At 34.8% G+C, this 144,179-nt stretch overlaps 2 protein-coding genes and 4 pseudogenes across 11 annotated transcripts; 2 read left to right on the top strand and 4 right to left on the bottom strand.

The window, feature by feature from the left end:
* Window positions 1-83: 83 nt before the first annotated feature.
* LOC120594484 (septin-2-like) lies at window positions 84-1,246 on the bottom strand (annotated as a pseudogene).
* An 8,940-nt stretch (window positions 1,247-10,186) lies between these two features.
* LOC120594874 (uncharacterized) lies at window positions 10,187-10,305 on the bottom strand (annotated as a pseudogene).
* Window positions 10,306-28,311: 18,006 nt separating this feature from the next.
* On the bottom strand, window positions 28,312-28,544 carry LOC120594854 (mediator of RNA polymerase II transcription subunit 21-like; annotated as a pseudogene).
* An 11,412-nt stretch (window positions 28,545-39,956) lies between these two features.
* LOC120594520 (zinc finger protein 25-like) lies at window positions 39,957-76,344 on the bottom strand. Of its 10 annotated transcripts, none has more exons than XM_039852611.1 (6): window positions 76,148-76,344; window positions 66,616-66,734; window positions 46,298-46,445; window positions 45,926-46,021; window positions 43,646-43,709; window positions 39,957-43,172 (listed from the first exon to the last, which is right to left on the bottom strand). In XM_039852611.1, the coding sequence occupies exons 2-6, from the start codon at window positions 66,628-66,630 to the stop codon at window positions 42,122-42,124; spliced, it is 1,374 nt and encodes a 457-aa protein (XP_039708545.1). In that variant the 5' UTR covers window positions 66,631-66,734; window positions 76,148-76,344; the 3' UTR covers window positions 39,957-42,121. The 10 variants fall into 10 exon arrangements, with proteins under 10 accessions (XP_039708545.1, XP_039708564.1, XP_039708535.1 ...); XM_039852630.1 differs by lacking the exon at window positions 76,148-76,344 and adding an exon at window positions 68,889-68,966; XM_039852601.1 differs by lacking the exon at window positions 76,148-76,344 and adding an exon at window positions 68,751-68,886.
* On the top strand, window positions 63,457-63,575 carry LOC120594885 (uncharacterized; annotated as a pseudogene).
* A 19,584-nt stretch (window positions 76,345-95,928) lies between the features above and the next one.
* On the top strand, window positions 95,929-140,391 carry ZNF33B (zinc finger protein 33B). The gene is given in 6 exon segments (XM_039852555.1): window positions 95,929-96,009; window positions 97,160-97,217; window positions 109,242-109,383; window positions 109,650-109,745; window positions 135,060-137,110; window positions 137,112-140,391. Coding segments are annotated over 6 exon segments (2,493 nt in total). The 5' UTR covers window positions 95,929-95,977; the 3' UTR covers window positions 137,226-140,391.
* The last annotated feature ends 3,788 nt before the right edge of the window (window positions 140,392-144,179 follow it).

The raw sequence follows: 144,179 nt of genomic DNA, 5'->3' as shown, positions 1-144,179 counted from the left end.
CTCGAGGAGGCGGCGGCGCCTGCCCTTATACTCCAGCTGAGACATCAGTGACAAAGGCCTGTCATCCAGACCTCCTTACTACCTCACACATGGTGCCGGTGAATCCCGCCGTCGCTGTCCCCGCCTTGCATCTGCAGCTGCATCTGCACCTGCATCCTCTCCTGCATGCGATCATCTCCTGCACGCGGCGGAGCTCAGCTTCCTTTCCTGCCAAAATTTGGTCTTTATTCATGTCCTCATTTTCTACTTTTCTGCCGCCTCTTTTGAGCCTCTCAGAACGGAAGTTCTCATCGGGAAGGTCCTGGGTTACCTCCCGGAGGTCCTGAATGTGAGCGATGAGCGTTGTCCTCAGCTTCAGAAAGTCGTTGTGCTCCGGGTTCTCCACCTCGGCGACACCCCACGGGTAGAGGCGGCCTCTGACCTTCTTGCCTTTGGCTTCAATCAGCTGATTGGATCCAACCACGGAGAATGAGATACTGGCCTTGCGGAGCCTAGTCTGCTCTTTAAAATCTTTGTCTTCATCCGATTCTGCATCAGGTAAGTGATAGATGCTGATGTTATGTTCTTCGATTTCATCCAGAGTCCTCTTCTTCAGGCGCTCGCGTTCCTTCAGAGTGAGTGTGTAGGCTTTTGCGATGACAGGCACAATATCGACCTTGTTGTGTATCGCCTTCATAAACGCGACATCTAAGGGCTTAAGTCCGTGTCCAAAGGGCGAGATGAAGTAAAAGCAGCAGTGCACCCTGTCGTCGACGATGTGCCGCCTAGTCAGACCACTCTCGTCGTGCAGATACCGTTCAAACTGCTCGTCGATGTAGGAGATGATTGTCTTAAAACAATTCCTGCAGTTGATGGCATCATTGTAGTCGGGGGTGTCCACCACCGTCAGGCGCAGCTTGACCACTCGCTCTTCAATCTCAACATAGAGGCCTAAATTTGGGCAGTTCTTTCCATTTTCTCTGCAGCTCCGGGTATGATTCCTTCTGGGTAGAGATCAGTCAGGAACAGGCTGCTTATGAGAGTTGATTTTCCTAGACCCGTGGGATTCACTGACCACCATCAGTGTGAACTCAAAACCTTTTTTCACTGATTTTCGGTGAACTCGGTTGGGAAGATTTGCAAATCCAACATAGCCAGCAGTTTCTGGATTTATAAACTGAGTTGGTTGTTGCTTAGACATCTTTAGTAAAGTCCTGTCAATCGCGGAGGAGCCGAAGAACCGGACCCTAACGATGTATTTTTAATTGAGTTGTTTGCTTTCTCGTTGTTCAGTTTTAGGAGTACTTCGGATGCAAGTTCTGTGGTTTGTCTTTTGATCCCCTTAGCAGTGTCTTCCACCATGGAGATGTTTTTAACGTTAACAAAGTCCAACTTACCAATTTTTGTTTCATGGATGATGCTTTGGTGTTGTACCCAAAAATTCGTCATCAAACCTCAGGTCTCCTAGATTTTCCTCCATGTTATCTTCTAGACTTTTTTTTTTTTTTTTTTAGTTTAGGATTTGACATTTAGGTCTATGATCCATTTTGAGTTATTCTTGTGAAAAGTTTAAATTTTGTGTCTAGATTTATTTTTTTTGCACATGTCTGCACTATATTGTTCCAGCATTATTTGTTGGGGTGGGGGGAGAAAAAACTATCCTTTCTTCATTAAATTGGCTTTGCTCTTTTGTCAAAAATCAGTTGACTGTATTTGTGTGGGCCTCTGTTCCCCTGATGTGTGTGTCTTTATTTGCCAATACATACTGCCAAAAATCAATTGACCGTAGATGTATGCAACTATTTCTGGACTCTCAATTATGTTCCATTGTTCTATATGTCTATCCATATAACAGCAACACATTTTCTCATTAACGTAGCTGTGTAGTAAGTTTGGAAATCACAAAGTGTGAGTCATCCAATTTTGTTCTTTTTCAGAATTGCTTTGGCTATTCAGGACACCTTGTGTTTTCTTACGAATTTGGGGATAGGCTTTTTCACTTCTGAAAACTGGCTTTTAGAATTTTGATAGGGATTTCATTGAATCTGAAGATGGCTTTGGGTAGTATTGCTGTCTTAATAATATTATGTTTCCATAGCATGAATATGGGTGTCTTTCCACTTACTATAGTTTGTTTTAATTTCTTTCAGCAATATTCTGTAGATTTCAGTGTATAAATTCCTCACGTCCTTTTTAAAATTATTCCTAGGTATTTTATTCTTTTGTATGCTATTGAAAATGAAATTTCTTAATTTCCTTTCCAGATTATTCATTCCTGCTGTATAGAAGCACAACTGATTTTTCAGTATTGACTTTGTATCTTGAAATTTACCCTAATTCATTTAACTCTAGTAGTGTGTGTGTGTGTGTGTGTGTGTGTGTGTGTGTGTGTGTGTGTTCTATATATAGGGGTTTCTTGCGATTTTTCTATATATAAGATCATGTCATTTGCACACATGAATTGTTTTGTTTCTTCTTTTTCAATTTCCATGCTTTTTATTTATTTTTTCTTGCCTAATCACACTACTAAAACGTCTAGTACTTTGTTGAGAAGAACTGGTGAAAGGTGGCATTCTTTTCTTGTTCCTGATCTTAGTGGGAGTTTTCAGTCTGTCTTCATTGAATCTGATGTTAGCTGTAAATTTTTTCCTGAATGCCCTACATCATGTTGAATAAGTTGCCTCCTATTCTTAGTTTGCTGTGTGGTGTATGGTGTTTATCATGAAACGGTGTTAAATTGCTTTTTCTTCGTCAATTGAGATTATCATTTTTCCCCTTTGTTCTGTTAAGCTGCTATATTATGTTGATAGTAGCATTATTTGTATGCTAAACTAGCCCTGCATTCTTGAGATAAATTCCATTTGGTCATGATGTATAATCTTTTTAACATGCTGCTGAATTTTCATATCTTTAATGATAATAGTCATCTGTTATTAATTCTTTTTTATTAAATTTGTTGGAGTGACATGAATTAATAAAATTATATAGGTTTCAAGTGTACAATTCAATGTTAAGTCATGCATACATTGCATTGCATGTTCACCACCCAAAGTTAAATTTTCTTCAGTCCCCTTATATTTGACCCCTTTTACCCTTATCTACGCACCCGCCTCTTCCCCTCTTCCCTCTGGTAACCACTAAACTGTTGTCTGGGTTCATGAGTCTCTGTTTGTCTTGTTCATTTGTTGCTTTCAGTTTTATACACCGCATATGAGTGAAATCATATGGGTCTCAACTTTTTCTGTCTGACTTATTTCACTTGGCATGATAATCTTGAGGTCCATCCATGTTGTCACAAATGGCAGTATATTCATCCCTTCTTATGGCTGAGTAATATTCCATTGTATATATGTACCACGTCTTCTTTATCAGTCATCCATCGAAGGACACTTTGGTTGTTTCCATGTCTTGGCCACCGTGAATAATGCTGCAGTGAACATCGGGATGCATATATCTTTACGGATAAATGTTTTCAGATTTGGGGGACGGATACCCAGAAGAGGGATTGCTGGGTCATATGGTAATTCTATTCTTTCTTTTCTGAGGAACCTCCATACTGTTTTCCATAGTGGCTGTACCAATTTACATTGCCACCAGCAGTGCATGAGGGTTCCTTTTTCCCCACCATTTCGTCGACACCTGTTACTTGTTACTTGTTCCTTGTTACTAGCCATTCTAACAGATGTGAAGTAGTATCTCATTGTGGTTTTGATTTGCATTTCCCTAATATGAAGTTGAACATCTTTTCATATGTCTGTTTGGCTGTTTGTGTGTCTTCTTGGGAGAAGTGTCTGTTCAGGTCCTCTGCCCATTTTTTAACTGGATTTTTTTTTTTATTGTTGAGTTGTATGAGTTCTTGTGTATTTTGGATATTAGCCCCTTATCAGAGGCATTGTTTGCAAATAGCTTCTCCCATTCAGTTGGTTGCCTCTTTGTCTTGTTGGTGGTTTCTTTTGCTGTGCCGAAGCTTTTTAGTTTGATACAGGCTTTTACTTCCCTTGCCTTTGAGGTCAAATTCATGAAATCCTTTCTAAATCCAAGGTCCATGAGTTTAGTACCTATGCTTCCTTCTATGCAGTTTATTGCTTCAGGTCTTATATTCAGGTCTTTGATCCATTTTGAGTTAATTTTGGAGTATGGTGACAGAGAGCAGTCTAGTGTCATTCTTTTGCATGTGACTTTCCAATTTTCCCAGCACCACTTATTGACAGTCTGGTGACTGCAGCCTCCTGATGCGCACGACTTAAAAGATGTTGTGAGTTCATATTGTATCATTCAGTTTGTATAAATACAGGACTTCTTGTGAAAGAAATTCTCTCTGCGTACATACCGCATATTCTGCTATTGCGTGAACGGTATACAGAGTGTAAGTGACCTTAACAAGTTCATTCTGAAGTAACACAGGTTACAGATAACATCAAACAAATAATAAAAGTGCTCACTTTACTATGCATAAAGATTCGTGTGCATGAACGTATGAACCTCCTTCTAATAATAAATGACAGTATCAGGCCAGAGAGGTAAGACCATCATCGAATGTTCCTTTTCATCCTAAGTCCCACAACCAATTATTCGTGATTACGTTTTAATTATTTCATTATTTTAAAATTAAAATGTAATATAAGCTCATTTCAAGAATTCCATCATACCAATATGTATAAAGAAATTATCTCCTTCCCAAATGTCCAAACCAACACACTTGAAATAAATAAGCAATGTTATAGTTGAGTTTCACAGCTTTTATCATGCCCTGTCAAATATATACAATATATGTACATTTTTATAAGATTATTTTGTTTTTCTGTTAAAAATAAAATTGGACTAAGTATATTATTCTGCCACTAGCACCAGGCTGACACGTACAGTTTTAACTCATTATTTTTGATGACTGCATAATTCACAATATGCACGTGTACATACGTGTAATGCAGCATTATTTGTAGTTGCTAAAGAACTGGAAAGAAATCAAGTCTCTGATTCATTTCTATATTCATGAACCAGAATCAGAATCCTGATTTCTTTCCAGTTTTTTTTAGCAGTTACAAATAATGTTACTGTACACACACATATACCTTTACATATGTCCTCCAATTGTTGCTTTTGTTTAGCTTATCAATGGATACCAGGAAGAGAGATATTTGAGGCAGATTTATTATGGCTTTTTACTTTTAATCAATCCTGTCAGGTTCCTTTTATAATATTACACTACCATGGGTAATGTAAGAGCACCTGTCAGCTATAGCCTCGGCAGACCTGGATATTTTTAACATTTCAAATCATACCAATGTAATGAGAAAAGAACTATATTTCTGTAGTTTGAATTGTACTTATCCCGACCATTATTGAGGTTTCAAATCTTCCAGTATGTTTTCTTCGATGTTGGCATGTCATAGTTCACGAACTGTATATTGACATACATTGTGCATTTTTCAATTTGTGTGTGTGTTAATAGTAAAGCTTTATGTATATTGTGAATACTTTCCTTTTGTAGAGTGTATTGCATATGGTTATATTTGTCTACCATTTGTCGTCTTGCTTTCTTTAAGATACCTGTTGACATACTGTTTCTATATTGTACGTACATATATACAGTTTTTATTAATTTTATACAGTACAATGATTTTTAAGAACACATAAATCATTTTACATTAAAAGTGACTGTACCAGCAATGAAAAGAGGAATATCATACAAATCCTATAGATACTTGAAAGATCATTTAAAACACTTCTACTACTGATAAAAATAACTTTCACCAAAATGAAGACATCTTCAGACAAATAAAAGCTGAGAAAATTGATTACCGACAGATCTGCCATATGAAAAATACCAAAGGATGTTCTTGAGGATGGGAGAAAATGATCCCAGATGGAAACTTGTATCTGCAGGAGTAAAGAACAGCACTTAATACAGTGAAACGTAAGTGTGTATATATATATATATATATATATATATATATATATATATATATATATATATATATATATATATATTCTTTTTTTCAATTTCTCTAAGTGACTACTGTCAAGCAGAACACCATATACCAGTTACCAATGCCAGGGGTGGACTCCAACTTTGTGGATGATAGCAAATCTCACCCCTATGCCACCAGCGGGGACAGAAGTCCAAAAATTTCTGAAAGCTGGGGGCAAGCCTGAGGGTCACTGACACAGAGGCTAAGCAGAACAAAAGGGTATGTACATTAGGCCTGCAACAGTTTCCCACTCAAGGTGATAAGCCCATCACAGGCTGTGTGGACTTTTTTTTCAAAAAAAAACTAAATTTATTGGTTAATAAAATCACATAGGCTTCAATAACACATCACATGTATATTGCATTGTGTGTTCACCACCCAAAGTCAAATCTCCTTCCATCACCATATATTGGATCCCCTTGACCCTTATCTACCTGTTCCCTCCCCCTTTCCCTCTGGTAACCACTAAACTGTTATCTGTGTCTCTGAGTTTTTGTTTGTTTGTCTTGTTTGTTTGTTGCTTTCAATTTTACATCCCACGAGATCCATCCATGTTCTCTTGGTAAGGAAGAGTTCCAGGTCCAAGGTGCATACTTATGTAGCCAAGTGGTGGTTTGAAAGACTGCATGCAAGTAATTGCCTTTCCCAACCCTTTCAAACCCTTAAACTGTTTTTTAAAATTTTTCTTACATTATTGCACTGACTAGGATGCCCAGCAATATTTTGTTTATAAGTGGAGAAATGGAAGCGCACCTGACTTGTTTCCATTCTCAAACTTCTAGTGTTTCACCTTTAAATATATTTGCTGTCATTTTTTTTTTTTTGGTAGATACTTTTAAGGATCCTTTTATTCTATTTCTGAGTGTCAAATGCTATTTCATGGATGAATATTAAATTTTATGAAGAGATTGAAATGATGGTATGATCTGTTATCCTGGTGAACCACACCGATTATTTTCTAATACTAAAACAATCATGTATTACTTGTATTAATCCAACTTTGTTGTGGTGTATTGTTCTTTTATGTGTTTTCGAATAATATTTGTATAGAACATTTATATCTGTGTTCAGAGTGAAATCAGCCTATAATTTTACTATTCTAAAATTAATTGGGGGAATAGTCCCTATTTCTTCCATTCCCTGGAAACTTTTGCGTATGACTGTATTAATTCCTTCCTTAAATGTTCCAAGACTTTGCCTTGGAAACCATATTGGCTTGGAGTTTTCTTTGTGAGAATGCTGTAGACAACTGATTCGGTATTGTCAATGGTCATAGGATTATTCAGGTTATCCATATATTCTGGGTCAGTTTTGATATTTTGCATTTTTCTAGGCATATTTCATCTAGGTTTTCAAATTTATTTGGACAAAGGTATTCACAATATCTTATCGTGATATTTTTATAACTTTTATTTTTTGCTATTTTTATCTATAATTTACTTATATTAAAACACATGAATCTTCTTTTATTTTGCAAGTACAAGAAATCTTTTCTTTTTTTAAAATTAAGTTTATTGGGGTAACATTGGTTAATACAATTATATATTTTTCAGGTATACATTATCATTTGACATCTGTATATTCTATTGTGTGTTTACCACCCAAAGTCTAGTTTCCTTCAGCTACCATATATTTGATCCCCTTTACCCACTTCACCCTCCCGCTAGCCCTCTGTATTTGACCCCCTTTACACCATCTACCTCCCCCTTCTTTCCCCATACCACTAGTAACCACTAGTCTATAATTCTCTGGTAACCACTAGTCTATAGTCCATGTGCATGAGTCTCTGTTTGTTTGTCCTGCTCATTTGTTGCTTTTAGGTTTATACCCCACATATAAGTGATATCATGTGATTTTCAACTTTTTTCTGTCTGGCTTATTTTGCTTGGCATGATTATCTCGAGGTCCATCCATGTTGTTGCAAATGGCAGTATTTCATCTCTTCTTATGGCTGAGTAATATTCCATTGCATATATGTACCACAGCTTCTTTAGCCAATCATCTATCGTAGGACACTTCGGTTGCTTCCATGTCCTGGCCACTGTGAATAATGCTGCTATGAACATTGGTGTGCAAATATCTTTTCGGATATGGATTTTCAAGTCTTTGGGGGTAAATACTCAGTAGAGGGATTGCTGGATCATATGGTAGATCAATTCTCAGTTTTCTGAGGAACCTCCATACTGTTTTCCATAGTGGCTGTACCAATTTGCAGTCCCACCTAAAACACAAGAATATTAAATATACCACTCAAAGAGTATTGCCAAATGTTAAAACCTTGATGCACACTAAAGAACAAAATATTACCATTACACCCAGAAAATTCACTGTTATGAATTACATCACGATAACTTAGTCTTGCCTTTTCTTTTTTTCCGATTGTTTCTTTTTTTTTTTTTCCAGTTTTCAATTATAGTTGACATTCAATATTATTTTATATTGGTTTCAGGTGTACAGCATAGTGGTTAGACATTTATGTAATTTATGAAATGATTTCCCCGATTAGTCTAGTACCCCCCTGGCACTATACATAGTTATTACAATATTATTGACTATAATCCCTATGCTGTACCTCACATCCCCATGACTATTTCATAACTACCAATTTGTACTTCTTAATCCCTTCAACATTTTCACCCCAACCCCGAACCCCTCTCCCATCTGGCAATCACCAGTTTGTTCTTTATCTGTGAGTCTGTTTTCGTTTTCTTTGTTCATTTATTTTGTTCTTTAGATTCCACATTTTAGTGAGATCACATGGTATTTTTCTTTCTCTGTCTCACTTATTTCACTTAGCATAGTACCCTCTAGGTCCATCCATGCCATTGCAAATGGGAAGATTTTATTATTTTTATGGCTGAGTAATATTCCATTGTATATATGTATCATGATGTCTTTATCCAATCATCTGCTGATAGGCACTTAGGTTGCTTCCATATCTCAGCTATTGTAAATAGCACTGCAGTGGACATAGAGGTGCATATATATTTTCCAAAACCTCCAAACTGGTTTCCATAGTGGCTGTACCAATTTGCAATCCCACCAACAATGCATGAGGGGTCCCTTTTCTCCACATCCTCGCCAACACTTGTTGTTTGTTATTTTACTGATGATAGCCATTCTGACAGGTGCGAGGTGATATCTCACTGTGTTTTTAATTGGAATTTCTCTGATGATCAGTGACATTGAGCACCTTTTCATATGTCTATTGGCCGTCTGTACATCCTCTTTGAAGAAATGCATATTCAGGTCCTTTGCCCATTTTTTAACTGGATTGCTCTTTTTTCTTTCTTTCTTTTTTTTTTTTTTTTTAGTGTTGAGTTGTATGACTTTTTAATAAATTTTGGATATTAACCCCTTATCAGATGTATCATAGGCAAATATCTTCTCCTATTCAGTAGGTTGTCTTTTCATTTGCTGATAGTTTCCATTGCTGTGCAAAACCTTTTTAGTTTGATATAGTCCCATTTATTTATTTATTTTCTTTTATTTCCCTTCCCTGAGAAGATATATCAGGTCTTACATTTAAGTCTTCCATCTATTTTGAGTTTATTCTTGTGTATTGTGTAAGAAGGTGGTCCAGTTTCATTTTTTTTTTTACATGTATCTGTCCAGTTTTCTGAACACCATTTACTGAATAGACTGTCTTTACCCCATTGTATACTCTTGCCTCCTTTGCCATAGATTAAATGACTGTATAGCTGTGGGTTTATTTCTGGGCTCTCTGTTCTGTTCCATTGATCTATGTGTCAGTTTTTGAGCCAGTACCATGCTGTTTTGGTTACTATAGCCTTGTAGTATAGTTTGATATCGGGTAGTGTGATACCTCTGACTTTTTTCTTCTTTCTCAAGATTGCCTTGGCTATTCAGGATCCTTCATGGTTCTATATAAATATTTGGATTATTTGTTCTAGTTCTGTAAAAAATGCCATTGGTATTTTGATAGGGATTGCATTAAATATATAGACTGCTTTGGGTAGTATAGGCATTTTAACGATGTTAATTCTTCCTATCCATGAGCACAGTATAGGCTTCCATTTATTTGTGTCTTCTTCAGTGACTTATAATTTTCTGAATATAGCTCTTTTACCAGCTTGGTTGATTTTTTTTTTTCCTAGATATTTTATTGTTTTGGATGCAATTGTAAGTGGGATTGTCTTCTTAGTTTCTCTTTCTGCTAGTTCATCATTGGTGTATAAAAATGCAACCAATTTCTTTTTTCCTTTTTTTTTTTACGCCTACAGCACCCAGTCTTCTTAGGTGGTCTCCCATCCAAGTACTAACCAGGCCCGACCCTGCTTAGCTTCTGAGATCAGACGGGATCGGGCTTGTTCAGGGTGGCACGGCCATAGACCAACCAATTTCTGAATATTAATTTTTCTATCCTGCTACTTTACTGAGTTCATTTATCAGTTCTCACTTTTTTGGGGGGGGGGTGCAATCATTAGGATTCTCTCTCTATAGAGTATGATGTCATCTGCAAATAATGAGTTTTATTTAATCCTTTCCAATTTGGATGCCTTTTATTTCTTTTTCTTGCCTGCTTGCTGAGGCTAAAAACTTCTAAAACTATATTGAATACAAGTGGTGAAAGTGGATATCCTTGTCTTGTCCCTGATCTTAAGAAAAATGCTTTTAGCTTTTCCCTGTTGAGTATGGTGTAAGCTGTGGGTTTGTCATATGTGGTCTGTATGATGTTGAGGTATGTTCCTTCTATTCCCAATTTGCTGAGAGTTTTTATTTATTTTGCCATAAATAAATGGATTTTGTCAAATGCTTTTTCTGCATCTATTGATATGATCATATGATTTTTATATTTCAATTTACTTATATGGTGTTTCACATTAATTGATTTGTGGAGACTGAATCAACTTTGTACCCCAGGAATCAATCCCATTTGATCATGATGTATAATCTTATTTATTTATTTATACTTTATTGAACTTATTGGGGGTGACATCGGTTAATAAAATTATATAGGTTTCAAGTGTACAACTTTAAAAACTAGAAAAAGAAGAACAAATGAAGGCCAAAGTCAACAGAAGGAAGGAAATGATAAAAATTAGAGCAGAATTAAATGAAATTGAGAACAAAAAGACAATAGAAAAAAATAATGCAACAAATATTTGGTTCTTTAAAAAGATCAATAAAATTGACAAACCCCTGGCTAGACTCGCTGAGGGAAAAAAGAGAAAGGACACAAATAAAAAAATCAGAAATAAAAAAGGAGACGTTATGACAGATACCACCAAAATACGAAGTATCATACAAGAATACTATAAAAGATAACAGGCCACCAAATTCCATAACCTAGAAGAAATAAGCGAGTTCTTAGAAATATACAACCTTCCTAGAAGGAATCACAAAGTGCTGGAAAATCTAAATAGATTGATCATCAGTAAGAAAAAGTAATGTCCAGGTCCACATGGCTTCACTAGTGAATTCTACCAAACATCCAAAGATGATTTAATACCTGTTCCTCTCAAACTTTTCCAAAAAATCGAAGAAGAGGCAATACTTCCTAACTCATTTTATGTGGACAACATTACCCTGATACCAAAACCTGGTAAAGATAACACACACACAAAAGAAAACTATAGACCAATATCTCTGATGAATACAGATGCAAAAGTCCCAAACAAAATACTAGCAAATAGACTACAACAACAGATTAAAAAGAATATACACCACGATCAAGTGGGCTTCATCCCAGGGGCACAGGAATGGTTCAACGCACGCAAATCAATTAATGTGATACACCACATAAACAAATTAAAAAATAAGAATCATATGATCATATCAATAGATGCAGAAAAAGCCTTTGATGAGAAACAGCATTCATTTAGGATCAAAACATTTAACAAAATCGGTATAGAAGGAAAGTACCTTAATATAATAAACACCACCTATGACAAACCCTCAGCCAACATTATACATAATGGTGAAAAACTAAAAACCTTCCCTCTAAGATCAGGAACAAGTCAAGGCTGTCCACTATCGCCACTCTCATTCAATATAACATTGGTGCTCCCAGAGAGTGCAATCAGACAAGAGAAAGATATAAAAGGCATCCACATAGGAAATGAAGAAGTCAAACTGTCACTATTTGCGGATGACATGATTCTCTATATAGAAAACCCTAAAGACTCCACAAGAACACTACTAGAAACAATAAGCAAATACAGTAAAGTCTCTAGATACAAAATCAACGCTCGAAAATCCATAGCATTCCTATATTCTAATAATGAAGTGCCAGAAAAAGAAGTGGAAAAAATAACAAAATACCTAGGAATAAATTTAATGAAACAAGTGAAGGACCTATATAATGAAAACTGTAAGACCCTATTAAAAGAAATCGAAGAAGATACAAAGAAATGGAAAGATATTCCGTGTTCTTGGATTGGAAGAATCAACATAGTTAAAATGACCATATTACCTAAAGCATTATACAGATTTAATGCAATCCCCATCAAAATCCCATCGGCATTTTTTAAAGAAATAGAACAAAAAATCATCAGATTTGTATGGAAGCACAAAAGATCCCGAATCGCCAAAGCCATCCTGAGAAAAAAGGACGAGGCTGGAGACATCACTCTGCCCAACTTCAAATTATACTACAAAGCGACAGTAATCAAAACAGCATGGTACTGGCAGCAAAACAGTCACACAGACCAGTGGAACAGAATCGACAGTCCAGAAGTAAACCCATATTCATATGGGCAAATAATTTCTGACAAAGAAGCCAAAAACATACAGTGGTGCTGGGAAAACTGGAAAGCCACCTGCAAAAGAATGAAACTAGACTCTTGTCTATCACCGCACACCAAAATTAACTCAAAATGGATTAAGGATCGGATATAAGAGCTGAAACAATAAATGCATAGAAGAAAACATAGGAATTAAACTCAAGGACCTTGGACTTAAAGAGGATTTTATCAGTTTGACCTCAAAGGCAAAGGAAGTAAAAGCCAAAATAAATGAATGAGACTACATCAAACTAGAAAGCTTCTGCTCAGCAAAAGTAATCATCAAGATAAAGAGAGAACCATCCGAATGGGAAGATATATGTGCAAGCAACACTCTGATAAGGGCCTGATATCCAAAATATACAAAGAACTCATACAACTCAACAACCACAACAACAACAACAACAACAACAACAACAACAACAACAACAAAGTAAATGATCCAATCAAAAAATGGGCAGAGGACCTGAACAGACAGTTCTCCCCAGAGGACATATAAATGGCCAACAAGTATATGAAAAGATGCTCAACATCACTAGCTATTAAGGAAATGCAAATCAAAAACACAATGAGGTACCATCTCACACCTGTTAGAATAGCTATAATCAACAGGGCAGGTAATAACAAATGTTGGAGAGGATGCGGAGAAAAACAAACCCTCATACACTGCTGGTGGGACTGCAAATTGGTACAGCCACTATGGAAAACAGTATGGAGGTTCTTCAGAAAACTGAGAATTGATCTACCATATGATCCAATAATCCCTCTACTGACTTGAAAACCCATATCCAAAAAGTTATTTGCACACCAATGTTCACAGCAGTGTTATTGACAGTGGCCAGGACATGGAAGCAAACGAAGTGTCCTATGATAGATGATTGGCTAAAGAAGCTATGGTACATATATACAATGGAATATTACTCAGCCATAAGAAGAGATGAAATACTGCCATTTGCAACATCATGGATGGACCTCAAGATAATCATGCTAAGCGAAATAAGCCAGACAGAAAAAGTTGAATATCACATGATATCACTTATATGTGGGATAGAAACCTAAAAGTAACAAATGAACAGGACAAACAAAAAGAGACTCATGGACATGGACTATAGGCTAGTGGTTATCAGAGGACTATAGACTAGTGGTTACTAGTGGGGTGGGGGAGGAGTGGGGAGGTAGACAGGGTAAAGGGGATCAAATATATGGTAGCTGAAGGAAACTGGACTCTGGGTGGTAATCACACAATAGAATATATAGATGTCAAATGATAATGTACACCAGAAAATTATATAACTGTGTTAACCAATGTTACCCCAATAAACTTAATTAAAATTTAAAAAATAAAAAAAAAATAATACAGAATATCTCAGGTAAACCAAGTCACACTCACATTACTTTAAAGACTTTTCCTGTCTTTGGGGACTTGATAACTTGCATGTATTTGACCAGCATAATATATTCTTATATTTTTGAGCCACTGTGTAAATTATATTTGATTAAAAAAAATACTTATGAATAAATTTACCTGAAGAGGTAAAAGACTTGTACTTGGAAAGTTATATATAAGATAGTGAAGAAAGAAATTAAAGAAAATAAAAATAAAGGGTAGCGTACACCATGTTCATGGATTGGAAAAATTAACATCATTAAAATGTCCCCACTACCCAAAGCAATCTAGAGCTTCAGTGCAATCCCTACCAAAATACCAATGGTATTTTTCACTAAAGTAGAACAAATAATCCTAAAATGTATATGGAACCACATAGACCCTGAATATCCAAGGCAATCTTGAGAAAGACGAACAAAGTTGGATGTATCACGCTATTTGATATCCAACTATACTACGAGGCCATAGTAATCAAAATAGCACAGTACTGCACGAAACAGACAGATAGATCAATGAAATAGAATAGAGAGCTCAAAAATAAACTCACACTTATATGGTTAATGAAGCTATGACAAAAAGGACAAGAATATACAACGGGCTAAAGACATTCTATTCAATAAATGGTGTTGGGATACCGGGACAGATACATACAAAAAAATAAAAATAAAAAATATATAAAAAGAGAGAAACACAGTGGAGTGCGAGATGTCCCCAGATCTCTCCCCTTGAAACAACAATAAGCTGAACATCTAAAACTCAACAAAAAACACCCAAACTGCACACCACCACGTCTGAGCAAGAGATCTGTGCATAAGAGCTATCAAAGGTCAGAATCCTGGGAGTCGGAAAGTAGACTGCGAAAAACAAAGATGCTGCCTCTCACAGCCCGCCAGAGCTCCCTGAAGAAGGAGGGGGAGGGGAGAAGGTGCAGTGGGTTCCCTGAACAGCCCTGCCTGAGAGAGCTGTGAGCTCCACGTGGTGGCAATGCCCAGAGATCAGGACAGAATGCAGAGAAGTGGGGACAGCAGAGAAGCAACAGTTGATTATTGCCAGCCATGGCTGCAAAACACAAGGCTGAGCCACAGCCCCCATCCCCTAACCCACAGGGCCCCTCCCGCCATATCTCCCAAGGCCGAACACCGTGGAGCCCCAGGGATATCTGAGCTACTGAAACTATTACTTACACTGACAGAGACTGAGACTGAGGGTAGCGAGTGTGATTGAATATCCATAATTTTTTTTAAGGCATTATTAAGACTTTATATAAAGCAGAGATCCAAGAGGCTTACACATCACCTACTGGAAACCAAAAGAAAAGCACCATCTAAAGAGAGATCTTTATCTAATCTTCTCTCTGGAAAAAAAAATCAGAATACACTTCCATTAATGCCCAGGTGGAGAAACAGTCCATTAAAAGCCATGAACAACCAAGGCAGCTCAGAAAGAAAGAGAAAAATCTCCAGAAAATAAGCTCGACGGCAACAAATATGCGACTTAAATGACAGAGAATTCAGGATGGTACTCCTGAAAAAACTCAATGAGATCCAAAATAATTCATATCAACAATTCCAGGAATTGTAAAAAACAACTAGATCAGCAGAATGAGTTTTTCAGGAAGGAGACTGAACCCCTTAAAAAGAACCAAATAGAACTTCTGGAGATGAGAGATGAAAAATGAAATAGCAAGCTGGGGAAATAGAGTCGACCAAATGGAGGAAAGGATCAATGATAACGAAGACAGATAAATCAGAAGGAAGAAGAGAGAAACCGAAGAATGAAAAATCATGAAAGAAATACGAGGACTACCTGATACCATCAAGAAAGGAAACATAAGAATAGTGGGCATTACCGAAGGCAAGGAAAAGGAGCAGGGATTAGAAAGCACTTTCAGACAAATACTTGATGAGAATTCCCCAAATCTAAGGAATGAGCTGGAGCTTGGAATTCAAGAAGTCAACAACACACACAATTATCTCAACCCAAAAAGGACTTCCCCAAGACACATTGTATTAAAATTATCAAAAATCAATGACAAAGACAAAATTCTCAGGGCAGCCATGGAAAAGAGGACGGTAACTTATAAAGGAAACCCCATTAGATTATCGTCGGACTTCTCAGCACAAACCTTACAAGCCAGAAAGGAGTGGAATCAAATGTACAAACTATTAAATGAAAAGAACTACCAGCCAAGAATAATGTATCCAGCAAAGCTCTCCTTTAGATATGAAGGAGAAATAAATTCCTTTCCAGACATACAAAAATTGAGGGAATTCTCCACTACAAGGCCTGCATTACAGGAAATACTGAAAGGGGTCAGCTCACTTAAAACAAAATGACAAAAAACTACATAACTGTGAGTAAGGCGATGAGCAGGCAGATATAAGCAGAGGAGTGCAACCCTTATTAAAAACAGGACATTATAAGCTTAAACAATAAGAAGAGATTTGCTATTGCAAGACAGTAATGAACGTTCAGCATACATAGGGACAAATTGAGACCACAATCATAGAAAAAGGAAGAATTTGAAGATCCAGATTTGCAAAGTGGAATGGAGATAAGGCACATGCAGAGGAAAATGGACTAATATATATATATATTACTATCCTCTGCATATTCGTGATGGTAACCACGTGTCAAAGATTCAGAACTGAATTATATAACATAAAACAAGGAGGACCAAGGAGAAAATCCACAAAAACCAACCAAAATAAAAAAAAAAAAAAAAAAAAAAAGACACACAAGGACAAGGAAGTACTGGAAATGCCGAGCTACCAGAAAGCAAAAGATAAAATGGCTATAGGAAAACCTCCTATTTCCATAATCACCCTGAATATAAATGGATATAAATGGACTGAACGCACCAATAAAAAGGCCAAAGTTGCAGATTGGATCAAAAAACAAAACTCAACCATTTACTGACTCCAGAAGACACATCTCAGCTCCAAAGACAAATATAGACTTAAAATGAAACGGTAGAAAATGATATTTCAAGCAAATGGCATTCAGAAAAAGTGGGAGTAGCTGTACTAATATCTGTCAAAATAGACATCAAAATCAAAGAGGTAAAGAAAGATACTGTGGGATACTTCATTATGATAAAGGGAATCATGCACCAAGAAGTCATAACATTTATTAATATTTATGTTCTCAGTCAGGAGCCCTGAAATATGTAAAGCAATTACTAACAGAACTAAAGGGAGAAACAGACCAAAACACTATGTTAGTAGGGGACCTACATACCCCACAGTCTGATATGGATGGATTATCTAAACATAAAATCAATAAGCAAATAACATCTTTAAATTACACATTAGATCAACTGGACATAATTGACATTTACAGAGCCTTCCCTCCCAAAACAACTGTTTATACATTCTTCTCTAGTGCACAGAACATTCTCAAGAATCGATCACATATTGGGACACAGAGATAGCCTCAACAAATATAAAAGGGTTGAAATCATCCTAAATATATTCTCTGATCATAATGCTTTGAAGCTGGAGATCAACTGTAAAAAGAAAGAGGGGAGATGCAGAAATATGTGGAGATTAAACAACATGCTACTGAAGAATGGCTGAATCAGAGAAGAAATAAAAAGTGAGATGAAAAGATACATATAAAGAAGTGATAATGATAGTACAACATATCAAAACTTTTGTGACATGGCAAAAGCAGTCATAAGATTAAAGTTCATATCATTACAGGCCTATCTCTAAAAACAAGAATGAGCCTAAATAAATAACTTATTCTTCATCTTATAAAACTAGAAAAGGATAAACAAATGAAGCCTTAAATCAGTAGAAGGAAAGAAATATACAAAGTTAGTGCAGAATTAAATAAAATTGAAAACAAAACAAAACAATAAAAAACATGAATGCAACAGAGAGGTCGTTCTTTGAGAAAGTTAATAAAATTGAGAAACCTCTGGTTAGACTCACTGAAAAAAATAGAAAGGGCACAAATAAAATCAGGGATAAAAGAGGAGAAAATACAAGAGGCACTGCAGAAATACAAAAGATTATATAAGAATATTATGAAAAACTATAGAACATCAAATTTAATAACCTCTTAGAAGAAATGGAACAGTGCTTAGAAAGATACAACCTTTCTAGACTGAATCAAGAAGAACTGGAAAATCTAAATAGACTGATCAGTAGTATAGAAATTGAAACAATCAACAAAAACCTATCAAAAAGTAAGATCCAGGGCCAGATGGCTTCACCAGTGAATTCTACTAAACATTCAAAGAAGATTTAACACCTATTGTCCTCAAACTCTTTCAAAAAAATTGAAGAAATGGCAATACTTCTTAACTCATTTTATAAGGTCAATATTAGCATGATACAAAAACCTGGTAAAGATAACACACAAAAAAGAAAACTACAGACCAACATCTCTCATGAACACAGATGCAAAAACCCTAAATAAGATACTAGCAGACAGATACTGCAACCTATTAAAAAGATTGTATACCACAATCAAGTGGGCTTCATCTCAGGGGCACTGAGATGGTTCGTCATATGCAAATTGATTAATATAATACACCATATAAACAAATTTAAAAATAAAAATCATATCATATCAATAGATGTAGAAAAAACCTTTGTCAAGATACAGCAACCATTTATGATCAAAACACTTAAAAAATTGGTATAGAGGAAAGTACCTTAACATAATAAAGGCCATATATGACCGACTCTCAGCCAACATCATACTTAATGGTGAAAACTAAAAATCTTTTCTCTACAATCAGGAACAAGACAAGGCTGTCGATTATTGTCATTGTTATTTAATATAATATTGGAGGTCCTAGTGAGTGCAATCAGGCAAGAGAAGTATATAAAAAGCGTCCAAATAGTAAATGAAGTTAAACTGTCAATTATTTGAAGATTACATGATTCTCTATATAGAAAATTCTAAAATCTCCACAAGAACACTACTCGAAAACAATAAGCAAATACAGTAAAGTTTGTGGATACAAAATCAATGTTCAAAAATCCATAGTATTTATACACTCTAAAAATAAATACTCAGAAAAAAAGAAGTGGAAAAAGTAATTCCATTTGCAAAAGCAACAGAAAGAATAAAGTACCTAGAAATAAATTTAATGAAACGTGTGAAGGACTTATATAATGAAAACTGTAAGACCTTATTAAAAGAAATTGAAGAAGATACAAAGAAATGGAAAGATATTCCATGTTCTTGGATTGGAAGAATCAACATAGTTAAAATGACCTTATTACCAAAAGCATTATACAGATTTAATGCAATCTCCATCAAAATCCCATCAGCATTTTTTAAAAAAATAGAACAACAAATCATCAGATTTGTAGGGAAATACAAAAGACCCTGAATTGCCAAAGCCATCCTGAGAAAAACGAATGAGGCTGTAGGTATCACTCTGCCTGACTTCAAACTATACTATAAAGTGACAATAATGAAAATGGTATGGTATTGGCAGAAAAACAGACACACAAATCAGTGGACAAGAATCGAGACTCTATAAGTAAACTCATGTTTATATGGGCAAATAATTTTCAACAAAAGAGCCAAAAATATACAGTGGGGAAAGGAAAGCTTCTTAAATAAATTGTACTGGGAAAGCTGGAAAGCCACCTGCAAAAGGATGAAACTACACTGTTGTCTGTCACTATGCACCACAATTAATTAAAAATGAATTAAGGACTTGAATATAAGACCTGAAACAATAAATTGCATAGAGGAAAACTTAGGAACTAAACTCATGGACCCTGGACTTAAAGAGGATTTTATGAATTTGACCTCAAAGGCAAGGGAAGTAAAAGCCAAAATAAATGACTGGGACTACATCAAAATAAAAGCCCTGGACAACAAAAGAAATCATCAACAAGGTAAAGGGACAACCATCCAAATGGGAAAATATATTTGCAAGCAACACCTCTGATAAGGACCTAATATCCAAAATATATGAAGAACTCATACAACTCAATAACAAAAAAAGAAACAATCTCATTAAAAAATGGGCAGAGGACCTGAACAGACACTTCTCCCTAAAGGACATACAAATGGCCAACAAATATATGAAAAGATGCTCAACATCACTAGCTATTAAGGAAATGCAAATCAAAACCACAATGAGGTACCATCTCACACCTGTTAGAATAGCTGTTATATACAGGACAAGTAATAACAAGTGTTGGACAGGATGCAGAGTAAAAGGAATCCTCATACATTTCTGGTAGGACTGCAAATTGGTACAGGCACTATGGAAAAAAATATGGAGGTTCCTCAAAAAACTGAGAATTGATCTACCATATGATTCAGCAATCCTTCTACTGGGCAATTATCCCAAAGACTTGAAAACCCATATCCGAAAAGATATTTGCACACCAATGTTTGTATCAGCATTATTCACAGTGGCCAAGACATGAAAGCAATTAAAGTATCAGACTATAGATGATTGGATAAAGATGCTGTGGCACATAAATACAATGGATAATTACTCAGCCATAAGAAGAGATGACAGTCATTTGCAAAAACATGGATGAACCTTGAGGCTATCATGCTAAGTGAAATAAGCCAGACAGAAAAAGTTGAAAATTACATGATACACCTTATATGTAGGATATATACCTAAAAGCAAGACAAGCGGACAAGGACATGAACTACAGAACAGACAAGCAGAAACTCGTGGACATGGACTATAGACTAGTGGTTACCAATAGATAGTTGGAGAGGTGAGAGGTTGAGAGAGGTAGTAAAAGGTGTCAAATATGTGGTGACAGAAAGAAATTTATCTATAGGTGGTGAACACACAATGCAATATATATATATATATATATATATATATATATATATATATATATATATATATGCCTTGTTGTTGAATTATATGTCTGAAACTTACTAGATTTCATTATCCCATGTCACCATAATAAAAAATTAATTAATTAATTAATAATTTTTAAAAATGAGCAAAGGATGTGAATATACATCACTCCAAAAAGACCGTATAGGTGGCCAGTAGACATGTAAAAAGGTCCTCATGTTGCTGAACATCAGAGAAATGCAAATTAAAACTACAATGAGGTATCACCTCACACCTCTCAGAATGGTTATCATTCACAAATCAACAAACAATAATGTTGGCAGAGATGTAGAGAAAAAGGAACTCTTGTGAAGTGTTGGTGGGATTTCACACTACAGAAAACAGTTTGGAGGTTTTCAAAAACTTTTAAAAAATTGTTTGATTTCCAGTTCAAATGGTGAAGGGAGGTAAATATAATGCTTGCCTCCTGTCACGATTACATCAAAATTACAACTAAACTACAAAACAACAATCATTGAAAATCACCTGAAATCTAGCTTGACAAAAGTTATAAAACTAAGGACAAACCACCTCAAATCTGGTTAAAAATTAGCTGGGATATCTCAACCGTGGAGGTCTCTTAGAGGAGTGAGATGTCTTAGCCCCACAGCAGGCTCACTAGCCCAGGGTTCTAGTGCCAGGAAACGAAGATTTCATAACTTCTGGCTGTGAAAATCAGTGGAGAATGGCTGAGTGAGGTGGAGGGCTGCTGGACTCCCCAGTGTTCCATTTAAAGGGTCCATGCATGGATGTGCTTACTGATGGACTCACACTCTCTGAGCTTCAGCACTGGATCTGCAGCTTGAAAGGTGCCAAGGCCATATGGGGAGAAACTGATTTATTTGGCTTCAGTGCAAGGGATGGAAGGGCAGCATTTTTTAGACAAAAGTGATGGTAGAATTCATTGTTTCCTTGTTGAGCTCTCCCCACTCCTGGAATGCACATTCAGGCAGTGGCCATATCTGAGTCACCATCAATCTGTTAACACTTGTTGCCCTGCCCTGGTGATTTCCTAAGACCTTACCCCAATTTTGGGCCCGTCCAAGCCACTTCCAGTGGATTTTCCATACAAATAGTCTTTATTGGCTCTTTCTGTGGACTTTCCTAAAATCTAAAAGTTTTGCAAACCCAAACAAGCAGCATCTGGCCTTGGTGTCCTTTGTATCTCTTTCTGAACAGACCCAATTCGGCAGTAGCAACAGCCAGACTAGGTTTGCAGCTTGGCTTCTTGAGGTACCTTCAAGCCCAGCATGGATGTCAGCCATCTGCAGATGGCTTGATGGCTCAAGCCGAGTGGCTCCCGTCAGGGCACAGGCTGCAATTTGACTTGGTCTACTATAGGGCCCCTCCCCAAAGGCTTGGTTGGCATGTCTGGTAGCCAGCTTCAGATGGAGCAGGAGTAGCACCCAGGGACACATCCAAGAACAACACACCAAAAAGGCAGAGTGGACAAGCACCTGAGCCCCGCTAAAGCAAATCCTGGTCCATAGAATCAGCCCATGAACAGTATTCCTGCACTCTAGTCACTGGCCAGTCCTTACAACTGATCAGCCTGAAGGTCAGTCCCTTACATTAACATGCACACAGCAACCAAGGCTCAAATCCAACAGGAGGGCACACACAGCCCATACAAGAGACACACCTGGAGAACTCAGGTGACCAGAGAGAGGCTGTGCTATTCAGCTCCATAGAACACCTACTACGTAAGGCCACTCTACTAAGACTGGAAACATAGCAGCCCTACCTCATACATAGAAACAAACACAGGGAGGTAGCCCAACGGGGAGAAAGGAACATGTCCTAAATGAAAGAACAGAACAAAGCTCCAGAAAATGAACTAAACAAAATGGAGACAAGCAATGTACCAGATGCAGAGTTCAATACATTGGTTATAAGGATGCTCAATGAATTTAGGGAAAGAATAGATGAACTCAGAGAGAACTTTAACACAAAAATGGATATAGGAAGCATAAAAAAAGAACAAATCAGGGTTTCTTCTCCCCCCCACCATACAACTTCTCCAATACTTGTTTTTACCTGTCCTGTTGATGATAGCCATTCAAACAGGTGTGAATAATATTGTGGTGTCGATTTGCGTTTCCCTAATAGCTGAACATCTTTTCCTATGTCTGTTGGCCATTTGTATATCTCTTAGGAGAAAAGAACCTTCATACACTACTGGTGGGAATGTAAATTGGTAAAGCCACTATGGAAAACAGTATGGAGGTTTCTCAAAAAATTAAGAATAGAATTATCATACGACTAAGCAATCCCTCTTCTGGGTATCTATCCCCAAAATTTGAAAACATTTATCCCAATACTCTTCAATGTTCATAGCAGCATTATTTATGGTGGCCAAGACATGGAAACAACTGAAGTATCCTTCAATAGATGACTGGATAAAGAAGATGTGGTACATATACACAATAGAATATTATTCAGCCATAAGAAGAGATGAAATATTTCTGTTTGTGACTAAATGGCTGGATCTTGAGATTACCATTCTATGTGAAGTAAGTCAGACATAAAAAGTTGAGAACCATATGATTTTACTTATATGTGGGACATAAAACTGAAAGCAAGAAGCAGACAAGATAAATAGAGACTCATGGACATAGACAATAGTTTAGCAGGAAACACCCAATCAGAATGACAAAATGAAAAAAGAATTAAAAAATAAGAGGATAGTTTAAGGGGTCTCTGGGACATCACGCTTACCAACATTGCATTGTAAGAATAACGGAAGAGAGAGAACAAAGAATCAAAAACCTGTTTTTAACTTGGTGAAGGAAATAGACATGCAAACTCAGGAAGTGCAGAGAGTCCCATACAAGATAAACCCAAAGAGGACTATACCAAGACATATCATAATTAAAATACCAAAGATTAAAAACAAAGAGAGAAAAAATCAGCAAGAGAAAAGCAGTTTCTTACCTACATGGGAGCTCCCATAAGAGTGCCAACTGACTTCTCAAAAGAAACTTTGCAGGCCAGAAAGGAGTGACACAAAATATTCAAAGTGATAAAAAGCAAGAACCTACGACCAAGATTACTCTACACAGCAACTTTGTTATTTGTAATTGAAGGCTAGATAAAGAGCTTTACAAATAGAAAAGGCTAAAGGAGTTCGTCACCACAAAACAAATGTTACAGGTGTTAGAGGGACTTCTTGAAGAAGGAGGAGGAGAAAACACAATAAAAAATATAAATAGTAAAATGGTAATAACTACATATCTATCAATAATTACTATAAACATAAATGAATTAAATGCTCCTATCAAAAGTCATAGGGTAGCTGAATGGATAAGAAAACAAGACCCTTACAATGCTTCCTACAAGACTCACTTCAGATTGAAAGACATATACAGACTGAAAGTAAAGGTATGGAAAAAAGGTATTTTATGAAAATGGAAACAAACAGAGAAGCTGGGGTAATGATACTTAAACCAGACAAAATAGCCTTGAAAACAAAGACTATAATAAGAGACAAAGAAGAACCCAGTAATCCCACATCTAGTGTTTATGTCTGAAGAAACCCAAAACACTACTTTGAAGGGACATGTACATCCATATGTCCATTGAAGCATTACTTACAATAACTAAGATATTGAGGCAACCTGGTGAGACATCCTGGGTGTCCAATTTATTAATGGATAAAAAGTAGGTGGTACATACATATGATAGAATATTACTCATCCATAATAAAAAATGAAATCCTGTCATCTGCAACATGGATAGATCTAGGGGATGTTGTGCTGTGTGGAGTTAAGTCAGACAAAGAAAGACAAAAGCTATATGATTTCACATACATGTAGAATCTAAAGAACAAAATAAACAAATAAAACAGAAACAAACTAATAGATACAGAAAACTTTTTGATGATTGCCAGTTGAGAGGGATATTGGGTGGATGAGTGAAAAAGGGGAAAGAATTAAGAAGTACAAATTGGTAGTTACAAAATAGTCATGGGGATATAAAGTTTAGCTTAAGGAATATAATCAATAATATTGTAGTAACTGTGTATAGTGCCAGGTGAGTACTAGACATATTGGGGTGATCACTTCATAAGTTATATAAATGTCTAATCATTATGTTGTACACCTGAAACTAATATAATATTGTATGTCAGCTGTAATTGAAAAATAAAGTTATTTAAAAATTAAAAATAAAACTACCTTATGACCCAGCAATTTTACTTCTGGGTATTTATACTTAGAAATCATTAACACTAATTTGAAAAGATGTACCCCTGAGTTTACTGCAGCACTATTTACAATAGCCAAGCTATGGAAGCAACCTAAGTGTCTATCAAGGATTGGATAAAGAAGATACAGTACATATATACAATGGAATGTTACTTGGCCACAAAAAGGAATAAAATCTAACCATTTGCAACAACATGGATCGACCTAGAGGGTATTATTCTAAGTTAAATATGTCTGACTGAGAAAGACAAATATCATATGATCTCAATTGTCTGAAATCTAAGGAACACAATAAACTGGCAAACAAAACAGAAACAGACTTATAGATATAAACAACAAACTGATGGTGCCCAGATGGGAGGGGGGTTGGAGCAGGGTTAAAAAAGTAACAAGATTTAAACATACAAATTGGTAGATATAAAGTAGTCATAGGGAAATAAAGTACAGTATAGAGAATATAGTTAATAATATTGCAACCACTACGTATAATGCCATGCGGATACTAGACTAATTGGGGGACTGCTGTGTAAATTATATATACATCATACTGTATACCTGAAACTAAAAGAAAATAATATTGAATATCAACTGTAACTGAAGAAAATAATTTTTAAAAATTCTCTTTGTCTTTAACCTTTGGTGTCTTAATACAGTGTGTCTTGGTGCGGGCCTCTTTCAGTTATTTTGTTAGGAACTCTGCACTTCTTGGACTTATATGTCTTTTTTCTTTGTCAAGTTGGAGATATTTGCAGTCATTATTTCCTCAAAAAGTTTTCAATCCCTTGGTCTCTCTTTTCCTTCTTGTACCCCTAGGATGTAGACATTAGTATGCTTGATGTTTTCCTAGAAGTCCCTTAAACTATTCTAATTAAAAAAAAAATTTTTTTTTCTGCTGTTCTGATTGGCTGTTTTCCACTTCCCCGTCTTTCAATCACTTATTTGATTCTCTGCTTCATCGAATCTGCTGATGATTCCATCTAATATAGTCTTCATTTAAATTTTTGTATTCTTCATTTCTAACTGGTTATTTTTTATGGTTTCTATCACCCTTTTTAATGTTTTTTACCTTGTAGTTGAAGTTTCACTGAGTTCATCAGTTCTTTCCCTAATCTCATTGAGCATCCTTGTAACGTGTTTTCAACTCTGTATCTGGTAGATTGCTTGTCTCCATTTCATTTAGTTCTTTTTCTGGAGTTTTGTCCTGTTTTTACATTTGGGACATGTTTATTTGTCTTCTCATTTTTCCTTACTCTGTATGTTTTGTTTCTATTTATTAGGTAGATATGTTATGTTTTCCAGTCTTGGCATTTTGGTGTTATATAGTAGATGTTATGTTGGCTGAGTGGCACAGTATCCCTGGACACCTGAGCTGGGTGCTCCAGGGATGTCCCTTGTGTCATTTGTGTGTGCCCTCCAATTGTATTTGAGCCTTTGTTGCTTTTGGTATGTCAGAAGTTGAGATTGACCCTCAGACTGCCTGGCTGTGAGGCCTGGCCTTGACTAAAGAGGTAAGCTATTGTGTGGGGCCTAATCTCATAGAGCTAGCATCACTTTAGCTGGTGCTCTGGTGCCCATTGAGTTCTTTCTTCAGGTGTGTCACTTGTTGAGCTGGTTGAGTGGTGCTCTGGTGTGATCTGAACCCAACCAGCAGATGTGTTGTTTCTGGAGCCTTGTGGGATGGACTTGGGTGCAGTCCAAGGTTATTTGCTACTTGTGCCCAGCTTGCGACCATCTGGTAGGAGTTACAAAGTCATCTGAAGATGTTTTCCATCTGTGCTGTCTTTGGAGATACTTGGGAGAGGCTATGCTGCAATCCAAAGTTGGCTGCCACTAGAGTCAGGCTTTGACCTTTTGGTAGATACCCCAATGTGAGCTGAGGCCAGTTGCCACTTGTGCCTGGCTGTGGCTACTTAGTTGAAGATACACTTCAAGCCAAGACTGGCCACTGCTTATGCCAGGCTTGGGGCCACCTGATGAGAGTTACAATGCAAATCGAAACTGCTGTTTGCTTTTGTTAGGCTTGAGGCCACTTAGAAAGTGGTACTGGGCATTCTGAAGCCAGCCAATACTTGTCTGGGGTTTGTGGACCTTTTGGAGATTTTAGGAAAGTCTGCAGCATGAGCCAAGGCAGGCTGCTGGAATAGGTTAGGGACTGCATTAAGAGTTGGATAAGGCAGGGTCTCAGGGAATAACTAGGGCAGGGTGTTAGCCAGGTTAGTGGAGAGCACATATTTGTTGCCTTCCTGCACTGGGCCCACTGGGTGGAAGGAAGTTCAACAAAGGAACAATGGTGCTTACCAACAATTTCACCCAGGGTAGAGCTGCCCTAATCCCTGCCCCTCCAGCCTTCACCCTGAAGCTAGTAAATGTATTTTCTCCCCATATGCCCCTAGCACTTTTTGAGCTACTGCCCCTTTGTTGGGGCTTACTTAGATCAAGTAAATTTGTGAGCAAGCAAATATGTATGTGGGTTCCTCAAAAAGAAGGCCTGGGACTGAAGCAGCCCTCCGTTTCTCTCAGACACAATCTCCACTGTTTTTCACACCCTAATGAAGGACTCCTCTTCCCAGCACTAGTACTCTGGGCCGGGGATCCAACTGTAAGTCTGGGACCCTTTGCTCCTTTGGGTGTGAGGAGGTGGGGAATCTGCAGCTGAGATATTTCTTCTGATTCTTTTTTTGTATTACATTTGTTTAATTATATTATAATTATTAATGCAACAGCTCCTTCAATCATTTCATTAAGATAATAAAAAATAATGATATAATGATGGTTAAAGCTGGTTCAATCACAGTTTTACAAGCTTATTTATCAAGAGTGAAAATAGAAGACTATTAAAAATAGCTAAAAAGATAACATGTTATAGTGCTTAATGTTTCTGTAACTGTTGGTAAGGCTTACATCTAAATCTGATACGGAATTCTTAATTTTATTGAAATAGTTTTTTCTCAGCCACATGGTATACCTTGGTACTATGAGTCTGGAAGAGACTATGAGTACCACTTCTTGTCTTCAGCTGTGACCACACAATATCAGCAAGTGCATCTTTTATACAGAAGCATGTGCCCTTCATAAAAATCAGTCAAACAAACAAACATTCAGACATGTAGCAGCTTCATGGTTTTCTTCTTTTAGCTTCTACAAGCCAGCAGCCTGTAAAGCAGCTATAGATTCTTCACTGGGCAAGATACCTATCAAAACGTTGATGTCTCTTACTGTTCATACAATCAGTGCTGCAAAAAGCCTGTAGAATTCTTCTGTAGAATTAGCCTGCTGATCTTTGTTAATTGCTGTCTACATATTACTAAAAGAGGCAGGAGGATCATCACTCTGCTGCAACACTCCAATGGCATTACAAAACTTATCTACAAGTAAGTTCACGTGCAGCTGTGTGAGCCAATCTACCATTTTCCTCTCATCTTTCTAATTCTTAATCACCACACCATGGGTGTGACATCTGCCTGGTACATTCTCTGCCCCTTCTTCCAGTGTCGACATGGCTTCTTCTTGATATCCTTAATTATAGGAATTCTTTTCAGCTAGTCTCCAGGTGGTTCTCAATGATGGTTCTTCTATCATTTAGTTGTAATTTTAATGTGGTCGTGGGAGGAGGTGAACACAGAATTTACCTATTTTGCTGTATTGACTGGAAGTTCCTTCTGTCTCCAATTTTCCAATCTCACTTTTCCTAAGTTCCCAGTCACCAAGGTATTTGTCCATGCCAAATAATTCGTGTGTATTCATACTTCAGACCATGTTTCCTATACCTAAAGTTGATGACTAGATTTAGTGCTCAAAGATATGCACACTGAAGATATGTTTCCTCACCATAGGCAGACATATCCTTCAGTGGGATTATGGTATTGTAACAGCTCATTTTTAAACTTTCACTATCATATCATAGGCTAGGCCTGGTTTTTATCCTTCTCTGTCAGCTGGTCACTGGAAACCCCCAAAAGGCCATGTGTGTAAGCTTGGCGAGAGGGTACAGTGGTAGGTAACACATGCATATGGGCCACCTATGTGTGTAATTCACTTCTGCCCTGTGGAAATGTACCTTTTCCATCATACAAGAAATTGCCCTTCCAACTATAAGACATTATAGAGCCATGTTTATCTAATGGCGGCTTCTTTTGCATAGTCACTTGTTTTGATCAGATGTAAGAGGATCAGTAGTATTCCAAGAGCCACTCTTCAAATAAAGCAGAGTTCTTTACTGCAGAATATATTGCCTGGCCACAGAAACCTAGGGGTTTGCACTGTGCCTCTCCTATTATGGGTTTACAGAATTTTCACACAGCATTTTTCATGTAGAAAAATGCATGGAGTTTGTCACATATGGCCTGAGTGGTAGGGCAGCTTATATCATAGTTTGATCTATTCTGAAAGAATCAACCAACAGGCAACAAGTGGATTGCAAAGTGTTATAGACTGAATGTGTCCCTACCAAATTTATGTGTGTTGGTATTAGGAGGTGGAGACTTTGGGAGATGATCAGTTCATGAGGGTAGAGCCCTTGTGAATGGGATTATTGCCCTTACTGAAAAGATCCCAGAAAGTTCTCTTGTCCCTATTGTAATGTGAGGACACAATGGAAAGGTGGCCATCTATGAAGAAGTGAGGCCTCACCACACATGTAATCTGCTGGTGCTTTCATCTTGGATTTTCCAGCCTTCAGAACTGTGAGCAATAAATTTCTGTTGTTTATTAGCTACTCAGTCTATGGCATTCTGTTTTAGCAGCTGGAATGAACTTAAGTAGTATTGTCAAGAGTGAACTATGTAATCTCCAAGATTCAAAGAGGCTTATCTCTTTGCTTTGCCTCTTTTTTAGTAGTAGGGGCTACAGATGCAGTGAATTGTCCTTTGCCTTGGAGGGATATCTTAGCACATCCCAGAAACATTCTCTCTCTACAAGCTTCACCGACGTGGTTAACCACTGGCTATATTTTGCACCTATTTCCCACCCTCTGTTGCTCATGTTTCTCATATCATTTGGTATACCTGTCATTTGCTGTATTGTAGGTCAGATTAATATAATATTATTCATAGAATAGATGATAATATCTTCTGGAATTGCATGATAATCTAGGTTCCTTAGGAATATATTGTGATGGAGAAAAGGAGAATTAAGATGGTCATGGGGTAAGGCAATAAATTTATATTACTGTCCACACCAAGTGAGGAAGGTATTTTTCTTTTTCAATTATATAAGTCAAGCAGTATCCTCATTGACTGTCAGTTGTCTCACTCTTAGGAACACTGTGGTCTATAAGTCACCACCACAAATCCCTAGAGATCGAGGGATTTCAGCCCTGATCTCCTTTAATGTATTTATACTCATTCTGCTTCTGACTGTTGGTACTGCCACCTGGCTTCTGCTATTTCAGAATTCTATTATCTCCATTGGCATTTGTGAAACTAGTTGCACAGCAGCATCTCCTACTATTAATCTTGGCCTACAGAGGATAGTCACAACTAAACTCATTGGTACCAGTGCTCCCCTCGCTAGTGCATTTATTGCCATTGTAGTGTCTCCTGGGCCCTAAAAATTTGGGTGCAATCTCTTTTGAGAGTATCAACTCTGTGACCCAGCAATCACATTCCTCTTTGTAGCTACTGGAGCTTTGGTTTTAAAACTGTGGAAAACTACCTATTAATAGGTTGTGAAATTCTTTCAGTGAACTTGGGCAAAACATTTTTATATACAATGCTGGAATAGAATATAAAATAGAAGTATTATAAATAGTCATGATATTCATTCCAGAAAAAAATTATAGGATATATATTTTTTCAATTGTCTTTGCATATATTATATATATTTTTTATTCTGTCTTTAATGCTTTTACTCTAGATATCAACATGGTTGATCTCCTTATATCCTTCAAAATTTTTCTCAAGCATAGCATCAATGAGGACTTCCTTGATTACACACTATATAAACATTTGCTCTCATCAATTCTCTAGCTTTACTTTCTAGGTTTTCTCCCTAAAATTTATCACAATCTACCATAACAAGTATCTTACTTTTTTATTCCTACTCTGATTTCCTCAACTAGAATAAAACCTCCACAAGGGCATGGAGTATTCTTTTGTTTAATCTCAAAATCTATGCCAAGAAGAGTACCTGGTACATAATAAGTGCTAAAAAGTTGTTAAAATGTATGACATCCACAATTATGTTTACATTGTCATTAAAGAAAAGTGCATTGTTTAGAATGGATTTTTCTAGAGAAACTCTTATAATTTGTCCAAGACTTACATGTGTCCCTATCAGTAAGAAAAAGGGTAACCTGCCCTACTCCATCCAGAATTGGTTAGAAAATGTAAAATGTATCATGGCTAGAAATGGTATTATTTCATGAAACACAATGTTTCAGGTTCATACATATATGTCATTCATTTATGAATGCATGTGTAAATATTACATAAATAGAATTATATATATTGCATATATCATATGATCCCAATATATCCAGAAAGTTTACATCCTCAATTTTTTAAATTAAAATTACTGGGGTGACATTGGTTAATAAAATCATATAGGTTTCCAGTGTACAATTCAATAGTACATCATATGTATACTGCATTGTGTGTTCAGCACCCAAAGAAAAATTTCCATCTTTACCATGTATTTGACACCCTTTATCCTTATCTACCTCCTCCCTCCCCACTCCCTTTCCTTAAGGTAACCACTAATCCACTGCCCGTGTCCATGATTCTGTTCATTTGTCATATTTGTTTGTTGCTTTCAGTTTTATATTCCATATATAAGTGATACGATATGGTTCTCAACTTTTTCTGTCTGACTTATTTCACTTAGTATGATAATCTCAAAATCTACCCATGTTGTTGTAAATGTCAGTATTGCATCTTTTCTTATGGCTGAGTAATATTCCATTGTATACAACTTTTAGCATTTCACCTTTAAATATATTTGCAATGAACATCGGGGTGCATATATCTTTACGGATACATGTTTTCAAATTTGGGGGGTGGATATCCAGAAAAGGGATTTGTGAGTCATATGGTAATTCTATGCCTAGGTTTTTGAGGAAGCTTCATACTGTTTTCCATAGTGGCTTTACCAATTTACATTCCCACCAGCAGTGTATGAGAGTTCCTTTCCCCTCGCAACCTCTCCAACACTTATTACTTGTTCTATTGATGATAGCCATTCTAACAGGTGTGAGGTAGTATCTTATTGTGGTTTTGATTTCCATTTCCCTAATAGCTAGTGAAGCTGAGCATATTTTTATATGTCTGTTAGCCATTTGTATGTCTTCTTGGGAGAGGTGTCTGTTCAGGTACTCTGTCCATTTTTTAAATTGGATTGTTTATTTAGAGTTATATGTGTTCTCTGTATATTTTGAATATTAGGCCCTTATCAGAAGTGTTTGACCTTATTACCCAAAGTAATAATCAGATTTAATGCAATCCCTATCAAAATCACAGTGGCATTTTTTAAAGAAACAGAATAAAAAAATCATCAGATTTGTATGGAAGTACAAAAGACCCCAAACAGCAATCCTGAGAAAAAAGAACAAGGCCAGAGATATCACTCTGACTTCAAATTATACTACAAAGTGACAATAATCAAAACAGCATGGTAATTTCATGAGAATTTATATGGATTTAAAGGTATAGATCACATTATTGTCATTAAGAATAGTTGTAGAACTTTAGGCTGGAGAATATTAATCTTTTTTCAAAGCTTAAGGTAATATATATATTATATATACAATATATAATATATATAATATATATATTATATATATATAATATATACAAAATATATATATATAATATAATTATAAATATATAATTATATTATATATATAATATAATATATATATTATATATACAAACAAACAAACAAACAAATATATATATATATTTATGCAATGCATGATTTTACAAACAAACAAACAAATATATATATTTGTTTTTTATGCAATTATGCAATGCATGATTTTACAAACAAACAAACAAATATATATATATATATATTTGTTTGTTTGTTTGTAAAATCATGCATTGCATAATGATGTTTTAGTCAATACTGGACCACATATAACACTGTGGTCCCAAAAGATTAAAATAGAGTCAAAAAATTCTTGTCGTTTGGTGAGATAGTAGCTATCATAAAATTGTATCACAAAGGTTGCAAAAATCAACAAGGCTGTGGTTGAGATGGCAAATGACTTTAACCTGGGTATGGATGAGGATAACTTTAGTGAGTGTTTAGAGGTGGTTTCTGAAGAATTGATTAATGAAGAGTTGTTGGACCTGGAACAGGAATGCATAGCTGAAAATAGGCAAGAGAAAAAAATTACTAGTAAGAAAAACAACCCCCAAGAAAACTCGCAATGAAGGGCTTAGCAGATACTTTTGCAGTCCTCAACATGTTCCTTAAAAAGTTTGAAACCATGAACCCCCAACACAAAAGGTTTCATTAATAGAGAGGAATGTTTATGATGCTTTATCTGCTTACAACCAAAATCTATGATAAAAAAATGAAACACACCAAGTAAACCACCATGACCATATTTCTGAAGTGACATCTCCTCAGGAAGAGCATAATCAGGTCCTCTAGGAGGTATCCAGAAAGAAGGCATCTTTATCATATCAGATAACAGCACCATAAATGTTATTGCCCTGGAAGGTCTTCCAGTGGGACAAAATGTGATGAATGACAGTGATATTGATGATTCTGACCTTTTGTAGGCCTCGGCTGATGTGTTTGTCTGTGTCTTAATTTTTAACAAAAAAGTTTTAAAAGTAAAAAAAATAAAAAATTTAAAACAGAAAAAGGATGGAACCCTTGCACGTTGCTGGTGGGGATGTAAATTGGTATAGCCGCTACAAAAAACAGTATGACCGTTCCTAAAAAAATTAAGAATAGAATTACCATATGACCCAGCAATCCCTCTTCTGGGTACTTACCCCAAAATTTTGAAAACATTTATCCATAAAGATATACAACCCTGATGTTGATGGCAACATTATTTACAGTGGCCAAAACATGGGAACTACCGAAGTGTCCTTCGATAGATGATTGCGTAAAGAAGATGTGGTACATATACACAATGAAATATTATTCAGCCATGAGAAAAAATGACATACTGCCATTTGTGATAACATGGATGTATCTTGAGATTATCATGCTAAGCAAATTAAGTCAGACAGGAAAGCTGAGAACCATATGATTTCACTCTTACGTGTAATATAAAACTAAAACCAACAAATGAACAAGAGACTCATAGACACGGATGACAGTTTAGTACTTATTAGAGAGAAGGAGGGAGGAGAGGAGGTAGATAAGGTAAAGGGGATCAAATATGTGATGGAAGGAAATTTATCTTTGGGTGGTAAACATACAACGCAATATACAGTAGATGGATTATAGAAGTGCACACTCAAAACCTATATAATTTTCTTAACCAATGTCACCCCAATAAATTTAATAAAAAGTAAAGTAGAGAAAGGTATTTAGAATAGGGTATAAAGAAAACATTTTTGTATGGCTGTACAACGTGTTTGTTTTAAGCTAAGAATTATTACAAAATAAAAAATTAAAAAATTAAGAGTTTATAAAGTAAAAATGTTACAGTAAGCTGTTTATTTTTTATTTATTTTTAATTTTTTAGCAGACTATTTTCTTACATTGCACACGTCAATGAGTTTCTTTTCAATTATAGCTGACATATAACAATATATTAGTTTCAATTGTACAGCATAGTGATTAGAGAGCTATATAACTCACAAAGTGATCACCTCACTAAACCTAGTACTCCTTTCTCCTTACATATTTATTACAATGTTATTAACTATTTTCCTTATGCTATACTTTATATCTTCATGTCTATTTTGTAATTACCCATTTGTATTTCTTAATCCCTTGCCTTTTTTCGCCATCTCCCCAACATCCCTCCCACCTAGTAGCCGTCAAAATATTTTCTGTATCTATAAGTTTATTTCCATTGTTGTTGTTTATTTTGTTCTTTAGATTCCACATGTAAGTGAAATCATGCAATATTTATCTTTCTCTCTCTGACTTATTTCATTCAGTGCAATACCCTCTAGGTTTATCAAGGCAATATCTTTTTCCATTCTCTTCCTTTTGGTATCTGTGTGTCTTTTAATCTGGAGTCTTATAGGTAGCATATGTAGGGGTCTTGTTTTCTTATCCATTCATTCACTTGATTTTTTGGTTGGAGCACGTAATTATTTTCCACTTCAGGTACTTGTTGATAGGAATGTTATTACCATTCTTTATTCCTTTTTTTCCATACATGTTTTCTCTTCTTAAAGAAGTCCCTCCAACATTTCCTGTAATACTGGCTTGGTGATGATAAATTCCTTTAGCTTATTTTTGTCTGGGAAGCTCTTTATCTGTCTTTTGACTCTAAATGTTAGCTTTGCTGAATAAAGTATTCTTGGTTGTAGATCCTGAATTATCATCACGTCAAATATTTCATGCCAGGCTGTTCTGTCCTACATGGTTTCTTTTGAGAATTCAGCTGCCAGTCTTATGGGTGCTCCCTTGTAGGTAACTAACTGCTTTTCCCATGCTGCTTTTGAGATTCTCTCTTTGTATTTAAAATTTGGCATTTTAATTATGATGTGTCTTGGTGTGGACCTCTTTGGGTTCCTCTTTCTTGGGACTCTCTGAGCTTCCTGGGGTTGTGTGTCTATTTCCTTAACCAGAGGAGGGAAGTTTTCCATCATTATTTCTTCAAATAGCTCTTCAACTTCTTGTTTTCCTTTAAGTATCCCTATGACATGGATATTTTTACATTTAATAATGTTCCATAGGTTCCTTAAATTATTATTTAATCTTCGTTTCTTTTTTTCTTGCCATTCTGATTGTTTTGGCTTCCCCATCCTCTGTATTGGTGGTTTGATGCTCCTCTTTATCCACAATGTTTATTCCCTCTAATATACTCTTCATCTCAGATAATGTGTTCTTCATTTCTGACTGGCTTCCTTTTATAATTTCCATTTTCATTTCTATGTTTTTAAATCTCTTTGTAAAAGTTCTCACTGAATTTATTTACACTTCCCCTAAGTTCATTGAGCATCTTTATGATCAGTGTTTTCAACTCTGCTTCTATTAGATTGCTTGACTCCATTATTCCTGGATCTCTGTTCTGTTCTCTCATATGGTTTCTGCTTCTATGTCTTCCCATTTTGGCTGCCTTTCCATGTCTGTTTCTATGTACTAAGCAAAGCTTCTAAGTCTCCCGGGTCTTATTAGTGTGACTTTGTTTAGTAGTGTCCAGTGGCACAGTCCTGAGAGAGGTTCACTAGCCTGTACCCCTCCGGGGCCACCTGTTAAGATTCAGCTAGCAATCCACCAATGCTGTGCTTATAATTGCCTCATATTTTTTTATTTTTTTCAATTATAGTTTACATACAATATTTTATTATCTTCAGGTGTTCAACATGATTAGACATTTATACAACTTACGAAGTGATCTCCCCGATAAATCTAATATCCATCTGTCACCGTACATAGTTATTATAATATTAACTAAATTCAAGGTTAGTTTATTAGTGAAGAAAACTTTAAAAAACAAATTTAATTTGGCCAATGTGTACAGTGTTTATGAAGTCTACAAAAGTCTACAGTAATGTCCTTGGCCTTCATCACTCACCACTCAATCACTGACTCACCCAGAACAACTTCCTGTCTTGAAAGCTCCAATCATGGTAACTTCCATATACAGGTGTACTATTTTTTTTATACTGTATTTCACTATATCTTTTCTATATTTAGATATGTTTAGATACCCAAGTACTGCTATTGTGCTACCTACAGTATTCAGTACGGTAACATACTATACAGTTATAGCCTAGAAGCATGCTATAAGCTATATCATATAACCTAGATGTGTAGTAGGCTATACAATCCAGGTTTGTGTAAGTGCACTCTGTATGTTCACACAATGAAATGTAATTTCCTCATGATGCACTTCTCAGAAGGTATCCCCATCATTAAGCAGCACACGACTGTATTTTATGATGTTTTGGCATCTTATAAAGATTGTTGGCCAGGAAGAGACTGCCTCTCACAGGGCTAGGCAATTCTTAGAGATAGAAAAGGGCTGGAGACATGCCTGGAGCATTCTTTCATATGCATACCAACCAATCCCAGCCCCAACAATCTCCTTATGTGATTCTCTCACACCAAGGCAATATTTCCCCTGCCCTAAATCAACCTGAGGCCAGGTACCAGGTACTAGACATACAGTTATAGCCCAGAGCTGTAATGCTATATGAGGGAGGGTCCCCAGCCACATCTCAACTTTACAGATAAGGCAAGATCTGATCACTTGTTGAATCTCTTGGATAAATCTTTATTGTAAAAAAAGCATGGACAAATTTCCCATCAGTTGCATTCATTCTTTGCTATCTACATTTCAAAGTCTCAATACAGTTGAGGTGACACCAGATAGTACAAGACAGTCAAATTTAGCCATTGTCTCATGGGGGCAGATTGTTGTATTTGGATGTCTTTTTTAGAAATCAGATTAAACTTGTCATTACAGTGTTAACAGTGGCAGAACTTCTAAGGGCTACTGAAGCTGCATGACTTATTGTGAAAGAGACTAACCATTCAATATCTGAAACAAAAACTTTATTGCTCACTTTTTGTTTATCTATTACTATGTAGCAAAAACACCCAAAACTTGGTTTAGAACAATTTATTATTTTTCTGTATGTAGAATGGGTGATTTTTCTGCTTCACTTGGCATTCACTGAAGTCTCTTACTGGGCTGGCTACATTTAGGCAACAATGGGTCTGGGCTGGAAGGTCTAAAAAAAAAACCTTCACTCACATCTGGCACTATGGGGTTTCACCACCAGTAGCTTGAGTTTCTTCACAGCTGGGTGGTCTCAGTCAGACTAGTTAAACTTTTTGCATGATGGTTAGCTTCAAGAAGGAAAGTGGAAGCTGCCACACTTCCCAAAGGGTAGGTCCATAATTTCTGTCAGATTTCTATAAACCAAAGCAAGTCACAAGGCCAATCCAGACTCAAAGGGCGGGGAATTCGTCAACCTAAGAATGTCCAAACCTATAGACAATTTTTATGAATTCATTAGTTTATTTCAGCCAAACAGAAGACATGCCTGGAAGCAAGATCTCAATAGACAGAGAAAAATACTTCCCAGAATGACAGCTTAAAGTTTTATACATTTGGAATTAAGGAGGGTATGTAAAGGTTTACATGAATGTGGGAGAAAACAAAGCAGAAAAATCTCTATGATTGAATTACAGGATAGTTAACAAGATCATGTGCTCTCTAGAGGGTGGTTACGATTCCCAAGGGTAGGAAAAAAGAGGCATTTCAAAGGCGTGTTAACCTAGATGCACAAAAACAATGGACAGGGCTTGCTTAAGGCAAAAATAACTTCTTACTAGGGAAGATACAGGCCTGAGGGACAACTCCCCACTCTGACTTGCCCAGTTAGAATGTTATGATCAGACCACCCTGTGAGATTACTTTTGGTCAGTGCGCTTGTATATAGCTCCTTTGACCATCATACTAGCCAAAGGAGTACTATACTTGTAAATCAAACTCAAATTAAAAAATGATACATAGTTTTAGGAAATAAAGGATTCGGGCATTGGCAGGCTTTTGAAAGCAGGAGCGTTGAGAAACTTACTGGATGGCTTCAGTCATAAAAGTGTAGTCACTGGAGTGAAGCTGTAGCTGACTTGCTGACTTTCTAGAGCATGGTTAGAATGAAAGCTGTTGTTGATTAGCTTTCAGCAATGTGGAACTGTCATAGATTGGTTGGCCTTCATAAGTATGTGTACTGATGAAACATTCTCCAATAAACGGCTATCAATGTCTGATCAGTTGTCTCTGCCATTCTGGTGATTACTACTAGTTCATGGCTTGAGGTTATGGCCAAGAAACAGTCAGTCCTAGGCTTTCTTGAATTTGGAGACTAGAAACATTTTATTATTATCAGATACTTACTTTTTAAGTATTTTCATTATTACAGGCTTTATTCTTTTTTATTAAATTTATTGGGGTGACATTGATTAATAAAATTATATAGGTTTCAAGTGTACAGTTCAATAATAATCACATGTATATTGTATTGTGTGTTCACCACTCAAAGTTAAGTTTCTTTATTCTTAACAACAGGTTTGCCAGTTATTGGATTGTCCTCAGAAAGTACTAATTAATTTTTATTTAGGTTTTGTTTGAGAGGCTGAGGAAGTTAGAAAACGTATTTGCTTTTACAGCAGGTTGAAATAAATAACTCTAAAGGCATTAAGGTTCCTCTTAAACCTCTATCAAGATGGAATGCTCATGTCAGAGCTGAGTAGAATATTGATAACATACTGAGTAGAGTATTCACAAATTATTATATATAAACACAAAGTATACTTTATTCTTAAAATACAGTCGCTAAGTATAATCATATTAAGTGTTCATTAGAGTTAAACATCAGACAAATCAGAGTGAAGCATGCTTAAAAAGTTGAACACCATGAAAGTCATCTTCATTAATAAGGGGAAGTAAGGTGGCAAGATTTGGACTGGAGCAGCATTTGACAATCACATGAAGTATGGGCAATAAAATAATTTTATTAGCAATGTAGTAATACCAGTAATATGTATTACTAGTAATGTAGCGGGTGGAGTTGGGTATTGTAAGGTTTTTTTTTTTATGTTATTAGGTTACATTAATTAAGTATGACATAAAGATGGTATTTTATCATGGGATAGTAAAAAAATTATAAAATGTTATAGAGAAAACTGGCATTGGCTTGGAAGAAATAATACTGTGGGCAGGGATTCATTAACAATTCAATTTAATTTAGACATTGTTTATTTCATATATGTACTACTACATTCCATCAGGAAATTTCTTGATGTTATGATAAATCAAGTAAAACACATTTCTTTGAAAAAATCCTAATGCTTAAGCTTTTAACATATAAATATACAGCATAAAATAAATATACTGCACAGAACTACCAACCACAAATCGCTGTATGCACCATTTCCGAAACACATACTATATATAAAAGTATATTTCTAACAGTGGTTGTGATGTTTTCAGCTCTAAGGAACAGAAAAACTTAACTTTGTAAAGTACCAGATAGTAAGTATCTTAGGTTCTGTGAGACATACGGTCTTTGTCAGAACTAATAAACTCTGCTCTCTTCTAGTGTGAAGGTAGTCACAGGTAAAACAGAAATGAATGGTTTTTCTCTGTACTCGTGTTCTAATAAAAATTTATTTATAAACACTGAAATTTGAGTATCTTATAATTTTCATGGCACAAAATACTCTTTAATTTTTTCAACCATTAGAAATGTAGGACCATCTTTAGCTTGCCAGCTGAGAAAGAGGCAGGCAGTAGGCCAGATCTGAACCACTCGTGGGAAAATACACAACCAAACCAAACCAAGGCACTACAGCAATAAAGTAGGGGATGAATGTTGATAGCCAAGCTTTGTTTTTTTGGCAGCATAATTCAAGAAATACAAATTATGATGATAATATCTAACATATAGCTGTTCTTGTGTCTGACACTATTCTAAGTGCTTTAAAAATATTAACTCCTTTACACCTCAAAGCAATCCTAACATATTGTGATTATCACTTCTTTTTTATAGAAAAAGAAACTGAGGCATAGACAGGTTAAGTGGCATGCCAATGCTGCAATTTGAGCCTATGCCATGTTGTCTCTACCAGAAAGAAAAAGGTAATGAAGAACATTTAGTACTCCCCTACAAAACACAAATGCAGGTAGCTCTGCAGCCTGCTAAAATATCAATAGTAAGATAGATAACATTTCTAAACATGGCATTATTTGTTTTTATAGTGTAGAGTATTTTCAACTGTTTTTAAAAACAAACTCAGGCTTTTCATATTAATAAATGTGTCCTTAATGTAAAATTCAGTTGACAGTTGAAAATTTTACAAAGACATTTTAAATTTTTTTCAGAATGATTAGTTCAGTAACAACACATATATATTCACTTAGAAATGCCAGGAATCAGGAAAAAAGATGTATGATAATCTTTTAAAATAATACAAATATACATTATATTAACAATAGGAATCACTGCTGAGACTCAAGGTGAAACATTTTCATATACATTAAAGTTACTGAACTAGGGTCATATTTTTCCCTATGTACAATTATAGACAGATTCCACATGCACATCGAACATCCACAATCTGTGTTATGTAGCACACTCACAAATACAAGTCCTCCACATTGCAGGACTCCATGTGTTTAATGATGTTGCCTGATTATTCAATTTATTTGTATCTTTTAAAAAGCTTCATATATCTAGACACTTGCGGTTAAAAAAAAAAAAATCCTTGAAATCAACATGACTTCTCGAAACTATTTCCCTCGGTACAGATTCTCCTTGAATTTTTGTTAAAAAGCTTTCACATATTTGAAATATCTGTAAAGATTCTATCCCAGTATCAATGATCTGAAATTCACTTCTGATAAGGGCGTCTATATCTGATGCAATCTTTGCAGACATCCCTTTGAGGGTTCTAATGAGTCCAACTGGTGTGAAAAGGTTTCTGAACGCTCAGAATACTGATAGGAGTTTCTCATTCACGTGAACTTTTAGATGTCTAGTAATGGCTGCCTTGACAGAAAATTTCAATATTCATTTTATTTACAGGATTTACCTCCTGTGTGATTTCTATGTTATACAATAAAGTATGACTTCTGAAAGGCTTCCTTCCATTTTACAATTTGTAGTGTTTCTGCCATCTATGCTGCCTGACATTTAGTAAAGTCTAACATATGATAAGAATTTCTTCCTTATAGATTTACAGAATTTCCATGTAGTTCCTCTCCGTGAAGAAAGATTGTGGCTAAAATTTTCCCATACTGATGATATTCATAAGGATTTTGTCTTATGTGAATTATGATTATCCTGAAGGCTCAATTCAGTCAGAACAATTTCTCAATTCATACTACTTTATAAGCTTTTCCCCTCTGTGTGTGTCTTCTGATGTGCAGTGAGTTTTGATTTCTGGATAAAAGTTTTCCTACACTCTTGACATTCATACGGTTTCTCACCTGTGTGTTTTCTCTGATGTATGATAAAATGTGACTTCTGAGAGAAGGATTTCCCACATTCCTTACATTCATAGGGTTTCTCTCCTGTGTGAGTCCTTTGATGTAATCTGAGGACTGAATTCACAGAGAAAGATTTACCACATTCATGACATTCATAGGGCTTCTCCCCTGTGTGTTTTCTTTGATGTTTAGTAAGATCTGATTTATAGTAAAAGTTTTTTCCACATTTATTACATTCAAAGGGTTTCTCTCCTGTGTGACTTCGCTGATGTACTGTGAGGGCTGACTTCTGGTAGAAGCATTTCCCACACTGACTACATTCATAGGGTTTCTCTCCAGTGTGAGTTCTCTGGTGAGTTTTGAGGTGTGAATTTCTAGAGAAGAATTTCCCACATTCCTTACATTTATAGGGTTTCTCCCCTGTATGTGTTCTCTGGTGTACTGTAAGGTGTGATTTCTGGGAAAATGATTTCCTACATTCCTTACATTCATATGGTTTCTCCCCTGTGTGTGTTTTCTGATGTACCATTAGGTATGCTTTAACATAGAAGAACTTCCCACATTCAGTACATTCATAGGGTTTCTCTCCTGTGTGTGTTTTCTGATGTTCTATGAGGTGTGGCTTCTGGTAGAAGGATTTCTCACACCGATCACATTCATAGGGTTTCTCCCCTGCATGAGTTCTCAAATGTCTACTAAGAGATGACAAGTGGTAGAAAGATTTCTTACATTCTTTGCATTCATAGGTTTTCTCTCTGGTGTGAGTCTTCTGATGTTTTGTGAGGTCTCTATTCCTAGAGATAGATTTCCCACATTCACTGGGTTTGTCCTTTGAATGAGCATGCTGATGTGCTATGAGGACAGACTTCTGGCAGAAGGACTTTCCACATTCATTGCATTTATAGGTTTTCTCTCTGGTATGAGTTTTCTGATTGGTGAGTTCTCCAGTCCTAGAGAGAAATTTCCAAATTCATTAATGTATAAGGCTTTTTTCCCCTGTATTTTCCAAAACTCTGAGAACCGATTTCTAGAGATTTTCCCATATTCATTAGATTTATAAGGCTTTCCACTGTGAATGTTCTCTGACATACACTGTGGCTTAACATTTGATAGAAGGAAACTTCACTTACATTACATTCTCAGGGTCTCTAAACTGCCTGAACTTGACTTTGTATAATAAAGCCTTCCTTATTGTGTAACTCTGAGGAATCAAAAAGCCTGTTTCAAAATTTGAATCTCTTGATTCCGAATAAGGTCTCCATTATGAAAAAGGGCTTTCTCATTTAGAATATATTCTTTGGAGTGTTAGTTTTTGCACATTTAGCATGAAATAGTGCTCTTCCACCTCTAGTACTCCCGGCAAGACCCTTTTTTTTTTTTTTTACAAAGCTTCTAATCTTAAAAAATAAATTCTTTAACTTGCCTTGAATTTTCAGCTTGGCTTTCCCTGTATCTTGCTCCTGGGTCATGAATATTCCATAGGTCTTCTACAAAGCAATCCAAAATTTAATACCACATAAATCTTAACACTTTATTATGGTTGTAGGGTTGATTCTTAGGCTTCAGGCCAATCTCTCCAAATGAAGGAACTCTCAAATGCAAATCTCCTCTATTTCATTTGGTTTAAAAAAAAAACCAAACACTAAAAACTGTTATAGCAGACAGGTGAAGGAAAATGATTATAAACGCAAGTACCTCTGACACTTTATAAATATGACCTTAAAAACTTGGAGGAGTAAGTAAATACAAAAAAACAAAGAACAGAGCAGAGAACAAAAGATTTAAAGCGTTGCTGAACAGGAATACAGGAGTCACAATGCTGTGAGCCCATTAAGGACAATAAACAGTAAGTAGGGGGATAAGAAAAATTGGTAGACAACTGTGTTCACTGGAAATATCAGGGGAAAGATACCTGCTCAAACCTAGTTCACTGTGTTAAGATTCCTAGTCATTAGCACACTATAAACTTCTTTATTTCCTCTTTACTCTTATACAGCAATCTAGATATGAACACTAAAGTGACTTTCTCATATTTAGAGGAACAGTCCTATAGCTTGGGCTTTCACTCTCCATCTAGTTGGCTTAATTTTCACTGGGACAGAAGACCCAGAAACATGTATGTCCAAAAGTAAAGATTTTTAAAAAGAAAAGTGCAAGCCATCTATATAACAAAATGAATTCCCAGTTGTAGCACCAAGGATTATCACTCCTGACCAACAAATATTGCATCTCCAAAGCAATGTTACCTATGACTCAACAATAGACTTATTCTGCTTTCATATCTGAGCTCCCACATCTCTGCTTCGATTTACTAATCATTAAAGATTAATTATTCGACATCATTTTAGAACCTTTACTGACCTTCATATCGATTCATCTTTAAATGCTTGAAAGAAAGGCAAAGATTATGAGCAGAGGGAGTGGAAGTTCATGACACTTGTGAGGGAAACATAAGAAAACTTATCTGACAGGAATTCGTCCAAGGTTAACTTGGATACACATGAAATAAGATCCTACTTATGAAGACACTTGAAAGAGCAGATGAAGCGATGATTAGCATGCATTCTGGCGCCACAAGTTGTGAGAAATTAAGATGTAAGAAAGGGCCAGACTGTTTCTTGACAGAAAATTAACTTAAATTTAAGTGTATTTTGCAACAGTGAGTTAGTATAAGTTTATTGTGATAGGCTGGGGGCAATATAAATTGGCAGCATTACACAACTACTATTTAAATTAGCTTCTGACCTGAGAAAGAAGGAAGTTAGATCAGTGGAACCATCCTATAAGATGACAAAATATGGGACCAGGATACAAATAAAATAAAGATGTCGGAAATGTCAATTTTAGGAGATCTCAGCCTAAAAAACAAAGCTTTCATTTTAAGAAAGAATAAGCCCTTGCAGAAGTTACTATGAAGAGCCTAGGGCAGAAGATAGAGTGTCTGTCTCTTATTAATTGAAATTAAATCTTTCGACAAATGCCTAGTGAATGACTAATATATACCTGACATTATTCATGCATGTTGTTCCTGAACATGAGTGCACAAGTCAGAAAACACATGAAAGGCATTTAAGGAAGCAAAGTAAGAGTATCTTTTTTTGTATGTCTGTTTTATTTTTATTCTTACTGTTATATAGTAATATAACACTCCAAACAAAGTGCACCAGATTTTAGGAAAGATAAAATGTACTTTGTGTACAAACACCATGTAGAAGGAAGTATCAGCTCTGAGATAATGTAACTGATGAAAGACATAATGATTTGTAATATGATTTCAGAATTTAAAGAGAGAATACAAAGTTAAAACTAGTGCTGAAAAAATAAACTAAGGCATTTTGTTGTTAATAAAAGGAAACAGAATTTGAAAAAAACGTATAAGTCGGATTTATAAATACTTAAGGTTATAGTTGCATACTTTGATGGCAAAGAGTAAGTGGGAATTCTAGAAAAAAGACAAAAGTTTAAGTCAAGGTTCATATATAGGAAAGAGAAGTAAAGCTATAAAAAACGTTGAGCAAAGCGGGGAATTTCAGTAGAGAGAATGAAAATTGGAGGTGTGATTTATGTTGCTTACATATGCAGATTGAGCGTTCTCAATCATTTTCAAAAGTACCAGGCATTTAATAAAAGACTGTTGAAAAATATCGCAAAAGGCAAAAGGCACCAAACACTTCACTACTAATAACAAGGGCTACATTCTCACCAGGGTAGTTTCGACGTGGAAATTCTACTTCTAGTATCCATGGCTCCTTTCCTTGCTTCAACTTGAAGACTGCATTTGGCTTATTCAAGCAATAACCTATTAATGGAAAAGATAAAATAATACAAATTGCTTAGAATTCAGGGACTCTTAAGGATAAGAAAAGACAGTTTTAGCAGAACCATGAAGGCCCCCCCTTAGGCTTGTCAAATTTAGATTCTTTCAATAGGGAGAGTGGGGACACAAATATTTTTTCTGTTACCCAAAATGGATAAATCAACTTGGGCCCCTGACACAAAGCTAATATTATTTAAACCTACAGATGCCTTACATGTTCCACAACTGGGAAAGGGAATGCAAACTACTAGGACTTACATACGAGGAAGTTTTTCTCACCCACTGAGATTAGGTGACCATAGTTCTCCTGCATCACTTCCCTGTACAGGGTCCTCTGAGAAGGGTCCAGTAACTGCCACTCTTCCCGGGTAAATTCCACAATAACATCCTTGAATGTTACTGGTTCCTGTAACAACATATTTCAATTCAAGCTGAAGTGTCCTTAATAGAGTACCATTGAAAAGACATGTGTAAACTAGCTCTCAATGTGCTAAGTATAGAATTTACTTTGGAATGTTAAGATACACTGCTACTCTGTACCCTGCTTTATATATAAAATACTTGTTCAATATATATTTACTGAGCTATCACCCCATGCCTGGAACTCTGCTGGAGCTACAAAGATGAATGAAAGAAACTTCTTGTTATCAAGGAGCTTACATTCTGACAGGGAGGCAAAGATGTAAATTCTTAAATGCAATAAACATAGCAAGTGTTAAGGCAGAAGTATGTGTAAAATATAAGATGGTCCCAAGTGGGGATAGCTGTTTGTATTTTGTATTATCAAGTTAGATTTTATTAGGTGGTCAAACTGACTAACGTAAACTTTACGAATTACAAATACAGAATTGGCAAAGGCATGGATGCATCACATATTACAAGTTGAGGAAACTACAAATAAAACAGTATGATATGAGAACAGAGTGTAGGACCAAGATTAGTTAGGTGATAGTCAAGTCAGGTTACAAAACTTGGAGTAATTCTGAATTTGTCTTTTGGGCCATTAAAATATATTTTGCATTCCTACTTAATAGATGTCTTCTTATTAATATTATTGACATCTCAGTCTGTTTATTAAAAATTAACAAGTTTTATTTTAGTATTTATATAACAGAAAAATGTGTATCAATAATTCTGCTATTTCAAATTATGTGGACTATCTTATACATTTTGGGGATGTTCACCCTTTCATTTTGTAGATGCAAATACAGATAATAGGGAGCCACTGAAGAGATAGATGTAAGCACTAGAGTTATATGAGTAGACTGGTAGCTTAGAAGAAAATTAAAGTATAAGAGGCAAATGGAACATCAGAAAGATGGAGTGTTAGAAAATTAAGACATTTATGTAAGAAATAAACATTTATATTAAAGTTGCAGCAGTGAGGGAAAAGCATAATACAACTTTGTAAATAATTGGAAATTAATAACTACTGGGAGAAAGGGGAATGTAACTCCCACAGTGTCTATGTGGTTTGGTAATGGCTAGAGCCATAATGCTAATTCTTTTCATTCTTCTATTTTTCTTGGCAGAATTATTTAAGGCTATGAATTTTTCTCTAATAATTGATGTTTTATATTCTATAGAATCTGAAGTTCACTTGAAGAACACCTTGGCTAGATAAAATTCTTGGTTCACACTTTTATCCTTGAAAACACTGTTCTAAGTGTTTTATATATTTATATGATGCTAACAAAAATCATGTCAATTTTATTTTCTTTCCTTCCCAAATGACTTAGACTTTTTCCCTTGAGACTCAGAGAACTTTAAAAAAAAATTTTTTTTTTTTTAAATCATTCTGGGTCAGTTCCCTCTGGCACAAAAAGCCTTTTCAATATGCAGATTCAGATTTTCTTTTCTTGATGGGAAGTTTCCTTGAATTACAGTTTTATTTTATTATTTTTAAAATTAAATTTATTGAAGTGACATTGGTTACTAAAATTATATAGTTTTCAATTTTACAGTTCATTAATACATCATCAACATGTTGCATTGTGTTAACTACCCAAAGTCAAGTCTCTTTCTGTCACCATATATTTGATCCTTTTTACCCTTATCTACCTCCCCACCTCCCACTTTCCTTCTGGTAACCACTAAATTGTTGTCTGTGTTTGAGTTTTTGTTGTTTGTCTTGTTTGTTGCTTTCAGTTTTATATCCCACTTATGAGTAAAATCATATGGTTCTCAACTTTTTCTGCCTTATTTTGCTTAATATGATTATCTCAAGATCCATCCATGTTGTCAGAAATGGCAGTATTTAATCTTTTCTTATGACTAAGTAATATTCCATTGTATATAGGTACCACATCTTCTTTAACCAATCATCTGTTAAAGGACACATTGGTTGTTTCCATGTCTTGGTCATCATGAACAGTGCTGCAATGAACATCAGGGTGCACATATGTTTACAGATATATGTTTTCAAATTGCTGGGTTAGATGGTAATAATTCTATTTTTTAGTTTTTCGAGGAACCACCATACCATTTTCCATAGTGGCTTTATCAATTTATATTCCTCTTTCCCCATCACCTAATACTTGTTATTACTTGTCCTGTTGATGACAGCCATTCTAACAGGTGTGAGGTGGTTTTGATTTCCATTTCTTTAATAGCTAGTGAAGTTGAGCATTTTTTCATATGTCCGTTGGCCGTTGTATGTCTTCTTGGGAGAAGTGTCTGTTAAGGTCTTCTGCTCATTTTTAAATTGGATTGTTTGTATTTTTATTGTTGACTTGTATGAGTTCTTTGTATATTTTAGATATTAGCCACTTATTGGAGGTATTGTTTGAAAATATCTTCTCCTATTCAAAAGGTTGCCTGTTTGGTGATGATTTCTTTTGCTGTGCAGAAGTTTTATTTTGATATAGTTCCATTCATTATTTTTGCTTTTACTTCCCTTGCCTTTGAAGTCAAATTCAGAAAATCCACTCTAAAACCAAGGTCCATGAGTTTAGTACCAATGTTTCCTCCTATGCAACTTATTGTTTCATATATTACATTTAGGTCTTTGATCCATTTTGAGTTAATTCTGGTGTATGGTGACAGAGAGCAGTTTTAAATATTAGTTCTCTTCACTGCTTACTTTTTGTTATTTAGGGATTCTATTTTGTCTTTGTTCTATTTCTATTACTCTCTTCCTTATTCTTGTCAATTCTTGTTTCTCTCCACTCCTCTTATCTGATATCTCTTCTCCCTTAGGTGTACTCTAATTTAATCTTTTTATCTGAGATGACTTTCTGCTTTGCTATTTTTTCCTGAATTAACATCTATATATTTTATATTTACTTGTTTTTCCATTTCTATTGTGAGTTGTAGTTCGAAATCAAAATGTAAAAGTCTAAATTAGAATAACTCGATAAGAGCACCACAAAGGAGTGAAAGCTGCAATCAGTAAACAAAACAATTTGAGAAATTTTTGGAAGATCTAGACTTCATAAGAATCAAATAAGAGCAACTAGCTTTAGAACACACATCCTAATAGACAGCTCAGGAAAACTTTAATGCCCAGAGTTGAAGGGCTGGAATTTAACAAGGACAGTAGAGTGACTAATTTGCCGGATAAATTAGTCACAGTCAAGCTTAAATGACTCGTTCCTTTTTTTTTTTAAACAAAATAAAAAATAAACAAACAAAAAAGAGCATCTAGCAGAAAGCAAAAGCTGATGAGAAGAGCTCACCATATAAAGCAGAGGAACTAATACAGGGCTCTGAATATGGGCATAATACAGCCAAAAAGAGAAACACGAAATTGTGTTATGCACACACACAGACATTTTATTCTTTTGTAATAGACACAGATTTTTTTTAAAGCAGTATGTTTATGAAAATGTTACAAGTACTGATTTCTTATGGTACAGAATATCACTTCAGAACAAAAATGGCAGTGACCACATGTGACAAAGAATACAATCTTTAAGAAAAATAGTTTGGAAAAGTAAACAAATAAACAACTGCAGCCTTTAGCAAGCAAAAACAGTAAATCCTGGGGAGGTGGATAATCTACATTCCAGAGCAACTGCATTAAAATATTCAAAATGTCCAGGTTATAATTTTAAAAAAATACAAAGAAACAAGTAAGCATGGCCCATTCACAGGAAAAGAAATGTTGACAGGAATCATCCCTGAGACAGTCCAGACATTGGATTTGCTAGACAAACCATTTAAATTGACTCTTTTAAGTGTGCTCAAAGAAGTATAGAAAATCATGGACAAAGAACTAAAGGAGACTAGGAGAACAATGTATGAATAAATAAGGATAAGGATAAAGAGGTAAAGTTATAAAAAGAAACCAAAAGAAATTATGGAGCTCAAAAGTACAGTAACTGAAATTTAAAATTCACTAAAAAGGACGAAAAGCATATTTGAGCAGGCAGAGGAAAGAATCTGGACAACTGAAATGGTTTAGTTTGAGAAGCAGAAAGAAAAAGGAATGAAGAAAGATAAACAGAACCTAACAAATCTATGGGACATCATTAACCATACCAACTGACAAAAGCAAAACAGGAGTCCCAGGAGAAGAGACAGGGAAAGAAACAGAAATAATATTTGAAAAAATAATGGCCCAAAATGTCTCAAATTAGAGGCTAGACATAAACTGAACACAGAGAAGGATAAACTCGAGTTCCACACCCAACATATTATAATCAAATTATCATAAGCTAGAGACAAAGAATCTTAAAAGCAGCAAGATCCTCAATAACACTAAAGCAGATCTCTCAAGAAAAATCATGACATTAAAGTGCTGAAAGAAAAAACTGTCAACCAAGAATTCTATATCCAGCAAGACTATCCTTCAATAATGTAGGAGACATGCCTTACTGTTAAAGTGTACAGTTGAAATTTATTGGATTTCATTAACCAATGTCACCATAAATTGAAAAAATAAAATAAAAAAATAATGCAGGAGAAATTTCTAAGATAAACAAAAGCTGAAGAAGTTTGTTGCTAATAGCCTTGCCCTACAAGAAATGCTTTCAGCCTGAAATAAAAGGGCACTAAAGAGTTATTTAAGGCCACGTGAAGAACACAGAAAAGGTAACTACACAGGTAAATATAAAAGCTTATATTATTCTATTTTGGAGTTATAATTCCTCTTTTAACTTATATAACTATATAACTTAAAGAATAAATGCATAAAACAGTAACTATAACTCTCTGTTAACTGACAAACAACATAAAAAATAATTTGAGCCAATAACAATATAAAGAGGATGTGAAATAGAGCTATATATCAGCAGGTTTTTTATGCTATTGAAGCTAAGTTGGTATCAATTAAAACTAAATTGTTATAAATTAGGGATGTTAATTGTAATCACCATGGTAACCACTAGAAAATAATTTCAAAAAAAATACAGAAAAAGATATGAGTAAATCAAAATGGTATACTAAAATAATTGATCAAACACAAAAAAGAAAGCAATCTCGAGAGAAGATATAAAATATATAGAAAATAAACACCATGTTGAAGAAGTCTTTCATCAGAAATCACTTTAAATATAAGTGGATAAAGGCAAAGATTGGCAGGATGGATAATAAAACATGACCTGAATATGTTAAACCCTACTTTAGATCCAGAGTCACACATAGCTTGAAAATGAAGGATGGTAAAAGATATTTTATGAAAATAGTATTCAAAAGAGAGCTAGGCTGAAAAATTAATATCAAACAAAATAGGCCATATGTAAAAAATTGATACAAGAGACAAAGAAGGGCATTACACATTGATAAAAGGGTCAATGCCTTGACACATGATATTTATAAACATGTACTCATCAGCACATATAAAGTGAAATATGATATATAAATATATAAAGTAAAAAATGATATACTTGAAAGGAGAAATAGTTCCAAAATAATACTTGGACATTACAAGAGCTCAGTTTCAATAATGGATAGAACATCAAGACAAAAGATCAATAATGAAATTGAGATCTTAACACTATAAATCAATTAAGACTAACAGACATATATGTGGAACACTCCACCCAGAAATAGAATACACATTCTTCTCAAGTACACATGATACATTATCCCCAGCAGAACTTTGTCAGGCCATAAATCAAAATTCAATAAATTTAAAAAGACTAAAATCATCCAGTGTATATTCCCCAACCACAAAGGAATGAAGGTGGAAATCAATAATCAATAAAGAAAACTGGAAAATTCACAAAAAACACAGAAATTAAAAAAAAAACATAGTCTTGAACAACCAAGAGGCAAGGAAAAAACCACAAGGAAAATTAGAAAACGCTTAACAATGGAATAAAAAATAAAGTATACCAAAACTTAATGGGATGCAATGAAGGCAATGATTAGAAAGGAATTTATAGTAGTAAATGCCTACATTAAAAAAAATTTCAAATCAATAATCTAACTTTGTATCTTAAGGAACCAGAAAAAAGAATAAACTACTTTTCTCAAAGCTAATAAACTAATAAACTCAAAGCTAGCCAAGGGAGAAAATAAAAATTTACAGTAGAAGTAAAAATAGAGATTAGAAAAACAACAGATGAACAAAACTAAAGGTTAGTTCTTTGAAAAGATTTTAAAAATTGACAAAACTTTAGCTATAATGACTAAGAAAAAAATACACAAATAGTTAAAATCAGAAATGAAAAAGGCAACATTGCTATCAACCTTTCAGAAATAAAAAGTATTATATGAAAGTTGTATGAATAATTGTATACCAACAAATTGGATAACCTAGATGAAAGGAACAAATTCTTAGAAACACAAACTACTAAAACAGACTGAAAAAAAAATAGAATATCTGAACATATTTATAACCAGTAAAGAGACTGAGTCATTAATCAAGCACCTCCTAACAAGAAAAGCAGAGGTGGGAACATTTTCTAAGTCATTTTATGAGGCCAGCATTACCCTGATATAAAAGCCTGACAAAGCATCAAAGAATAAAACAATTGCAGGCTAATTATCTTTTATTAATATAGAGGTGAACATCCTTAACAAATTACTAGTAAATCAAATCCAGCAAAATAAAAAAATAGATTATACAACATGATCTTGTGTGATTTATCCCAGGAATGTGAGGGTGGTTCAACATACAACAGTCAATGAATTATATTAATAGACCAAAGGAAAAAAAGTAGATGGCCATTTTAATTGATACAGAAAAAGCCTTTAACAAAATTCAATACTCTTTCATGATTAAAACACTCAATGAATTGTAGAAGAAATCTTCCTCAACATGATAAACAGTATTTTTAATCTGCTCCTCCTTCAGCCACTAGCATGCCCAATAGTGAAAGACTGAAAACTTTCTCCTTGTGACCAGTAACAAGACAAGGATGCCTGCTTTTGCCACTTCTATTCAACAATTAGTGAAAGTTCTATCCAGAGCAATTAGAGAAGAAAAAGATATCAAGGCATCTAAATTGTAAAGGAAAAAATAAAACTCGCTATTTGCAGATGATATGAATCTATATATAGAATATTCCAAAGAATCCACAAAAACAAAAAGCTAATAGAGCTAATAAAGTCAGCAAGTTGCAGGATATAAGATAAATCCACAAAAAAAAATCAGTTGTGTTTCTATATACAAGCAATAAAAATCTAAAAAAGAATTTAAGACAATTCCATTTAAGGTAGCATCAAAAAGAATAAAATATGAAGGAATAAATTTACTCAAGGAGGTGTAAGACTTGTAACTGAAAACTATAAAAAAAATTGCTGAAAGAATTACAGAAGACCTAAATATTCTGTGTTCATAGACTCTAAGACTTAATATAGTTCAGGTGACAATACTACTGAAAGGAATCTACAAATTCAGTACAAGTCCTATCAAAATACCAAAGGCTTTCAAATGCATATGGAAAAGCCAATCCTCATTAACATGGAATTGCAAGGAGTGCCTAATAGCCAAAACAAAATTGGAAAAGAACAAAGTTGGAGGACTCCCATCTCCCAATTTCAAATCTTACTGCAAAGCTACAGTAATCAAAACAGTGTGGTATTAGCATAAGGATAGACATTCTGTCCAATGGGATAGAAATGAGAGTTAGAAATAAACTCATACATTTATTGTCACTTGATAGATAGAAGCCAAGAATATTCAATGGGGTAATGAATCGTTTCCTCAACAAATGATACTGGTACAACTGAATATCCGTGTGCATAAGAATAAAATTGGACCTCTATCTCACCCCATATTCAAATATTAACTCAAAATAAATCGATGACCTAAATATAAGAGCTAAAACTATAAAGCTCATAAGAAAACAAAAGGATAAGTCTCCCTACCTTGAATCTGGCAATGGATTCTAAATATGACACCAAAACCAACAAAGACAAATAAATTGAACTTTATCAAAATTTAAAATTTCTGTGCATCACAGGACACTACCAAAATAGGGAAAAGACAACCCACAGAATGGAATATAATATTTGAAGATCATCTATCTGATAAATTATCTATCTATATATACTATCCATAATATATAAAATATACTTACATTTCAATGACAAAAAGACAAACCAGTTAGAAAGTGGGCAAAGAACTTGAATAGACATTTCTCCGAAGAATATATACCATGTCTAAATAGCACATGAAATGATACTCAACATCATTAGTCTTTAGGTAAATACAAATCAAAACCACAATGATACCACTTTACATTTACCAGGACAAATGTTTTTAAAAAACAAAAATGGAAAATAACAGCTGATGTGGAGAAATTGGAATCCTCAAACATTGCTGATGGAGATATAAAATGGTACAGCTGCTGTGGAAAAGACTGGCAGCTCCTCAAAAAGTTAATCATAGAATTACCATACAACCTAGCAATTCTACTTCTATAAATATATGCAAAAGAAATGAAAACAGGTATAGACTATTAACAAATAGACTATTAACTAAACAGACTTTATTTGAATTTCACTAGTCTTCCTTTCGATGTACTTTTTTCTATTCCATGATCTAATTTTGGATATTATATTGCATTTAGTTGCCATGTGTCTTTGGTCTCTTCTAGTCTGTGAGTTTTTCCTTGTTTTTCATGACCTTGACAATTTTGAGGAGTACTAGTCAGGTATTTTCAAAATGCCCTTTCATTTGGATTTATCTAATATTTTCCCTCTTGGTTTGATGGAGATTATAGGTTTTGAGGGTATTTTGAGGGAGAATACACCTGCCAAGGAGGATTTCTTGTGGTTTATCAGGCCCAAATTCATAACCAGAATCTAGCAGCCACTGTTTGCAGAAATCCCTCATGCATGTTGCATTTCAGGAAAAAGGCACAGAGTGGGCTTCCAAATCTCCTACACTGTGCTTCTGCTGTCTGAGGCAACTCTTATAAGAGAGCTCCTAGGATTGAAATTCAACCAACAGGACTGAGACTTTCCCAATCCAATCAGAGCTGTACAGCTATACCCTTATTTGCATCTTCATCAACCAATCAGAACAGCTCCATTCTGATCAGTCAGGACAGTGCTTTTTGGACCAATCAAACTATGAGGATTTAGAGTCTTCATTTGCATAAGAACAGACCAATCAGGGACCAGGAGCAGGAACTCTTCTCTATATAAGCCAGCTTCACCAGTGTCTTGGTGTAGCAACACTTTCAGTTTCCATTGAAGACTGTTTTCCCAGCCAGATTCGTAACATTAAAGCTGGAGTTGTAACAGCAGAGCAGAGCTGTCTTGCCAGAATGGAGCACTCACACGAGGGGGCTGTCTCACTACAGCTGAACTGTGACACTGTCAGTGTAACACTGCAATGTCCTCACTTGGACTGCCTCCCTCAAGCTGTTCCACAGCTGAGCTATTTCATAATTGAGCTGTTTGCACTGAATAAAGTCTCCCCCTCCTCCACCTCACTGTGCCCCAAATCAGGACTCCTGTTGACATTGAATTGGCATTGTTGACAATGACCTTTGGTTGACTGGGAAGAATAAAAAGGAACCCTTCTCATCACAATATAAAAGGGGTACTTGATATTACTGGTGATGTTAACTTGGACCATTTTGTTAAGGTAGAGTTCGCTACTTTTCTCTACTGTATGTTTCTTTTCCCTACTCTAACAAAATTTTATTCTTTGAAAGCAAATCAATAAGTCATGCCCATACTCAAGGAGGAAGGGAATAAACTCCACCTCCAAGAGGGAGTAGTATCTATATATATTATTTTGAACTATTCATAAAAAGAACTCTCTTCTCCCCATTTATTCATTCAACCATTTATTTACTTAAATATGGCCTTAAATATTTAATGCTTTGGGTTAGAAATGAATACTGTTTTATCTTCTTGCTCAAATTGTTCCAGCTTTGTCCATGAGAAGCTCTTTCAGGTTGGCTCCTGTGCCCATTTGACATGTCCCCATCACTTTGTTTTTGAGCACTTATTTTCTGATCTACAAAATTCTTTGGGCTTATTTTGTATTTCCCTTGACTCAGCCCTAGAATCAATCATTTTGCATGGAATTCTGGTTTCTTTATTGGAGAATGGTAGTTAGAAACTATGATCTGTGCACTAGGTATGCTCATTGCTACTGGGGTGTCATTGCTTATAGACTCTCTCAGCCAACAGAGTTAGAAAATATATGTATTGTATTAACTCACGTATATACACAAATCTATAATTGTTTCTGTATCTATCTGTACATGTGTTAAGCTAATATATATTAAAGTAACATATTTATATTTGCTTTTTAATGGCACTAGAAGAAATGAGCATCCATATAAAAAAATGGATCTCAGCCAATTATATTTTATACAAAAATAACTCAAAATGAATAGATCTGAATATAAAATGTAAAAATTAAAAAATATTTTAAAAGGTAGAAAAAAGTCTTTGTGATCTTGAGTTAAGCAACACTTTTCAAGAGACGACACCAAAAGAAACTAAAAAGAAAAAAAGTGGAGTTCATTAAAATTTGTTCTGTGAAAGACACTGTTAAGTGAGTGAAAAGAGTAGCCACAGATAGTGAGGAAAATATTTAAAAATCACAAAGCTAACCAAGTACTTATATCCAGAACAGATTCTCAAAATTCAGTAAGAAAACAACCCAATTTAAAAATGGACAAAAGATTTGAACATTCACAAAAAAAGATATATAAGTGGCAAATAAGCACATAAAAAGATTTTCAATATCATTAGTCATTAGGAAAATGCAAATTAAAATTATAATGACATACCATTACATACCTTAAAAAAACTGACAATACCAACTGCTGCAAGAACGTGAAGTGGAACTCTGATATATTGCCATAGGGAATACAAAATAGTACAACTACTCTAAAACAGTTTGGGAGTTTCTTATAAAGTCATTCATAATATTTATACTATGACCCAGCAAGCACATGCCTAGGATTTACCCAAGAGAAATGAAAATCTGTATACACACAAAAATCTGAATGCAAATGTTTGTAACAGCTCTTTTCATAATTGTCAAAATTCCAGAAACGACCCAAATGTTTTTCAGCTACTGAGTGGATAAATAGGGTACATACATACAACTACATGCTATTTAGCAATAATAAAAAACTAATTTGATAACATGATTAAGCAAAATTATATGCAACATGATCAAGCAAAATTATAGAAATGAAGAATAAACTGATGTTTGCTAGGAATTAGTGGTGGGGGACTACAAAGAGGGAACCAAGGGAGTTTTGAGGTGATGAAACTGTTCTATATCTTGACTGTGGTGATGATTACACGCCTTTATGCATGTGTCAAAACTCACTGAAATGTGTACTCAGAGTACATTTTGCTGTAATTTAAAAAATAAATAAAAATTAAACATAGCACAAATCAAAAACCACTTCTGACTCACTGGAATGGCTATTCTCAAAACAAAACAAAACAAAACAAAAAATATCAAGTACTGGCAAGGATGTGGAGAAACTGGAACCCTTGTCCATTGTTGGTGGGAATGTAAAATGGTGCAGCCAGTATGGAAAATAGTATGGCAATTACTCAAAAAATTAAACAGAATTATCATATGATTCATCAATTTCACTCCTAGTATTATATCCCAAAAAATTCAAAGCAGAGAATCAAACAGATTTTTCAACACCAGTGTTCATAGCAGCATTATTCACAGCAGCCACAAGGTGCAACACAAGTGTCCACCAACAGATGAAAGGATAAATGAAATCCTGTCACATGCTACAACATGGATGAAGCTTGAAGACATTATATTCAGTGAAATATCCAGTTAAAAAAAATAAATACTGTTTGATTCCACTTACATGAGGTACCTAGAGTAGTCAAATTCATAAAGACAGAAAGTAGAATGGTGGTTCCCAGGAGATGGAGGAAGGGGGAAATGGGGAGTGCAGAGTTTCAATTTGGGATGATGAAAAGAGTTCTGGAGATGGATGGTGGTGATGGTTGCATAACAACATGAATGTATTTAATGCCAGAGCTATACTCTTAAAAATGATTAATATGATAAATTTTTGTTATTTTTCCACAATTAAAAAATTGAAAAAGCAAAAATCCAAAACTCCCCAAACACACTAAAAATAGATTTACAAAAGTATCAAATATTAACATAGGTAGCAGAATTTGAGAGATCAAAGTCCTAGAAAAAAGAGAGACTCATTGGAATAAGTCCTATACCGCTGCTTAGAATTTCTAGGATATTTAAAAATTTCAGAGCCTGGGAAAAAATACAGAGCAAAAAGCACCTTAGAGCTAGCATCTCTAGAATAAGATAAAAATAAAAAACTAATTCTGAATAGAATGTAGAGAGGTAAAAGAGAAGTTGATCTCACCCTAACAATGACAACAAGCCACTAACCTAGAAAATTATAAGTTCTATAAGATCTATCAGTGATCTGAGAATCCAAAGATTAATAAAGGGAAAAAATTTCAGAATAGATAAATACTTCAGATGAGAAGAGAAAATCACAACTACTTTCATTCCTGGAGGTAAGTAGGGGAGAGAGGGAACCAGTTCAACTTTTTACAAACTTTTAATATTTGTTTGTGGGCTTGTGTGATGTATCAGAATCCCTAAGAACCCCAACCATAAAGCAAGTCAACACCAACTTGCCTTTGATTCTATCTAGTGACTGAGTGGGGGTTTCATATTCAAGACATCCTCCCAAAAGAAGCCTAGTATCTGCAAGACTTTTTTTATTTCCCATCAAGTGTCTCAAAGTAGTCAGTTTATTATAAGCTGGAGGCGCAGTTTCTGGAACTAAATAGGAAGCTCTATTACAGATACAGATGCTCTGAAATACAAACACCCATTTTTTTTCCCCCTCATAGGTCTTTACTAGTGCATAGGAACAACTCTCCCTAGGCCTGGAGCAGAGAACCAGGGCAGGAAGAGATATCTCAGATGGTGAAAACTCTGTAGGGCAGAAATCTCAAAGAAAAGTTGGTGGGTAGGCTACAAGTCACATCAGTGGAGCCTTGATGGTGCTCAGATCACAAACACTGCTGAAGAGAAAGTCAGCATCCTGCCCTCAAATCATTTGGAGCTAGTGGTGAACTGAATCTCACTAAAGCCTAGGGCCAGCTGAACTACACATTAGCAACCAGAAAAAGGAAGAAATGTGCCTTTTTCTGGAGATATTATTTACTTCAATCTCTACTATACTTTTACATATATTGTCTAGCACATAGTGAAAAATTCAGAGACATGCAAAAAAGCGGAAAATTTTGACTCACTGAAAAAAGAAGCCTATTGAAGCAGACCCACAGATAATCTCAGTATTCGATTAGCAGATAAGGACTTTAAAGTAACTACAATAAAAATGTTAAATGACCTAGTGAAAAAAATAGATAAAATAAATGACAAGAATTTTTAGAATTAAAAGATAAAATAGCAGAAGTGGATTTTATGGGCTCATGAAGAGAATTGACAGAGAAGGAAGCCATGAAGTTGAAAAAAGTTCAATAGAAATTTCCAAACTGAAGAACAACAACAACAAACTCTCCAAAAACTAAATAGAGCATACATATGTACAATATGTATATCATCCAAATCTGTTTAATTGGAACTTTAGAAAGAAAAAAGAGAATGGGGCAAAGAAAATATTTGAAGAGTCTCCAAAATGTTTCCAAAATTATAAAAGGTGACAACACAGAAATCTTTATCATTCTTCAAGAGGCATAAATGCAAAACAAAGCATTTACATGCACATCACAGTCTAACTGTGGAAAACTAAAGGAAAAATGAAAATCTTAAGCACAACCAGAGGAAAAAGGCATATTATATCAGATGATGGCGATTAACAATAAAATGAATATCGGCTTCTCATCAGAAACTTACAGAAGCCAGAGATACCCTAAAAACGCCGAAACGAAGAAAACTCTTGGTAGAGTTTTCTAACCAGCCAAATATCCTTCAAAAATCAAGATGAAATAAAGACAATTTAAGAAATACAAGCCAAGTGAATCTGTCACCCTCAGTCCTGAGCTACATAAGATGAAGAAATGTGTTGCTGAGACTAAACGGAAAAGAAATCAGAGAAAATCCCAGACCTGTAGGAAGGAATAAAGAACGTACAAAGCATAGGTACGTACGTAAACATAAAAGCCTACTTTATTTACACACGCATATACACATATACTTAAATTTCCTTAAAAGGTTAATAACTGTTTAAAACAAAAATAATGAGCTCAATCTTTGGAAACATGGCAGAGTGAGAAACGTCCTCAATCTCTCCCCTTGAAACAATCATCAAAAACTTACCAAAAAGTAAAAGTAAAAGTCCAGGACCAGATGGTTTCACCAGTGAATTGTACCAAACACTCAAAGAAGATTTAATACCTATTCTCCTCAAATTCTTCCAAAAACTCGAAGAGGAGGCAATACTTCCCAATACATTTTATGAGGCCACTATTACTCTGATATCAAAACCTAGTAAAGATAATACAAAAAAAGAAAACTACAGACCAATTCGCTCATGAACACAGATGCAAAAACCCTAAATAAGATACTAGCGTATTGATACAGCAATATATTAAAAAAATTATACACCGTGATCAATTAGGCCTCATCCCAAGGGCACAGGTATGGTTCAACATATGCAAATCGATTAATGTGATATATTGCATAAACAAATTAAAAAATAATAATCATATGATCATATCAATAGATGCAGAAAAGCCTTCGACAAGATATAGCATCCATTTATGATAGAAACACTTAAGAAAATCGGTATAGAAGGAAAGTACCCTAACATAATAAAGGCCATCTATGACAAACCCTCAGCCAATCTTATACTTAATAGTGAAAAACTGAAAACTAAAAACCTTCCCTCTAAGATCAGGAACTATTGCCACTGTTATTCAATATAATGCTGGAGCTCCTAGAGAGTGCAATCAGACAAGAGAAAGATATAAAAGGCATCCACATAGGAAACGAAGAAGTCAATATTTGTGGATGCCATGATTCTCTATATAGAAAACCCTAAACACTTCATAAGAACACTACTAGAAACAATAAGAAAATACAGTAAAGTCTCTGGATACAAAATCAATGTTCAAAAATCCACAGCATTCCTATACTCTAATAATGAAGTGCCAGAAAAAGAAGTAGAAAAAATAAATCTTTTTGCAATTGCAACAAAAAGAATAAAATACCTAGGAATAAATTTAATGAAACAAGTGAAGGACCTATATAACGAAAACTATAAGACCCTATTAAAAGAAATCAAAGAAGATACAAAGAAATGGAAAGATATTCCGTGTTCTTGGATTGGAAGAATCAATATAGTTAAAATGACCATATTACCTGAAGCATTATACAGATTTAATACAATCTCCATCAAAATCTCATTGGCATTTCTTAAAGAAACAGAACAAAAAAATCATCAGATTTGTATACAAGCACAAAAGACCCCAAATTGCCAAAGCCATCCTGAGAAAAAAGAACGAGGCTGGAGACATCACGCTGCCTGACTTCAAATTATACTACAAAGCGACAGTAATCAAAACACCATAATATTGGCAGGAAAACAGACACACGAACCAGTGGAACAGAATTGAGAGTCCAGAATATTTATATGGGCAAATAATTTTTGATAAAGAAGCCAAAAACATATAGTTGAGAAAGGAAAGCCTCTTCAATATATGGTGCTGAGAAAACTAGAAGGCCACCTGCAAAAGAATGAAACTAGACTGTTGTCTATCACCACACACCGAAATTAACTAAAAATGGATTAAAGACCTAAATATAAGACCTGAAACAATAAGATGCATAGTAGCAAACATAGACACGAAACTCAAGGACCTTGGACTTAAAGAGGATTTTATGAATTTGACCTCAAAAGCAAGGGACGTAAGAGCTAAAATAAATGAATGAGACTACATCAAACTTAAAAGCTCTGCTCACATCAAACTTAAAAGCTCTGCTCAGCAAAAGAAATCGTCAACAAGATAAAGAGAGAACCATCCAAATGGGAAAATATATTTGCAAGCAACGCCTCCGATAAGAGCCTGATATTCAAAATATACAAAGAACTCATACAATTCAATAACTACAACAACAACAAATGATCCAATCAAAAAATGGGCAGAGGACCTGAAAAGACACTTCTCCCTAGAGGAGAAACCAAAAGATGCTCAACATCGCTAGCTATTAGGGAAATGCAAATCAAAACCACAATGAGGTACCATCTCACACCTGTTAGAATAGCTATAATCAACAGGACAAGTAATAACAAATGTTGGAGAGGATGCACAGAAAAAGAAACCCTCATACACTGCTGGTGGGACTGCAAATTGGTACAGCCACTATGGAAAACAGTATGGAGGTTCCTCAAAAAACTGACAATTGATATACCATATGATCTAGCAATCCCTTACTGGGTATTTACCCCAAAGACTTGAAAACCCATATCCAAAAAGTTATTTGCACACTAATGTTTATAGCAGCATTATTCACAGTGGCCAGGACATGGAAGCAACCGAAGTGTCCTACGATAGATGATTGGCTAAAGAAGCTATGGTACATATATACAATGGAATATTACTCAGCCATAAGAAGAGATGAAATACTGCCTTCTGCGACAACATGGATGGACCTCAACATAATCATGCTAAGCGAAACAAGCTAGACAGAAAAAGTTGAATATCACATGATATCACTTATATGTGCGATACAAACCTAAAAGCAACAAATGAGCAGCACAAACAGAGACTGATGGATGTGGACTATAGGCTAGTGGTTACCAGAGGACTATAGATTAGTGGTTACTAGTGGTGTAGGGGAAGAGTGGGGAGGTAGATGGGGTAAAGGGGGTCAAATATAGGGTTTAAGGGGAGGGTGAAGTGGGTAAAGGGGATCAAATATACGGTAGCTGAAGGAAACTGGACTTTGGGTGGTAAACACAGAATAGAATATACAGATGTCAAATGATAATGTACACCTGAAAATTATATAATTGTATTAACCAATTTTACCCCAATAAACTTAATAAAACAAAATAAATAAAACAGTCTATGGCTATGGTACCCTGAACAAGCCCGATCCTGTCTGAACTCAGAAACTAAGCAGAGTCGGGCCTGGTTATTACTAGGATGGGAGACCACCTAAGAAGACCAGGTGCTGTAGGCATAAAAAAATAAAAATAAAAATAAAAATAACAAGTATATGGGGTTAAAAATATATACAGAAGTGAGACGTAAGACAAGGACCATGAGGGTAGGAACAGTGTAAACAGAATAATACTGATGAAAGTTTAGTACACCATTCATGACAAATAATAATATTTGTAGATACTGTGATAAGTTAATGGTGCATACCATAATCTTCAAACTAAGCAATAAACAAAATAACAAAAAAAATAGAGTTTAAAAGTCAATAAAGAAGATACAATGTAATACTCAAAACACTCAAATACTCAACCCAAAGGAAATACAAGAAATCTCATTAGTATATAGAGAAATTCATACATAAATGTACTAGAGTAAAAGCTATTTTAAAAGCAGCTAGCACAAAACAGAAAATTTACCTTGACGTCTGAAATCAACAGGTGAGTTTTTAATAGCATCAGTAGAAGGCAATGAATACTTTTCAATGTTTTAAAAGAACTGTCAACCAAGATTTCTATACACTGTGAAAAAGTTCTTCATGAATATTTCAGATAAACTGAATTTTCTACCAGCAGACCCACACTAAAACAAACAAGCACACAGAATAAAAATAGTAACTATAAAGGATATTTTTAAACAGGAAATTTATGCCAATAGGATTTTAAAGATCAAGAAGAAATAATAAAGAGATAACATAATCTGGCAAAAATGTCTATGAACAAACAAAAGATTCCAGTACCTGCATAAAGTAAACTTTTCCAAGAGTCGGGACCTTGGAAAATTATTTCAAAAACAAACAGGCTCACTACTCATTTCTGCTGTTCCAGACTGACTATCCAGCAATTAGTTATAGAGCATAAGGTAGAGGGAAAATGTCATCTGCCACCCCTGAATGAATTCTGGATAAGAAGAATTTCACATAAAAGATATATGTTCAAGATTGACTGAAGTAGAATAGGTTAAATTTTGCACTTCATCCTACTTCATTTCTCCTTCCCTCTAGTGTCTCTTTTCACCAACATGCCCCAAAACTATGATTTTTAATTAATAGCAGAATGTCCACTCTGAAAATTTATGATATGGTGATAATAATACTTCAAAAACTGGCTGTGACAATTATGTAAAACACTATATCAAGTGCTTATTAAAGGGCTGGGCATTTAATTAATTGCCAAATAAGATGTTTAGCTTTAAAATTAAATTTCAAAAGTGGGATGTGGTTATGACAGAATTCAGGATTAGTTTTCTCTGGGCAATAGTGTAATAAGATTAAGGAGGGGCATACGAGGGCTTCAAAGGTACTAGTAAATTATATTTCTTAAGCCAGATAGGGGATACACTGCTATTTACTTAATCAATATTCCCTAAATTATACATATGCATTATGTACATTCCTTTGATTATATAAAGTATGATTGTTAAATTTTTTAATGAATCAATACATAAAATCAAAATTCAATGTTCTCTACAACCTACAAGGTCCTATATATCTCTGTTCCTTTTACCTCTTTGATTATACCTTTTAGATCTTACTTCTTACCTTTCTCCCCCTAGGTCACTTCTCTCTAGCTTTGATGTCCTGAGTACAGTTTCTGGAACATGCCTTAGAGTGTTTATATTTTTTGTTCCTCCTATCTACATTTTCTGCCATTTTTCTACTTGGCTCTCTGTTTAATTTAATCCAGGACTTTCCTCGAATATTATCTTTCAGAGTTGGCATTCCCTAATCAACTTATTCTGTTCCTCACTTCACTGTATCACTGTCCTCTTAAACTGCTTGAGTTTAACTCTGAGCTCATATACTGGAAATATTACTCAAATGTTTACACATTTTATTACATAATACATTTAAAAAATCACATTTGTTTGTATCCTCACCAATCTTATCAGAAAAAAGTCTTTAAGTATTAGAAGTTGTCAAGTTCATAATAGAGGATTCAAGTTTCCTAAAATTCTAATTTTCACTTAAAACTTAAATTTTAACACTGGCAACAGTGACAGTTATTTTCCTTGAAATGACAGGCTCATTTCACTCATTTTTGAGAAAATGTTTATTAAATACCCAAGTCTGAATAACCAGTTTGTCTGCTAGCTGCTCTTTCAAGTAAAAATTGTATTCTATGAATAAAGTGGCTAGATGAGCTCACAGATAATCACAAGTGCTTTTCCTCAAGAAGACCAACCATTATACTTCAGTGTACAGCAAAAGTACTTTGTGTGAACTTCCCATTTTGTCACATGAAATATTAAAAAGATGTGTAGTCAAGGGTCAGGATTTAATAAAATTAATAATTTTTACTGTTTCATCAAGGATGAAAGGGTGGCAATTTTTTACGATAAGTCCATTACAGAGGAATGCAGTGTCACTGGTGTCAGTCTTGATTCATGCCAAACAGGTAGCAAGCAATCTGTTCACCATTGCTTTCATACCACTAGTGTATTTCACTCATTTTTGAGAAAATGTTTATTAAATACCCAAGTCTGAATAACCAGTTTGTCTGCTAGCTGCTCTTTCAAGTAAAAATTGTATTCTATGAATAAAGTGGCTAGATGAGCTCACAGATAATCACAAGTGCTTTTCCTCAAGAAGACCAACCATTATACTTCAGTGTACAGCAAAAGTACTTTGTGTGAACTTCCCATTTTGTCACATGAAATATTAAAAAGATGTGTAGTCAAGGGTCAGGATTTAATAAAATTAATAATTTTTACTGTTTCATCAAGGATGAAAGGGTGGCAATTTTTTACGATAAGTCCATTACAGAGGAATGCAGTGTCACTGGTGTCAGTCTTGATTCATGCCAAACAGGTAGCAAGCAATCTGTTCACCATTGCTTTCATACCACTAGTGCAAATGTCAACGGTGTAAAATGCAATTTGCATCTTAATATTAAATTTTGACCTCACAGACCCCTTGAAAGGTCTTGGGGCTCCCAGGGGTCAAACAGTATTTTGTGCCAGTCAACTATTTCCTTTTTAAATTTAATATATGGGCTCTCTTTCATAAAACTCATTGAACATATACAGAGTGAAACAAAATAAGGGCTAAATGAACGACTCACCTGGAATTTGTTCATTTTCTGCTGCTCTTGGGAAAGGACAGAAACTATGGAGTCAGAAGAGGGAAAGTTGAAAGACAGAAATCATTAGACCTTCCTTATCTTGCAGTTCCAGGAATCACCTATGAGAAATTTTCATACAACATTTTAGTGAAAGGTATATCCCTGGGAAAACATCCCTTTGAGCCATGAGAAGGAATAGAACGGACCATGATAAAGGAGTACCACCTGTCCATTGGTGACTCTGATATAATCGTGACCTTGGGACTTTTTCTATTGCTTGTTTTGAAAATTATGTGTCTATTTACTAAATAACACAAAAGAACTGAAAGCTTTAATATCCAATAATAGATTAGTTAAGTAAGGTATATAATATATATGTCCAAAGTATGCAATCCTATGCTGGCATTACAAATGATGAGAGTATTTATTGACATGGAAAGTGCTTTGTTGTAGGTCATAACAATTTTTCCTATTACTATTATAAATCCCAGAAGGTCAGAAATTCTCCAAAGCTCTCAAAAATGTTTTTTCCTTCAATTGCAGTTACTCAAAAATCACTTCTCCAAGAACCTTGTTTTGACTTAAATATGATATAGTGGGCCTGGAGTATTCTGTTCTATGCTAGGCTCTACTATTACCAAATCTAGTGACTGTCATAGTTTCAATGCTATTATCTTTAACACGAGGAAGAATCACATAATTTTGAACAACTCTTCAAATACCATTCTGATTCTATAAGTCTTCAACCAGTGCCACAAATCCAGACAGTACCATGGAATTCACTGTTCCCTCCAAACTTGGGTTGGGCCTAGAGTAAAATTTAATTAAGCTTTGATGAATTCTGACATAGCCATCTAATCTTCTCTAACAGTGACACAAATCTAATTTCTGAAATAACAACGTAGTACCATAATCCCCAAAGAGGTACTTGATATAGGTAACAAAAAGATGCCATAATGCTGAGATACCTTCTACATTACAGGCGGCAGAAATCACTTCCAGTTAGCCTGCTGCTTACAAAATGCCTAAAAGGCCCAGATACACCACCAATCAGAGGCATCATATTACTTTCACATGAAGCATGGATAAAAAAGTTTTCATTTTTTAAAAATGTCTGATCTCCCCTCTTGCTTGGATAGCATTCCTACCTCCTCCAGTAAAACTTAAAATTGAGGGCTTAATTTACAGTTACAAATTACTTGTTTAACAGTCCTCTTAAAAGAGACTAGTTAGAGAATGCAGGAAGGGCCTTAATTATAACCTTTTGACACAAGAGGAAGCCTCACGAATTTTTGGAAATAGAACACTGCATGGTAGTATGAGGTGGACCTAATCAGTACACTCTACAATTATGTTCTGATGATGCTTAGGGACAATTACGTTCAAGCGAAGATTGTAAATTTTAGTGTAAGAAGCAGCAGGAACTACAGAATAAAACAAGTGAGAATTTAAAGCCCATTTACTAATGCTAGGTTAAAAAAACAAAACAGTTTCTCTCTCTGAACCTTTAGTATTTGTATTTATTTAAATGGAAGTGGTTAATATTGATTCAAAGGATGGTTACGATGAATAAAATGATTAAATGAGCCAATAATGAAAGAACAGTATACCTTGGAATAACAAAAGCAGCTCACCTTTATTATCACACATGAAATATGCTATCCTATTTAATACAGAAAACAACTCGAAAGGTTAGTTGTCAATTTACAGAAGAGTATCTGAATCGTACCGAATTAACCTGCCCATTTACCGGCAGGCGTTGGACTTGAGCCCAAGTCCCTAGAACTTCAACAACGCCCTTTCTCCAGCAGCTAGGACCGCTAACGCGCTAGCCAGAACGTGACGGGTGTCAGATCCACGTCACAAACCTCCATTCCCTCAGCACGCTGCCCCAGGCCTCTCCCGGCCGCCTCTCACGCAGGTCAAGAAACAAGGGTCTGGAGAGGAACGGGAGCGCGGACAACCGGCCTGCCAGCCAGCCAGCCCCTTCCCAGGTCTCTCCCTAGTGCCCCTCGGAGGCCAGTCCCGCGTTCAGAGGTGGGCGTCAGTTTCCAGGATCTCCGACACAGCGCAGCCGCAGAGACCCGGCTTCCCGCCACCACCACCCCGCCCCGGCCTCGCGCCCCAAGAGCGACCTTCCACACACTATCAGGAGCTCCGCCTTGGCGCCCGGCCCGCGCGAATTCCAGGCCCCGCCCTGTGCGGCACCGCGCCCGGCAGGAGGGTCCGGAGTCCTCTGAGCGCTGGGGTGCAAAATAGAAAATGGCGACTACCGAAAGGAATCGGAATTGTTTATGCGCAGATGGCTCCCTACGCCCCACTCTGGAACTACGCTTCCCCGAAGCCTCGGCTGCGACTCAGTTTCGGATGACGTCACGAGATTCTTGAGTGTTTGCCGCTGGGATTTCTAGAAGGCTTGGTCTTTTCTTTCGTTACTCATTCTTATAGCTGATTGGAACTGGTCACCCACAATCGGGGCTTGAAAACAGATAACTACTGTGGGGTGGTGCGATGAATATTGATGAGTAAGTTAAAGAAAGTACTTGAAACTAAGTACATTCAAAGAATAATACTGTTACAGCTATCTTAGGAATGCTAGCTTTCAAAATTATGCAAATGTATGTGAAACATAATAAAGAGAAAATATATATAAGCTAAAACAACTTGAGCGTCACACGTACCACTTACCAAGAGAAAAAAAAAACGCTTAATATTAGGTGCACTCTTCTGAGATTTTTACTCGTCTTATCCTAATACTATAAAATAGTTTGACTATAATTTCACTACAGAATATATACTGAATATATGCTGATTTCCTGGTCAGTAATAACTTTATGACATCAGTATATTCTTTTGCCAACAATAGAAAGTTTTCATTCAAACTAATTACAAAAATATTAACATTTTCATAGTCAATTTTAAAACATAGAAGCCATAATATATACAGATAAAATTTGAGTATGTGTGTATATATGTATTTGTGCGCGCGCGCACACACACACACACACACACACACACACACCAGTTTCCTGGATGAGGGGTGTTGGGGATATAATTAAAAATGTCTCTTGCCAATCCAGAAAATCCTCTCCACAGAGAAAAGAAGAAACAGTCTATTAAACTAGACTGCCGTAGGCATCCCAGGTGATCTGCTAATGCGTTTGCAATGACAGAAATATCACACCTTTATAGAACCAGGTATATATAACCCGTTCAAGAGGACTTGACAACCCATTTGCCAAGGCGGAGTTCATCCTAAATTCACCTGGTAATTATAGTGGTTATGTGTTAGTTACATTTTAAAGACATGGCTCCAAGGCCTTTAAGAAAGAGGTTTCCTGGATTGTAAAAATAAAAACAGGCTTATTTACTTTTTAAAAAGATTTACATACATATCAAAAGGACAGAAAAGATTTATAATTTTCTCTAGGAAATATTCAATGAAAAGAGGGGAGCAAAGGTCTTTTTCCCTTTTTTCACCAAGGAAAATATTGTTTTATATTTGTATTTATCCTTACAACTAATCTTTAGAACTTAACCCAATTTCATTCCAAAACACAATAAAAAATTTTGATGGACAGTTTGGTTTTGTTTACTTGATAAATAATTTTGAAATATATATAACATTGGAGAATAAGTAGGAATTTTCTTTTGGAAATGTGTATTATTATAAACATAATTTAAAAGTGTGGTGCTGGCTTCAAAAAAGAGCAGGCACAGATCCAAATATACATGAGAATGTTAAAATTGTCATTTCAAACGATGGAGATAGTATATAGTATTAAGATGTTGAGAAAATAAGGTGGATTATGTAGTCATTTCACATGTTATAATAAATAAATGGTACCTGAATTCAGTATCTAAATTTAAAAAGTAAAATAGCAATTGCTTAAAGATTTAACAAACAGTTTGAGACAGTATGAAACGAAAAGCAGAAACCATAAAGGATATCAACAAATTTTACTATGAACTATGGAGTATTCCAGTTTTTAAAGAATGCAATGTTAAAACATAAACAGAAAAATGTATTTAACAATTATGAGACTATCAAAAACCTTCAAGGCTGAAAGTTTTTTTGAAAGAAAGGGTTTATTGAACCATATGCTAGCCATAAAAAGGACCAGGTACTGGAGTATGCATTCTAAACCACAAGCAGCAGGGCTAGTGGAGAAGGCAAACATGTTTGCTGTCCTGGGATTGATCAGGCGTTTTTACACCATGAATTTGGAGAAGGAAGATGTAAATTTTTTTTGAAAGAACACCAGAAATGGTAAAAACATTAGTAAATGAGAGTATTTTTCTTATAATTTAAATCAAAAGATAATTGACTACTTAACAACAATGTATTGTTTATAACGTATAAAGTGTATGACATTAACATAAAGGATGTATTACAAATGCTAAAGCAACCAAAGTTAGAGATACATATCATAAATGCTAAACAAACCAAAATAAAAAATGTTATAACCAACAAGCCAACAAAGGAAATAAACACAAATCATAAAAAACTCAATCCAAGTGAAAACAAAAAAATATAATAAAAAAGAGAGGGAGACACAATGAGACAAAGAGAACAGAAATAGCAAGATGAAGATGATAGACAATCAAACATCATTATATTAAATGTAAATGGACCAAATATCTTGATTTAAAAGTATAGATTATATGATTGAATAATAACAAAAACCAGAAACAGCTATATGTTGCTGACAAGAAGTGAATTTTAAATATAAAAAATAAGTTAAAAGTGAAACAAAAAAATACCATGCTTAAATGAGTCAAAAGAAAGCTTGAAAAGGTATGTTAATTTCAGATAAAGTGGCTTTCGGAAGAATATTATGAGGTAAAAAAGATTTCATCAAGAGGATATACAATCCTATATATTTATGTATCTAATAAGTGAGCTGTGAAACAAACATATAAACCCACAATTGTAGTTTGAGATCTTATACCCCCTGTTGACTGAGTGTAAATGAATCAGTTGGCTTTGTCTAGAAATACATGATAATGATTTATTCAAGTGTTTTAGGGTTTGCAAACCATAATCACAACTAGGCAATATCCAGAATGTTCCAAAGAAGAAAGAAAAGCTAAGAGTTGGTTTTAGCTTTTCTTGAGATTGGTCTGAGATGCTAATATTTTAGATGACTGGTGGTCTAGGTACTGGATATCAGGTGATCTGAATATGTAAATATTCTTTTCTTAGTTTTTGAGATAGTAATCAGAGGGTTATGTCGGGGGTTGATGTGTATGCAGACATTGATGCAGGACCAGAAAGTTAAAAGAGTTAAGGTTTCCAGGCTAGTTAAAACAACAATAGATCTGTTTCCTCATGCCTCAAACTACTTGATAGTAATTTAGCAGCTTGATAATAGTGACTTCATTATATATCTTCACTCTATTCCTCACCCTTGTCAATATTTGATACAACAAGTGGACAATCAGCAAGGATGTAAGATTTAAGCAACACATCAATCAACTTAACCTAACATTTATAAAACATTCTACTCTCCAACAGCAAAATATATATTCTTTTCAAGTGTGCATGGAATATTTACCAAAATAGACCATATTTGGGGCCATAAAAGAAGTCTTATGAATTTAAAAGAAGTCAAGTTATTCAAAATATGCTCTCTGACCATATTGAAGTTAAATTATAAATTAATAACTGAATATATCTGAAAAATATAAAAATATCTGAAAACAAACACACTTATAAGTTATCTATGGGTCAATTAGAAATCAAAGGAGAAATTAGAAGTTAATTTGAACTGGATGAAAATAAAACTACAACATATCAAAATTTATGGAATGCCACTGCAAGTAAACTGAGATGGAAATTTATAGCACTATACATTTCTTTTCAAGAAGAAAGTTCCCTAATGATGACCTCAGCTTCCATCTTAAACTAAAAACATAAGAGCAAATATAACCAAAAGTAAGCAAAAAACAAACAACAAATAATAGTGATCAGAGTGGAAATCAATGAAATAAAAAACAACAGAAAACAAAGACAATCGGTGGACTCAAAAGCTGGCTCTTTGAGAAGAGAAATCAAATTGATAAACCTATAGGCAGAGTGATTAGGAAAAAAGAGAGTACAAACAACTGACCAAAATCAGATATAAGAGAGTTACATCTTTACAGGTTCTATAGATATTCAAAGGAAAATAAAAGAATATTATGAATAAAAATTCGCCAATAAATTCAATTTAGAAGAAATGGACAGAGTCCTTACTACATATTACTAAAACTCATTTTAAAAGAAATAATCCAAATAACACTATTTATTAATTGAATTGAATTTACATAAAATCTTCCCACAAAGAAAACATCAGTTCCAGATGGCTTTATTGATAAAATAATAGTATTGATTCTGTATGAAACCATTCAAAAAATTGAAGAGGAGAGAATATTTTCCAATTTATTCTGAGGCCAGCATTAGTCTGACATGAAAGCCAAACAAAGACATTACAAGAAAATAAAACTATAAGCTAACCAGTATTGTACATGACATACATGCAAAATGTATAAACTAGATTTTAGCAAATTGAATCCAATAATATTTTTAAAAGGATAGTATATCTTGAGAGCTTCAATCTTAGCCAAGTGGGTTATACTCAAGGAATGAAAGATTGCCTTAACATTTAGAGATGAATCTGTTGTAATTCATTACATTAACAAACCAAAAAAGAAAAATCATATAATCATCTCCATAGATGCAAGAAAAAAATTTAACAAATTTAGCAACTATATGATAAAAATCTGAGCAAACAAAGAATAAAAGATGATTTTTTCAATTTTGTAAAGGACGTTTTTGAAAATCTCACAGATAGCATCATTCTTAATAGTGAACCACTGAATGCTTTCTCTCTAAAATTGGGAATAAGGCAAGGATGTCCACTCACATCACTTCTCTTCAACATTATTCTAGAGGGGCTACCAGTGCATTCAGGAAAGAAATAGAAATAAAGTAGACTTCTGAAATAGTAACCTGAAGACTGCCATGGAACCCCTCTCCAGTGAAACAGCTTTCATTGGTGAAAATTATTTTTAAAAACAACCAGATAATTGATCTCAGAAGCTAAGCAAGGTCATGCCTGGTCAGTACTTGGATGGGAGACCACCTAGGAAGACCAGGTGCTGTAGGTGTAAACAAAATAAATTAAAAAGGGATTGTAAACTGACAAGGTCCTTGCAATCTGTGAGATCAATCAAGGGTTGCCTCACCTAAAAAACAAAACAAAACAAAACAACCAGTTAAATTTGGAATTTGTCTTAGGGTCAACTGCACCCTCCCTCCCACCAAGTTCATTCAACATGGTGAAAGCTCCAATTTAAGGCATGTGTAGCCAAGAACATAGGGCTTCTTCTTCCCTCATCTTCTTCCATCTCCCTGGACAGGGAAAGCACCAAAATGTCTCATCATGTTACAGAGAATATATTCTTGTATATAAATATCCTGCTTGTAAGGTGAACATCTCATGCCAGGTATAGCAAGCCAAGAAGACCAAAGAATACTATCCCAAATTAGTGGCCTGCTTGGAAAGTAGTGGTGTCACTCTAAGAGAATTGGGCCACTGTTTCTGCCTCAAACTCCAGAACAATGGCACAGAGCTCTTTTCCCAGATGGAGGAGACCATAAGAATAGAGAGCTTTGAAGCTTTCTCCATGAGAATGAACTTTATTTGGAACAGAGTGTAGGGAAGTATAAACCTAAGGAAACTCTTGAAAACAATGGAAATTCTGGATGTTGGCAATTAAGAGGAAGGTAGTAGTAACTGCATGAGAGAAACAAGCTAAACCATAACCAAGTAGAAGTTTATCAGAGAAAACCAGGCAGAGATAGCTATGAAAGATGCTCCTGAAATCAGAATGAACCTGAAAGCCTGGCCTCAAAGATTACTGCAGTGGGGCCTGAATTTAATTCGATCACTGGAGAGCAACTTATGCTCAGGGCATTGTGGAAAACAATAGCTCTGTCAGCTAGAAATTAGTAATAACTAACCAACAGAGACAGACAATTTAATAAAGAGGTCATGGGCAAAGACAAAGAGATCCTTGTTAGAAATATTTTATTCCAGGGTAACTGTGCATGTGCCCAAGGCTACACTGTTTGAGGAACATCAGAGGCTACACACTGCAGAGAAAATAGACTTTACTGTAATGACCCAGACAAGTCACTAAGCAAACACACAAACACAATAATATATCCTGGTTGTGGGATTGTGTCCATAATTGCTACAATGCATTATCTAAAATATTCAATTTTCAATAAAAAAAAAAAACTTATGAGGTGCAAAAACCCAGGAAATTGTGACCATAAGCAAGAAAAAAATTCAGGCAACAGAAACTGTCTTTGAGGGCCACATGTCAGATAAGCTAAGACTTTAAAGCAGCTCTAATAAATGTGTACAAAGATAAAGGAAGACATGTCTAAGGAACGTATAAAGACAATATTTTATCAAATAGAGAAAATCGATAAAGAGATATAAAAAATGAACCAAATACAAATTATAGTCCAAAAGTTCGCTAGAGTAAAAAATTCAATAAAGAGGCTCCACAGTAGATTTGATCTGGCAAAAGAACCAGAAAACTTGAAGACAGCTTGATATAGATTAGGCAATCTATGCAACAGAGAAAAAAATGAGGAAAAGTAGGAAAGTGGGAAAGGAGCAGAAAAAAAGATTCAAAGAAATATGGCCGAAAACTTCCCAAGTATAATGAAAACATATACCTACACATCTGAGATACTCAGTGAACTTCAAGTAGGATAAACATAAAAAATCCACACCCTGATGTATCACAGTAAAAATGTTGAAAAAGTTAAGGATAAAAATTTAAAGATACCAAGAGAAAAATGACTTTGTCACATACAAGGACACCCAAATAAGTTTAACATTGATGTGGCATCAGAAACAATAGAGGCCAGAAGGCAGAGGTATAACATATCCAAACTGTTGAAAGAAAAAGAAGAAGAAAACAACAGGAAAAATGTGTTTTGAAAATGACATTCCAAAATAAATAAAAACAGAGAATTTATTGCTAGCTAAGTAGTTTTACAAGACTGAAGAGCTAAAGAAAGCTCTTCAGGCTGAAAGCAAGAGACACTACGCAGTAATTTTACACTAGTATAGATAATTACATAATTATAAAAGACAGCATAGATATATATTCTCTTAACTGATTTAAAAAGCAATCGTATAAAACAGTATGTATATAATTGTATCTTTTGGTATATAAAATATATAAATGTCATGTATTTAAATGTATATTTTCAATAACAGCACAAAAGAAGAGGATGGAAGTAAAGTTGTATTGGAGTAAGGAAATCACACCAGATAGTAACTCAATTCCTCAGGAGCAAAGAATGAGAAATGGTAAATAAGAAGGTTAAAAAACACACTCGATAAATATATACTTGCTCTTTGTAACGCAGAAACCCCAGGCCTGGAACTTGCACCTGGGTTTGGGTATTCTGGAAGAACCACCAGGAGGACTAGAGGGGTGAAAAACGCCATTTATTACTCACAAGGCAGGAAAGCTATGGCAGCGGCTGGTCGAAGATGCAGGAATAAAGCTACTGAACAAGAGCAAGCAGTTTTTTATGCACACAAGCAGAGGGAGGGGTTATCTCATTGGAGGAGTAGCTGCCTTCTCTGATGGATGGGAGCAAGATGTGCTGCTTGGTTACAGCAGCAGATAATGTCCATGGGAGCAGCAGAAAATGTCCTTGGGAGTAATTTGCTGAAAGCTCTTTGTGTACTGCCTGGGCTATTGGCCGGGCAGCTATCAGTCATCTGAGCACGTGGAGGGGCTATGTTCTGAGTTAACCCTACACTCTCCCTCCTTGCACTCAGCTTCTTCAAAAGACATACAATTACATAAAGCAATAATTATAGTACATATTGACATAATACGTATAAGAATAGTAGCACAAAAAAGGGAAAGAGAAAGTAGAGTTACACAGGAGTAATGCTGCTATATCTCACTGAAATTTAATGCAAGTCTAAAGTAAGTTCTGATAAGATGTACATGGAAAACCCTAGAGCAACTACTAAGAAAGTAACCAAAAAATACTGCAGAAAATTTTAAAAATTAAATTGCCACACTAGAAAATCCTCACTTAATGCAAAAGAAAGCAATAAAAAGAATAGAGGGACAAAAGAGACATTAGGCATATAGAAAATAAAACGGAATCGCAAATATAAATCCAACTCTATCAATAATAACTAATATGAATGTATTGCCCATTCCAATCGAAAGTCAGAGATTGTCCAGCTGGATTAAAAAATATGCTAGATACAGGAGGCACATATTACATTCTAAAACACAAATAGGTTGAAAGTGAAATGACAGAAAAAGATATATTATGAGAACAGCCACAAAAAAGCTGGAGTGGCTGTACTAACATTAGACAAAATATATAGTTAAACAAAAAAATATTAGTAGAACTAATTAGTAGATACCTTATTGGCTCACATGATTTGGGGAGCTGGCACGTATTAAATCTGCAGGGCAGGCCAATAGGCTGGAAATTCTGACAAGAGTTCATGTTGGAGTCTTGAACCTGCAAGCAGTCTGGAGATAGAATTCCTTCCTCTTTAGGGGACCTTAGTATATTCTCTTAAGGCCTTCAACTAATTTAACCTAACCATAGTATGGAGAATAATCTGTTTTACTCAAAGTCTACTGATTTAAATGGTAATCACATTGTATTACTTTTGGTTCTCCAAAGAAGCAGAACCAATAGGATGTCTGTGTGTGTTTATTTTAAGGAATTCACTTGTTGTAGCCACCAGCCCCCGATAGACACGTGGACCACCAGAAATCAGTGAGTTATAGGAAACACACTCTTTATTCAGCCAGGTGGGTCTGCCAGGGGTACACAGACCCCAAATCAAGCAGCCCTGAAATGTAGAGGTACAGGATTTTTAAGCCCTAAATCCTATTCTTTATCCCGTTTGAACACACAAGTCTATTTTTCTTCTTTTTACTAACTGTCAAGTGGTGGGTACAGAAGCAGAAAGCTTATTGTTAGAGCGTTATGTTCCCATGGGCGATAGCCAAACTAATTTTCCAGCCAGCACATTCCCCACTGGCCTTAGCAGAAAATCAAATCCTTGATTCTTCACGTGGAATTTGCTCATAGCCTCTATTTTGTATTACTAAAAGTTTAATAGAATTAATTCTCTTCCTTATATATGCAAACAAGAAATTGAGGAAACATGGGCCAAAAGTTAACAAGAGGAGGAGGAGTATTAAAGGTCCAGCTACAGCAGATAGGAGGGTTGTTAGCCATGGCGACCAATAAAACATCCTATGAAACCAGTTATCTGATTTTAGTCTTTCTTTTTCCCTGGCATCTAAATTTCTCTGTACTAGTAGAAGCTTTCTCTAATTATTCCAGAGTTACTGGCATAGAAGAAACAGGTTTCACCTAGAGCCATACATAATCCGTCTTGTTCTAAGAATAATAAATCTAAACCTCTTCTATTTTGGAGGACTACTTCTGCTAGTAAAATGACTTGAAGTTCCAGCCTGCTAAGCTCAGTTAAGTTTAGGGGAGTTCCTACCCCGACATAGTAAGGTGGTTTTGGGTTTAGGCACAATCGGCAATCTTGTCCTATGTCTGGGATGGTCTTATTTAAGACCTTGTGTATTGTCGTTAGCATAGTTATTAATGCTCCTTCTGTTTCTGGTTGTGGCTGGTCAAATGCCTGGAGATTAATAGCTGTTAGGCTACTACTTGGAGGGGCTAGAGCTGGAGTTGGAGTTGCTCTGGAAACAGAAGTTTTCTTAGGTGTAAGATTTTGGGGTAGTCCCAGAACTAAAAGTGGTTCATTGGGTCCTATAGGGTTAGCCTTCCTGGGAGGGTCCTTAACCTGTATAGTAAAATATAATCCTGAATCATACCCAGTTTTATATAATCTGATACCCCATGTCTGTCTTGTGAGCCAATAGTGTTGTCCCCCAGGGCTACCAGTTTTGATGGTGATTATGATAGGATTGCAAGATCCAAGAGAGCATGTGGAGGGGCTTGGTCCTCTTATTAATCTAATATGATCATCATTTTGTTTTTTATAATTATCTATAATGGAGATAGTCTCTCAACCCCAGTTAGCACAAGAAAATTGGCCTTGTCCCTCACATCCGAGTCCCATATTACCTATGTGGCTAGATATCCCTGGGTAATATCCTTGAGGACAAATATAGAGTCCTATCTCTAAGAAGCTTTTCTCAGCCGATAATATGCCACAACCGGGTCCCTCCGTTGTAGCCTAAGTACACTCCTCTGCCTAGGAAGGATCTTGATCCAAGGTGGTGTCCAGCCGTTGCAATGGCGAGGGGATCTCTGGCAAGCTGGCACAAGTCTACTCGATCTCTGGAGTACCGTGGCTGGTGATGTTCTGGGCAATGATTTCACCAGTCTCGGTTACTATAAGCTCCTATACTCTAGGCCGGTGTATGTTTCTGTATGTCTGGGCTAAAGAGGAAAAAGGAAGAAACAGAGGATTAGATTTATGTACACTTGAGTCTCAGTCTTAAGGGCCCGTCTTCCTGAGCTGTCCACTCTCATGCTGCCTTCACGTGGGAGTGATGAATCCATGATGGGATGCCGCCCACTTTAACTGCAGTGGGTGTCGTCAGGTAGACAGTGAAGGGTCCTTTCCATTTGGGTTCTAGTCCCTTGGAAGTGAACTTCCAGATCCACACAGAGTCCCCAGGCTGAAACTAATGGGGAAGTCAGTCCCCCAGGGCTGAGTGGGCAGCACGAACACGGGACCAAATCTCCTTCTGTAAATTTTGAAGGGCCTGTAAAGACTTAAGTAAGGCAAGGTTACGTAGTTCTGCCTTTTTCTCATCTTCTATTTTAGGTACTAAAGGTGGGGGTTTTCCAAAGAAATTTTCAAATGGGGTGAATCCATTAATATCCGGAGTACATCTGGCTCGGAGAAGAGCGAAGGGGAGAAGTTCTACCCAGGTCCCACCAGTTTCTAATCCTAACTTGACTAATGTCTCTTTTAGAGTCCGATTTATTCACTCTACTTGGCCCGAACTTTGGGACCGGTAGGCGCAGTGAAGTTTCCATCGCAAATTTAGGTAGCTAGCCAATTGTTGTGAGTGATACCTTTGCTACAAAGGCTGGCTTGTCATTCGACCCTAAAGTTCCAGGGAGACCAAATCGAGGGAGAATTTCTTGTAGTAGTTTCTTAGTAACTACTAAGGCAGTCTCTTTCCTGATGGGGAAGACCTCTACCCATCCTGAAAAGGTGTCTATAAAAACAAGAAAATATTTGTAGCCCCCCACAGTCAGTGTTACCTCAGTGAACTCGACTTCCCAGTGGTTCCCCGGATAAGTTCCTCTTTCCCTATGCCTAGGTTCTTCTATCTTCTCCTTCTTTGGATTAACTTGAGCACAAGCTCGGCATCATGAGGTAATCTCCTCTGTAGTTCTCCCTTCTGACAAGTGAAAATAGGGGTCTAAGGCTTGGAGCATCTTAGTTCGCCCTAGGTGTGTGATCTGGTGTAGTTGGTGGAGGAGGGTCCTTCCAAGGGCTGGGAATCAAAGTAACTAAGGTTGTGAAAGACTTGTTCTCAGAAAATTATGTCATTGAAAAAAGAAATCAAAGAAAACACAAATAAATGGAAGCATATACCATGCTCATGGATGGGAAGAATCAACATCATTTAAATGGCTGTACTACCCAAGGCAATCTATAGATTCCATGCAATCCCTATCAAAATACCAATGGCATTTTTCAGAGAGCTAGAACAAATAATCCCAAAATTTATATGGAACCATAAAAGATCCCAAATAGCCATGGAAATCTTGAGAAAGAAGAACAAAGTTGGAGGTATCACACTACCTGATATCAAACAATACTACAAGGCTACAGTAATCAAAACAGCATGGTACTGGCATTAAAACATATACATTGATCAATGGGAAAGAATAGAGAGCCCAGAAATAAATCCACGCCTATACGCTCACTTAACATATGACAAAGGAGATAAGAATATACAATGGGTGAAGACAGTCTCTTCGATAAATGGTGTTGGGAAAATTGCAAAAAAATGGTGTTGGGAAAATTGCAAAAAAAAAAAAAAAAACTGGACTACTTTCTTCCACTATATACAAGAATAGACTCAAAATGGATTAAAGACTTAAATGTAAGACCCAAAACCATAAAACTTCTAGAAGAAAATATAGGCAATAAACTCTCTGATATTACTAACAGGAATTCCTTTTTGGATATATCTCTCCGGGCAAGGGAAACAAAAGAAAAAATAAACAAATGGGACTACCTCAAAGTAAAAAGTTTTTGTACAGCAAAGGAAACCATCAACAAAACAAAAAGACAGCCCACTGATTGGGAGAAGATATTCGCTAATGATATATCTGATAAGAGGTTAATATGCAAAATATATAAAGAACTAATACAACTCAACAACAGCAACAAAAAAAAACAAATTAAAAAATGTGTAGAAGACCTGAACAGATACTTCACCAAAAAGGAAGTACAGATGGCTAATAGACATATGAAAAAATGCTCAAGGTCACTAATTATCAGAGAACTACAAATTAAAACCACAATTAGATATCACCTGACACCTGTCAGAATGGCTATCATCAATAAATCAAAGAACAACAAGTGTTGGCGAGGATGTTGGAGAAAAGAGAACCCTCATATATTGTTGGTGGAATTGCAAATTGGTACAGCTGCTATGGAAAACAATCTGGAGGTTTCTCAAAAAATTAAAAATGTATCTACCCTTTAGTCCAGCAATTGCATTTCTAGGTATTTATCCAAAGAAAATCAAAATAATAATTCACAAAGATCTATGCACCCCAATATTTATGGCAGAAAATTTACAATAGCCAAGATATGGAAGCAACCTAAAATCCCATCAATAGATTATTGGATAAAGAGGTTATGGTTCATATGTACAATGGAATATTACTCAGCCATTAAAAAAATGAAATGCTACCATCTGCAATGACATGGATGGACCTAGAAGTTATTATATTGAGTGAAATAAGGTAGACAGAGAAAAAGAAATACCATACGATTTCACTTATATGTGGAATCTAAGGAACAAAAAGAAGAAACTCAACAAAAACAGACTCACAAATGTAGTAGACAATTTAGTGATGGACAGAGGGGAGAGGGTTTGGGAAGCTGGGAGAATGGGGTGAAGGGTTAAAGTACAAATTAGTAGTTGACAGATGGTCATGGGGATGGGAAGCACGGCATAGGGAATGCAGTTAGCATTAATATATTGGCAAGGTGGAAAACCAGAGGAGAGAAGGAGCAATTAGGGGAATCATTTTGTAAACTGTATAAGTGTTTAACTAATGTACTATATACTTGAGACTAATTAAAAAAACATAAGTGTTATTCATTTTCTGAGATCGAGTTGAAAAATATGATCTTTAAATTCTAACAGTAAATAGAAACCTGAAATTTGAAAATATGAGATGTGTATTGGTATTGTGGCATGGGTAAGGCTTTTTTAAGGAAATGTAAGTGAACATAAATTTCATTATCACAGTAGGTTAACTTGTTGAACAACTATAATACAGCAATATTAAGGTATCACAGCCAAAATAGAGCGATACATTAGATCTATATTGTCATAGGATCATTTATTTTGTCTTTGTTTTGAACTGTCTTTTGCAAGTTGGTATTCCTGTGAATCATAGCTAGAAGGGGAATTAGAATGAAAGCTAATGACTCTTCTCTTAAACATTTGAAGGCAACTGATGCATTCTATTTTACTTTGCCATTAATGTACGGAATATAATTAAGGGAAATTCAACAAGAAGCGTGAAAACTTGTCAGGATATTACTAAAACAATATAGATGTGAGTGTATTAGACCTAATCTGTAGTCTTTCTCCTCAGTTTCTCATATTTTCCTCATGAACACCTTTGTCTACTGGTTTTCTTGTGATTCCAATTACTCATTATTAACTCAATTGGACCCATTTCACACTCTGTGCTTTTCTTCCCACCTGAACCTAACACTCTTGTAAAATCTTCCACCTTCTATTGTTTCTTGAGTTTATATCTTCATCTCTATCCATTTTAAAGTTTTATTTGCAAGATGCTGAATAATTACATGTCTGCTTATTAATTGATTTTCTTCCTTTTTCCCATTTGTTTTCTCAAGCACACTAGGTAGAGAAAAAGTACTTTGATCCTGAGAGACTACTAAAACCAAAAGTGAAATATATAACAGGGCACTTATATCTTAGTCCAGTTCTATTAGAAACATGTTAAAATTCTTATGGTATATTCAATATTTTTATTTCTAGAAGACTGCAAAGCTCATGAGAGAAACTAAAGAAACCAAGGCAAATATATGTCCAAATTATATTCAATAAGAGAATACTGATTTTGCTTTAGGAAAACCATCTAATATGAGCACAAACTTTGTTCCTTCAAGAAAAATGCCCTATAAATATGACTTACATGGAATGAGGTTGAAAAATATTTCATTATCAATTGAAAGAAGCCTGATATGTTAAATGCATATGATAATTACTCAATATTAAACAGGAAAAGGCTTATACTAAGGAGAATTATTATAAAAATATCCAAATGAGAAAGCCCTTGGACATATTAATGGTATTATTTAAATTTGAGGGAATACTTTTAAACATAGTAATGGTGGAGAAGCCTTAGGACAATACTTTTACACAGGCAAATTCACACAGGAGAGAAACTCCATGAATATAATGGACATGAGTAAACCTTCTGTGAGACATCATCTCCCTTGAAATGTCATGTAAATGAAATAATATGAAACCAATCAAATTGAAAATAATTTCTGCCAGATGTCACATTTTACTCAACTTTGGAAAAATCAAAGAGGAAAGAGTCTATTCAAATGTGGTGAATGTGGGAAAACATTCAACCACAAGTCAAATCTCATAGTGCATTAGAGAACACAAACAAGGGAGAAATCCTATGAGTGTACTAAATGTGAAATATACTAACAGCAGAATCAACCCACATTGTCCATCTGAGAGTCCACACAGGGGAGAAATCTTATGAACGTAATTTATGTAGGAAAGCCTTCAATCACAAATCAGCCCTCACAGACTTCGTCAGCTCTCAAAGACATACAAGAATGAAATTGTACCTATGTACTAAATGTGGGAAGTCCTTTTACTGGAAATCATTCCTCACTCTACATAAGAGAACTTGCACAGGGGCAAAATCCTATGAATGTAATGAATGTGGGAAAACTTCTGCCAGAAGTCAGAAGTTTTCTTATTAAACATCAGAGAATTAACATACAGCAGAAACGCTGTGTGGCAGAAACTGCTTATGTTTTCCATACACCCATTTTCTTATTTTTGTAGGTATAGTACTAGTTAAAATTTTCTAGCCTTTCTTTCATCCACATGTAACCAAGTTATGGCTCAGAGTGTGGGTGCAAATGACATACATCATTTCCAAGCCTGTAAACAACTTCTCTTGAAATATTAACTACTTGCCACGTTTTTTTGCCTACCAAAGGGCAATGGTGATTCTTCCCAGAACAACTTGAGAGCTAGTCTTTAAAGATTACAGGTTTAAAAATTAGAAGAAACCAGGACTTCCTGAGCAGAGTCCTTCCTTCTCTACCATCACCCCTAAGTCTTTTTATGAAAAGAAAAATTTGTGTTGTGTCGAACCATTACATGTTTAGGTCTATTTGTTGCCATGGTATATCCTATCATCCCTTATCTCATACACTTTGGTAATCTAACAAAGATGTAATAAACATTGTAAGCCAGGGAATTCAGTGGAGGAGAAACCCCTGTCAATATCTTTCATTTTAATAAACTTTCATTAATAAGTCAAACATTGTGTAAATCAGAAATTTACAAGGGATAATCCCAAAACGTGAAATGAACATAGAAAAATTTCACAAAGAAGCACCATCTTATTGAATGTTAGATAATTGAGAGTGGAATAAAGCCTCGTAATCTTGCAAAACATTTCAAAATTTATGTACCAGAGAATATGTAATGAATGAAAATTGTCAGTTTAGGAAATGTGGCGGGAACTCTTCATGTAGTAATAATCTTAATATAGAAGCAAAGTTTTGGATGTAGTACCAAATATTTTATTAGTAATATAATATGGTATGTTTACTTACAGTCATGCTTGTCATGAAATATGTAGTTTTAAGGAAGGCACCAGTGAGCTGAATCATCAGAGTAGCCACATTAAATGTACATATGAATAGCCTCTGAGCTATTTCAGGATTATTATACATATGAGTATGCCCTTTAACAGCTATTTTGTGTATGCTTGAAGTTTGATTTAGACCCCAAAATAGTTATAGTGGAAATAATGCTCGCTAATCTAAATAACTTTTGTACTATGTACTAGGCTTTTCTACCTTAAATACTACTGTCTCATCATATGTTTACACCACAACATATATTTAAAAAGAAACTTTAAAAATACCATGTATAAAATACCATGTGTATAAAATACTATGTCATGAGTGTTCTCTACTCTTTGGTGGTATATATAAATGAACATAAACATTGTTACCAAACTGTTCTTTTAGTAAATGATCTAAACAATCATTAATAAAATCAAGATGTACTTAAAGTATCCAATGACCTGGCACACAGTTGTTTATCATGCATCTTCTAGACCCAATTTTTCAGGTTTTTTTTTAATCATGGAAAAATGTTTTATTTTGTCAAATGCTTTTTCTGTATCTATTATGCTTTAAATTTCATTCATTGAATTATTGAGCTCCAGAATTACTGTTTTGTTATTTTTTATGATTTCTATCACTTTGGTAAATAACTCATTTTTTATTAAATTTATTGGGATCACATTGGTTAATAAAATTATATGTTTCGAGTGTACAATTCAATAATACATCATCTGTATAGTGCATTGTGTGATCACCACCCAAAGTCAAATCTCCTTTTGTCACCATATATTTGATCCTCATTTCCCTTATCTACCTTCCTACTTTCCCTCTAGTGACGACTAAAGTCTGTGTCTGTAAGTTTTTATTTGTCTTGTTTGTTACTTCCAGTTTTATATCCAAATATGAGTGAAATCATATGGTTTTTAATTTTTTTCTGTCTGATTTATTTCACTTAGCATGATAACCTCCAGATCCATCCATGTTGTTGCATTGGTGGTATTTCTCCTTTTCTTATGTACTACATCTTTATCCAATCATCTATCGCAGAATACTTCAGTTGTTTCTATGTCTTAGCAAGGGAAGTAAAAGCAAAAATAAACGAATGGGACTATATCAAACTAAAAAGCTTCTGCACAGCTAAAGAAATCTTCAACAAGACAAAGAGGCAAACAACAGAATGAAAAAAGCTATTTACAAATAACACCTTTGATTAGGGGCTAATACCCATAATATAAAAAGAACTCATACAACTCAATAACAACAACAACAAAAACAGTCCAATTAAAAAATGAGCAGAGGATCTTAACAGACACTTCTCCCAAGAAGACATACAAATAGCCAACAGACATATGAGAAGATGTTCCACTTTACTAGCAATTAGGGATATGCAAATCAAAACCACAATGAGATAATCACCTCAAGCCTGTTAGAAGGGCTATTATCAACAGGACAAATAATAACAAGTGTTGGAGAGGTTGAGGGGAAAAAGGAACCCTCATACCCTGTTGGTGGGTATGTAAATTGGTACCGCCCCCAGGAGAAAACAGTATGGTGGTTCCTCAAAAATTAAGAATAGAATTATCATATGACTCAGCAATCTCTCTTCTGGATATCTACCCCCCCAAAATTGAAAACGTTTATCTGTTAAGATATATGCACTTTGATGTCGTTGCAGCTTATTCACTGCAAATAATTCATTTAGTTCATGTCATAGTCCTCCTGATTTCAATGAATTGTTTTTCTGAGTTTTCTTGTAGCTCCTTGGGTTTCTTCAAAACAGCTGTTTTGAATTAGTTCTATCACAAAATTCTATGCCTTTGTGCTTGATGTTTGGAGAATTATTGCTGTCATTCGGTAATATGTTTCCTTGAGTTTTCATATTTCTTGTAGTTTTACTTTGCTGATTTCGCACTTGAAGTAGCAGGCACTTCTTAAATTCTTTACTGTTTGCTTTCAAATGGGTTACACTTTTCTTTTGTGCTGTTATATTTGAGATTTTTTGTCTTTGTCTGGTTACACCTGCTCACTTTTCCTACTCCCTCTTGTGGCAGAATTATTATGTTTTTTTGTGTTCTTTGGTTTTTACCACTCACCAGGCTGGCTATTGGAAACCTCTCTCATTTTCTGGAAGATAGCACTATAGGTCAAGTTTGTGGTTTTTTCCTTACATCTGTCCCCATCCCCCAACCCCCGATACTATTCCATTAACTGGACCTGACCTTGCCACCAAGCCTGGGAAAAGGCACAGGAGCTGGCCACAGAGTGGTAGGAGGTGTGTGTTTAGCACTTGGGGTGTCAGGGGTGCCTGTGGACCCAGTGGGAATATCTTCATTGCGATAACTCCAGAAGTTTATGAATGGTGTTCCCACTGAAGTCCTGAGCACAGTCAGCAGGAACCAAGTCCCTTTAGTGCCCTTTGATATTTAATTTTTTTAAATCTTAAAACACCCCAATAAATCTAGTACCCCACTGACAGTGTACATAGTTCTTACAATATAATTGACTATATACCTTATGCTATACTTTATATCTCCATGACTATTTTGTAACTACCAATTTGTACTTCTTAATCTTTTCCCCCTTTTTCACTGCCTCCTCCCTACAAACCCCTCTCCTATCTGGTAAACTTCAAAAGATTCTCTGTATCTATGAGTTTGTTTCTGTTTTTGTTGTCGTTGTTGTTCTTGTTTAGTTTCTACATGTACATGAAATCATATGGAATTTGTCTTTCTCTATCTGACTTACTCTACTCAGCACAACACCCTCTAGGTACATTATGAAATATCTTTTTTGCATTTTTTACTTTCCATCTGTGTGTGTCTTTCAATCTGAAGTGAGTCTCTTGTAGGCAACCTATATAAAGGTCTTGTTTTCTTATCCATGTGGTCACCCTATCTTTTGATGGAACATTTAATTCTTTTTCATTGGAAGTGCTTGTTGATAGATATGTAGTTATTGCCATTTTTTTATTCATTTTTTTTGTATTTTTTGTTGTTTTTTTATTGTTAAATATTATTGTAGTGATATTGATCAACAAAATCCAATAACTTTCTAGTGTAGAATGCAACAATATATTACACACACACACACACACACACACACACACACATATATGTAATATATATATGCATTAAGTGTTCACCACCCATAGTTAGATTTTTTTCCATCACCACTCATTTGGCCCCTTTTATCCCTATCTCCCTACCGCCTCCCCCTTTTCTTCTAGTAACCACTAGTCCACTGTCTATGTCCATGAAGCTCTGTTTGTTTGTCATATTTGTTTGTTGCTTCTAGATTTATATCACACATGTGAGTGATAGCAAGTGATTTTCAACTTTTTCTGTTGGACTCATTTTGCTCAGCATGATTATCTCAAGATCCATCCAGGTTGTCACAAATGACAGTATTTCATTTCTTCTTATGAATGAGTAATATTCCATTGCATAGATGTACCACAACTTCTTTATCCAGTCATCTATTGTAGGACATTTTGGTTGCTTTCATGTCCTGGCCGCAATGAATAATGCTGCTATGAACATTGGTAAGTGTATATATCTTTTCGGATAAACATTTTCAAGTTTTGTGGGTAAATACCCAGTAGGATTGCTGGATCATATGGTAGTTCAATTTTTATTTTTTTGAGGAACCTCCATACTATTTTCCATAGTGGTTGTACCAATTTACATTCCCACCAGCAGTGTATGGGGGTTCCTTTTTTCCCACAACCTCTCTAACACTTGTTATTACTTGTCTGTTGATGATCGTCATTCTAACAGGAGTGAAATGGCATCTCATTGTGGTTTTGATTTGCATTTTCCAAACAGCTGGTGAAATTGAGCATCCTTTTATACGTCTGTTGGCCATTGGTATGTTTCTTTGGGGAAGTGTCTGTTTCTTTTGGGGAAGTGTCCATTTCTTAAATTGGATTATTTTTTATTGTTGAAGTCTATGAGTTCTTTGAATATTTGGATATTAGCTCCTTACTGGAAGCATTGTTTGAAAATATACTCTTCCATTTGGATGGTTGCCTCTTTACTTTATTGATGGTTTCTTTAGCTGTGCAGAAGCTTTTTAGTTTAATATAGTCTCATTCATTTATTTTTGCTTTTACTTCCCTTGCCTTTAGGGTCAAATTCATAAAATCCTCTTTAGGTCCAAGGTCCTTGAGTTTAGTTCCTATGGTTTCTTCTATGTATTTTATTGATTCCGGTCTTATATTCAGGTCCTTAATCCTTTGAGTTAATTTTGGTGTGTGGTGATAGACAAAAGTCTACTTTCATTCTTTTGCATATGGCTTTCAAATTTTCCCAGTACCATTTGTTAAAGAGACTCTCCCCTCTCCATTGTGTTTTTGGCTCCTTTGTCAAAAATTATTTACCTATATAAATGGGGGTTTTCTTCTGGACTTTCAGTTCTTTCCACTGGTCTGTGTGCCTGTTTTTCTGCCAAAACCATGCTGTTTTCATTATTGTCACTTTGTAGTATACTTTGAAGTCGGGCAGAGCCTTGTTCTTTTTTCTCATAATTGCCTTGGCTGTTCAGGTTCTTTTGTGCTTTCATATAAATCTGATGTTTTTGTTTTATTTCTTTAAAAATATTCCATTGGGATTTTGATAGGGATTTCCATTGCATTAAATCTGTATATGCTTTAGGTAATTAGGTCATTTTTACTATTTTGATTCTTCAAATCCAAGAACACAGAATATCCTTCCACTTCTTTGTGGCTTCTTCAATTTCTTTTAATAGAGTCTGATAGTTTTTTGTTTATAGGTCCTTCGCATGTTTTGTTAGGTTTATTCCTAGGCATTTTATTCTTTTTGTTGTAATTGCAAAAGGAATTTTTTTATTTCTTTTTTTTTGACAGAATATAGGAATGCTATGGATTTTTGAACATTAATTTTTTGTATTGAAACTTTACTGTATTTATTATTTCTAGTAGTATTTTAATGGAGTCTTTAGGGTTTTCTAAATAAGAGAATCCTGTCATCTGCAAATGGTGACAGTTTTACTTCTTCATTTCCTATTTGGATCCCTTTTATTTCTTTCTCTTGCCTGATTGCACTCGCTGGGACTTCCAATATTATATTGAATAATAGTGGTGATAGTGGACAGCCTTGTCTTGTTTCTGAGCTCAGAGAAAAAGTTTTTAGTTATGTATTATGTTAGCTGAGAGTTTATTGTATATGGCTTTTATTATGTTGAGGTACTTTCCTTCTATATCCATTTTATTAAGTTTTGATCATAAATGGATGCTGTATCATGTCAAAGGATATTTTACATCTATTGATATGATCTTATGATTTTTATTCTTTATTTCATTCATTTGGTGTAGCACATTAATCAATTTGCTTCTGTTAAACCATTCCTTTTCCCCTGGTGTATAATCTTTTTAATGTGTTGTTGTATTCGGATTGCTAGTAATTTATTTAGAATTTTTGCATCTGTGTTCATGAGAAGTATTTGTATATAGTTTTCTTTTTTCGTGTTATCCTTACCAGATTTTGGTATTAGGGTAATGTTGATCTCTTAAAATGAGTTGGGAAATATTGCCTCCTCTTAGTTTTTTTTTGGAAGAGTTTGAAAACAATAGGTTTTAAATCTTTTTTGAATGTTTGGTAGAGTTCACTGGTGAAACCATCTGGTGTGGGACTTTTACTTTTTGGTAGGTTTTTGATGATTGTTTCAATTTCCATACTGCTGATCAGTCTATTTAAATTTTTCAGTTCTTCATGGACGTGTCCATTTCTTCTTGGTTATTAAATTTGGTGTTACACAATTTTTCATAGTATCTTGTGTGATCTTTTGTATTTACAGATCAGTTATAACTCCTCTCTCATATCTGTTTTTGTTTATTTGTATCCTTCTCTTTTTTCTTTAGTGAGTCTAGTCAGGGGTTTGTCAGTTTTATTAATCTTCTCAAAGAACCAGCTCTTTGTTGCATTTATATTTTCTATTTTCTTTTGGTTCTCAATTTCATTTAATTCTGTTCTAATTTTAATTATTTACTTCCTTCTCCTGATTTTAGGCTTCATTTTGTTCTTCTTTTTATAGCTTTAGAAGATATAGTGTTAGATTGTTTACTTAGGCTAGTTCTCGTTTTTTGAGATAGGCCGGTAATGATATAAACTTTCTTTTTATTACCCCTCTTGCTGTGTCTCAAAAGTTTTGATATGTTGTACTTTCATTTTCATTTGTTTCTATGTATCTCTTGATCTTTTTATTTCTTCTATGACTCAGTCATTTTTCAGTAGCGTGTTGTTTAATCTCCATGTATTTGTGGTTTTTCGCACTTTCTTTTAGCAGTTGATCTCAGTTTCAAAGCATTGTGGTCAGAGAATATGCTTGGTATGATTTCAATCTTAAATTTTTTGAGGTTAGTTTTGTATTCCAATATATGGTCTATCCTTGAGAATGTTCCATGTGCACTAGAGAAGACTGTATAACTTGATGTTTTGGGGTGAAAGGCTCTTTAAATATAAGTTACGTCCAAGTGGTCTAATGCGTCATTTAAGGATGTTATTTCTTTATTGATTTTTCTCTTTGAATGATCTGTCCATATCCGACATTGGATATTTAGGTCCTCTATATAATAGCATTTTGGTCACTTTCTCCCTTTTGTTCTGTTAGTAATTGTTTTATGTATTTCAAAGCTCCCTAATTTCAAGCATAAATATTAATAAGTGTTATATTTTCTTGATGTATGGTTCCCTTTATCCTTCTGAAGTGTCCATCAATATCTCTCTTTACCTCTTTTATCTTGAAGTCTATTTCATCCAATATAAGTACAGCTACATCTACTTTTCTTTGGATACCATTTACTTGGATTATACTTTTTCACCCTTTCACTGAGTCTGTATTTGTCGCTGGAACTGAGATGTGTCTCTTGAAGGAAGCACGTGGTTGAGGTTTGTGTTTTGATCCAATCTGCAACTCTTTGCCTTTTTATTTGTGAGTTCAGTTCATTTATATTTAGGGTGATTATTGAAATATGAGGTTTTCCTATAGCCATTTTATCTTTTGTTTTCTGGTAGCTTGATGTTTCCCTTGTTTCCTTGTCCTTGTGTTTCTGTCATTTTAATTTGGTGGGGTTTTGTGGATTTGCCCTTTGATCCTTGTTTTATGTTATGTATCTCAATTCTGGATCATTGGTTTGTGGTTACCATTAAGATTAAGAAAAGGAGAATTGTATATATAAAGTAGTCCATTTTCTTCTGTGTGTGCTTTATCTCCACTCCCCTTTGTGAATTTGGAGCCTTGTTCCTTCCCCTTTTCTGTTATTGTTGTCTCAAACTGTTCCTATGTATGTTGAACATTCATTACTATCTTGCAATAGCAATTATCTTCTTAATGTTAAAGCTCATAATACTTTGTTTTTAACTATCCTGCTCTATCTGCCTGCTAATTGTCTTACTCATAGTTATGTATTTTTTTGTCACTTTGTTTCAGGTGGGCTGACCTCCTTCAGTATTTCCTGTAAAGCAGGTCTTGCAGTGGAGAATTCCCTCAACTTTTGTATGTCTGTAAAGGTCATATTTCTCCTTCATTTCCAAAGGAAAGTTTTGCTGGACATATTATTCTTGGCTAGTAATTCCTTTCATTTAATAGTTTGAATATTTTGTTCCACTCCTTTCTTGCTTGTAAAGATTGTGCTGAGAAGTCCCAAGATAATCTAATAGATTGTCCTTTATAGGCTTCTGTCTTCTTTTTCCTGGCTGCCTTAAGAATTCTTTCTTTGTCATTAATTTTTGACAATTTTAATATAATGTGTCTTGGAGAAGGCCTTTTTGGGTTGAGATAATTGGGTATTCTGTTAGCTTCTTGGATTTGAAGCTTCAGCTCATTCCCTAGGTTTGGGAAATCCTTGTCAACTATTTGTCTGAATATTCTCTTTGTTCTCTTCTCTTTCTTTTCCTCTGGTATACCCATTATTTTTATGTTGCTTTTCCTATGTTGCCAGCTAGTTCTTGTATTTCTTTTTCATTCTTTTCATTCTCTGATATCTCTCTCCTCTTCTGAGTCATTTCTAGATTTCTGTCTTTGATATCACTGATTCTCTCTTCCATCTGGTCAGCTCTTTTTCCAAAGCTTGCTATGTCACTCTTCATCTCTTTTAGTGTATTCTTCATCTCCAGAACTTCTATATGGTTCTTTTTTGGGCTTTTAATCTCCTTCCTAGTTACCTATAAGAGAGCTCCTATAAGACCGTCAGCTGATTTCTCAGCAGAAAACTTGCAGGCCAAAAGGTTTGGCACAAAATATTTAAAAGGATGAAAACCTATGATGTACAACCAAGATTACTGTACCCAGAAAAGCTAGCATTCAGAATCAAAGAACAGATAAAAAGCTTTTCAGTCAAGAAAAAGCTAAAGGAGTTCATCACCACCAATCCAGTATTATAGGAAATGTTGGAGGGACTTATTTAAGAAGAAAAAAATATGCGTCAAAAATATGAATAAAGAATGGCAATAATTACATATCTATCAACAAGTACTTCAGATGAGAAAGAATTAAATGCTTCAATCAAAAGATAGGGTGGCTGAATGGATAAAAATACAAGACCCTTATATAGGCTGCTTGCAAGAGATTCACTTCAGACTGAAAGACACACATAGATGGAAAATAAAGAGATGGAAAAAGTTTTATCATGATGGACCCAGAGGGTATTGTGCTGAGTAAAGTACAACAGAGAAAAAGAAATGCCATTTGATTTTGCACACATGTGGAATCTAACGGACAACAACAACAACAAGGAACAAATGCATAGATACAGAGAACATTTTGTGGGTTATCGGATGGGAGGGGTGTTGAAGGGTATAACACAGAAGCTCCAGGCCTAGAACCCACACCTTGGATAGTCCAGAAAAAACCACCAGGGAGGACCAGACCGGTGTGACATGCCGTTTATTACTCACGGGGTAGGGAAGTTTCAGCTGCAGCCAGAGGGAGCTGCAGAAAAAGCTACCTGGCTAAAGGCAAGCAATGTTTTTATGCACACAAGCAGAAGGAGGGGTAATTTCATTGGGGGAGGCGGATGAGAGTAAGATGTGCTGCTTGGTTACAGTAGCAGATAATGTTCATGGGAGCAGCAGAAAATGTTCTTGAGTGCCAGCACTGCCCAAAGCTCTTTGTGTAGCACCTTCCTTGTCTCCTGGCCAGGCAGCCAACAGCCTTCTGAGTATGTGGAGGGGCTACGTTCTGAATTAACTCCATGGTGGGGTGGGGGGTAGGTGAAAAAGGGGGAAGGGATTAAGAAGTACAAAATGGTAGTTACGAAACAATCATGGAGATATAAAGTATAGCATAAGGAATAGAGTTAATAATATTGTATTAACTGTACGGTGTCAGATAAGTAGAAGATTTATTGGGGTGATCGCTTTGTGAATTATATAGATGTCTAATCACTATGTTATATACCTGACGCTAATATAATATTGTATGCCAACTATAATTGAAAAATTAAAAAATATTTAATAAAAAAAGTGGTAAGAGAATTTGACTTTGAAAGGGTATCATGAGTGAGTTTTGGGGCAATGAGGAAATCAGTTCTGTAGGTGACTGTGGTGGTGTTTACATAAATCCATGCATTTGTAAAAATTCACAACTGCACCAAATAGAGTGAACTTTGGTGTATATAAATTAAAAAGTAAATTAAAAAATTTATATCTCAATAAATGACATCTTACATATTTTTACTTAAATATTTGAATTTCTTTTACCTCACAATGGTAATTTCCATACATACATTATTCATTTCCATTTTCTTTTTTATTATATTACTGCACAGTTCTGTAGCCCATTTTAAGTTTTCTATTTATTTAAAGATGTCCTTATTAATACATATTTTCTTTCAAATAATAAAAATATAATTTTCTGGTTTTATTTGCTTTGAACATATTTAAAACTAGAACCGAGTTGTTATTTTCTGTGTTAAAATGTATTAGGTTTTAAATTTATGGTTTCTATCTTTGGTGTCACGACTTCTCCATTTCAATGTATTTATTTCTTTAACTTAACGGTTTAAACATTTCAAATATTGAATCCACAATATTTGTGGATTGAATAGTATCTCGTGTAATCTACGGATTTAACCTTTATTCCAGATTGTTGAGAATGACTTGCTCTTTGGAGTACTCCATTCTTTCTGTCATTGTATAATAACTGCTAATTTACTATACGAGATTTAAAATAATACTCTTCATAAAACTCAGAAAATCAACAGTAATAAATGTTTAAATAAATGTCGAAAAATGCTCTTAATCATTGCTGTTGTATTTCCATTAAGCGGTTGCCAAATTATTTTGAATAACAAAGCAATTTATACATATCGATATTTCTTAGGCAATTTTTCTCCTTTTAAAAATGTTTCCTGGCTGTTAATTTAGAATTTTATTTATTCTGGATGACGTTAAGAATGCTTTTGTGAAGTACATATTGAAAATAAAAAAGTATACACAAAAATTTGAGATTCTTACTGGAATTTTGTCAGAATATTGATTTTTCTATGAAAGGTTCTACCTCCATTTACTCAAGTAATTTTGTCACAGAGGAAAAAATATGTTTATATAAATGAATAAAGATATCTTTTTTGTGTGTGAATTATATAGGCTTTTATAATTATATAGATTGTGCCTTTTCTGACTTATCTACAATTTCGTTTATTGCTTTAATGATATTGACGAACTAGCTTTCTTGTCCGCCCGCTCCAGAGAATATCTGTGATGGGGTCAGATATTATTTTATGTATTGCTAGGATCATTTCCTAGTAGTCAAAAAAAAGTAAAATTGACAGGCAGGTTCCCTTTCTTTGACAGCTGTTTCTAAACAGCACACTGGCAGCACATAGAACTCAGTTGTAACCCTTAACTTTGCGGGGAGTCCATGAAGGAACCACGGCTTTCGCTTGCTTTTGGAACTCAGACGCGCGCCCCGCCCCAAATTTCCCACATGCTACGTAAGGTGGCACCTCTCCGCCAATCTAGAAACGCTAGTAGCAAACACCAGAGGAAAAAGTAGTTCTGTAGTATAGTGCAGATAGTGCTCTGCTCCGTGTGCAGGTCTTCTGCGCATGCCTAGTTCCGCCTTCTGCCTCTATGCACTTCCGCCTTTTATTTCTGTTTTTCTCAGGCTTCTCGTGGAAGGTGGTTCTGAGGTCGCGAGTGTATGCTCTTTTCTGCGGTCCGTGTCACATGACAAGGGAGCGGCGGGTGAGCCCTGGCGGGTAGGAGGAGGGCCCGGGAAGGCTCGTGCGGCTGTAGGGGAGGCGATCAGTGTCCAGTGGTGGGGAGGAGCGCTCCAGACCCTTGGGACGGCGGAGTGCGGGCGTGTCAGTCAAGCCTAGGATCTGGAATCCGCACGTGACCAGCCTCTGCACGGAGCACGGTCCGTGAGGCCAGGTCCTCGGGCCGCAGGAGAAGGGCATGTGCTCTTGCGTTACGATTGCACCTAGTCTGTGGGGAGGAGGCGCGTGTGTGACGTATTACTTGTGTGGCGTGGTATGGGAAGAAGGAGTGGCCAGGAATGGCTGATTCAGTTATCACTCCAGACACCGTTCCCTTGATTCTCTGATTTTTTTGGGGGGGTAGGGGGGACGGGCTGGTTAGGTGCTATCCGATCTCGTCCATCAACGTATCTTGTTATATGCTATTGCTCTTTCCTGATTTGCCCTAGCATTCAGGAAGCAGTTTCAGGGATCATCTAGTTTGTCTCATTTGCTAGAAAAAAAAATTGTTTTTCTTCTGAAGGTTAGTGATTTATGCAGGACGACAGGTTTGTCAGTGATGAAGACTGAAAAGTTAAGATCTCTCGACTCCTGGGCAAGTACTGCCTACTTTTCCGCACAAGTAAAAGCATGTTGCGTGTAAAAGAACTTTTTGAGAAATCGCAGTGAAGTTAAAGAAATTAAAACAGACCTTTCCTTAAAGCACTGCTTTTTATAGCTTTCTTTGGAGTCAATAACTAAAGGTTTAGTAACGTTAGGAAAATTGATAAACAGCGTAGCGCTCAGTATTTTTTACAACAGTTTTTTGGTGAGGAGTTAATATTCCTTCATTAGGTGTGTTATTTGTTTTAATCAGTCTTGTCATTTAAACTTTTTCTTTTGTGAACACCAAGGGATATTTAAACTTATAAAAAATCCATAGGAAGCAAATATATATATTTACCCAGTAAAAAATTTTATGCCCCAAAGCTATATGATTATATCAGAGTCAGAGAGGTGCTCTTTTACTATCCTCCTGTTCCTTCTGAAGGTCCAAGGGATATTGACATTCTTCCTACCTAGTGGGTGTGTGTAGCTTTAAAGGGCAGGAGAATTCAGGAGCTGCCAGGCAGGCCAGATCTTTCATGACCCAATTCCTCTTCTAACCCAGCATGTCTTCAGAGTTGTCTACATTTTTCCAAGAACAGAAGAATATGAACAAATTCCAGGTAAGTTGTTTGTCCCCACTTTGTATTTTACAATAGATTTAATATGATTTCTAACAGTCCGTATGTTAAGATGGGAAATTAGTAATAGGTAAGATAAAAATCGAATTTCACAGAAAATATAAAGATCAACAGCAAGACCAAGTTGGCTTATAGATATATACTGATCATTGTATATCTTAGAGTTTCTAAGTCGACCTGCAAATGTGTCTTTGATGTTTTTGATAACCATGGTAGAAAGGGAGACACTTGGATACAGACAAATTCCGTTCAAGACACAAAGACTCCCTGGAGATATCTTTTTTAATCTTAATATAGGGAAACAGTGACTTACTTTCCAGTAACAGCCCTGAAATATGTTCCTGAAACTGTTCTTTACTAAGAGTAAAAGGGTCCAAGTGATGGTTCAAGCAGTGAATTTTATAATGGTCTTGTTTGATCCTAGTATAAAATTTAGAGGAATTAATGGCCTGCATGCCCGTTAGAAAAACTCTCCATAACTATTTTATCTTAGCTAGGCTGTGTATACAAGGTGTGCAGCAGATGGTTAAAAGTTAAGTTCTCTGGTAAATGTTCCTGAGCTTCTCAGTCAAACTTCATTCCATAGTATTCTCTCTTGGTTCTTCCCCTTCACTTTTTTGAATCTATCTCGGTAAAGGTCACCAATGACTTAGTTGTAGTTGCCTTCTTTGAACAACTGCTGCATTAGCCTACTGACTTCTCTCTCTAGGAAAGTATCCTTTGTCTTCTACTCATACCACTATTTTTTTTTTCATATCACTCTTCTGATGGCTGTTTTTTTGGAGTCTTCCTCATTGTGCCCCTAGTTTAGTTCCAGGTTTTCATCCTTTGCCTACTAGTTTTCTCATTTTATCTCTATATATACATTGAAATGATATGTAGTTAGTTGAACAATACTGTTTATTGTTTTGGGAGCTTTAAAAAAATATATAAATTACCTTAATGTATATATTATACACATTTTTTCTCAACTCATAAATAATTTAAGATCTATCCAAATGTTGTTTATTCTTTTTAATGCTATGTTTTCCCATTGTATGGCACACTGTTCTAATTACTGTATTTTATTGGTAGACATCTAGGTATTTTCCATTTTTCAGTAATATAAATAATGCTGCTGTGAATATTCTTGTCATTCTCTCAGCACAATCACAAATGTATCTCCAGACTCTAGAGTAGTGCTTCTCAAAGTAAGGTTCTTTAACTAGAAGGAGCAGCATATCCTGGAAACTTATTTTAAATGCAGATTCTCATGCTCCATTCCAAACCTACTAGAAGAGAAATTCTAGGGGGGAGGCCCAGCAATCCATATTTTCACAAGGCATCCATGTGATGCTGATACTCAGTAAGTTTAAGAATCAGTGCTCTAGAGTCCTATGATTAATATTTTTGGATTGTAGAATATGAAGATTTCTAATTTTTCTAGGTATATTATTATTCTTTAGAAGTCTACTTTTCCTCCTTCCTTTCCAGATATAAAAATTATTCCTATGCTAATGTGTGAAAAACTAAACTGTTTAATTCATATGTCTAATTATTGAGTTGCGAACTTTTATAAATTTATGGCTTTTCAGGTTTTTTTTACTGAGTTTTGTAAGAATTCCATATTTTAAAAGATAATCTTTTGTTATAATTGTTACTAATTATTTTCTCTCAGTATGCTTTTTGTCTTTTAACTTAATGGTATATTTTCTGAAACTTTTATATTGTGGTACAACTCTTTGATATCTTCTATTTTTTATTCTTGCTTTCCATACCCCAGAGACCTAATGAAATTTTTCTATATTTTGTCTAAAAATACCAAACTTATTTTAATATTTAGTACCTTAAATAAAATTAGATGAAAAGATCTAATTTTATATTGGTCCATCTGTAAAAAATAAGCAGCACAATTAAAAGATAACACTTCCTGACCTAGGACTAATAAAATAGAACTTGGTAGGAACGCCTGCCATATTTTTTCATTATGCATGCTGCTGGCTTTTGACTTAGGTAGATGCATTTTGTCATGTTCACAAAGTATCCATTGAGTCTTATTTTATTAAAAATGAGAATTTAATTTTTCCACAAGCCTTTTTAACATTTTATGGGGATGATGATGTAACTTTTTTCTTTGGATCTATTGAGTTATATTCCCACATTTCTCGACAACTAATCTTTGTGTTCTGAAACAAGCCCCACTTGATCAAAAAGTGTTATTCTTTTAATGATTAGCGTAATTCTGCTCTTCAGTATTTTTTCCATAAACTTGTCTATATTATTTTTATCATTTTAAAAAAGTTTAATTTATTGCTTTTTTTTATCCCTAACAGTTTTACATTTGTGCCTTTTTTTGACCAATTTTTATACAGACATGTATTTTATTAGTCTTTCAGGGAACTGGCTTTTGGTTTCATTGACTTTAACTATAATTTTCATTAACTCCTATCTTTACTCCTTCCTTCAGCTATCTTGGCTATAACTGCTTTTTCTATTTTCTTTTTTTTTGTTAAAGTTTATTTTAGAGTTTTTTAGTATATACATTTAAGGTTATAATTTCCCCAAGTAGCAATATATAATGCTTTCTTTTTTTCTACACAGGTTTCAGTTTTCTTTCTGATGCCTGTTCAATCAATAAATCAAAATGTATTTTTATTTTTAACAAATCTTATTTTTAAATTAAATTTATTGGGGTGATATTGGTTAATAAAATGATACAGATTTCAATAATACATCATGTATATTGCATTGAGGGTTCACCACCCACAGTTTCCTTCCATCACGTTGTATTTGACCCCCTTATCTATCACCCTCCATGTCTTCTAGTAACCACTAAATGTTGTTTGTGTCCATGAATCCCTGTTTGTCTTGTTCATTTGTTGCCTTCAGTTTTATATCCCACATCTGAGTGGAATTATATGATTCTTAACTTTTTCTGTTGACTTAACTTCACTTAACATGATAATCTGAAGATCTATCCAATGTTGTCGCAAATGGCAGTATTTCATCTTAAGACCCAGTAATATTCCATTGTATTACATCTTTATCCAGTCATCGAGGGGCACTTTGCTTGTTTCCATGTCATGGCCACTATGAATACTGCTGTAATGAACATCGGGGTGCATATATCTTTATGGATAAGAGTTTTCAAATTTTTTGGGTAGATACCCAGAAGAGAGATTACTGGGTCATATGGTAACTCTAGTTTTAATTTTTTGAGGAACCTCCATACTGTTTTCTACAGTGGCTGTACCAATTGACATTCCCATCAGCAATGTATGAGGGTTCTTTTTTTTTCTTTTTTATAATCTCTCTGACACTTGTTATTACTTGTCCTTTTGATGATAGCCATTCTAACAGGCATAAGGTGGTATCTCATTGTGGTTTTGATTTGTATTTCCCTAATAGTAAAGTGAAGCATCTTCTTATATGTCTGTTGGCCGTTTGTATGTCTTCTTGGGAGAAGTGTTCAGGTCCTCTGCCCATTTTTTTATTGGATTGTTTGTTTTTGTTGTTGTTGAGTTGTATGAATTCTTTATATATTGTGGATATTAGCCTCTCATCGGAAGCATTATTTGCAAATATCTTCTCCCATTAGGTTGGTTGCCTCTTTTTCTTGTTCATGGTTTCTTTTGCTCTGCAGAAGTTTTTTAGTTTGACATAGTCCCATTGATTTATTTTTGCTCTTAACTTCCTTTGCCTTTCAGGTCAAATACATTAACAGCCTTTCTAAATCTAAGGTCTGTGAGTTTAGTACCTGTGTTTTCTTCTTTGCAATTTACTGTTTCAGTTCTTATATTTAGGTCTTTGGTCCATTTTGAGTTATTTTTGGTATATGGTGACAGCAGCCTAATTTCATTTTTTTGCATGTGGCTTTTCAATTTTCCCAGCACCATTTATTGAAGAGGCTTTTCTTTCTCCATTGTATGTTTTTGGCTCCTTTGTTGAAAATTATTTGCCCATATATGGGGGTTTATTTCTGGGCTCTCAAATCTGTTCCATTGGTCTGTATGTCTGATTTTCTGCCAGTATCATGCTATTTTGATTATTGTCGCTTTGTAGTATAATCTGCAGTCAGGCAGAGTCATACCACCAGCCTTGTTTTTTTTTCTCAGGATGGCTTTGGCGATTCAGGGTCTTTTGTGCTTGCATACAAATCTGATGGTTTTTTTTCTGTTTCTTTAAAAAAATGCCATTGGGATTGTTATGTGGATTGCATTAAATCTGTATGTGCTTTAGGTAATAAGGTCATTTTAATTATGTTGAACCTTCCAATCCATGAATACAGAGTATGTTTCCATTTGTGTGTGTTTTCTTCAATTTCTTTTAATAATGCCTTGTAGTTTTCAGTGTGTAGGTCCTTCACATGCTTTGTTAAGTTTATTGCTAGGTATTTTATTTCTTTTTGTTGCAATTGCAAAAGTAATAGTTTTTGTTTTTTTTTTTTCCCATTTTTCTGAAATTTCATTATTAGTGTATAGGAACACTGTGGATTTCTGTACATTGATTTTGTATCCTGAAACTTTACTGTATTTGTTTATTGTCTCTAGTAGTGTTCTTGTGAAGTCTTTAGGGTTTTCTAATATAATCATGTCATCTGCAAAAAGAGACAATTGACTTCTTTGTTCCCAATTTGGATGCCTTTTATTTCTTTCTCTCGCCTGGTTGCTCTAGCCAGGACTTCCAATACTGTATTGAATAATAGTGGTTATATCAGACCACCTTGTCTTGTTCCTGATCTTAAAAAGAAGTTTCTTAGGTTTTTACCATTGGATAGGATATTAGCAGAGGGATTGTCATAGATGACCTTTATTATGTTGAGATAGTTTCCTTCTATACTTATTTCCTTAAATGTTTTAATCATAAATTAATGTTGTATCTTGTCAAATGGTTTTTCTTCATCTACTGATGATCATGGTTTTTATTCTTTATTTCGTTTATGTGGCATATCACATTAATCAATTTGTGTATGTCAAATCATCCTTGTGACCTGCAATGAACCCCACTTGATCCTGATGCATAATCTTTTTAATGTATTGTTGTATTTGGTTTGCTAGTATTTTGTTTAGGATTTTTACATCTGTATTTATCAGGCATATTGGTTACTAGTTTTCTTTTTGTTATGTTAACCTTACCAGGTTTTGGTATCAAGGAAATGTTGGCCTCATAAAATGAGTTAGGAACTACTGCCTGTTGTGTAGTTTTTTTGGAAGAGTTTGAGAAGAATAGGTATTAAATCATCTTTGAATGTTTGATAGAATTTACTAGTGTAACCATCCTGGACTTTTACTTTTTGGAAGATTTTTGATTATTGTTTTAATTTCTTTACTATTTAGATTTTCCACTTTTTCGTGATTCAGTCTAGGAAGGCTGTATATAAATCTTATTCCATATGTATAGCAGTTATATAGAAAAGTTCACAGGTCTTAAGTATAGAGCTTATGAGCTTAAAGAATTAGAATCATGCACTGCTGAACGATTGGGGATTCCTTCTGAGAAATGCATTGTTAGGCAGTTTTGTCATCTTGAACATCATAGAGATACACAAATCTAGATAGTATGGCCTAATGCATACCTGGACTATATGGTTTAACCTGTTGTTCATAGGTTACAGTCCTGTACAGCATGTTACTGTAGAAAATAACATAAGATTAAATCAAGCTCAAGAGAAAATGATGCAATCAAGAGACTCTGTAAACATGAGATATGTGAGGCTGCTGACAGCCTAACAAGGCATAGTCTTTTAAAGCAAACTTTTTTTTAATAAGTAGAAAGAGTGCACTATAAATAGTGACAAAAAGTATAGCATATTAAATACATAAATCAGTAAAATAGTTGTTTAGTATCATTATCAAGTATTATATACTGCACATAATTGTACATGCTAAACTTTTATATGACTGGCAACACAATAAGTTTGTTTACACCAGCGTCACTACAAACCTATGAGTAATGCCTTGCACTATGACCTTATGATGGCTATGAGTAACTAGGTGATAGGAATTTTCCGGCTCCCTTATAATCCTGTGGGACCACCATCATATATGTGGTCTATCATTGACTGAAATGTTGTTATTTGGCACATGACTATATTACAAACTCAGTACCCTTATAACTCATATATAGGTCAAAACAAACATTACTAGCACTCTTGAAGCTTCCCTTGTGCCCCCTCACAATCCTTAATACCTCCCTGCTCATTACAATTAATCTGTGGCTGTAATAGGGAAGTTGATGTATGAAGTGACAGAAACCATCTAACCCTCAAAGCCTAAAATATTTACTGTCTGGCTGTGTAAAAGTAGTTTGGCAATCCCTAGATTAGTTTTTTAAATTTGTTAGTGTTGGTGTTATCTGTTTCCTGTTTAAAGTAAGTTTCCAACTCCAAGGTCATGTCATTTTAAAAATATTGTTTTGGCTTTCACATTTATGTGTGTTTTATTGGAATTGATGTTCACTTATGTACGAGGTTGACATCAGTTTAGTTTTTTCACATATAATTTATCTAGAATCATTCTTAGAACAATTTTTTCTCCTCTGTTTTGCAGCATGTTATATGTCATAATAAAGTAGACGTCTATGTCTGGGTCTTTCTGTTCCATTGGTTTGTCTCTTCTTATACCAGTATCACATTTGACAAAAAGTATTTACGTTTAGTAGTATATACCCTTTATTTTTTTCTTCTTCAATGAGATCCTCGTTCTTCGTGGCCCTTTGCATTCCCATATGAATATTAGTATTGACAATTGTTACATAATTGTTAGTATTCACAAAATACTTGCTGGGATTTTCTTTGGGGTTGAGTCGAATCTATAAATAAGTTTGGGAAAAATTGCTATTTTTTTTGATATTGAATCTTCTAACGCATGAACATGCTGTATTTCCTAACATTTATGTAAGTTTTTAGTAATTGTTAAAGTTTTTTGTGTAGATTCTTGCACATCTGTTATTAGTTATTTTTATATGTTTAGTTTTTTTGTTAACATACATATATCTCAATTGCATTTTCTAATTACTTGATGCTGACATGTAAAATTATTTTTAGTATATTGATCTCATATCCAACAATTTTTCTGGACTAATATATTATGTCAGAAAATTCACCTATACATTATTTGGATTTTTCTATATATATATATAAACAAATAATTTGGGAATAAAGACACTTATTTATATTTTCCAATTCTTAACCTTTTTTCTTTTATTGCATTGCTAGTTTCTTGTATATGTAATATTGGTTAGAAGCAAGAATAGGTTTCTTTGTCTTGATTCTGTTCTCAAAGAGAAAGCTTTTCTTTCAATATGTAATTTTTGCTGCATTTATTTTGTATAATCACATCAAGTATGTGCATTCTAGTCCTAGTTATCTAAAGTTTTTTTAATGAGTTTCTGTTAAAGTTTATCAGATGGTTTTCATCATCTATTGAGATCATTATATGATTCGTCTCCTTTATTTTCTTCATTGGTGAATTATATTAATTGAATTTCATATGTAAAACTAACTAGACACATATGTATTCTGAATGTCTTCTCCCACTGTGTGTGTTGTATTTTTATCCTCTTTATGTCTTTTGATAAGGGTAGGTTCTTAATATAGTATGATTAATATAATTTGTTTTCTGTTTTAAAAATCTTTGGTCATGAAGGTATTTCTTATAGCATTTTCTGAAATTTTTTATTGTTTTACTCTTCAGATTTAGATATATATCTATAATATATATAATGTTTATAATGAATTTCTGCTTATACTTAAGATAGCAATAAATATAATTAAACTATCAATATTTATTGAAATGATTATCTTTCTGTTACCTTTATCATAAATCAGGTGGTCGTATATGTGTGGGTCTGTTTTTGAACTCTTCCCCATTCTGTGTATACTTTTGAAAATTCTTATGCCCATATCACACTATGTTTTAATTATGGTGTATTGATTAATTATACTTGATATATTTCTTCTGGCTTTATTTTTCTTCAAGATTGTTTTGTCTCTTCTTAGCCCTTTGCATTTTCACATATTTTAGAATTAGCCTGCCTAATATCCAAGAAAGTGTCTACCGGGATTTTGTTTGAGGTTGCTATGAATTTGTATATCAACATGGAGCAAATTAATATTTTTATAGTGTTGAACCTTCCTATCTAGGAACCTGTTATATCTCTCCATTTATTTAGGTCTTCTTTATTTTCCTTTATTATATTTTGTAATTTTCTTTGTAGAGATTTTCATATTGTTATGCTATTATTAATTGTACCATTAAAATATTTAATTTTCTGAAATTTATTATATTGAACTTGTATCTAATTTCTAAAATTTTTATTTTAGATACTTAATTTGGGTTTTCTTTGTATATGATTGTTTTGTCATAATACACTAAGAACTTTAGAAGAATATTGAATGAAATTGGAGATAGAAGACATCCTTATGTTGGTACTAGTTTTAAGTTGAACGATTTCCATATTTCACCATTAAATGTGATGTTTGCTGTAGGTGTTTGAAAAAGTCCTTTATCCCATTGAGGAAATTCCTTTTTATAGTTTGCCAAGAATATTTCTTATCTTGCTTTTCTGTATGAGATGATCATATCATCTCTTAGTTTTTAAAACTATTCATTCTCATTTTTATTTCCACCTTCAGAAAATACTTTCATGGTGTTCATAGCCCATTCTTTCTCTGTGAGCCTGTTGAAAAGTGATTTTCCCTCAGGTTGCATTCTTGTTAATTTCTCTCTTCTGTCTCTTAGTTCCTTGAGAGCTATCGGATTCATTCTTGATGACTTCAAACTCCACCAAATCATTAATTTATGTATGTATGTATGTATGTATGTATGTATTTATTTATGTTATTGGAATGACATTGGTTAATAAAATTAAATAAGTTTTAAGTGTACAATTCAACAATGTTATATATATGTGTATGTGTGTATATATATACATATATATAAATACATATATACGTATATACATATATTGCATTGTGTGTTCACCACCCAAAGTTAAATTTCCTTCTGCCACCAAATATTAGACCCCTTTTATCCTTAACTACCTACCCTCTTCCCCTTCCCTCTGGTATTGTTATTAATGTCTACCAAATCTTTATTTTCATTTCTAGATCTACAGTATTGTGTTTCAAATTTATTATATCTAAGACCTATTTTACTAAAATAAAGTGTGCAGTTCTGTTTTCTCCTATTTTTCTGGCTGGCTTTGTGACTCCAGTATCTGTACAGCTGTTCATGCAAATCCCTGAGGAAGTATGATTAATATAATTAATCTAGTATCTGTACAGCTGTTCATGCAAATCCCTGCCCAGTGAATTGGTGACCAGTTCTATTGTTATCCCCTTTTATCAGTGCCCTATTTGCATCCCAATTTCTACTATATTAGTTCATGTAAGTGGTGGTGTTTTGTCTTTTTAGCTTTTTCTTCTCTTTTTAAAAAGAGTAGATTCTGTAAATAAAAACCTGGTAACAATTTCAGTATATGCTCAAATCTGTTCTTTTGCTCTCCTTTCTCTGCAACAGTTATCTAAAGGTAAAAGTGTGCATTCTAGATGATATCAAAAACTATCCAATTGGATATCTTCTCTTATATAGTCTACAGACATTTCAAGTACAATAGTTCCAAAATCTTTCCCTTTTCATTTTCTACACATCTTCATTATTGTCTCTGAATTGAAGTTAGAATCTAGAATATGTATTGCAGTGAAATAAAATATTAGGCCATCTCTCTACAATTTTAAGTCTAAATATAAAGAAAATTAAAAATTATAATGTATTGATAGTTTATTTATATAATTTATAAATATAAACTTCTATAGTGTTGGATTTTTTAAAAAAACTAATTTAATGCTTTAATAACAAGTAACATCTTACTATGCTTTGGAAGAGTTATACTGTAAATTTTTTTTTGGAAATTGACAAAGAATGCTGAACTCTATATTAGAAGTCCTGAATTCTGTAAGATAGTGGGCCTTAGACACCTTTGGGCAATTCTCTTGGTTTTGTTGGGAAGTGTTTATCTCTGAGGTTTCTTTTGTAAGAATTTGCATCTGTGAAATTGTTCACATGTATAAACTCATTTTGTCTTGGAGTCTGGTTTGGTTTTATCCATGGAACAGAGACACATTATCACTGATAAATGTTTCCTAAAATTTGGAGTAACATGTAGTTCAGGAAAAATCCTGCCTTCAAAAAGCTCTAAGCTATTTAAGGGACAGAAACATTTTAAATTTAGTTTACTGCTATATCCCCAGGATCAAAAAGAGTTAAAAAAGTTACTGGGACTTAGTAAATGTGATTGATTTTTTTTTTTTTAATGAAAACAATAAAAAGGAAAAGAAGTCATCTTTAAAGTAGATAATTTTCTCACAAAATTTTTTTAAATTTAATTTTTAGAAGCCAATGTATAATGAAAAATGTGTTATCAAGGTACTAAGGATTTCAAGCTGGAGTTCCATATGATGGGTGGATAATTTCCATATTTCAGCACACAGCAGGCAGGGAGGCAATAACTCATGCCACATACTTTTTAAAGTATAAGACCAATGCCAGGCTAAATGCTCGAGCTAGAGCTCTCTAGTTCAAACTGAAAATCTTCCCAAGTTGATTTCTCTTTTTAAATGTGTTCACTTAGTAAGATGTAGAGCTCTTTCTTTTCTTTTTTTTTTTTTTTTTTTTTTTTTGTTTCTAGCCACTAAGTATTCTAAGCAAATATGCCTCTAAATTCTGGCCTGGACCTCTGAACACCTAGAGGGCTTCATCCTTGGGCAGCAGCCGTACAATTATGGGTGCTCAGACTGCCCAAGTCATTCAGAAACCTTGATCGTCTTTGGATCACAGTTTCTTCTAGTCATCTCCAGAACTTCTTACTTCCTGGAGGATAGAGTAAAACTTGATTGATGATTCCTCTAGGAAAGCACCAGTACCCCAAAACAACTTGCTTCCCAATATATCTGTAAAGCATCTACTTTCAAGTATAGTTTTCTGCAAATCAGTTCTACTAAACATTCTGAGAAAAAAAAATTTAGAGGGCAAGGTGGGTATAGTAGAGTATTATAATATGACTATAGTAGTAGTCATATTCCTGTAAATTAGAGAATTCTACACACTGAAGTCTTTTCCTCAAAATTAAAATATAGAGTAACATATTAGAGGCTTAGGATCATAGAGTGTTCACTTTATTTAAATGTGTGTATTTTTCTAACTTCTTTTCACCTAGCAAGAATTAGTCTCCCTAGGTTATATGCTGGGTAAATTCGCTCTAATTTGGTGGTTTTCAAACTGTTCCAGGGTCCCTTGTGAGGATTCTTCAAGACCTTTTCAAAAAATCTGAATTCGAAACTATATTTATACATATATACTCAGTTCACTATATTGTCTCACAAGTGTGCAGTGGAGTTTTCCAGAGGCTACATGATAGGTGATAATGTCCACCATTCTTTAAGGTGGAAAGTAATCACGTGCTTTGGAAACTATTGATCTGAAATTACCCTGCAATCCATTTCCTGAATATATCCATGGCCCCTTCTCTCATCATAGCTCCAGGCTCTATTCTCAATTCTTCCTGTGCTGTTTGTCCTTTTGCCCATTTCCTGAGTGTGTTAGAGGCCTTTGCTTGTGCCATGGCCCTGTGCTCATGAAGAACACATTACTCTTCATCCAACAGCTGTTCTTCAGTGAAACTTAAAATAGAACTAATTTTGCTCCTCATTTACATTAGTCTGTCTTGTGTGTACTTTCACTATAGCATTTCTAATTTATTACTGTATATGTTTTCTTACCAGATTATATGTTTTTTGAATACAAGATGTTGATTAATTTTAGTGCTTCCAAGAACTAACTAGAATAGTTCCAGGTACATTGTGGGGATTAATGCAATGGCAGAATATTTCTATTATGATTTCTCTTCTTTGTCCAGAATATAAAGCAAAATATTCTATATTCATTCAGATAATCTGTGAATGGTAATCATGGTAAAGATTAGTTCTCATATATCTTTTTCCATGTTACCTAATTTTGAACATTTCAGATTGAACAGAAATTTACATCAGTATCATTTAAGGATGTGACTGTGGGCTTCACTCAGGAGGAGTGGCAGCACCTGGACCCAACTCAGAGATCCTTGTATAGAGATGTGATGTTGGAGAACTACAGCAACCTTGTCTCAGTGGGTAAGGTCTTTTATTATGTAATTCTAAGTAGCATTTTAAAATTCTTTTAATTATGAAGCATACAGACACTCTAGAGTTTAATGATAGTTAATATTAGAATTCAGTGTTGATTGATCACTTTTGGGTACCAAGAATATATGTGTTTACCTCTCCAGTGAAATGTTCAGTGGCACCTTTATTGAGCAGCTCCAGAAGCTTCCTCCTCTTTCTGAGGCCATGGAGTCTAGGTTGCCTTGTCCAAGTCCTAAATTATTTTACTTTGTCAGGGTATTGTGTTACCAAACCAGAGGTGATCTTCAGACTGGAGCAAGGAGAGGAGCCATGGATATTGGAGAAAGAATTGCCAAGCCAGAGTTTCTCAGGTGAGTTAATGTGAACATCAGAGGATTTATTATTTTCCTGTGGTTAATCCACAGGTTGACCACTTTGAAATGTTTTCTCAAGAATATCTCTTTCAAGGTCCTAACCCTTGGATGTGATTGAGAATACTGATTATTGAAGCAGATTTCCAGGTATCATGCCCACAGAGAATGTCCTCCTTTTTGATTCACTTTTCGAACATTTACTATTCTTACATCTGCCAACAGTCCAATCTTTGCCCTTTTTATCTTTACTACTGTTTATCTTGATTATTGTATGTTTTCAAAGCAATTTCAGTTGCCCACATTACCTTCACTGCCCTTCCTTTCTGTTACTTTCAGACATTCTTTCATATACTCGGTTTTTGACTCATAATTTTTTTTTAAGTTTATTGGGGTAACATTGGTTAATATAATTATAATTTTCAGGTGTTCATTATAATTTGACATCTATATATTCTATTGTGTGATTACCACCCAGAGTCCAGTTTCCTTCGGGTACCATATATTTGATCCCCTTTACCCACTTCACCCTCCCCAACTCCCCTATATTTGACCCCCTTTACCTGTCTACCTCTTCCCTCCTCCCCACCCCCTATCCTCTAATAAGCACTAGTCCCTTGTCCATGTCCCTGAGTCGCCTTTTGTACTGTTCATTTGTTACTTTTAGGTTTATATTCCAAATATAAGTGATATCATGTGATTTTCAACTTTTTTAGTCTGGCTTATTTTGTTTAGCATGATTATCTTGAGGTCCATCCAGGTTGTCGCAAATGACAGTATTTCATCTCTTTAATGGCTGAGTAATATTCCATTGTATATATATACCATAGCTACTTTAGCCAGTCATCTATCATAGGACACTTCAGTTGCTTTCATGTTCTGGCCACCGTGAATAGGGCTGCTATGAACATCGGTGTTCAAATATCTTTTCAGATATGGGTTTTCAAGTCTTTAGAGTAAATGCCCAGTAGAGGGATTGCTGGATCATATGGTAGTTCAATTCTTAGTTTTTTGAGGAACCTCCGTACTGTTTTCCATAGTGGCTGTACCAATTTGCAGTACCACCGGCAGTGTATGAGGGTTCCTTTATCTCCACATCCTCTCCAACATTTGTTATTACTTATTCTGTTGATAACAGCAATTCTAACAGGTATGAGATGGAATATCTCATTGTGGTTTTGATTTGCATTTTTCTAATAGCTAGCAATGTTGAGCGTCTTTTCATATGTTTGTTGGCCATTTGTATGCCCTCCAGGGAGAAATGTCTCTTCAGATCCTCTGCCCCTTTTTTGATTGGATTGTTTTTTTTTTCTTGTTATTGAGTCATATGAGTTCTTTGTATATTTTGGTTATTAGGCTCTTATTGGAGGCATTGTTTGCAAATATATTTTCCCATTTGGATGGTTGTCTCTTTACCTTGGTGATGATTTCTTTTGCTGAACAGAAGCTTTTGAGTTTAATGTAGTCCCATTCATTTATTTTTGCTTTTACCTCCCTTGCCTGTGAGGTCAAATTCATAAAATCCTCTTTAAGTCCAAGGTCCTTGAGTTTAGTTCCTATGTTTTCTTTTTGCATGTGTCTTATTTACATTCAGGCTCTTAATCCATTTTGAGTTAATTTTGGTGTGTGGTGATAGACAACAGTCTAGTTTTATTCTTTTGAAGGTGGCTTTCCAGTTTTCCCAGCATCATTTATTGAAGAGGCTTTCCTTTCTCCACTGTATATTTTTGGCTTTTTTGTCAAAAATTATTTGCCCATATAAATATGGGTTTACTTCTGGACTCTCGATTCTGTTCCACTGGTCCATGTGACTGTTTTGCTGCCAATACCATGTCATTTTGATTACTGTCGCTTTGTAGTATAATTTGAAGTTGGGAGGAGTGATGTCTCCAGCCTCATTCTTTTTTCTCAGAATAGCTTTGGCAATTCGGGGTCTTTTGTGTTTCCATACAAATCTGATGATTTTTTGTTCTATTTTTTAAAAAAATGCTGATGAGATTTTGATGGAGATTGCATTAAATCCGTATAATGCTTTAGGTAATATGGTCATTTTAACTATGTTGATTCTTCCAATCCAAGAACACGGAATATCTTTCCATTTCTTTGTATCTTCTTCGATTTCTTTTAATAGGGTCTTGTAGTTTTCATTATATAGGTCCTTCACTTGTTTTGTTAGATTTATTCGTAGGTATTTTATTCTTTTTGTTGCAATTGCAAAAGGAATTATTTTTTCCACTTCTTTTTCTGACGCTTCATTATTAGAGTATAGGAACGCTATGGATTTTCGAGCGTTGATTTTGTATCTAGAGACTTTACTGTATTTGCTTATTGTTTCTAGTAGTGTTCTTATGAAGTCTTTAGGATTTTCTATATAGAAAATCATGTCATCCGCAAATAGTGACAGTCTGACTTCTTCATTTCCTATGTGGATGTCTTTTATATCTTTCTCTTGTCTGATTGCACTCTCTAGGAGCTCCAACGTTATATTGAATGACAGTGGCAATAGTGCACAGCCTTGCCTTGTTCCTGATCTTAGAGGAAAGGTTTTTAGTTTTTCACCATTACGTGTAATGTTGGCTGAGGGTTTGTCATAGATGGCCTTTTTTATGTTAAGGTACTTTCCTTCTATACTGATTTTGTTAAGTGTTTTGATCATAAATCGGTGCTGTATCTCATCAAAGGCTTTTTCTGCATCTATTGATATGATCATATGATTCTTATTTTTTAATTTGTTTATATGGTGTATCACATTAATTGATTTGCGTGCGTTGAACCATTCCTGTGCCTCTGGGATGAAGCTCACTTGATCGTAGTGTATAGTCTTTTTAACATGTTCCTGTATTTGGTTCACTAGTATCTTACTTAGGATTTTTGCATCTGTGTTCATGAGAGATATTGGTCTGTAGTTTTCTTTTTTTGTGTTATCTTTACCAGGTTTTGGTATCAAGGTAATATTGGCCTCATAGAATGAGTTGGGAAGTATTGCCTCCTCTTTGATTTTTGGAAGAGTTTGTGGAGAAAGTCCAGGACTAGATGGCTTCACCAGTTAATTCTACCAAATCTTCTTCGAATGTTTGGTAGAATTAACTGGTGAAGCCATCTAGTCCTGGACTTTTCCTTTTTGTTAGGTTTTTTGATGATTGTTTCAATTTCCATACTGCCAATTGGTCTATTTAGATTCTCCAGTTCTTTTTGATTCAGTCTAGGAAGGTTGTATTTTTCTAAGTACTGGTCCATTTCTTCTAGGTTATTAAATTTGGTACTATATACTTTTTCATAGTATTCTTGCATGATCGTTTGTATTTCTGTGATTTCAGTCGTAATTTCCCCTTTCATCCCTGATTTTGTTTATTTGTGTCCTTTCTCTTTTTCCTTCAGTGAGTCTAGCCAGGGGTTTGTCAATTTTTAACCTTCTCAAAGAACCAGCTCCTTGTTGTATTATTTTTTTTTTAAATTTTTGTTTTGAATTTCATTTATTTCTGCTCTAATTTTGATTATTTCTTTCCTTCTGCTAACTTTTGTCCTCATTTGTTCTCCTTTTTCTACTTTTTTTAACATGAAGCATTAGGTTGTTTATTTGGGCTAGTTGTTGTTTTTTGGAAATAGGCCCGTAATGATATGAACTTTTCTCTTATTACTGCTTTTGCTATGTCTCAAAAGTTTTGATATGTTGTACTATCATTATCATTCGTTTCTACGTATGTCTTGATCTCTCTTCTTATTTCGTCCCTCACCCAGTTATTCTTCAGTAGCATGTTGTTTAATCTCCATATATTTGTGTTTCTTCCTGATTTCTTTTTGCTGTTGATCTCGAGTTTCAAAGTATTATGATCAGAGAATACAGTTGGTATGATTTTAACCCTCTTATATGTGTTGAGGCTATCTCTGTGTCCCAGTATGTGGTCGATTCTTGAGAGTGTTCCATGTGCACTAGAGAAGAATGTATAAGCAGCTGTTTTGGGATGGAAGGCTCTATAAATGTCAATTATGTCCAGTTGGTCTAATTTGTCATTTAAGGATGTTATTTCCTTATTGATTTTCTGTTTGGATGATCTCTCCATATCCAACAGTGGGATATTTAGGTCTTCTACTACTATAGTGTTTTGGTCTGTTTCTCCCTTTAGTTCTGTTAGTAATTTCTTTACATAATTCAGGGCTCCCTGATTAGGAGAATAAATATCAATGTCTTACGTCTTCTTGTTACATGATTCTTTTTATCATTATGAAGTGTCCCACAGTATCTTTCTTTCTAATTTTTATTTCGAAGTCTATTTCATCTGATATTAGTACCACTACTCCTGTCTTTCTCTAAATGCCATTTGCTTGAAATATCATTTTCCACTCTTTCACTTTGAATTTATATTTGTCTTTGGAGCTGACATGTGTCTCCTGGAGGTAGCATATGGTTGGGTTTTGTCTTTTGATCCATTCTGCAACTCTATGCCTTTTTACTGGTGAGTTAGTTCAATGCATTTACATTTAGAGTCATTATGAAAATATGAGGTCTTCTTATAGCCATTTTATCTTTTGCTTTCTGGTAACTCAGTGTTTCCATTGCTTCCTTGTCCTTGTGTTTCTGTTTTCTTTATTTTGGTTGGCTTTTGTGGGTTTTGCCTTTGGTCCTTCTTGTTTTATGTTATATACTTCAGTTCTGAATCTTTGGCGTGTGGTTACCATTATGAATATGTAAAGGATAGTTATATATACACAGTTGTCCATTTTCTTCTGTGCGTGCCTTATGTCCTTTCTCCTTTGCAAATTTGGATCGTTGAATTCTCTCCTTTTCAATCATTGTTACCTCAGTTTGTCCCTATGTATGCTGAATGTTCATTACTATCTTGCTATAGCAATTCTTTTATTATTTAAACTTATAATGCCTTATTCTTATGAAGGTTTGCACTCCTCTGCTTCTATTTGCCTGAGAGTTACTTTACTCCTATTTATGTATATTTTTTTGTTTTGTTATTTTGTTTTAGATGAGCTGGCACTTTTCAATATTTTCTGTAGTGTAGGCCTTGTAGCAGTAGTGGAGAAATCCCTCTATTTTTGTATGTCTGGAAAGGTCTTAATTTCTTCTTCATATCTAAAGGAGAGCTTAGCTGGATACATTATTCTAGGCTGGTCGTTCCTTTCACTTAATAGTTTAAATATTTGATTCCATTCCTTTCTGGCTTGTAAGGTCTGCGCTGAGAAGTCCGATGATAATCTAATGGGTTTTCCTTTATATGTTACCGTTTTCTTCTCCTTATTTGCCCTGAGAATTCTCTTTGTCATTGATTTTTGATAACTTTAATACAATGTGTCTTGGTGAAGGTCTTTTTGGGTTGAGATAATTGGGTGTTCTGTTGACTTCTTGAATTCTAAGCTTCAGCTCATTTCTTAGCTTTGGGTAATTCTTGTCCACTATTTGTCTGAAAATGCTTTCAAGTCCCTGCTCCTTTTCCTTGCCTTTGGTAATGCCCATTATTCTTATGTTTCCTCTCCTGATGGTATCAGCTATTTCTTGAATTTCTCTTTCATTATTTTTCATCCTTCGGTTTCTTTCTTCTTCCTTCTGATTTATTTCTAGATTTCTGTCTTCGATATCACTGATCCTTTCCTCTATTTGGTCGACCCTATTTCCCAAGCTTGCTATTTCTTTTTTCAGCTTTTGCAGTGTGTTCTTCATCTCTAGAAGTTCTATTTGGTTCCTTTCAAGGGTTTATATCTCATTGTTCTGCTCATCTAGTTATTTTTCAATTCCTGAAATTGTTAATTTGAGTTGTTTTGCATCTCACTGAGTTTCAGAAGTACCATCCTGAATTCTCTGTCATTTAAGTCACATATTTCTACTTCTGTAAGCTTATTTTCTGGAGATTTTTCTTTTTTTTCTGAGATTCCTTGTCAACCTTGGTTGTTTATGGTGTTTAATGGATCATTTCTCTGCCTGGGCATTAATGGAAGTGTATTTTGTTGTTTTTCCAGAAAGAAGATTTATTATATAAAGATCTCTCTTTAGCTTGCTGCAAAGAAGGCACTTTTCTTTTGGTTTCCAGTAGGTAGCGTCTAAGCCTCTTGGATCTGTGCTTTATATAAAGCCTAAATGTCTTTTTTATTTTCTTGTAGATATTTAATCACACTGGCTATTCTCAGTTTCAGTCCCTGTCAGTGTTAGAAACAGTTTCGGTTGTTTTTGCTCAGATTCCCTTGGGGATCTGAGGTGATGTGTCTTGTAGTGTATAGGGTGTGGGGCCCTCTGGGTTGGGAGTCAGCGGCTACGGCTCAGCCTCCATTTTGCAACTGGGGCCGGTTTCTCTGTGGTCCTGTCCTGCTTCTCTGCTTTCTGCCCTGATGACTGAGCCCTGTTGCCAGCTGCTAGAATTTCTGGCACTTCCAGGCAAGCTAATCATGGAATTCGATGCATCTTCACTCCTCTCCCTCCTCCTGCAAGGAGCTGTGGCAGCTGTGAGAGGCAGTTTCTGTATTTCTCCGAGTCCACCGCCCGACACCTGGTGTTCTGACCTATGGAGCTCTTATGCGGAGATCCCACGTTCAGACATGCTAGTGTGCAGTTTGGGTGTTTTTGTTTTGTTTTAGATATTTAGCTTATTGTTGTTTCAAGGGGAGAGCTCTGAAGATGTCTGCCACTCTGCTGTTTCCAAGAGACTCCTTGACTCAAATAATTTTTGAGTATATACTATGTGCCAGTTATTTGTTAAGCGCTGAGACTATATTAATGAAAAATTAATGTTTGTTAATGAGTTCATACAGATAGTGCTAAAGGCCAACAGGGCCATGAAAAGATGTTCACCATCATTAATCATCAGGGAAATGCTAATTAAAACCACAGTGAGATAATATTATCTCACACCTGTCAGAATGGCTAGCTAGCATCAAGAAGACAAGAAGTAGCAGTTGTTGGCGAGGATGTGGATAAAATGGAATCCTTGTACACTGTTGGTAGGAATAGAAATTGGTACAGCCACTATGGAAAACAATGTGGAGGTTTCTCAAAAATTAAAAATAGATTTACTCTATGATTAGCAGTTCCACTCTGGGTATGAACCCAAAGGAAAGGAAAATGAGATACAGTAGAGTTACATGTACTACCATGTTCATTGCATTGTTCACAGTAGCCAGATATTTAAACTACCTAAGTGCCCATCAGTGGCTGAAATAAAGAAGATAATGGTAAAAATATATATATCTATATATATATGTAAAATTGAATATTATTCAACCATAAGGAATAAGAACATTCTGCCTTTATGACATGAATGGACTTTGAGCACATTGCACTGAGATAAGTCTGAGAGAAAGACAAATAATATATCGTATCACATATGTGGAATCTAAAAAAGACAAACTTGTAAAAACAGAGGGTAAAATGTTGGTTAACAGGTGATGGTGTGTGTAGGGATAGGGCAGTTTTTTAAGGGCACAAACTTGCAACAGGTAGTAAGTAAGTCCTAGAGATCTATATATAGTGAATATAGACAATGATATTTTATCATAATCAAATTTGCTAAGAGACTAGAACTTAATTATTCCACCCACTAAAAAGAAATGATGATTATTTGAATCACTAAACACAAACAGATATGTATATTAAATGTTCTGTGGAGGTAAAAACTGTAGAAGAAATTAAAGCAGGGTTAAATTGATTGACTGTAGAAGAAATTAAAGCAGGGTTAAATTGATTGAGTGTGCTAATTTAAGAAGAGTAGTTTAGGGAAAACTTTGAGATCACCATTAGAGTAAAAATTTGAATGAAATGATTGTATGAACCTGAGGATACTCCCTGTTTTCAGCAGGGGTAATAGCAACGGTTAAGCCCATGGGCAGGAATCTGCTTGGTGTTTTTGAAGTAGACAGGAGGAGGGGCAGGAAATGATGTCAGGCAGCTGTGACCCAAAAGACGAGAGTATCATAAGCCTTATCAAAAAATTTAATTTTATTCTTAATATATTGGTGGATTTTTGGCAAATGAGCAACACCTGATACATAGTTATGTACGATCTTTCTCATCTCTATTGAGAAAATAATGAGAAGAGCATAAGAGCTCATTAGGGGACTGTTGAAGTTTTCCTTATGAGTGATTATGGTCACTTAGACAAAATTGGTTGCAGGATACAAATTTAATATACAAAAATCAATTGCTTTGTCAATATTGTACTTGTGTCTTTTTATTGTTGAGTTATAAGAGTAAATGTTCTATATACCAACCCCTAATTAAGTATGTCATTTGCAGATGTTTTCTCTCATTTGTGGCTTTTCATTTCACAATCTTGGCTTCATGGTCTACAGCAAGAATTTTTTGTTTCATATAGGATAATTTATCTATTTTGTCATTTTTGTTTGTGGTATTGTATCTATCTCAAGGACATGAAGATTTACCCCTACATATTTTTTAAAGTGAAATAGCTCTTATATTTAGGTCTATGACCCATTTTTGTTTATGGTATCAGGAAAGGGTTTATTTTCATTGTTTTGCATGTAGACATCCACTTGTCTCAGTACAATTTGTTGAAAAGGCTGTTTTTTAACCATTGAATTGTCTTGTCACTTTACTGAAAATGAACTGAACATATTTATTTCTGGACTCTCAATTTCATTTCATAGATCTCTCTGTTTGTTCTTATGCCAGTTCCACAAGGTCCTGATTACTGTAGTGTTGTAGCAGATTTTTAAATTGGGAAGTCTGAATCTTCCAACTTTCTCCCTTTTTTTCAAGATTGATTTGATCACTTTCAGTTCCTTGAATTTTCACGTGAATATTTGGATCCACTTATTAGTTTCTGCAAAAAGGCAGCTGGGATTTAGTTAGGGATTGTGTTGAATTTTTATATCAATTTGGCAGTTATTGCCAAGTAAATAATTGAGTCTTCTGATTCTTGAGCATGTTTCCATTTATTTAGGTCATCTTTAATTTCTTTCAGCATTGTTTTGTAGTTTTCAGACTATAAGCTCTGAAATTACTTGGTTAAAATTACTCGTATTTTATTCTTTTTGATGCTATCGTTATTGGAATTATTATCCTAATTCATGGATTTTTCGTTGTTAGTATATGGAAATATAATTAATTTTTATATATTGGTCTTGTACCCTGTAACCTTTTGAACTCTTTTACTAGTTTTAATAGTGTTTGAGTGGTTTCTTTAAGTTCTCTGTTTAAAATCATATCACCTGCAAGTAGTTTTACATTTTTTTCACTTTGGATTTTTCTTTTTTTGGCTAGTATTTCCTGTATAAGTGGTTAGAGTACATTCTTTTCCTGTTCATGATCTTAGGCAGAAAGCATCCCATCTTTCACCTTTTACCATGTTGTTTGCTGTGACCTTTTCATAGATGTCTTTTTATCAGATTGAGGATGTTTATTCCTAGTTTGTTGATAGTTTCTATAAACAGGAAAGGGTGTAAATTTTGTCAAATACTTTTTCTTGCATGTATTTAGATGATCATTTGGTTATTGTCTGTTTTCTACTCATATGGTCTATTAATTGATTTTCAGATGATAATCTAATCTTGCATTATTGGGATAGATCCCACTTGGTCATGGTGTGTAATCTTTTTATATATTACCGGATAAAGTTTGCTAGTATGTTTTTGAGGATTTGTGCGTGTATAGTCATACGATGTAATCTTAGTTTTCTTAGATATTGATCTATAGTTTTCTTTCTCAAGTCTGATTTTGGTATCAGGGTAATATTGGGCTCATAAAATGAATTGGGAAGTGTACTTTTAATTTTGGAGAGGAGTTTTATAATAATTGATATTTATTATTTTAAAAATACTTGGTAAAATTCATCAGTGAAACCATCTAGACCTGGGCTTTTTTAATGGGAAATTTTAAAATGACTAATTTAGTGTTTTCACCTGTTTTAGGTTTCCTTCAGATTTATCAATTTTTTCTTGAGTCAGTTTCTGTAGGTTTTGTTATTCTAGGAATTTTTCCATTTTATCAGAGTTACTTAATATGTTGGCATACAGTTGTTCATAGCATTCCCTTATAATGATTTTTGTATTTGCACTGTACAAAATGTCCCTCTTTATCTCCAGTCTCTTACGGATACTGAGTACGTGATGCATCTTTCTGTTTTTAAAAGTCATCCTGTTTGCGTCTTTGAATCTAAAGTGTCTTTGACAGACAGCACGTGTTTGGATTTTCACATTTTATACAACCTTGCTTTCAGTCTGAAGAATTTATTTTTTGTAAGGGTGGTCTGATAGCAGTGGATTCTAGGGATTTTTAGTTTCTCTTAGTTTTTTAATCTATAGTTTATTTATTTCATCTTCAGTTTTGAAAAAATAGTTCTGCTCTTTTGGTTGACGATGTTTTTTTTCCCCAGCACAATGAATATGTTATCCTACCTTTTGGACTGTATCGTTCTGATGGTAAGTCAGGTGTTAATCTTACTGAAGTTCTCTTGTATGTGATGAGTTATATTTCTCTTCGTGCTTAAGAAATTCTCTGTCTTTGTTTACTCTGATGCATTTTGTCATAGATCTCTGTTTATCCCTCTTGGACTTTATCTTCTTGAATCATCAGATTAATATTTTCATAAAATTTATAAGATTTTTGCCATCATTTGTGAATATTTTTTGTGCTCCTTGCTCTTTCTTCTCTTCTTCTGGTACTCCTATTATTAACATGTTGGTGAAGTTAATGGTGTACATTCAGTTGAGGTGCAATTATGGTGTTCATTTATTTATTCATTTATTTGTTCAGTTTTCTTCATTGCTTATTATTTCTCTGTTCTTTATATTACATGATGTCTATTGATCTATCTTCAGTTATTTTTTTCTCCTATAAACTTCAATCTACTATTGAGCCTTTCTAATGAATTTTCATTGTATTTATTTTAATTTTCAAACTTAGAATTTTTATTACTGTTTTCTCTTTTTATTGATATTCTCTTTGTAATGAGGTGTCATCATACACCTTTACTTCCTTACTCATGGTTTCCTTTTGTCCATATTTATAGTAGCTTTTTTGAGGTCTGCTAAGTCCAGTGTCTGGACCCTCCCAAGAGAGATTTTCTATTGCTTGGTGTTTTTTCTATAATTGTGAAAATTTCCTGTTTCTTAATATGTCTTGTAACTTTTTGTGGACAATGGACATTTTAGATAATATTTTCTCCCTACTCTGAACTGATTTCTTCTTGCCAGGGGTTATTGTTATTTTTTGCTTACTTATATGTTTAGTGACTTGGATGGACTATTTGAGTGAAGTTCTTTTCCCCCAGAGTGTGTTATCTCTGATGTTGCTGTTGGAGAGCTCTGTCTTAGGCATACATACAGTCCTTAGAATTTTGATAGTGGTAACAGGGTGCTCTTTGAAGGCCTATGTAATTGTTAATTTTATGTGTTAACTTGACTGGGCTAAGTGATGCCTAGATAACTGGCAAATCCTTATTTCTGGGTGTGTCAGAGGATGTTTCTGAAAGAGATTATCATTTGATTCAGAGGAAAGAGGTCTACCCTCACTAGTGTGGGTAGGCATCATCCAATCCATTGAGGGCCCAAAGAGAACAAAAAGGTGAAGGAAGAGCAAATTCTTTCTTCTTGAGCTGGGACATCCATTTCCTCCTGCTCTTGGACATTGGAGCTTCTGGTTCTTGGGCCTTGGGACTTTGAGACTTAACAACAGTCCCCTAGTTTTCAGGCCTTTGACCTTGACTTAGAGTTATATGATTGGCTCCCCTAGTTCTTAGACCTTTGGATTTGGACTGAATTACACTATGGGCTTTCCTAGTTTTCCAACCGGCAGATGTCAGATTGCAGGGCTCCGTGTAGTATGTGATGTCGTCATTGTGTGTGTGTGTGTGTGTGTGTGTGTGTATAGGTGTGTATAGATAGATAGATATATCTGTCTTATCTGTCATCTATTTACCTATCTAATTGGTTCTGTTTCTCTGGAGAACTTTAACTAATACAACCTTTTTGTCTCATCTCTCTGTGGTCTGCCTCTGTTGGTATCACACCCAACTTTTAGCCTCTACTAATTGTTGACTGATTGCTCTATTCTTTCCAACAACAAATTGGTTCAGTTAAATTTGAGGTTGCCCTTTGTGCTACTATTTTGGAAATCATCTCCTAGAAAACATAATTTAAGGAAGTTATTACTGTAGAAAATGTGTTTCTATGTGTGTATTTTCATGAATGTGTCTGGTAAACAGCAACAAATTTAATAGCTTGGTATATCTCTTCTTACTTGTCTCTTTCCATTATTCTTTCTGGTCTACTTGTAGTGAGTCTGTGGTTTAACTTATTGCTCTCACGGAATTATTAGCTTCTTCTTCATTGCTTATTGCTGAAATTCCATTGTTTTCCAGGATGATCTTAGGCTTGAATTTACCCATACTCTTACAAATAAGGTGAATTTTCTTGAGCAGAACCTCAGAATTCTCTGTTCTCTGGCTTGCTTCTTTCTCTGAATAGGAGCTCTCCATCATTGCTCTGGAGCTGGGAGCTGGAATAGTGTTTTGCTTCTCTCAAGGTGATACTGTGCTTTATGTTCAGTAGGAAATGTGTGTATCTCTCTGTTTCTGATAGCTTGATGTAAATATAAAATATGTAGTACTTTTATTTAAAAAGTATAAAACTTAATTGAGAATTTTAAAGAAGTTTATATCTATGAATAAATGTATATTATTGATTCATTGGAAAGGCCAATGTCACAAGTCTCTTCCTAATTTTACATATAGATCCAATTAATTCTAATTAGAAAGTCTATAAGATTTTTTTTTGTGTTCGTTTTTGTTTTCAAGAAGTTGTTACACCTTAATAGTTAGAAGCCAGAAAATGATTGCAATATAAAGTAAGCCTGTGGTAATTAAGTCTCTTGGTTTGATTTAAGGAGAGCCCAGAAGGTGACCTCTCCATGTATGGGTATTTGATCTCTGGATAGATCTGGCACTGCAAATTACTGGCAAAAGATAGAAGAATTTTCTAAATTGTGCTTAATATATGAAACAGCTGTTACATGTATTGTTACTCTCTCTACTGAAATGTATGCTCCATGAAAGAAGAGATTTTGCCTATTTCTTTACTGCTGTATCTCTACTTCCTAAGACGATGCTTGACCCTTAGTAAGTACTCAAAATGTGATGAAAATAAGCCCCTTATAAATTAATACAAAAAACTCAGCCCAATTAAAAAATGGTGAAAAGGCAAGGTTACAAAGCTTTATTGGTAATAGAGAAATGCATATAACAAGACTAGAGTTAAAAACCACAATATACCTGTTTAAATGAAAATAATTAAGGAGTGTAACAATACCAAATATTGTTTATAATGTCAATTTCAAAAAAAAAAAAAAAATCCTAAGTCAAGGTCAAAGGCCTGAAAACTAGGGGACTGTTTTAAGTCTCAAAGTCCCAAGGCCCAAGAACCAGGAGCTCCAATGTCCAAGAACAGGAGGAAATGGATGTCCCAGCTCAAGAAGAAAGAATTTGCCCTTCCTTCACCTTTTTGTTCTTTTTATACAATGCCATGGCTAAACAACTTTAGAAAACAATCTATTATTACATAGTGAACATATACATTTCTTTTGATCTACCTTATATCTTTGAGATACACTTTTATGTTCAACCTGTGATGAAGAACATATTGTTTTTGTTTTAAAGGTCTTTAACATGTCATTTTAAATATTTTAAAAGCACTGACAAATATTTTATAAAATATAATCAAAGGATATAGAGCAAAGGCAAAAAATATAAGCCTCACTTTTTTATTAGCAGATTTAAACATAAAATTACACTTTAGTTTATATTAAAAAGTAGCCTTTTACACTCGGCCAAGAAGGAATAATAGGGACTGGATTTACCTTCCTGTCTGAAACAACCAAAATATTAGACAAAATATATGAAACAATGAATTTCAAGATTTAGTCATCAGCCAATATAGGACTGAAATTTCTTAGAGCCAGAAAACAAAGGACTTGAGCCCTATGATAGTCCTACCAAGTCAGTGATCCCTGAGAACCCTGCATTTTCAACTAAATTGAGGATAAATTGACAGTCCAGGGAGATTAAGGCTACTTTGAGTTCACAGGACGAGAGGACTAGATAGGAGATAACTGCTCAGAGAGAAAATCTGGAGATCTGCACGGGTCCTCCTTGAGTATTCAGCAGAGTATTGATCAGCTCATATATATGAGGAAATTAAAGAACTTTTGAAAATAATTAGAACAGTATATACCACTCACACAGGGCCAGGAAAAGACCTGTTCCCACCAGCCAGAGTGGAAAACTCATAATTCACAGAGAATTGGATAGTATACTCAGAAAAGTCTTGCCTCAGTAGTGAGAAATAATACACCTTAAACTGAAACCTGCTCCACATTTGCCTACCAAATCATAAAAACAAGACCTAAAAGTATCAGACTGTTTCCAAGTGACTTAATGCATTGTAGAACAAAGCACAAAAATACAGGAATTCAGAAGTACTGAGCTTCCAATAAGGTAAAATTCACACATGCTTCCATCTGTTGAAAAAGTATAAAATGTACAGACAAGTGGGAAAACTTGGCCTTGTTGAGAAGATTAATGAATAAATCAAAATAGACTCAGAATTGACATAGATGTTAAATTAGCCAACAAATTCATTAAAAATTATTATAATGGGATTCCATGTGTTTTAAAACTTAAATAGAAACATGAAAGATAAAACAACAGCCCAAATGAAAATTCAGTATAAAAAATTTGAAATCGAATTTCTACAAATGACAATTACAATGTTTGAGATGAAAAATAATTTAGGATAGGAATCAGTGGCACATTAGATAATGCAGAAGAAAAAAGTAGTGGACTTAAACACATATTAAAGGAAGCCATACAAAATGAAGCAGAGATATAAAAGATTTTGGAAAAAACGAAAAGAGCACCTGTGAGCTATAGCAGTGGTCTCCAACTTTTTTGGCACCAGAGACTGGTTCTTCTATGAGAATCTAATGGCAGATCTGAGGTGGAGCTGAGGTGGTAATATTAGCACTGGGGAGAGGCTACAAATACAGATGAAGCTTCGCTTGCCTGCCACTTAACTCCAGCTGTGTGGCCCAGTTCCTAACAGGCCATGGACTGGTACCGGTCCATGGCCTGGGGGTTTGGGACCCCTGAGCTATAGGATAACTTTATGTAACCCAACATATATATTTGGAGTCCCTGAACAAAAGAGAACAGAGAACAGAAAACAATATTTAGAGAATTAATGGTTAAAATTTTCCAGGTGTGGTGAGAACTCACCTACCCAAGATGTTTTATAAGCCCCAAGCATATGAAACATGAAGAAAACTACTCCAACACATATATATCAAAATGCTCTAAACCACTGTTAAAATGGAAATCTTTAAAATAGCCAGTGACAAAATATAAGGGTGACAGCATTTCTCCTTAAATGTGGCAAGAGAGAATGTAGTGGAGCATTAACTTTAGAGTTTGGAAAACAAAAAAACTATCACCGTAGAAAAAGATACTCAGCAAAAATAGCTGTCAGAAACAGTGAAAAAATCAGGAAGTTTTCAGTTATTTAAAAGATGAAAGAATTCGTAAACAGCGCATGTGCAGTTTAAGAAATGTTTTGATATCTGATGGCAATCTATATTTACCCAAAAGAATGAAGAACAGGAGATGATGACTATATGGATATGTATATAAGACATTTCTTTATTTCTTTATATTTAAGTCTCTACAAAAGATACTTACTTTACACAATAATAATAACAAATGTACTGTGACGTTTGTAACATCTAAGTAAAATGTATGACAATTACAGCCTAGGGGCCAGGAGGAGAGAAGTGAAAGTATAATAATGTAAAATTCTTATACTATGTGTAAAGTCATGTAGTATCGCTTAAACATATATTAATTAAAGGTGTAATATCATATTGGTAATTATAGAAAATGTAAATGATCTAAAACCCCATTTAAAAGACAGATATTGCCAGGTGAGATTAAAAAAAAAGGTAAAGTCCAGTTATATGCTGCCTATAAGAGAACATGTTAGATTCAGAGACTGAAATATGTTGGATACAAAAAGAATGGAAAAAGATACATTGTGGTAAAATTATTGAAAAGGCTGCAATGCTGTGTCAATATCAGATGACAGAGCCAGGAATGTTGCTAGTGAAAGATCTTTTCATATTGATAAAGATAACTTTTTGAAGAGGACTTAACAATCCTAGACTTTTATATTGCTAATATCAGTTTTCCAAAAAGTATTTGAAGGAAAAACTGATAGAATTTGAAGGAAAAATAGACCCACAATTACAGTGAGATATTTCAACATCCCTCTCCCAATAATTAATAGAAAATGAAAATAAGCAAAGATATAATGGACTTGAACAACACTAAATAACTAACTTGACCTAATTGACATTTGTAAAAAATACCCCTGCCCCCTACCCCAAGGACACAGATCAGTGTCCTCCCCCACACCCCCACACACATAAACCAGGAACATTTACCATGGTAGATCACATTCTTGGACATACAAGCCTCAATAAGTTTAAAAGGATTCAAATCATATGAAGTGTTATATCAACATACATGTATGAAATGTGTGTTGGATAAGAAGGAAAGTTTCAAATCAATGGCTCCAACTGCCTCTACCTTAACAATATAGAATAAAAGAGCAAACTAAGCCAATGGTAAGCAGAAGAAATGAAGTAATAAAGAACAAACTGGAAAACAGTATAATAGAAAACAGAAAAACAGTTAAGAAAATTAGCAAAACCAAAATCTGTCTCTTTGAGAAGATAAAATCGATAAACTAGATGAAACAAATTATTGATATCAAGAATAGGATTGGTGATATCACTAAGATTCTATGGATGTTACAAGTAAAACAAGGAAATATATTGTGCCTATAATATTATAAATTCAACAATTTATGTGAAATGGACAGTGACCTTCAAAGAAACAACTACCAAAGCTCACTCCAGAGGAAATATATAACCTTTTCACAAAGAAGGCCCCAGGTCAAGATGGCTTTATTAGTGAATTCTGTTAAACATGAAATACCAATTCTGTCAAAATCTTTCAGAAAATTCAAGAGGTGGGAATAATTCCTATTTTATTTTCTGAGGCTAGCATCACCTTAAGACCAAAACTAGATAAAGATGTTGTAAGAAAAGAAAGAAATGCAAAAACTCTATAAACAAAATTTTAGTAATTAAAAACCAAAATATGCAAAAAGGCTAATACATCATGACCAAGTGGAGTTAATCCCAGGAAGACTTTTTCAACGTTTGAAAAGCAATCAGTTTAATTTTCTGTATCAGAGTCACTGTGTTATCACCAGTACTGTGCTCTCAGAAGGAGACCTGTACTTGGTTTAATGCTCTGCTGTTGCCATCTTTAAATTCCTAACCATTTGTCTTTGAACTTGTGATTTGTATGTAAACATGTATATGAGCAGACTGTGTACATTGAATGGCAGTGTGCTTCCTCAGCAGTTGGTTTGGCTTCTTGGAACAGTCTGGTATCCTATAGTCCTGAGTGGGTGACCAAGACCCAGTTCCACATTGGTGGCAGAGAAGCAAAACCAAAGGTAGTAGTGCAGTGGTTGCAACCCAAAGAGAGAACCCAAGTGGAGGCTAACTTTCCTGTTTCTCCCTTGAACGTGTCCCTTTGGCATCTGCACAAAATATTAACTTTCTGGGTTGAATACTGGTACAGTTACCTCCGGCACTCAATAATTATAGTCAGTAAAGTATTACAAAATATAAACATACTCATGGACATAGTGTTAAAACATACTAGGTAGTTAACTAGAATTCTTCACAGTATACACTTTCTGGTCTTGAAAACTGCTGGAACATTACAAAGCAGAATCAACAGGCTTAGAAATGGAAATTAAATTTGATGGGAAAGAACATTATTTTCATACATAATTTTGGATGAACCAGTTATTAACAAGGAAGTCAATTTAGAAATTAATTTTTCTTTGTCTTTGAAGATATATCAGGTCCTCAAATAACGTCATTTTGTTCAGCATCGCTTTGTTACAATAGTGATGAGATGCCATAGAAACTTAACTCATGTTTATATAAATTAGCCAGTGGTAAAATTGGTCTTGTTACCCATTGTTTCATTTAAAGTCGCAGAACCTATGGATGATGTTCAGTGAAGATTTACTGTATAGGAATAGACTGCATAATAAGGTGTTTTGAGTTATATACAAATCATTAAGCCATTTTTGGTTTCTTGTACAGGTTATAGGGAATGTCAGAGGAAACATTGAAATGCTATTGTATAACAAATTTACATTTAAAATTGAATTCAGATTTTCACAAAACTATTTATGAAGTTAGTTTTAGAAAAATGTTCCTCAAGAATCTTTATCACTAGGTATACTAAATTTTAAATTTAAAAAAACTCTTAAGAGCTTCAGAAACAGTTGCAACAGCTGAAAGAACCTTCTCAAAATAAAAAATTATTTATCTTGCATTTGCCAAGAATAACTCACGTTACTTTCAATTATATCTATTGAAAATGAAGTCTCTAAAAGTATAAAGTTTGATGATTGACTAAATGAATTTACAGAAAGGAGTGCCAGAAAAATCTTATGAAAAATTAAATTATATGATTAACCAAGACATGGTATTAATAAAGTATTATTAATTATTGTATTATATACAATTATTATACCAAAAATGGTTTGCAATTTGTAAATTTATATGGTTACTCATTTATTAGTATTACATCTATTAAATTTCATAATAAAATTTTTAAGGAAAAAGGATAATTTTATCTTTATGCTTTTGTTTATGATTTTTAAGTGGCCCACATTTTCATTTTGCACTGGCCCTATCACTTATGTAGTCATCCCTGCACGGTATTTCCAAAAACAAAACAAAAACCTATATCTTAGTAGATACAGAAAAGGTATTTGACAAAATCCATCATCCATTCCTGATTAAAACTCTTAAATGAAGAGTTGAAGGGACTTTCTTTAATCTGATAAAAGACATCTATAAAAAACTGACTAATATTCTTAATTGTAACAAAACAAAACAAAACAATAGTTTCTTTCCAACATCAGGAACAAGACAAGGATGTCCACACATACTCAGTAATATAATCTAACTAGTGCAGTCAAGGGCTAAAAAGAAAGAAAAGGAGACCAGGGTGGAAAAGAAGTAGAACTTTATTTATTAAAAACATGATTATGTAGAAAATCCATTATGGCATGTACAAAAAAATGTCTAGACTATTGAGTGTACATTGGATAGAAATCAACATACAAAAATCAACTTTATTTCTATATACAAGTGATCAATTGGAAATTAAAAAATTTGAAAATATATGCAATAGCATCAAAAAATATTTTCTGCAGATATGTTTAACAAAAGATGTGACAGACCTCACTAAAAACTATAAACCACTGTAGAGAAAAATTGAAGACCTAAATAATAAATGGAGAGAGATACCCTGTTCATGTATCAGAATGCTCGATATATTAACATGTTTTTCTCTTTAAAAAGATTTATAGATTTAGAACAATCTCAACCTAGTTGCTGGGAGGCTTTTATAGAGTAATTGACTAGTTGATTCTAAACTTTATATGAAATATAAACGATCTAGAATAACTGAAACAATTTTGAAAAATAGAAGCTAAGTTGTAGGGGTAACGCTGCCAGATTTCAAGACTTACTATAAAGTTACAGTAAACAAGACAGAGTGAGTAGATCGGAATACAGAACCCAGAAATAAATCCATTCATATATGTTATGTCAAAACATCAAATTACATAGTTTAAACATATTTAGTTGGTTCAAAACTTATGCCTCACTGAAGCTATTTTGAGAGAGTTATGGAAATTTCTAAATGGTTCCTCTCAGTTTTTATATCCATCACGTATTTGTTACATGATGTAGACTCGCATACCCCAATTTTGAATAGCACTGCTTTAGAAACACGTCTTCAGATATTCACCAGGGATATATAGAAAAATTCACCTGTCTCAGTGTTATTCATAACAGAAAAACTGAATCAACCAGATTTTCCATCAAATAGAGGAATCAATTAGAAATTACAGTATATTCTTACAGTGGCCTTTTATATATATACATATACATATGTGTATATATCCATGTGCAACAATGTGGGCGAATTTTGGGCACAGTGGAAAAAGAAAGTAACAGAAATATACTTAACAGTAGTTTAATAAAATTCAGAATGTGGAAACTTTAGAGTTTTTATTAAACTCAATTTTATGATAGTTATACTTGTAAATTTGGAGTTTTTTGCAGTAAAGGGAGGGGATCTATGCAGCTGAAAAACATTTTCAAAGATATTCTTTGAATGGACCGTGTATGGATGATATAGTATTGGCACAGTTTTCTTAATGTGCTCATGACTTTATTCTTAGGAGATACATGCTGACATATTTGGAGTATTGGGTCATGATGTTTACATTTAACTCAAGTAGTTAATGGTTGAGAAGGCTTTATATAGAGAATGAGAAAGCAAGAGTAGCAAAATTTTAACAATTTATGAATCTAGATGAAAGGAATAGAGGTGCTTATTTTTCAGTTCAGGCAATCTCGATATTTTCTGTTTCTTATGTGGAAATTATTCTGTTTACATTTTCTGTCTCTACCAGGGTAAACTTTGATGTTATATATTTGTAGGAAATTATTTATTTCACTTTTGAATGTATTTGTATCAAGCTGTACAAAAAATCTTTTTCTTAGTTTTTCTCATGTTTTGTTTCAATGACTGTTCCTTCCTTCCTGTTTATTATTTTTATAGTTGAGATTTCTTTCCCTTGTTTTTATTAATTAGGTTAGCCAGTGATTTGCCTCCTTTATGATATTTTTCAAAGAACTAACATTTTTACTTAACAGTTTCTTCTGTTTTTCTGTTTCTGTTTTATTAACTTCTAACCTTTAAGAAAACCGTTTGGAGATAAAATCCATATATTTGAAGGAACCAACAGGAACCTGATCCATATATTTGAAGGAACCAACAGGAACCTGGGAAAACTGACTTAAAACAGCCCTCTCTAAGACATACTTTAATGAAACCACTAGATCTTAAAAATGAAGAAAAATGAATAAAAAGATTTTATTTTTATTATTTTAAATTTATTACTTGCTTTTGCCTTTTATTATTTCCTTCTTTGTGCTTTCTCTCTACTTTTACATTATTATAGTTAACCTTTGAACAGCGTGGTTTGGACCACTAGGGTCCACTTATACACAGGTTTTTTTCAATAAATACTGTAAATGTATTTTCTTCTCCTTATGATTTTCTTTTTATTCTTTTTTATTTGAGGTGAAATTGGTTAATAAAATTATATGTTTCAAGTGTACAATTTAATAATAGCTCATCTGTATTTTACATTGTGTGTTCATCCAAAGTCAAATCTTTCGTCACCATATATTTGACCCCCTTACCCTTATTTCCTTCCCCACTCCCCACTTTCCCTCTGGTGAGCACTACACTGTTTTATGTCTATGAGTTTTTGTCTTTCTTGTTTGCTGGTTGGTTTCAGTTTTATATTCCACATATAAGTGAAATCATATGGTTCTCGACTTTTCTAACTTATTTCACTTAGCATGATAATCTCTTGATCCATCCATGTTGTTGCAAATGGCAGTATTTCATCTTTTCTTATGATTAATATTCCATTATGTTTATGTACCACATCTTCTTTATCCAATCATCTCTTGAAGGGCACTTCAGTTGTTTCCATGTCTTAAACACTACGAATAGTGCTGCAATGAACATTGAGGTGAATATATATCTTTATGAATAAATGTTTTCAAATTTCTTAGGTAGGTACCAGGAAGAGGGATTAGTGGGTCATATGGTGATGCTATTGTTAATTTTTTGAGGAACCTTCATACTGTTTTTCATAGTAGCTGTACCAGTTGACATTCCTACCAGTAGTATGTGAGGATTCTTTTTTCCTCTCATCCTCTCCAACACTTGTTATTACTTGTCCTATTGATGATAGCCATTCTAAGCAGGTGTGAGAACGTATCTCATTGTGGTTTTGATATGCATTTCTCTAATAGTTAGGTAAGTTGAGCATCCTTTCACATGTCTGTTGGTTGTTTGTATGTCTTGGGAGAAGTGTGATCAGGTCCTCTGCTCATTTTTTATTTGGATTGTTTGTTGTTGTACGAATTCTGTTAGCCTCATATTGGAGACATTGTTTGCAAATATCTTCCTCCATTCAGATGGTTGCCTCTTTATCCTGTTGATGGTTTCTTTTACTAGGCAGAAGATTTTTAGTTTGATATAGACCCATTCATTTATTTTTGCTTTTATTTTCCTTGCCTTTAAGGTCAAATTTATAAAATCCCCTCTAAATCCAAGATTCATGAATTTTAGTGCCTGTGTTTTCTTCTATGCAATTTATTGTTTCACATTTTACATCGGGGTCCTTAATCCATTTTGAGTTAATTTCAGTGTATGATGATAGATAGCCCTCTAGTTTCATTCTTTTGCATCATGTGACTTTCCAGTATTCCCAGCACCATTTATTAAAGAGGCTTTCTTTTCTCCATTGTATGTTTCTGACTCTTTTGTTGAAAATTATTTTCCCATATATACGTGGGTTTATTTCTGGGCTCTCAGTTCTGTTCCATTGGTCTGTGTGTCTTTTTCTGCCAGTACCATGCTGTTTTGTTTATTATTGATTTGCAGTATAATTTCAAGTTAGGCAGAATGATATCTTTGGCCTTTTCTTTTTTCTTAGAATTGCTTTGGCTGTTTGTGCTTCCATACAAATCTGATGATTTTTTGTTCTTTTCTTTAAAAAAAAAAATGCCATTAATGTTTGTTTTTTCTTGCTTCTCTTGAGTTCTGCTTCATGAAGGTGGTTTCATTTCTAGACACTCATAACTATTATTTTTCTATTCAAAGTTGTGGATTTTAGCATTGTAAATTGTTCCTTTTTCCTTCCTGATATCAAATGCTCCTCTGCTTTCTTATTGTTTCCCTTTGTCTTGAATAATATTGTCCATCTCTTTGCTGTTAGCCTCTTTGAATCTGTTTTAATATGTTTACCCTTTGCAGCATAGATTTGTGTTTTATCTATGATTGAAAATCATTTTTGTTTTAATTGGTGAGTTAAGCCTATTTACATTTATTGATCATCCTCATATTTAGTTTTAGTTCTGTCTTAGTGTTATGTAGGAAGCATATCACATTTACTGAATGTTTCTATTTGTTCTTTTTTGTAGTGAGGCAATTAGGAAATTTCGACGTTTTTCTTCTAGTAGTTACTTTTATATTAATATCTTGTATACTGGCCTAGTTGCCCTTTTCTTACTTAAGCCTCTATTTGATTTTTAAACTTTTAGTGACATCCTTTAGAGTCTGTTATTTATGTGGCTGTCTCTGAGCTTCTTTTTCTTCTGTTTCTAAAGCTTTTTTAGTTGTAGTGTTTCTGTTTCACTAGAACATGTAACATTTATATATTACTTTCTATTCTTATATTCATCTTTTTTTTTTTTTTTTTTTTGGTCATAGACTACATCTGCAATTATGTATCTACTTTAGTTCTTTCTTTTTTTTTTTTGCCAGTGTTTCCTATCAAATCTTGATTGCTTGAAGTTTGTCCTCTGTTAGGTTTCATGATTACAGTATTACCTAAGTTGTTGAATATCTAAATTGGATTGCCTTTTTCTGTTGCTTCAGCAGTGTAAAGGTAATGTGGCTGAATATAAACCTTTGACTCCCATTTTCTTCTCTTTAAAATGGTACTCCACTGAGTCTTGCTTTGTTTTACAGAGTAGATTGCCAAACCTATGTGTTTGTTGAGATTTAGCATTTTTGCCCAGAGGGCTTTTTCTTCATTTTTCAGATCTAGTCAATATATTAAGGTATATCTTAGAGACAACTATTCCTAGTCAGGTTACCCAGGTTCATGGTGGTCCTTTTGAATATTTTGATCAGGTCTTTTATTTCTGGACAATTTTCTTAGATTATGGTCTGAATATTAGATTTATTCCATTATTTTCTTTTTTCTGTTTAGAGACTACAATGATATACATATATACAGTTTTATTTTTGAATTTTTGTTTTAATTTGCAGACTACTTTCTTTATTCAGAACTTTCTTTGTGACCCAATTTTCTTTCTTTAGTCTTCTATTTCTTTTCTGCTTTCATGCCCCTCTTAATGCTATTTATTAAAATTTATCTTTGGGTTCTCTGTTGGTCTGCTTAGGCTGCTATAACAAAATACTTCAGACTGGGTGGCTTAAACAACAGATTTTTATTGTCTCACAGTTCTGGAGACTGCAAGTCCAAAATGAAGGTGTTAGCAGGGTTGGTTTCTGGTGAGGTTTTTTTCCTCAGCCTGCAGATAGCACCTTCTCTCTGTGTCCTCATATAGCCTTTTATCTGTACTTTTATGGAGAGCAAGCAAGCTCTGGTGTCTCCTCCTCTTCTAATAAGGACACTATTTTCAGTAGATTAGTATTCCACACTTAAGACCTCATATAACCTTAATTACCTCCTTAAAAAAATGCCCTGTCTTCAGATGCCATCACATTGGAGATTAGAGCTTCAACATATGAATTTGTAGGGGACACAATTTAGTCCATAGCAGAGTCCTTATAATTTAAATCCTATTTTCTAAGATCATTTTGTTTGTTTATACAGTTTTATTCATCACTTTGATCCTCCTTTGCCTCCTTAATGTCTGTCTACTACAAGTAATCTCCCCGCCGCCCCCGCCTCCTTTTTATTTGGTTTTCCTGATAGATGAACTCATTCATCAGAACTGAAATATCATATCAGTATTTTCCCACTCACAGTGGAACTTTCTCATTCTGGGAGCAATTTTATTTGTAGTTAACCATCTCTGTCTCTTGTTTTACGTGTAGTTGCCACAGTCTACAGCTTTTCTCATAGATGCGGGCTCTATATCAGTGTCTTCTACATTTGAGTATTTCCTTACATAATGGTGATTTGTGGTTAGTAGTATTCTGTATCTCCTAATTATGCTAAAGTCATGGATTACTATAGGTAATTTTATTGCTCTCCTTATATTGATTCTTAGGATTTTTTTTAGAAAATACATGGGGAGATTCAGATTTAAGCCATTGCTTTTATTCTTCAGACATTGGAAAGCAAATATGTATGTTCTAATAGCCAGTTTCCTCTCCCTTTTTCCACTATGCTTTTTGTTTCTTGTTTTTTTTCTTCTTCACCTGAAACTCAAGAAATAGAAGAAATATGTTCTTGCAGTTATTTTACTCCCTGGAGGCTGGAAAAGACATCAAAGTCAACTACACCATAGGGCATTTTTATATAGGGTTCATTCCATAAGAAATGTGTTTATATGGTAACATTAATTTTTCTTATTTCTAGAAGTCTGGAAAACTGATTATGTGAAGGAGAGGAGCCAAGAATACCGGTCTCCACATGTGTGGGAGGTTGTATTCATGAATAATAAAATGCGGAGTAAAGAACAAGGTAATGTAATAGGAATACCATTTAACTTGGAGACAAATTTTTTTCCTCCCAGAAAAATGCTCTGCCAGTGTGACTCATGTAGAATGAGTTTCAACTATATTTCAGAATTGATTATCAATAAGAAAAACTATTTAGGGAAAAAGACTGATAAATTTAATGCCTGTGGAAAATTGCTACTCAATACTATACATGAGACAACTCATACTAGAGAGAAAAATGAATTTTTTGAAAGTGGGAAAACTTATAGTCATAATGAGGACCCTCTTCAACATGAGAAGATTCAAACTTTAGAGCAACATTTCGAATACAACATGGATCAAGAAACCTTCCTTGAAAAGAGTGAGAGAACAGAAGGAAATGATTGTGACTATAATGAATTCGGGAGAACATCCTGTGACAACTCATTCTTCTTGTTCAATCAAAGAACACCCTCAAAGGAAAATCACTATGAATTTTGTGTTTGTGGGAAATCCTTATCTGTGAATTCTAATCTTTTGAAGCATTATGGGGCATCCGTGAAGCACTATGAATGTAATGAAAATGGGAGTAATTTCAGGAGGAAAATATGCCTCTCACAACTTCAGAAATCTCTTAAAGGAGAGAAACACTTTGAATGTAATGAATGTGGGAAAACTTTCTGGGAGAAATCACACCTCACTCGCCATCAGAGGATACACACAGGAAAGAAATGCTTTCAATGTAATGACTGTGGAAAAATGTTTTGGGAGAAGTCTGATGTCACTAAGCATCAGAGATCACACACAGGAGAGAAACCCTATGAATGCAATGAGTGTGGGAAAGCTTTCAGTCACAAGTCAGCTCTCACATTACACCAGAGGACACATACAGGGGAGAAACCTTATCAATGTAATGCATGTGGGAAAACTTTTTACCAGAAGTCGGACCTCACTAAACATCAGAGAACACACACAGGGCTGAAACCCTATGAATGTTTTGAATGTGGGAAGTCCTTCTGCATGAATTCACACCTGAGAGTACACCGGAGAACTCATACAGGCGAGAAACCCTTTGAATGTCCTGAGTGTGGGAAATCTTTCTGTCAGAAGTCACATCTTACACAACATCAAAGAACTCATATAGGGGATAAACCCTATGAATGTGATGCATGTGGCAAAACTTTCTACTACAAATCTGTACTCACCAGGCATCAGATAATTCATTCAGGGTTGAAACCTTATGAGTGTTACAAATGTGGGAAAACCTTCTGCTTAAAGTCTGACCTCACAGTACATCAGAGAACTCACACAGGGGAGAAACCTTTTGCATGTCCTCAGTGTGGTAAATTCTTTAGCCATAAGTCCACTCTCTCTCAACATTATAGAGCACATACAGGGGAGAAGCCCTATGAATGTCAGGAATGTGGGAAAATCTTCTATAATAAATCATGCCTAACTAAACATCATAGAACACATACAGGAGAAAAACCCTATGAATGCAATGAATGTGGTAAAACCTTTTGCCAGAAGTCACAGCTCACCCAGCACCACAGAATTCACATAGGGGTGAAACCACATAAATGTAATGAATGTGGAAAGGCTTTTTGTCATAAATCAGCTCTAATTGTACATCAGAGAACTCATACAGAAGAGAAGCCTTATAAATGTAATGAATGTGGAAAATCTTTCTGTGTGAAGTCAGGACTTATTTTACATCAGAGAAAGCACACAGGGGAGAAACCCTATGAATGTAACGAATGTGGGAAATCTTTCAGTCATAAATCATCCCTCACAGTCCATCACAGGGTTCACACAGGAGATAAATCTTGTCAATGTAATGAATGTGGGAAAATTTTTTACCGTAAATCAGACCTTGCTAAACATCAGCGAGCACACACAGGGGAAAAGCCTTATGAATGTAACACATGTGGAAGAACCTTCTCTCAGAAGTCAAACCTCATTGTACATCAGAGAACACACACTGGAGAAAAATCTTATGATTAAAGTGAATATTAGAAATGTTGAGTCACAGTTCAGCACCTACCAGACTTCAAAGAATTCACACTCTGGAGAAAACTTTTTTGACATCCTGAATGTTCAGTAACCATCCACAAACTGGCCTTATTTTATTCCAAAGTAACGATATGGATCAAACTCATAATCTGCAACAAATATCAGATAGTTTTGTTAAGAACTAATATTCCATTGAATGTCAAGTAACTAATACTGGTGTAAAACTGTACAGAATTTTTGATTTTGTAAAATTTCTTAGCAAAAATACAAAATAGCTTGTGTCAGATTTTATATTAAAGCAAAGTTCAAAAATTTTCTTTAGAAGTAATGTATTATTTAAAGTTGTGTTTTGGTTCTGATGCCATAATCTTTAGGAAACATAACAAATTATAATTTATAGATGTATATTGTGCAATGTAAAGCTTTAAAACAAAACAAAAAATAAATTGCAAAATGAAGAAATAGAATCACAAGAAGCTGCATTAATAATACATGGAATTCTCATGTGCCCTTCACCAAGCTTCCTCTAATGATTATATATTACCTAGTTGTATATATTCAAGTATAAGAAATTGATGATAGCCTACTGCTATGTCAGATACTGATCATATTCAGATTTCAGCAGTTTTTACATACACTCTGGGTATAGTTCTGTGAAATTTTATCCCTTATAGATTTGAATAATCATTAGCATAATCAGGTTACGAAATCATAAAGGAATTTGGAATTTGTATCTCATCAGGTTTACAGAGGAATCAAGATTTCACCACAAGTCGTTCCCTTGTGTTAATAGTCATACCTTTTCTGCAACTCTAATCTTGACAACCATTTGAATATGAAGCTTTCTAAAAGCAGAAATAAGTTGAATAATCAGGGCAAAAGCATTAAATGCATATGTCAAGCATCCCCTAAGATCACAGGATTTATGTCTATATAAGTGGTACATTACATAAACTGTTTCATATGCATAATGGAAAAATGTAATTGTGAATAGGAAATAATCTTGATTTAGTAGTAGTTATTTCAGGACTATTCCCCTATGTGTGTAGGGCCTGGAGCAATAGTTTGAAATGAAGACCACAAAGCTAATATCAATCACTTAAAAGTTATAAATGAAAAATAATAAACTCTGTATGGGGAGTTCTAGGCCCTAGTCCCATTGCCTCCTTTCTCTTCTCATCCATGGTTCATCCCAAGCCATGGGATGTCTTGAGTGTACATATGTGAATACTCTAGCTCTTAGCCTAAATTTTGTCCAAACTCCCTGTAAGCAGCTGCCCTTCATGACAGTGCCCAGGAAAGAAGCCATAGACAACGAGATGATACTCAGGGGTGTAAGTTGGGCTGTAAATTCAGGGTCTGATGTGTCCAGAGGGATGTCTGGACCCTTAGAGACTATGACTATATGAGGAGGAGTGAGCCTGGAGCAAGAGCAGAGTAGTGGTAGAGAGGGGCTTTTATTGACAGTGTAAAGTTGGTATAGTTAATTACATGGTTTATTTGAATAATTAGATTACACAAGTAATCTAAGATTATACTGTTTAGTGATCTTTGATTATATAGTCTAAGCTTCCATTTTAGGAAACCAGAGAAAGAAGAGCAAATTACATCTAAAGTAAGCAAAACAACAACAAAAACCAGTAAGGGTTAAAGTGGAAATCAGTGAAATTGAAAATGAAACCAATTGAGAAAATCAATAAAAGTAAAAGGTGGGTCTTTCAAAATCAATAAAATTGATAAACCTCTAACTAGGTTAACTAATAAAAAGAGAAGACAGTTGTTAATATCAGAAACAAAAGAGGTGTCTTAACTACTAATCCCATGGACATAAAAAGGATTGCAAAGGGATATGATGGACCACTCACTTATGCCTACAAATTTTATAACCTAGAGGAAATGGACCAATCCTTTGAAAGACACAATCTGTCAAAAGTAGTAGAAGGACCAGTCGTAATAGACATGTAGCTGATAAAGAAGTCGAGTCAATACTTATTCTTCCAAATCAGAAAGTATCGGGCCCAGATGGGTTCACTGGTGAATGCTACCAAATGTTTAAGGATGAAATGATACCAATTTGCTACAGTCTGCTCCAGAAAGTAAAAGCATAGGGAATACATCCTAATTCATTCTGTGAGGCCAGCATTACCCTAATGCAGGCAAAGATATTACAAAAAGCTACAGACTAATATTTCTTATGAACATAGATGTAGAAGTCACCAACAAAATATTAGCTAATTGAATCCAAAAGGTATAAAAGAATTATACATCATAACCAAATGAGATTTATTCCAGGCATGCAAGACTGGTTCAACATTTGATAATTAATGTAACACTTCACATCAACAGGCTAAAGAAGAAATATCATATGATCATGTTAATAGATATGGAAAAGCATTTCACAAAATTTTAGCACTCATTCATGATAAAAAACTAGGAATGCAGGGGGACTTCCTTGGTGATGAACATATACAAAAAAATCTTCAGGTAACATTATTATGCTTAATGATAAGATACAAATGCTTTCCAAGTAAGATAGGTAGCAAGACAGGTCTCTCACCACTTCTTTGGAAGTCTAGCTAATGCAAGCAAGGCAAGTAAAGGAAATAACAGGTGCACAGATGTAGAAGGAAGAGAGAAAAGTGTGTTCACAGATAACATGATTGTCTATGTAGAAAATTTTAAAGAATCAATGACAAAATCTTGATACTAGTAAGCAGTTGTAGCAGGGTTACAGGAAATGATGCTTAGATGGGTGATAAAAAAAAAGAATTGAGCTATGAAACAACAAAAGACGTGGAAGAAGCTTAGATGCATATTGTTAAATGTAAGCAGCCAATGTGAAAAGCCTTTATACTGTATAATTCCATTGATAATGCATTCTGATAAAGGTAAAATCATGGACACAGTAAAAAGATCAGTGGTTGCTGTGGCTTATGGAGGGTAGGGCAGCAGGGATGAATAGGTGGATTACAGAGGAGTTTGAGAGTTATCCTGTAAGATACTCTAGTGGTGGATACATGCCATTATTTGTTAGGACTCATAGACTAAAACACAAAGGTAAACACTAAATTACAAACTTTAGTAATAATGTATTAATATTGGCTCATCAGTTTTAAGAAATGTCCCATGTAATACAAGATAATGGAAACGGCGGGGTGGGGGAAGTTGAGGTGAAAAGGTATATAGGAACTCTGTACCATCTTAACGTTTTTGTAACCCTAAAACTACTCTAAAAAATAAAGTGTATTAAGTAAACAGACCCTGTCTACATATGGCAATATGCATGATTCTCTAAGGATATTTTCCTATATAACTACCAAACCTAAAACTCACCCGCTAACTATATTTTTTGGTTATTCAAAGGCATGTCAGAATAACTTAAATTTTTGCCACTGTAAGAATTTTAAAAATATGAAATGTAATACATTTTCAGAGAATTGGAAGAATACATTAATGAGATTGAAAAAGAAAGGGGAAGAGAGAGAAGCATGATGGCGTGAGGGATGTCCCCAGATCTCTCTCCTTGAAATATCAATAAGCTGAATATCTAAAACTCAACAAATAACACCCAGCCTTCACACAAGCAAGTCTGAGTGAGTCATCTGCTTGCAAGGGCTTCCAAAGGTCGAATCATGAGAGTCTGGGAGTAGATTGGGAGGAGCAAAGAAGCTACCACATGCAGCTGGAACTCCCTGCAGGAGGAGGGAGAGGGGAGAGTTTGCAGCCTATTCCGAACAGCTCTGCCTGAGGGGTCAGCAAATTCCACACAGTGGAGCCCAGGGGTCAGGGCAGAAATCAAAGCAAGAACTAAGTGCAGGGGTCAACAGTTGGGTCGTAGCAGCTGCTGTTGTAAAGCAGGAGGCTGAGACATGGAGCCTAGCAGCAACCCCCACCCACTAACTCAGAGCATGCCTTCCCCTGACTCCAGATCCTCCCATACCTAGCATGGTGGAGCCCCAGGGAAATTTGTGCAACTGGTACTGAAAAACAAACAAACAAACAAAAACCATGGCTGGTGTTATAAATATGTGCTGGGACTGAGGACAACCCATAGTGGATTGAAGCATTATTTGCCTCAGAGATCCAAGAGTCTTGGATGCTACCTACTGAAAATCAAAGAAAAAACCCTTCTTAAGCTAAAGAGAGATGTCTGTACGATAAATCTTTTTTTTTTTGGGGGGGGGGATGGGTGGAGAGGGTGAAGCAAAGTACACTTTGATTAATGCCCAGGCAGAAAAATAGTTCATCAAACACCATGAATAACCAAGGTAACAAGGGAGAAGGCAGCTCAAAATGAAAGAGAAAATTCTCCAGAAAACAAGCTTTAAGACATAGACACGTGCAATTTAAATAACAGAGAATTCAGGATAACATTCCTGGAAAAACTCAATGAGATGCAGGACAAATCTGATTGACAATTTTGAAGAATGAGAATCAATATTGACCAATAAAATGAGTATTTTAGTAAGGAGATTGAAACATTGAAAAAGAACCAAATAGTACTTCTGGAGCTAGAGAACACATTAAAAAAGATGAAGAATGAAATGCCAGGCTTGGGAAACAGAGCTGACCAGATGGCGGAAAGAGTCAGTGTCATCGAAGACAGAAGTCTAGAAATTAATCAGAAGAAGAGAGTCCTGAGAATGGAAAAAACAAAAAAACAAGAGCTATAGAACTATCTGACACCATCAGGAAAAGCAACATAAGAATAATGGGTATACCAGAAGGAGAAGGGAACAGAGAGCATATTCAGACAAATTGATGAGAATTTCCTAAATCTAAGGAATGAGCTGGAGCTTTGAATTCAATTTTCTCAACCTAAAAAGGCCTTCTGCAAGGCACATTATATTAAAATTGTCAAAAATTAATGACCAAGAGTTTTCAAGGTATCCAGGGAAAAAAAGACCTATAAAGGAAAATTGATTAGACTACTTTTGGACCTCTCAGCACAAACCTTACAAGCAAGAAAGGAGTGGAACAAAATATTAAAACTATTAAGTGGAAAGAATTAACCAGCCAAGAATAATGTATCCAGCAAAGCTCTTCTTTAGATCTGAAGGAGAAATAAAGAGCTTTCCATTCATACAGAGCTAGGGGATTCTCCACCACAAGGCCCGCATTACAGGAAATAATGAATGGAGTCAGCCCCCTTGAAAATGGCAAAACAGTACATAACTGAGTAAGGTGACTAGCAGGCAAACAGAATCAGAGTAGTACAACTCTTATCAAGAACAGGTTATTTTAAGCTTAAACAATAAGAATTGCTATTACAAGATAGTAATGAATATCCAGCATACATTAGGTAAAAGGAGAGGAATTAAAGATCTAAATTTGCAAAGGAGAATGGAGATAAAGCACATGCAGAATAAAATATCCTTTACATATTCTTAATGGTAACCACATGCCAAAGATCCAAAACTGAGATACCTAACATAAAACAAGAAGGATCAGAGGGAAAATCCACAAAGCCCCACCAAATTAAAATAACAGAAATGCAAGGACAAGTAAACAATGGAAACACCAAGCTAACAGAAAACTAAAGATGAAATAGCTATAGGAAAACCTCATATTTCAGTAATCACACTAAATGTAAATGGACTGAAGTCACCAATAAAAAGACAGAGTTGCAGATTGGATCATAAAACAAAACCCAAGTATATGCTGCCTTCATGAGACACATTTCAACTACAAGGATATAGGCTCAAAGTGAAAGGGTGGAAAATTATAGTCCAAGCAAATGGCATCCAGAGAGAAGCAGGTGTAGCTGTACTTATATTGGGTGAAATAGACTTCAAGACAAAAAAAAAAAAAAAAAAAGATACTTGCAAACACTTCATAATGATAAAGGGAACCATCCATCAAGAAGACATAACATTAATATTTATGCTTCCAATTAGGCAAGCCCTAAAATATATAAAACAATTACTAACAGAACTAAAGGGAGAAACTGACCCAAACACTATCATAGTAGAGTACCTGTATATGCCACTATCAGATATGGATAGATCATCTAAACAGAGAACCAATAAAGAAGTAACATCCTTAAAGGATACGTTAGACCAGTTGGACAGAATTGACATTTATAGAGCCGTTCACTCCTAAACAGCTGCTTATACATTCTTCTCTAGTGCACATGGAACATTCTGAAGGGTAGATCACATTAAGGGATACAAAACTAGCCTCAACAAATACAAGATGATTGAAATCATACCAATCATATTCTCTCATTATAATGCTTTGAAGCTGGAGATTAATTGTAAAAAGAAAGTGGGAAAAACTACAAATAACATGGAAGTTAAACAACATGCTACTGAAGAAAACCTGGGTCATAGAAGAAATAAAAAGATCAAGAGATACATAGAAACAAGTGAGAATGAAAGTATAATGTATCAAAACTTTTGGTTTAATACAAACCAAAAGCGGTAATGAAAGGAAAGTTTATATCATTACAGGCCTATCGCAAAAATCAAGAATGAGCCCAAATAACTTACCCACTTAAAACACTAGAAAAAGAACAAATGAAGCTTAAAGTTAGTGCAAGAAAGGACATAATCAAAATTAGAACAGAATTAAATAAAATTGAAAACCAAAAGAAAATAGAAAAATAAATGCAACAAAGAGCTGGTTCTTTGAGATTAATGACATTGACAACCCCCTGGCTAGACTCACTAAAGAAAAAAAGAGCAAGGATACAATTAAAATCAGGTTGAAAAAGGAGAAATTACGACAGGTACTGCAAAAATGCAAAGGATCATAGAATACTAAGAGAAATTATGACACCAATTTCAATAACATAGGAGAAATGGAAAAGTTCTTAGAAATATTCATCCTTCTTAGAATGAATTATGAAGAATGGGAAAATTTAAAGAGGCCAGTCAGCAGTATGGAAATTGAAACAATCTTCAAAAACCTCCCAAAAAGCAGAAGTCCCACACCGAATGGCTTCACCAGTTAATTCTACCAAACATTCAAAGATTTAATACCTATTCTTTTCAAACTCTTTTAAAAAATCATAGTGGAAGCAGTACTTCCCAGCTCATTTTAT

This window comes from Pteropus medius, unplaced genomic scaffold, assembly GCF_902729225.1.
Source record: "Pteropus medius unplaced genomic scaffold, Ma_sr-lr_union100, whole genome shotgun sequence".
Classification (NCBI taxonomy): Eukaryota; Metazoa; Chordata; class Mammalia; order Chiroptera; family Pteropodidae; genus Pteropus; species Pteropus medius.
This window is presented reverse-complemented; position numbering and strand designations above follow the sequence as displayed.

Coding starts and splice junctions, on each gene's coding strand:
- LOC120594520 (XM_039852565.1), bottom strand. Junction 46,446..66,615: donor AGAAAATGAACAAATTCCAG/GTGAGTCGTTCA, acceptor ATGTTGTTACAG/GAACCAGTAACATTCAAGGA. Junction 46,022..46,297: donor TGAGAAAAACTTCCTCGTAT/GTAAGTCCTAGT, acceptor TTCCATTAATAG/GTTATTGCTTGAATAAGCCA.